At 32.9% G+C, this 144,179-nt stretch overlaps 4 protein-coding genes across 6 annotated transcripts; 2 read left to right on the forward strand and 2 right to left on the reverse strand.

Annotated features, from left to right (window-relative positions):
* Positions 1 to 3,271: 3,271 nt before the first annotated feature.
* LOC127729605 (tripartite motif-containing protein 2-like) lies at positions 3,272 to 26,863 on the reverse strand. The gene is made up of 3 exons (XM_052237436.1): positions 26,674 to 26,863; positions 6,501 to 6,708; positions 3,272 to 4,097 (listed from the first exon to the last, which is right to left on the reverse strand). Exons 2-3 carry the CDS (start codon positions 6,649 to 6,651, stop codon positions 3,298 to 3,300), a joined length of 951 nt encoding a protein of 316 aa, XP_052093396.1. The 5' UTR covers positions 6,652 to 6,708; positions 26,674 to 26,863; the 3' UTR covers positions 3,272 to 3,297.
* A 1,280-nt stretch (positions 26,864 to 28,143) lies between these two features.
* Positions 28,144 to 74,487, forward strand: LOC127729600 (DNA replication licensing factor MCM6-like). Of its 2 annotated transcripts, XM_052237426.1 has the most exons (16): positions 35,140 to 35,280; positions 39,852 to 39,995; positions 40,942 to 41,052; positions 48,415 to 48,577; positions 49,381 to 49,520; positions 51,624 to 51,736; positions 53,375 to 53,520; positions 54,115 to 54,265; positions 55,877 to 56,268; positions 56,935 to 57,090; positions 58,439 to 58,567; positions 58,960 to 59,121; positions 65,373 to 65,496; positions 66,093 to 66,239; positions 72,552 to 72,691; positions 73,632 to 74,487. In XM_052237426.1, exons 1-16 carry the CDS (start codon positions 35,189 to 35,191, stop codon positions 73,740 to 73,742), a joined length of 2,421 nt encoding a protein of 806 aa, XP_052093386.1. In that variant the 5' UTR covers positions 35,140 to 35,188; the 3' UTR covers positions 73,743 to 74,487. The 2 variants fall into 2 exon arrangements, with proteins under 2 accessions (XP_052093387.1, XP_052093386.1); XM_052237427.1 differs by lacking the exons at positions 35,140 to 35,280; positions 39,852 to 39,995; positions 40,942 to 41,052 and adding an exon at positions 28,144 to 28,147.
* Positions 74,488 to 97,610: 23,123 nt separating this feature from the next.
* On the forward strand, positions 97,611 to 104,226 carry LOC127729603 (uncharacterized). 2 transcript variants are annotated; one of them, XM_052237433.1, is made up of 2 exons: positions 97,611 to 97,657; positions 101,349 to 104,226. In XM_052237433.1, the coding sequence occupies exon 2, from the start codon at positions 101,484 to 101,486 to the stop codon at positions 102,720 to 102,722; it is 1,239 nt and encodes a 412-aa protein (XP_052093393.1). In that variant the 5' UTR covers positions 97,611 to 97,657; positions 101,349 to 101,483; the 3' UTR covers positions 102,723 to 104,226. The 2 variants fall into 2 exon arrangements, with proteins under 2 accessions (XP_052093393.1, XP_052093394.1); XM_052237434.1 differs by lacking the exon at positions 97,611 to 97,657 and adding an exon at positions 98,663 to 98,726.
* A 22,032-nt stretch (positions 104,227 to 126,258) lies between these two features.
* LOC127728929 (thyrotropin-releasing hormone receptor-like) lies at positions 126,259 to 127,562 on the reverse strand. Its single transcript, XM_052236508.1, has one exon. It carries the CDS (start codon positions 127,560 to 127,562, stop codon positions 126,363 to 126,365), a length of 1,200 nt encoding a protein of 399 aa, XP_052092468.1. The 3' UTR covers positions 126,259 to 126,362.
* Between the last annotated feature and the right edge of the window lie 16,617 nt (positions 127,563 to 144,179).

Below are 144,179 nucleotides of genomic sequence, written 5' to 3' on the forward strand. Positions count from 1 at the left end.
TGTTAATACCCTCTGTTTTGGAGATGAAGAAAAAGTTCTTTAGTTTTCGTTGTATGTACTAGTTATTACATTTTGTATATTCTTGAAAATAGTGTTGAGTACCGTGATGCATATTATAATTGACAGATAAGAGTTACAAAAATAACCAGCAGATAAAAGCAATAGTGCTTGAGGACATGACACTGTCTTAAGCCCCGAATAGGTTAGCCCTTCCTTTCGTATTAACATACTTATCTATTTTTCCAATATTTGTGTTATCAGCGAATATATGGTATATTGGTAAATATGACAGTAATAGAAAAAAAAAACTATTAATAGTTAAATAGATAGTTATGGAAATGAGGTCCGTAATCACTTGTGGAATGGAGCTCTAATAATACAAACTCAAAAATAAACAACTGTCTCTAGTTATCATAGATTAAAAATGAATCCACATTTTTAGTCTTTAGGAAGCATTTATTCTTTTTTAGAGGAAAGCTCAGAGAACCGTGGTTTCATTATGGTTCTAAAGTACAGGTATTGTATAGGACAAGGTAACAAATTACTAAGGATACATTTTATTTTGACAGGCATCCCCGAATGCTGTCAATCCTCGTTATCTTACCAATGTCTTTAATTACAACTTTAACCAGGTTTTCAGCACAAGTATTTCTTGTCAAAGACATGAGTTCTTTTAATGCTTTTTACTATGTTGTTTTCCTAGCAATAGGTCCAAATCAGAAGGTATTTTAATGCAAATACTACTTTGTAAATGGTTTGGGGAAAGGGACACCTGCTATTAATACAGCATATTCAATAAACTTGATAAAAGTTTAAACATGAACATGTAATGGTAGCTTCGCTTATATTTATACGTCATTATTTCAATGATCAAGTCAGTAAATCCTGTATAATACAATCATTGCGCGAGCTGAATGACTGTAATAACTTACTCGGGATATTCAAGATCAAAATCATTATGGAAATGGAAAATAAAATTCTGATGAAGTTGAAAACTTGATTTTAGACATGGTAAATATTCATTAAACTGACAATTTCTAAATAAGACCAATCCTTCTAATTATTGTTATAGAAGCGGCGTTTCCTATTCAGTCGTGTAATAACCGGAGACAATCATAGAAGCCATATCTGTTTTTACTGCATGTGACCGACTGATTTCCCTACATATTTTTAAAGAAACTTCATTATTTACATACCAATTATTCTCCGCTAAATTATGTCCATAGTTTCATGATTCTTTCAGTGTTTTTGATTAATTATTTATTCAAATGTACATTATGGATGATTTGGCTTTGCATAGTGAATACCTCAGTCCAGGCTCGTGGACTTGTGGTTTTCAGGCCTTGCAACGATGCAAATAAGTAGTGCATTCTTAAAAAGTAAAAAGGCTTTACTTTTATTTCTTCAATCACAGTCGCTATTTTTTTTTCTCTCAACCATATCAAATTGTTTGACTTCTGTACACTCTACATTTATATATATTCTTAACGTAAACAATACACTTCTCGTTTAACAGTTTTCTCCTCTATATCATGGTAAACGAAAATATCTATTGTTCGTATTTGGTAAAGAAAAATACCGCATTGGTGAAAATCACATTAATTCAATTAACAAAGTGCCGAAAAGGAAATCAGAATGTTGGACTTTTTGGTCGGCAACACATTTGGTGAGTCGGCTGTATGAATATTCCAAAGGACAATCAGTATTCCAATGAATAATTAGATTGCGTCGCTGCTGCTGTTCATGGCTCATATCAAGAGGAATTTATAAAACCTTGATTTAGGACAACATGTAGTAAATGTATTAAATTGAATTGTTAAACCTATATTCATGATGTCCCTTCAATTCAAAATGAGTTCTCAAATAGTCCATTAAGGATACTACAGGAGAAATACAGTTCGCAAATATATCCAGATCTTTTCAATGAAATTGACTGATGGAAAACCACAAACAGGATCTATATATTATGATAAGCGCTAGTAAAACAGTTCCTTTGGTCATTTTAAATACTAATTCTTCAATAGAAACATAACCGCACAATTTTTTTTACCGGTTTCGATATATATATATATAGATAGTAAGGTTGTGAGGAAGCGAAGATGACGTTACAAGCTTTATGGTCGCAATAACTTATTAATTGATTGTTATTGTGTCTCAGTATCTGAACTTACAGGAGATATTTTAACTGTCATAGATCCGACAGGTCCACTTAGTGTTTATTTTACATTATTAACGGTTTGATTACATTCGTTGCCTGAACGAAATTGGTGATAGGTATCACTTCGGATTCATGTGTTGGTTGGTGCATTAATAACACATCACGTTTACCAAGACGACATATCTGGTCTTCCTCCTTTCGTGTTGATACGATTCTGCATGTATGTTTTCACTCCTACGATTGTCGGTTTACAACAACACTTAAGATAAGTTGCAATGACTTATAAGCTAATCAGGAAAAATAGAAAAGAATTGTTTTCTATTACCCGCAATATATATACGTTGGGATAGGAGCTCCTTATCCTTTCAGAACAAAATAATTGTACCTCTTTAGTTATCGTAAAAGGGCTTACAATTTCAGAGCACGCGAGTTTTCTAATTGTATCAAGAAAGCCTCATAATATTCGGTCAATTGTGGTGTTTTGTTGACTTTTTTGTATTTTTTTTCTGTTGGTCATGGTGTTATCTACTCTCTTAGATTAAAAGTATCTGATTACCTTAGGTATCTTGCAACTCTATACATTTCAATAGTGTAATTTACATATACCGTGATTTAAGTATTACAGTGCATCGGGTATAACTGACCTCATATTAGACAGACGGATGCCGTATATGGAGTAAGATCTGCTTACCCTTCCAGAGCATTTGTCTTTTCCGGTCGGGTTCTTGTTGCTCAGTCCTTATTTTTTTAAATAATGTTTTGTAGATTGTTCACCGTTGTTCTTTTTATCGTTTTTTACAATGATTTTGTCGATCTCTCTTCGACTTATAATTTTTGATTCTCCGTTTGGTGCCTTCCGCCTCCTTATTTTTAACTGAGTCTCACGTGCATTTACATTCCTAATATTTAAATATATTAAATGTTTGGTCTCCAGTATATCTGAAGACTTAAACACGATGTACGTGCAGAATTTGTGCGATCCACGCGCTAATATGCCCAAAAAATTAGGCTATCCTCATGATCCTGCAATTCGTATCGAAACCTGATATCATAGTGCATCAAAACCATTCAAAATCCTGCAACATAAAATATGCAATTTTAATCAAAGAGATTTTTTATAAATGATTTATTGCAAATAGCTATATATTGATTGCATAGAATTGAGCAGAATTCAATGACCGGAAATGTTCCGGATTATAACGGAAGATACAAAATTCGTTTATGTTCTCTCCATTATTTTGAGTTACAATGATTTTACCACATAAGCTGACCGTAATGCATTTCGGGCATGTTATTCCTTCATCCGCTGTTAAAACTTCCCACAAACGTCCATTTTTAAGTAGAATATAAATTCCAGAATTGCAAGTCACAAGAACATTTCCCTCGCCGTCTATGCATATCCCGTTTAAAGTAAAAAAGACCTCACTATTTAGTTTAAAGTCTGTTTGTGAGTAACACCTTAGAAGTTTTCCCTCAAAAGTGAAAAGTTTAATGCTGCTATTTCCAGAATCGGATACATAAATCTGTTTGTCTGTATCAACAGCAACAAAATATGGATGATCAAATTCGCGTGGTTCGCTGCCGTATTGTCCGAACGTCCTGCACATATTCCCCTCTTTATCAAAAATTACAAGTGAATGTTTGCATATATCCGTCACAATGAAATGATCGTCATGCGTTTGGCATATACCGTATGGAATTTCTAGCACGTCACTTGAACCTAATAACTGAACAAGCTGACCATCCAATGAAAATATCTTCACGCATGCGTTTACACTATCTGTTATTGCTACGTGGTCGTCTTTTGTCATGACAACACTGACCGGGTAATGAATTTGATCGGGTTTGCATCCTTTACACCCAAACTTTGATTTAAAGACGCCTTCTGTAGTAAAAATTTGTATTCTGTGATTTTCCGTATCCGCAATTATGATGTCACCTGTAAAAATGAAAACAATACGAGAATGATTGATTCTAAACCAAATTAACAAATAATCTTACAGTAACTTTTGAAAGTGCAACATTTGATTAAAGATCACATAACGAAATTCTCTTGGCCAACATAATCTCTGTGTCTATCGATCGGTCTCGAGGGATAGGAATAATACGGTTTCTATAATTTACCCTGCGTAGTTGGATGACAGACGTAAATGGGTAATGCACGTCTAACAGTAAAAATATCCTTACGAGTTCACTTTATTTCAAGGGTGACTGAGGTAAGGGTATAGATATATGGTCACATTCGTCTTCTTTTGACCGACAATTAAACATGCAAAAGTGTGTGGTCTGTTTGGCTATGCGGAATGTAGAAATTCTGAGTCACGTGCAGTCAGTATTGGGACGCTTAAACCGATGCCTCGTTTAGATGACAGTACTACGCTCTCTGTGCGCTAAAGAACAATTTCAATAACTATTTCAAGGGTCCGTAGGTTGCCTGTTGTATACAACATACCATTGTTTAATTTTCAGTGACAGTGCCCTATAGAAACCAGGGGCGTAGCTAGGCCAAAATGATGTGTACTCAATGCCGGGGAAGGAAGTCATACGGCGAGGGGTCTGGGGCCGCTCAAGGCCCCCAGAAGCTCTGGAGTAAATGATGCAAAATCCTGCATTCTCGCGATTTCCTGGGACTTAAAATGACCTCACAGAAATCTTATTTGAATGAGTAACAAGTCAACTTTTTAAAATGATTAAATTTGAAAAAAAAAATAATTAGAGAAAGTAAACTTGGTAGAACTTGTTTATATATTAGGTACAATTAAAATATATAGTCCCACCACCATATATTTTAATTGTTACCTAATCAGTCTCAACCCATGGCCACTATACATTAGAAAATTCAAATTTCTAAGCCAACACCGTGCAACTTAAATGGATTTTTTTATTGAGAAAATACATAAATAAATGGAATCACATTTCTCTATGTTTTATTTTATAAGAGAACAAACAGTCTTTCTTTTAGCTTTTAATTCTTAAAGTTAATTCTGAAAGTCAATGACCATTTCCTTTCCTTTCTTCTACTGAAGATGTCCATAACCGTGTCTGTTAAAATTTGTTTTTCACGGTATATGTTCAATAGACCAAGCCCAGATAAACAATTGGTTTTCATTGTATTTCTCTAGTCTTCTCATGGTACCGAAAGATCGTTCTGTCGTTGCCGTCGAGACCGGCATACATGCATAAATACGTTAAGTATATTAAAGTTTCCCGAGTATAAATCCTTGTTTATAATATCATAATTTGGAATTCTTTAACTATATATAAATACGTTTGAAGTCCCGAAATCTACAAGGAAAAGCATCAAATTGTTTCCGATTTCTATTTATCAACTTCCAAAACGAGAGTATTTTATTTTTACCAAGCAAGGAGAACAAGCACTTTAAATGAACATGGAGAATAAGCACTTTTAATCTCGAGGCACGTATAGTTAAATCGGGGGAACACGTTGAACGAGGCACCCGTCTTGCACGACCGAACGCAGAATAAAAAAGTAAAAACCCGTTGGTCGTCAAATAAAAAAAAAAACGGCGAAGACGTTGCAAGAAAATTACCATTAACAATCTTAAGTTTAAATTAAGTTTGACTGGACTGTTTGAAAAAATCTGTTCATGATGACGACCTATGTTAGACTATACATATCTCACAGAATAATCATAAGAATGACTTGTTGCCCAAGAACGTCATATTTTATTTCATCAGTTATTTTGAAATCTTCAGAAAAGATGTCAGGGTAAGGAGGCATTGCAGCCGTAACAATTGTGTTCTGACACCCGAGGACTCAGCTATTTTAATTGTCTGCATCAGCAACACAATCACGATTGAAAAGAGTAGACTAGTTTCCGGAACGAAATATAGTTACAAAGTGACTATTAGCATATTTTTATAATACTTTTTAATTTATTCTATTACTTTAGTTTTATTCTTACTAGATTTGCCATATTTTTATTTTTGTCAAATTTTCGATGTGTACGCAACTGCGTTTTTGCGTACGGGTTGCTACGCGCCTGGAAACTACCTGTTTTATTAATGGTTAATTTGTTCTCGTCTTGAATATGCATGAAATAATTGCCACTGGACGTTAAGTATGCAGCAATCAATCATTTTGTTTTGATTGTTTTCACTTCCATATTTTCTGTACTAGTGTGTTTTGCTCATTGTTGGAGGCCGTACGGAGACCTATAGTCGCTAACTTCTACGTCATTCGGTCTCTCATATTGGCAATCAATCATACCACATCTTCATTTTTTTTATAATGATTGTGTACCGACTTTTGGAATGTCGTTTTTTTTGTTTTTTTTGTTTTTTTTTTTATTTGAAGCACTATATACAGCTGTATAATTACCTGCTTTGGAGATTGCTACACCACAAGGATTCATAAACTGTCCTTTACATTTCCCACGTTTGCCCACCCTTCGAATCAGTTTCTGTCGTTCCATTGCGACCTTCCGAGTAGACGATTCACCTAAAAGCTTACTTCGAAGTAAATGCATCATCGGAATCAGATCCTATCTATTCGGAAGTTTCATCAGACAGTATTTTTCTTACAATATCTACAATAAAGAATATCTAATGTAAATCACTTCTGGAAAATACTTTCTTAATCTGGAATATATTGAATCGTTATATCCTTTTACAATATGTATATAGCTTTTGTTTTTTTTTTATTGACCAAATATCAAATGAAAATGAAAGAAAATGTATCGATGTACATTTCTGAATGTGTCTTCATCATCAAAAAAGCATGCACGGATCCAATAGTTTGTCTTCGAAAATCAACATATTCATAGTTGATAATCAATATTTGGACTAAAATGGAGGGATGAAATTGGGTAAACATTACCTCAGCGAGTTAATTTGTTAAGGGAATAATGCGAAAGGGTTAACATCATAAAATAAGCTGTTTTTTATTTATCAAAACATACATTAGGAGGGTTGAGATCTCAAAAAACATGTTTAACCCCGCCGCATTTTTGCGCCTGTCCCAAGTCAGGAGCCTCTGGCCTTTGTTAGTCTTGTATCATTTTTAATTTTAGTTTCTTGTGTATAATTTGGAGTTTAGTATGACGTCCATTATCACTGAACTAGTATACATATTTGTTTAGGGGCCAGCTGAAGGACGCCTCCGGGTGCGGGAGTTTCTCGCTGCATTGAAGACCCATTGGTGGCCTTCGGCTGTTGTCTGCTCTATGGTCGGGTTGTTGTCTATTTGACACATTCCCCATTTCCATTCTCAATTTTATTATACAGCATGACTAATTCTAAAACTTTGGAACAAACCTGTGAGTATATCAGTATGAAATAAGTATGACACGGGATTTGATAGCCACCAATCAATCAGTCAATCAATTTGTCTTAATTAAATAGTAATCGAACCGGAATGATTCAAAGGAAACACAACTGTGTTCTACCTTAATAGGATAGGACCATACATCTTTGATTGTGGTCATTTACGCCGCATACATCTTATTCAATGCACAAGACTTTTTTCTTGGCAAAGGTGAAGGATGCACGATGAACTTTAGTTGCTTACATACACATCATTTGAACTCTTGTGGACAGTTGTCTCATTGGCAATCATACCACATTTCTTTATTTTTATATAAACGGTTACCTTTATAAAAATAAGGAGATGTAGTATGATTGCCAATGAAACACAACTATCCACCAGAGTTTAAAATGGCGTGGATATAAGCAATAATAGTTCACCGTACGACTTTCAACAATGAAGAAAACCCATTCTGTAAAGTAAGCTAAAAAAGGCTTGACATGAAAAATTTGTAAAACAATTAAAAAAAAAGAGAACTTTCTTGATTATTTTCTACCACTCTAATTGGTATTAAAAAATTGTAAATTTTTGAAAGAAATAAGAAATTGGTATAAAATCTAATACATCATGCTTATGTGAATGTGATTCGCACGACTCTTTTCTGACAAAAATGAACAATGAAATATGTTTATGTTTTTTTTTATTTGATTTATTACTGATTTATTTTCATTTATATATATAGTAACATTACCTCATGCTATCACTTTTATTTAGGAAATTATACTGTATTTGTTTGCTTCAGTCATGTTGATATTTATGAGAATTTTTATTAAAACACAAATTTACAATCGCTTTTACATTCCTATGTGAAAGTAACATAAATCATTTAATGAAATGTGAAATTATAATCCGAAAAAGTAGCAAGGTAATTGATTTTCAAAAGCAGTTTCACACATTTTGATGTTTGTGTGATAGCGCTGAAAGTATTTTTTGATTTGTTGGGTGAATTCGACTCTACCTCGATAATTGTTATATAATTTTTGACTTCGATACCACTTTTCTGGATACTATTTCCCTTATCGATCACTGAACACTCTTATGAAGTGAGAAGAAATTAAGGTATAGGTTTATAACATGCAACAATAATGTTGCGTTATATGCTTACGTTTACAGACTTTACATCACTAAATATTGACGAAGAAACGGATGTAAGGCATTATATAGAGAAATAAATACACTTTTCTACAATTATCTCGAATCGTGTATGCTATATATGAGGAGGATAAATACGGGAAACGACTGATTTTTATCTCTTTTCATATGCTTTCATGTTTCCCATCTTTTGGTTTATGGTATTTATCGTAGAATTATAGACTCCTATTTTATGGAAAAGATGAAAAATCAGCAAATATAATGCTTAAAGTTTTTGTGTTGATTTTTTTCCATCCGGAAATCGATCCCAATACATTAATATTACGCTCTGCGATACGCGGGTTAAACAAAATCACCGAAGTGTGGTTTTTCTTATAGGTAATCGGGTACACTGCAATATGTATTATACGATTTATTTTTTTTTGGGGGGGGGGATTTTTTTTTTTTTTTTTTTTTGGAGGGGAAGGGATCGAGGGTAGTTTTGTTTATAATATTTTATACATTTGACCATTACATCTCATATAATAAAGGCTTCAGTTTACAAATATGTATATGTTGCAAGTATTTCCTAAAATCGTTTTAACTTTCAATCTGATTAAAATTCAGATCTATCGCAACTCGTCAAACTCATATATGAGCTTAACGAAATCAGAGATCTATATCTTAATTAGATTGTTGAATTTTAAAAAGATGGTACATGTCTCTGAGTAGCTATGAGATATGATAAAAAGGAATAAAATATGTTTCGGTTTTTTGAAAAATTGTAAATCTATATGAAAGGTAAGGCACGTCCGTTCTAAATTTTAGACGTTTTCGACAAGTTACCACTCAAAATAATATTCCCATTGAAGAGGTCCTTATGAAATAAGAATACTTTTCTGATTGATCTATCGAAACTCGTGTACTCGTATGAGCATAACGATTGATGGATTGATTGATGTGTTAACGCCACTTTCAGCACTATTGTGCTTTTTCGTGGCGGTCAGTTATTATTGGTGGAGGAAGCCGGAGAACCACAGAAACTTCGGTAGGAAAACTGACAATCGTAGTCAATTAAGATTGGAGTCGACTCAGTCGAACGTACCTGCCATATGCCGGATTCGTACTCACAACAGTGCGACTATTTACACCACTCGCCACATGAGCATAACGATATCGGAGATCTATATTTTTTTTTAAATTAGATTGATTATGAATATTTGTTTGATTTTAAATATTTTGGTTTTATCTATTTATCATGTTTATGATTGCTTTGGTACAAATTCGACTCTAACGTGTAGACATTTACTGCATTTTCATAGCAAGCTATGAATCAATAAACATCTGATCTTTTCTTTCAACTTTCAAATGTAAATTTCTTGGTATTAAATAAAATCAATATTTCAAAATCTCGGTTTTTTTCTCACACGCAAACCAAATATTAAACTTGTCAATAAATGAAAATACAACACGTCAAACTTTAATTAACGCTCACTCCTAGATTTATAGTTGGATGAACACTGATTACATTTGTGGTCTCCTTTTCTGAGAGCACCACTTGGAAATATCAAAATATGAAACTGCAACAGAAAAGGTTTAACTTAACGTTGTCTCTAAAACCACTGATTTCCACTGATTGCAAACCAGTTTATATTCCCCTGGACATTGACAAAGAGATCATGAGAAAAAGCAGTTAGAACAATCATCTGTCAAAGCAATTACTAGCCGTCATTCTCAGGTTTCTAATTTTTTTAATGAAAACTGTTGTATTGAACTATCTGCAGCAATCGACATTGCTACAAATGACCGCGGCATTGACAAATCGAATTTGTGTCATGTGCGACAAGAATATGTCCACGCCCCTGCGTTGTTGATCACTTTCAACTCCTAAAGTGCACTGTAAATATAACTTAAAGCACCTATTTTCCTATGAATTCATTTCACACATGGAGGCTTTCAATGTTTTTGCTAAATGAAAGATAGGATCAATTATTTGGTGCTTGAAATTGCAAAAATAGTATATGTTCTTCAACACTTCACGAGACTGTGTTGATTTCATTGATAAATGAATACAGGTTGATTCATCTGAACACTTTATTTGGCTAAGAAATGTCACTATAATGTCATACCAATGTCGAAATTGCCTTTTTAACCAAAACAAAAAAAGCAATGTTTGGACAAATTAGTCATGAACCAAGGCCTTTCCTAAGGCAAATCTTCCTCATTTAGTCATTGACATCTTTGATTAGACAAAGGCTAAACAAAATTCCAAAACCAACCGAACTGGGAATAGGTTTGTTCAGAAATACCCAGTAATGTTTAATCTCTTGTCAATTTTTATTTTGAGAAGAAAGTGTCGAATGGGTTATCATTAAAAAGAAAAAACTAAGAACCAGTAATAAAAAACAATTGTACAAGTTTGCGAACCTGTATAACGTATGCACTCTACCAAAAAAAAATGCTTTAAAAGGCATTGGTTCTACTAATATAAAGTTTTATAATGGTTAGCAACCCCAATAGGTTTAATTAGTTGCTCTGCAAATTGGCTGTTATAATTATCAATGTTGACACGCATTTTGTCATTTTGATTTCAGTGAATTGAAAGAATTAGTATTTATCAATATGTGAAGAAAATAATAAAATTTTGTATAATCAGATTTTAGGAGCTTTATGGAATGAAGACGTGTAAATTGATCAAAAGACAGGCTATTACATTAATCAGTAGCAAAAGATAAAACTGGAACTATAATCAATATATCTGTTTTTGTTAAAAGAATCTTTTCTTTTGAAATGTATTAAGAATCTTTCCGGAGCGATAAACCGAAAAACTAGACAGAAAACAGACAAATTTATTATCTGTACAAATAATGTATATAACGGCTTAATAAATCGAATAACGTTTACATAGAAAGAGAACACCAAACATAATGAAAACTACATAACTTAAAGACATCTATAGATACCAATAATATTCTGTCATCAACAAAAGACAACAGTATACAATATTTAAAGCTTCATATCGCCGTGAGTAAAGAAAAACTCTTCATTTGCGAATCAAGATAAATCTTGACATTCTACGCAGGAATATTACTTCACAAAAAAGGAAATCACTATTGGGAAATTAAACGTTTGGAATATTCAACTGTCCTCTGTAAACAATCGATAGGTATAAGTCTAAATTTGTATCTGATTGTGTTGCGTTCGTCAGATCCTTATTTTTCTCAATGTCACCTAGGCATTTGCATGAGGGTCTGGATTTTGGGGGGCTTTTTTGTCTATTCTTTATTTGTGGTTCATTTTTCTGTAATATTTGTCTACTCTGTAAACCTCATCCAGACCTTCATCGTGTACCCAATTTTCATAAAGATTTCGCAAATAATTACTCGAATGTATAATTCGTCTAATATATGAACCTCCTTCAATCACTATTTCTCATTTCAATAAAAATCATCCGGATGATAACTTCTATGTATTGCATAATTTTGGCATATTAGAAATTCAATATCTTTCTAACTTTTTGAAGAAATATGAAATGCTTTGAAGACTTGGCGGACAGGGACAGTTTTCATGTTGAAAAGTGATTGACTCGTCACTAAACATTCTAGATTATTTTGTTATCTTGTAATCAATAACAATGTCTCAATTGAGCAGAATGGTCATATACTAATCTAAATAAACCGAATCGAAATTAAGTATATACATCAATTTTGTAGAATTAAACGTGCTTTTCGTACTGGTATATTGAATGAGATTATTTTTTCTGCATGAATCATTGCTTTCATGGGTTAATTCTATTGTTGACATTCACATCATATATACAAACTATAGATGCTACAGACATGATAATTGTCATTCATGTTTTGTAAAAGATTAAAACACAATGGGATCTAGAGCTCGAGTGGATCAAGATGCCGGACTTTCCTTTGTAATTTTGGGTTCGTCACTCATCCACACAACATGTTCCATTTAAAATCCTTGATCGACCACAGAAAATACAACGGACATTATTTGGTCCTAAAAGGATGTACAAACTGCGAAATTAGTTTAAGTTTTCACTTTAATTTAAACGTCTATTTAAAAACTGAGATACTACAAAACTATATGCATGGATTTTGGGATCAATGACGATACAATAAAAGTACCTTCGACTTAAAACAATAAAATGCTCCGCTTGGCGCAGCTTGATACGACCGCAGAGGTCGAACCCTATACAGTTGGGGCAAGTATGGAAAATTTTAAAGAAAAGAAAAATACCTCCCCTAAATTTTTTGAACCCACTTATGATTCGTCACCCCCAAACTCAATCCCAGCCTTCCCTTTGTGGTATGGTACCTTGCAGTACAATTTCAGAGAGATCCATACACTTGAACACAAGTTATTGTCTGGAAACTAGAAAAATGCTTGTTTTTAGGCCCCTTTTTGGTCCCAAATTCCTAAACGTTTTGGGCAATTACCCCCAAACTCAAACCCAGCTTTCCTTTTGAGATATGGAACCTTGTAGTACAATTTCATAAAGATCCATACACTTACACACAAGTAATTGTCCTGAAACTAGAAAAATGCTTGTTTTTTGCCCCTTTTTGGCCCCTTATTCCTAAACTTTTGAGGCAATTACCCCCAAAATCAATCCCAGCCTTCCCTTTGTGGTATGGTACCTTGCAGTACAATTTCAGAGAGATCCAACACTTGAACACAAGTTATTGTCTGGAAACTAGAAAAATGCTTGTTTTTAGGCCCCTTTTTGGCCCCAAATTCCTAAACGTTTTAGGCAATTACCCCCAAACTCAAACCCAGCTTTCCTTTTGAGATATGGAACCTTGTAGTACAATTTCATAAAGATCCATACACTTACACACAAGTTATTGTCCTGAAACTAGAAAAATGCTTGTTTTTTGCCCCTTTTTGGCCCCTTATTCCTAAACTTTTGAGGCAATTACCCCCAAAATCATTCCCAGCCTTCCCTTTGTGGTATGGTACCTTGCAGTACAATTTCAGAGAGATCCATACACTTGAACACAAGTTATTGTCTGGAAACTAGAAAAATGCTTGTTTTTAGGCCCCTTTTTGGTCCCAAATTCCTAAACGTTTTGGGCAATTACCCCCAAACTCAAACCCAGCTTTCCTTTTGAGATATGGAACCTTGTAGTACAATTTCATAAAGATCCATACACTTACACACAAGTTATTGTCCTGAAACGTCCTGAAACTAGAAAAATGCTTGTTTTTTGCCCCTTTTTGGCCCCTTATTCCTAAACTTTTGAGGCAATTACCCCCAAAATCAATCCCAGCCTTTCCTTTGTGGTATGGTACCTTGCAGTAAAATTTCAGAGAGATCCATACACTTGAACACAAGTTATTGTCTGGAAACTAGAAAAATGCTTGTTTTTAGGCCCCTTTTTGGCCCCAAATTCCTTAACGTTTAAGGCAATTACCCCCAAACTCAAACCCAGCTTTCCTTTTGAGATATAGAACCTTGTAGTACAATTTCATAAAGATCCATACACTTACACACAAGTTATTGTCCTGAAACTAGAAAAATGCTTGTTTTTTGCCCTTTTTTGGCCCCTACTCCTAAAATTTTGAGGCAATTACCCCAAAAATCAATCCCAGCCTTCCCTTTGTGGTATGGTACCTTGCAGTACAATTTCAGAGAGATCCATACACTTGAACACAAGTTATTGTCTGGAAACTAGAAAAATGCTATTTTTGGCCCCTTTTTGGCCCCTAATTCCTTAACGTTTTGGGCAATTACCCACAAACTCAATTCCTGCTTTCCCTTTGTAATATGAAACCTTGTAGTTCAATTTCAGAAAGATCCATACACTTACACACAAGTTATTATCATGAAACTAGAAAAATGCTTGTTTTTTGCCCCTTTTTTGGCCCCTAATTCCTAAAATTTTGAGGCAATTACCCCCAAAATCAATCCCAGCATTCCCTTTGTGATATGGAACCTTGTGGTACAATGTCAGAGAGATCCATACACTAACACACAAGTTATGTCTGCAAGTTACAAAAATGCTTATTTTTGGCCCCTTTTTGGCCCCTTATTCCTTAACTGTTGGTACCATAACCCCCAAAATCAATCCCAACCTTCCTTTTGTGGTATTGAACCTTATGGTAAAATTTCATGGAGATCCATTCACTTAAACTAAAGTTAGAGTGCGAAAACCAATGTGTCTTCGGACGACGACGACGACGACGACGCCAACGTCATACCAATATACGACCAAAAATTTTTTAATTTTTGCGGTCGTATAAAAAGCCCACTTCAGTATTTGTATAAATGAGCATAACCTCTCTTGTATGTTTTTGTTTCTTGCATGTTTTCGGTATATACAATTAATGTAATCGAAATATAGGTAATTTCATGTTTTCCTTTTGTACTGTAAATATGGGTCTGTATGCATTGTATTTAAAAGGCCTCATCTGACTAATAATATCAATTATCAAAACAGACTTTGTGCACAATACTTCAGAGTCAATTCAGAAGCCTCGTAGGGCCTTAAGCACACTTTCACACTTTAAATAGATTATACACATTGTTTTATTTTTTCAAGGGAAACTGATGTTCGATTTGTAACGGTTCGGTGTTCTTGTATTTTGCAGAAATTGCAGGTTTATTTTAGCTAATAAGTTGCAACTGCATTCGGATTAATGCTTTTTTGTTTCCTATCTTAGTTTTTCAATTATATATTGGAAAATATTAGAAATTTCTGAATCTTAGTTGTCTCAATGCTAACCTATCAACCTAACCTCCGATTTGGGGACCAAACGAGGCCCTTAATGTCCCTCGTCTTTTATTATCATCTCATGTTCATATAAAATATGGTACTCAAAAGACTAAAAATTAATTGTAATATATACAAACAGTATCACATCATATAAAGCATTCTATTGATTGAATAGAAACAGAAAATCCCAGGACTGAATATTTATAAGGTAAAGTCTAAGAACCGACATCAAGGGATTACAAGTAAACATAGAATATACTTTTTACTGACATTTTGTCGGTAATTATATAAATTGAAAATGTGCCAAACAAAGCGTAAAAATAGAAAACGACAATGCACAATCGATAAGTGGAAAAGAAAAAATAGAAAATATCAAGGAAAAAGAAACAGTTGATGGTAGGACAAGCAAGGAAATTATCAAACGAAAATAGCACAAAAAAAATACATACCAAAACATGAGAAACTTGTACACCATTCAAAAAGAAACTGCTGAATTTTTGAAAGGTAAGCAAACGCAAAACAAGAGCTATACGCACGCCATGCAAACTGAGACTAACATATATAAATATTGTGTTGTATGTTTCTTATGTACATGCATATTGTTTGCATTTTGACCAGTCGGTGTTCTAATTTTTGCAATAAAGTATATAAAAATAAACTATAACACATATTTTATAGAAGTTTCAGATGCAGACACGAAGGCATAAGTCCCCCATTAATAAACATGTACTATAAGTACTTGAGTTATTTAATTGATAATCTAGTACCAGCTTTTGTTTCATTGACACTCATATTATATTATATAAGTTCTAAGTACAATGGCATAAGTGCATTACCATCAAATGTGATAATGTGTATTTCTCCTATTTTATAATACATTTATAGAATATGCTTTATTACACTTTTTAAACAAAAGAGAACTGTATCAGTCAAATAACTTTAAAATATAATTTTATTCAAATATCAAATATTCATATGTAATAAAGCATATTCTATAAATGTATTATAAAATATGAGAAATACACATTATCACATGTAGCCTTTATGAAATCAACCATTTGGTTTGTAATTTAATTGCATTTTTGTTATAAAGTAGCATGCATATCTGTAACTATGGTTTTTATTTTTCAAAGGCTTACATGGAGAAACAATACTGTTTCAGTGGTACTATTTGTTTTTCCCGTGAGTCTCTCAAAATGTAATGGTAGAGTTAAAAACAAACTATCAAAGGTACCAGGCTTATAATTTTATACACCACACGCACGTTTCCTCTGCAGACGACTCATCATTGACGCTCAAATTAAAGAAGTTTAAAGGCCAAATAAAGTTCGAATTTGCAGACCATCAAGGTCCCACAATTCCGAAAGGTTTAGCCGTATACAGCTACGATAATATATTCCTTGGAGTAGAAAATCCATAGTGATATTTCGAACAATTCAAAGTTTTGTAAACAGTTAATTTATGAATATGACCATAACAATAATGTTACATGTCAACACAGAGGTGCTGACTTCTGGTGTGGTGATATACTCGGGGAGGAACCCTCTATCAGTAGTGGCATCGACCAAGTGGTTGTAAAAAAACTCGCCAAATATATGATTATGTATCTGCCTTATGATGTATCTTATTGAAGCTATCAAACATATTTTGAAACAACTTTCAGAATCTGAAGGACTCTGGGTAATTTCATTATTCGTACACCAATATGAAAATAACACGTGACATCATTGGTTGAATTGAATTTCCATTGTTAAGGACGATTTCATCAGTCATGCCTTTTATTCTGTAACGGCGAATTTTAAGACTTTAAGTGTTTAAGTTGCTAACATCTACGTCATTTGGTCTCTGGAGGATAATTGTATTCGTTCAACACCTTTTTATTTTTATACTGGGTATAAAAATTACATTGACTTTGAAATTCGAAACATTGATTCAACATCAGAAATAATTCATAACATTAATGTAATATTGGATTTATATTAGATTATCATTGTCTCCTGACTTATAAGTGCATGACAATGACACGATTGATATGAGGGTCTGGATGGGGAGTCCTTCCATGGGGAGTCCTTCCATTCTGTATTCTTTATTTTTTTTACGCCATTTTTCTCTATTTCTCATATTTTAGCACCAAAGTATTATCTTTTCTTTTCTTTTTTTTCCCCTATTTTCTCTATTCTTTATTTTTTTCCATTATTCTCTATTCAGTAAATCGCATCCTTTTCTTTTCTTTTTTTCCCTATTTTCTCTATTCTTTATTTTTTGGTCCATTATTCTCTATTCAGACCCTTCATATGGAATCGAGGAGAATACAGACGGGTTTATCCTTTATGCCAAAATGTTTGATTATTTTACAAAGACTACAGCATTACAATTATTATTTCATTTTAACAATTGTTTTGCGTTTTGTAATTTTAGAGATTGAATTCAATATTATGAAAGTTATTATTTTATTTTCGAGGTTTACATTTTGCCGTTTGAAAAGGAATTTATTTAGATATTCTTGAAGCCATCATCTAATGTCAAAAGTGCCTAGTATACAGAATTTAATAGAGACTCACGTAAATAAAAACATAAGAAACAAAGGGGTTCATAGAAAATCACAAGCAAGAGATAAAATACTATGTCCTGGCACATTAAAACTAGAGGCCCACAAGAGCATGTGTCGCTCACCTGATTCTACTTTGGTTTTGGAAATCATGTAAAAATAGATTAAAATCATAACAGATACCCTAATAATGATTGAGGCCAAATTTGGTTTATATATATGTTAAATTAAGTCCCTCTCTGGCGGCAATCTTGGATGATGGATCGGCTTCAAAGTAACAACACTTGGTCAGCACCTCATAAGGAACATTCATGCCATGTTTGGTTTCATTCCATTCAGTGGTTCTCTAAAAGAAGACATTTGTATGTATTGTCCATAGGGTCCTATGTTAAACGAAGTCCCCTGCTGGCGGCCGTCTTGGATGATGGATTGCCTACAAAGTTACAATACTGATCAGCACCTCATAAGGAACATTCATGCCATGTTTTATTTCATTCTATTCAGTGGTTCTCTAAAAGAAGACATTTGTATGAATTTTCCATAGGGTCCTATGTCAAAATAAGTCCCCCTCTGGTGGCCATCTTGGATGATGGATCGGCTTCAAAGTAACAACACTTGGTCATCACCGCATAAGAAACATTCATGCATGTTTGGTTTCATTCCATTTAGTGGTTCTCTAAAAGAAGAGATTTGTATGTATTGTCCATAGGGTCCTATGTTAAACGAAGTCCCCCGCTGGCGGCCATCTTGGATGATGGATCAACTACAAAGTAACAACACTTGGTCAGCACCTCATAAGGAACATTCATGTCATGTTTGGTTTCATTCCATTCTGTGGTTCTCTAGAAGAAGTTCAAAATGTAAAAAGTTAACGACGACAACAACGACGGACGACGGACGATGGACGCCAAGTGATGAGAAAAGCTCTTTTGGGTCAGATGAGCTAAAAAGAAGTAAAGACAAACGATTCACCGAAACGCTATAAAAAAGGAGCAACACAATCCCAACAGAAAACGGTATGCAGTAAACGAAAGACGAGCAAATCAACCCAAACCAAAAACGGTGGTATATATATATATATATATGCAGTAAACGAAAGATAAGCAACGGAATCCCAACCAAAAACGGTATACAGTAAACGAAAGACGAGCAACGCAATCCCAATCAAAAACGGTATGCAGTAAACGAAGGACGAGCAACGCAATCCCAATCAAAAACGGTATGCAGTAAACGAAAGACAAGCAACGAAATCCCAATCAAAAACGGTATGAAGTAAGCGAAAGATCAGCAACGCGACCCCAACTTTCGTCACAAGCTAGACAAAAATCCCAACCAAAAACGGTATGCAGTAAACGGAAGATGAGCAACGCGATCAAAACCAAAAACGGTATGCAATAAGCGAAATACGAGCAACGCAATCCTAACCAAAAATGATATGCAGTAAACGAAAGATAAGCAACGCAATCCCAACCAAGAACGGTATGCAGTAAACGGAAGATGAGCAACGCGATCAAAACCAAAACTGTATGCAATAAGCGAAAGATCAGCAACGCGACCCCAACCAAAAACGGTATGCAGTAAGCGAAAGATCAGCAACACGACCCCAACTTTCGTCACAAGCTAGACAAAAATCAGGTGTTTCTATATTTTATCGATAGATAGAACACTTTCTGATAGAATTCTTAACGGGTTATTTTGAAAAAAATACATTTACTTTGGCTAAGCTCTCCCGACTTGAAAGTGAATGTTGGCAGTTGTTTGCCTAACGCCAGTTGCATATATTTCTAGCATATCCAGGACGATAAAGGTGCGTTGGGCAGTTGAAATGCTGTCAATTTTTTTTCAGAACAAAAATATAGAAAATGAAACTGGATTCAGTCCTTTATAGATATACAGATATATTGTAAAAAATATAAAGAAGATATGGTATGATTGGCAACATAAGACAACTTTTCACTAGAGACCAAATGATGTACAACTTAGCAATTATAGTCACCGCACGGCCTTCAACCATAAGCAAAACCGATACCGCAAAGCAAGCAATAAAAGGCATGACAAATGTGAAACAATTCAAACAAGAAAACTAACGGCCTGATTTATGTACAAAACAATAAACGAAAATCAAATATGATATACAGCAACAAACGACAACCATTGAGTTACAGGCTCCTCACTTGGGATAGCCCCTCCCCCTATTTTTTTTACATGGGACATTGTTGTAACAGCAAAACATAAGAACAAACTTTTGGAATCAGTGGGGAAATGTTTGGCTCGTCAGATCGACATAAAGCACACAACTTGAAAACAACCTGCAAAAAGACTCAAAGATACAAGATCTGACCGAAGTTACTGAACTGAAAGCCGGTTCAAAGCCTATAACAACTAATAAAAAAGTCATGTATCCGAGACGAAAATATCAATCAGTACACTACAATACAAACAGTTTATTCACGTCCCACTACTAGTATTTATATTACAAAACTTAACATATTACATGAATACATGAAATAATATAAAATATTAATTGCCATTCTAAAAACAATTATGAGAGACTGGGTTAATCAGTACACATGCCTTTCATATTTATTATGATCTTGCTCAGTCAATATAAGTTTAAAAAGATGATAAATTTCATGAGGGACTACATTCATGATTATAGAACCTTTACTATTACAATTAAAGGTTTCCGATGATTCCCAAGTGTATTCAATATCAACAAATATTAAATAATAATAGGTCGTTTTATCTAACTCTTTATGGTTTCGTGTCTCCCATCGTTTGAATTTAATCTATGGCCATTATAATCGCGTGTTTAAGACACTCTGTCTGCTTTCTCAATCGACCAATGCCTCAAATGAGACTTCAACTTCTGTAATACTTCGCCTTCGCTTCTTTTGTTTAGTAATAACTGTGGACACGAACTATATGTCTTCTATCAGTGGCAATTTCTCACTTTAGGTATGTAATGGGCAACACTGACGAGACCATTACTCATTTGAAAAACTTCAGGAAGAAAAAGGATTGTTGTGATGCATGAGCATACGTTCCGGGAAAAAGCATCTTAATTTCTGGTCTTAGTTAGTTTAGGGGATGTTGAATGAATGTCCTATACACAACAACTTTGGCAAGACATACTTGGGTATAGATGGGATTTACAGAATAGAGAATAATGGGCAAAAAACAGAGAATAATGGCCCCCACCAAAAAAACAGAGAAAAATGTGCGACATAATTACGGAAACAATAAGAGGGGTTCAAATGGAAATCTATTGTCTTAATGCTCTAAGTCGGACAGTGAAATTTCGAGTCAAAAAATCATAGAATTAGATGTAATATTTGGAATTATTACACTGATCATTAACAACTATTAATAAACGATTTCCTCTTTGACTATATAATACCGACGAAACAGGGAGAAACCGTATGAGTAAAAGGTGATGCGAACTTCGCGGCTTAAGAAAATGTATACGCAAAAAAACAACAACTTTACACAAAAAAGAAACAAAGCTATTAACAAGACCATTTATTTAGATTGATGTCCATTCAATTTGAAAGACTCAAGAAGATGAGGGGCCTGATGGGTTATTTTCGTTCTTCGTGATCGGCGCATTTTCGCTATCGTGATCCGTTTTTCTACAGATTTATACTCTTTTTATATTTTCGTGATCCGTGATCATGGAAATTTATTTTCTGTGAATCGTGATTGACAAAAAAATCAACTCGTGAATCGTGATGAGAACCCCCCATCAGGCCCCTCGAAGATGTGAATGTATTTAGTAAAGACAATTAAAAAAAATCTGTTATCACTGACGTGTCATCTATTTTTTTCTATTACCTTTTAATCTTTAAATAAGTAGAATCAAGTCGTGCATTTTATGAATTAATTAGTCGTGACTTGGAAGGCTTGTGAGATTTTCAGTTTTACTCAGTAATTAAGAATAGTTAAGTACCGATTTCACAGATCTGGGATGGGTTTACAACTTTGAAGGAAAGGCTTCATGTTTACATAATATCTTTTGCGTGATTCGTTTTCTAGGAAAACGGAAAGTAAAGGTCATACAGTACATTTTACAACACAATACTAATTGTAATTGTATAATGTGAGCATTAATCGATGTTATTTCAAAATGTATGTGGCAATAATCAATCTTTCCTGGCAAAGTGAATATCAATTATTATAGTATAGTACTTATATATCACATAGGTTTATGAAGTATTATAATTGTTTTATTTTAAATTTATGTCGAGCAATTTACGTCAATGAAGTTTATTTAATCTCGAAAATATCGAACAAGAGGCTCACCAGAGCCTAAATCGCTCTCATGGTAAAAAAATATACCATTTTGATATTTACTCTTTTCCTTTATTGCAATCAGTTATGTTTGCTTATTTGTAGATCTTATTTAGTAGCATTTTTGAAGATCTTGCATTGACGTTCATTTTAACTTAACTATTTAAAGTTTATGCCTATCGATTAAAGTTTTTGTGATAAAAACGTAATTTAATGGCATTCAATCCTATAACTAGTGTGACAATTTGGCCATGTTGACTTGCTTGTAGCTCTTATTTTGCTTATTTATTTGTTTAAGCTTCTCTCTTTTAAAACATGCTTAACTCCTATAGTTTTTGACAAAAATGCAAAAATGGATACAAATCATCATTCAGGTAAAATAACTTACATAAGGAGTAGTTGACGATGGAGAGTTGTCTCTTTGGCACTCATACCACATCTTCTTATATCTATATGATGACTGATTTATAGATCTTAGTGTTTTACTGTTTGTCTCTATCAGATTCTATAAACTACAAGATGGGCAAATAAAATCACAATTCAAGGGCAATAACTCCTCGCAGTAGTAAAATGACGATTTTAATTATTGACTTATTTGTAGATCTTATTTTGCTGACCATTTTTGAAAAAATATTGTTGCTTTCATTCTTTATTTCTGCAAAAAAAATCATAAAATGGGTAAAAATGGTCAATCAGAAAAAAGGAGTTAGTTGACAATTCCGGCCATGTTCAATGATGTTGACTTGTTGTAGTTCTTATTTTGTTGAACACTATTGCTTTAATAAGTTCTCTTTATCTTTTAAAGTTACTGCAAAAAAACGCAAAAAAAAACATTAGCAAAATTTGTCTTTCAAGGGCAATTACTCATTTAAGGAACCAATTTACCATTCGTCCATGTTAACTTATTCTATTGAACATTTTAACCATCGAAAGATTCTCTCTATCAACTAAATACCAAAAAGAGTAAATATCATTATTTAAAGGCAATTACTCCTATAAAGGGTCACTTAACGATTTTGGCCAAGTAAACTTATTTGAAGATCTTACTGTTCTGGTCAATTTTACTGCACAACTTTTTTTTGTAATAGTTTTCAAGACAATAACCAAAAACTTAAGAGTTGTTCCCCCTTTGAAACAAAATTTAAAATTGAAAACAAGTAGGTAATTTAAATTAGACTTTCACATGGCGCTCCTTAGTAATATTCCAATTAGTTTAAAAGGCCATTTTTGAAAATCTTACAAAACCCTTGTTATTTTTCATAGGTTTTGAAATAAAAAAAAAAGTGCCAATAATAAATGTATGAAAAGTCCAGAGAGAATTATTTCCCGCCAAATTTTCAATGGCTTGCATGTATGTATCTCAAAAACAAGGACATGGACCTTCCATTTTTTCTGCTTGTTTAGTTCTGATACATATATACTATCAATTTATTACAGTCTTTTAGAACATATTACTTTGAAAATGAGTAGCAGACATCCTTAAGGGTTTTCTGGTTATAACATTTTTGCATCGATCGTTGTGTATATAATATCTCCGAACTACCACTAGATATGCATATGATTTTAAATGGTTTAGCGATCTAATAACGTTTTTTTCGTCTGGTAAGTATGCTGTACGTATACCCTTCCCCCATCCAAAAAATATATATATATACATATACATTTATAAATATATTAAAAAATTATGAAAAAAAACTTAAACACCAACTACACTTTCCAGATGAAACATTTTAATCTAATATATTTTAGGATTATCCGATTAGTCTTTGGAAGAAGATCTAGTTGGAGGAAATATTTTATTCGTTGGATATTGTTCAATTTACTGCTTGAGCTTGTTCCATTTAACTTGATGGCAATGTATGCTTGGTGTAACCCACTCAGGAGACTACAATCAATGTTGGAATAAACGAGCGTTCCTTGATATAAGAAAATAATACAATTTCAATACCACTGAATAATATCTCCCCAATATCTTTGGAACTGCATGCATTCCAAAGTACTACCCTTACATTACAATTATATAATTATTTACGTTTTAGTGTACTTCTGTTGTACATATATTTCTCTCCAAACATCAATTATTCAGAATAAATCAACCATTATTAAACAAAAATTTCTTTTTGTATCAAATAACTGAATAACTGAAGACAAGTCCACGAAAAGAGAAGCATATTCTAATGGCTGCCATGTAGTCGATTGTGTAGGTATTTTATACGCAATGGGAAAAAAGACATTTGTGTTCGTATACATTAACAGTCCCTCTAATGACGGTGTTTCGTCCCCAGATAAAAGGTATACATCTCTTCTACCAGTATTTCGGTTCAATTATATCATGACTTTATCACTAGAAAATTCAATTTTAGATACAGAATTCTTAAATAAATATTCGTTCAGTTTATTAAAGATACAACTTTCTTTAAAGATGTTGGTCTGATGTGTACCTGCTCTGAGTGAATATTTATAGAATAACTAATCGAAGAATTCAAATAGAGAAAAATATTCAACGAGTGACCGAACAACACATTAATTCACGAATGCGCGTAGCGCATGAGTTAATTATCAGTGTTGTTCGGTCACGAGTTGAATATTTTTCGATATTTGAATTCTTTGATTAGTTATTCTTTTTATTACATTGGCAAATGGCTTTTTTTAATGAAATTAATGTAGAAAATGTAAGGAACTATATCTTTTTTCTACGCATTCACAATTTGTTTTGATCCGACGTTATCGACGTCTTGACAACGCCTTTTGTTGTATGACGTCAGAGAGTGAAATAACCACGTTTATTTCACATGTGAAATTATCGGTTTTTATTTGACTTGGAAATCAATGTAATTCATTGCTACCAATGTAATAAATGTTTTTATTTATCCAAACCATTTACGTTAAGTGTAAACCGATGAAGCTGACTACGAAATTTGGGGGCATGTCATGTGAACTATAGTACTTAGTCATGTTGCTTGGCCCTTATTTCGAGTAAGGATTTAAATAGGCTCGGGAGTCATGGTTCAGCATGGTCCACGAACCAAGATGCGGCTTGAGGTTGGATGGTTAGGGACACGATTGTCGAGGCAAAAGGGTTTTATCAGTTAAAGATTAAAAAAGTAGATTTTTTATCAGGTTTTATTATTTAATTGTTTACCATCATGTGACAAACAACTCAGGCATATCAGGACTAGCAAAAAATTATAATATTTAATGTGCAGAGAGCGTTGCACTCTTTTTACAAAAGGCAAATGGGATTTACGGGTTCCCATTCTGACTGGACGTGGCTGTGAACTTAAACATCTGACACAATTTGATGGGTCCAAGAAGGAATATATTTCTACACACGACCCTCAAGATCGAGAATAAATCAACAATAAATGCAGTAAGGAAGTTCCGAAAAATTGGTCAACCTGAATGAAAAGGGGGGAATTTGCTCTACCACTGTGAAAAGGGTCTGTTAGATAGAAATATTGCACAAATTATATCACTCTGTCTTTTAATATGTTGATACTAAGGTATAAGTGTGTATAGGGAAGAGAAGCCAAATGTTTGTAACCATCTTCATATAATGAATATTTCTAAGCAATTGAGTGAAAGTTGCTCTAGAAATAAATTTTCAGACCACTGTTAAACGGAACAGGGAATTAAGACGAACAATAGAGATGCGGGTCATACATCAATGATACAAAATCCAACATTAAATAATCAAAAGATATTTAAAGCACAACATGCAGTCTTCAACAATACACATGTGTCTATTAAATAGGCCAAGCTTTAAATTGGACCAAGCATAAAAAAGTTGTGAAGAAATAAAATAGAAACAATCAAAGACCTGCCTCAACATCAAATATAAGTATAGAACAAACGTTGTAAAGTTTCTCTTGTTATCCTTCTCTATTTTTTGTTGGTATAAATTTGGTGAGGTAGTTGCCTCACTGCCTCAATGGAAGCTAAGCAACTGAGTTCTTACTAGTAATTTAATATTTGTTTATTTATTAAATATAGGACACGAATTTGAATTTGTATTTCGAATACATGTTGCATGCCCTTTTCGGTCATTTTAAACCGTATAATTTGATTTTACAAAATTCATATTTCTTTAGCCAAAATTTTTTTTTCTGTTTTGGTTTTCCTTTTCATATTCTTAGAAAATATTTGATACGCATTTCAAACTACATTGATCCACTGAGTAATTAATCCAATATTTGTATATTTATTAAATATAGGACACGAATTTTAATTTTAATTTCGAATACATGTTGCCCTTTTCGTCTCTTTTCATTTAAACCGTAAATGGATTTTACAAAATTCATATTTCTTTAGTCAAAAATAATTTGTTCTTGTTTTGGTTCTTAGAAAATATATGAAACGCATTTCATAATATTACATGTTTCACTGAAAGAAAATTGACATAATACACACAGATTAAGAGATATATCCGATATGATAGACCTGGAATCAAATAATAACGGTTCACTTATTTTGCGTCAAGAAAAATCGAAATCGAGACATCTAAATTAACCTGACATTGATTACGTAAATTAACTAATCTACTTACAAAGAATTTGTCTTGTCCACTTTTGGGGATGTCCAAGCCTTGACCCATCGTTTACCAAATATGTTCAATACACATCGGATAATTCACGTGACGTCATGAAAGTCGTCTGCCGTGTGTCGTCTGCCTGGCAGATGCACAAATTCCATCAGTTGCAGAAGATACCTATTGATTTTTCTTCAAATACATTGAAAATGAATCATGCAAGAAATTTTTCTTGACTGAGGCACAAACGGGTTTTAGGACTGGTATGAAATATTAATGGTCAGTGGTTAGAATTACTCATTTGAAACAAATGAATGACATCATTCAGAATAATTGTCATACTTTGATAGGTAACATGTGATAAATATCGGCAATCATTTGTGGGTTTTGTCTTATTGATTAAAAATGGATTAATAGAAAAAACGATTTATGTTTCAGATAATATGTCGACAGAAGCCAATGTTTTCCGTTTATATCGGTAAATCTTATTTATTGCTTTTTAGAATCTGAGGGAAAAAATATGTGAAAAAAACAATAATAAAATTGAGAATGGAAATGGGGAATGTGTCAAAGAGACAACAACCCGACCAAAGAGCAGAAAACAGCCGAGGCCATCAATGGGTCTTCAACACAGCGAGAAAATCCCGCACCCGGAGGCGGGCTTCAGCTGGCCCCTAAACAAAAATGTGTACTAGTTCAGTGAAAATGGACGTCATACTAAACTCCAAAACATATAAATGAACTATAAAATTAGAAAACATACAAGACTAACAAAGGCCAGAGGCTCCTGACTTGGGACAGGCGCAAAAATGCGGCGGAGTTAAACATGATTTGTGAGATCTCAACCCTCCCCCTGTTTTGCTTCATACAAGTGGTTGCATTACGTAGAGTGTCAAATTGTTATAGTACTTAAATTGTGGGTATAATTCCTTACAACAATCATAAAATATAAACTCATTCATTACAAATATAAAAATAAAGATATGTGGATGATTTCCATTGAGACACTTATACACCCGAGTTAAAACATGACGTGGATATAAACAGTTCTAGGTCACGGCGTACGGCCTTCAACAATGAGAAAATCCCATCCCGTATAGTTCGCCATAAAAGGCATCGCCATGAACAAAAACGAAAAGACTAACGAACTAATTTATAACTATACAATTAACGAAAAACAAATATGACAGACATGAACCAACGTCAACCACTAAATTACAGGCTTCTGACTTGAGACAGGCACATAAAGAATATGGCATGTTAGACATGTTTGTGAGCTTTCAATTCTGTCCCTAACCTGGAACAATAATAACAAACTGTAAAAATTTGTTGTAAATGGCTTAGCTCAATTGATTGGTACAAAGCACCAAAAAAATAACTGATATAAAGACAACAGACATAAAGCACCGATATAAGAAAACTCGCAGTTACTGAAAGCTAGTTAAAAAAGTCAATTACAACTTATAAATAAATCATGTTCTTCCAGACTAAAGTATCAACCAATACACACCCAACGGATTTAGTGTAGACGTCATGAATAATCTGCGAAACGCACGACCTTGTGCAATGCCAAAATATAAGTAAACAGAATGGACAAGATGAATGATCACGAGTACTCATAACTGTGCGTATAAAGCAATATATATTTAGTTATTGTAAAATTTTTCAAAAACGAAATTAATGTTGCAATCGATTAAAGCAATATTTTAAATTTTACTTCGGTGTCAAATTGATGACCGTTAAGAATTCATTTATTCAAATGGTCGATGTGATTACGTGGATTGTATTAAAATTTAAAAGTTTTATAAACACCATCGCTGTCAAAATTAGAATGTGATATCACGTTTTTAAAAAGAATTCTACAGCCAAACTTCCTAATCTTTGTATCTATGAAAGCATTGGAATATAAACGTGAATATAGACACGGACAAAGCGAACAAGCTGTGTAAAAAAAAAACACACCGTAGGAAATGGGTCAAGGGAACATCATCGTCCAAAAAAGGAAAATTAACAATATGGAATAAAAAATTATATCTTTTGTCGTAAATTCTTGAATATAGTTTCCCGTGTGAAACTGAAATATACAAATCTAGAAAAGGACAATTATTGCTGTCTGTATTAGATGTATTTAAAGTAAGTTCCCTTGTGTAAATTTCTGCAGTAAAATTATAAAATTCTTGAAATGGGCGTATTACTTACCCTTCTATTAATTTCTTAATTATTTTCGAAATGTGATATGTCACAATATCCGCAATACTCAGACATTTGTTCAAATGAGAATCGAGTGACTTTTTTGTCAGATTTCTCCCGCTTACACCAATGTTTACAATATGATGAAAGAGCATCTTTAATGACCTAGCGACCGTCACACTTTTTTCCAATTTACTTTCAACGGTGGACGATATTTTGGTCCTTTTTTCAGAAAGTTTATAACCTATCGGTCTTGAACGATGTTTAGGTCACCTGTAATTACATGGCCATTTGGATCATATCTAAACTTCTATGTTTCAGAGTCTCATATTGAAGGTCTGACTGGAGCATTGTTTTCTATTACTGACGTATAAATACAGTTTTAACTTTTACTGGGTTTTTTTTGTGCGAATAAGAAATTATAGATGACTCTATGTTATCAAAATATGGAGGTATAAAGTTTTGAACGGTATAGAGGCATTAAAATTGCTAGAAGAATTGATAAAATAAATCCCTTTGTTATGTATTTTATTTTTGGAAAAATGCCTGTTAGTATCTTCATGTTTTTAATACGAGGTGACAAAAAGCTGTTATGGTACGTGTACACTCGTATCTTGGACTGAAAAACGAAATTGTATCACATTTGTTATAAATATCATGTAATTTACTAATTGGTATTTGACCAGTTTGCATAATAATTGATGTTTACCAATAAGAGATCATCAAGTGTAAAATAAGAACGATGTTTAATTCGTTGATTGTGGTTAAAGCGTTTGCCATGAGACCTCGGAGTATGTTGTATTTGATCAGCAATAGTCATGATATCATTAGAGGAAGTTTAATTATGTATTTTCTTTTGATCCATGATATTGTCATTAGACCTAGGGGATACGCTGTCTGGATAGTCGTTTAATCAACGAAAATTTTACGGGAAACTTAATTAAATTTTGTTTATGTGATTGTCATGGTTGTTTCTGTACGGTTTCAAGGTTTGATTTTAATAAAGGAGTAAGACCCCTTTTTGGCCCCAAAATATAGCAGTTTTACAAAATTGTTAAAATGTAAATTTTTAGCTATTTATTGGAAAGAAGAATACTTCTGTTACATAAATATTGGCTGTTTTTGACAATACAATGCACAGGTATCGGGTACTAGCATCATTAAGTCATGCTAAATTACTGAAATCTTCGAAATTTTAGCATTTTGGTTAATTTTTAGACGGTTTCCGTCTGAAATGGAAGTGGCCGCATTTGTGTTCATTCTTAATATTTAAATGTAAGTTGTATTTGTTGATAATTCATAACATATATAAAGGTTGAGAATGAACACGGATGCGGCCACTTTCATTTTTGACAAAAACCGTCTGAATAGTGACATATTATGGCATATTTGATAGATTTTTCATATCTAAGCTTGAATTTGATCGTCTTTAATGACTAAATCAGTTCAAATCTTTCACATAAACTAATTGAATCGACTGAAGTAGACACTTAAGTGTTTAAAAAGTGTCCAAAATCTTTTATCAAATGAACCTGAATTTTTAGGCCAAAATCGGCCCTTACCGGACCTACTCCTTTATATTAATTTTTCTAAATGTTGGTATATCAAACTTTTGAATTTCTTGGGTCCGCGGAAACGGTATACCGGTAGATGTTCTTGTATTAGTTTGAAAGATTCAAGTCCAGTTTGTCGTACATATTGATAACCGCATTATGGTATCCGTTTAGTTTGTTATACGATATATGAAGCTTTGTTTTTTATCAAGTAAATTTATATGAAAAGGAGAGAGAAAAGCTCTTCCACTCACTGATGACCGAACAGTTTTATTTGAAGATAATTTGGCGCAGGTTTGTCATTTACTGGCACTGCACGGGAATATTTATTGTTGATATGTACGGGAATATTTGTGGGTATGCACGGAATAGTTGTAGATATTCACGTGATTTTTGTTACATAATCTAGCTATAGAGGCATATTGCCTGCTTTGAAATAATTGTATTTTTTTAAAGTTGAATTTTGATTAGCGGCAGTTGAATTCATGAAAGGAATACGGTCTTTTAAGCACGTGGATATTCGAAGAGTGGAGAGTTTTTTTTTTTATTTTTGCGTTTCTTAGTATCATTATCAAATCATTTAAAAAATGGATAATTAAAAGAGGTCGAAAATCAAAGCATTGATTTAGGATCACAATTACGGAATGTGTAGACAATAGGTAGTGTAGTCGAAGAACTCTTAAAAAAACAGATAGATCCCTCTCTCACAAGTCAAACAAAACACTGTAAAATATTATGGCATGTGATAATACAATCTAATAAAAATATAGTTCTCTGATTTCATTTCGTAAGAAATCAGAGAACTATATTTTAATTAGATTGGTGATAATAAGAATGTTTTATTGCCTAGTCCTGAATTATAGCTTTCATATCTTTTTTAATGTTCATTGAATAAATGAAAAATCCGACACGGTGACAAACTATAATTTAGCAGGTGGATATCAAAAGAGCTTTAGTTGATTGGTGTTTAACGTCACTTTCAACACTATTGTGATAGTTCATGGCGGTCAGTTTTTAATGGTGGAGGAAGCCGAAGTGCCCGGAGAGAACCACCAACCTTCGGTAAGAAAACTGACAATCCTAGTCAATTAAGATTTTTGGAGTCGAGCGCACGTGCGGGGATCGAACTCACAACCTTAATTGACAGGCTACCGTTAGACCATTCGGCCTCCGAGGCCCCAAAAGCGATCTATGCTATTTATACACATATTTATTGTAAACATTAGAAAAAAATATTGATTAAATTGAAATAAAAAAAGTAAAATGAAACATGTTCCTTATTTGGGACCTAATATTTCTATATTAATAAGAATGATATTCCAGTATATATATATAATTTTATAAACAAGTCTAAATTGAAAACAACGTTCAAACCTATGATTGCGTTGGATAAAAACCGCAATTTTTATACGTGTGCATGCAAAACAAATTTCTTGTTAGAGGGGTCTAAATTTAATACAGCACAAACAACATTTTCCAAAAGACCAAAAGAGTGAAAAAGTATATTTTAACAAAACGCATTTGACTAACAGGTCGAACAACAAATGTTCTTAAACCCTGCTGACTGCCATTGGCGATTGCCAAATAAACGGATCACCGATGTAATAAATGGATCTTAAATATAAATTTAATACTAAACAGAAAACAATAAACTTGCGGAAAAGATGTTATACCGCAAACAAAAGGTGCAAAGGTTTTTGTACACCATATCCGGATTTCGACAATTAATGTCTCTTCAGTGATGTTAGGAATCGAAACGGTATTTGGAAAGCCATACAATTTACCTCAATTTAGGATAGACTCTTGAATTTTGAGGAATCAAAATAGGATGAACGGATCATATAAACCCGAAGGCAAATATAATACAAGCCCAAACGAAAAAATATAAACAAGTCTAAATTGAAAACAACGTTCAAACCTATGATTGCGTTGGATAAAAACCGCAATTTTATATAATTTTATATATATATATATTTATCGGAGGTCCTAGCACAGACATAATCCTATTTCGCCGCCCAGCCCTGTCCCAACCCTCATATACACTGTATGACAATATAATAGTTAATCGATGGCGTATAGGAGCCGCTTCTCACTTAAAAAATGTTGAATTCCAGAAATTTTGTATATGATTGATCCCGTGCTGGTATCGAAACACCGGATATTGTGTTTATCATGTTTATGTCAAAATTGTCAGAAAATTTTTATTACTATCTATATATAATTTCGTCAATCATAAATCCACAGGACGTTTAACGGCCATCCGCATCATCTTCGTAAAAATTTTTCGGAAGCCCTATGTCGTCAATGATTTTGACAATTTAGCAATAGACCAATGCTAGACAGATATAAAGTTATTTTATAACAGTCTTTAGAACTGAGGGCGACGGACCCTTGTCGGACAGGTTTATAATAGTTATGTAGTAACTGTAGAAAATTTATTATTAAATGGCACGGATGTCGTTTCTAACGATTTGAAACGGCCTTTTTGAGAAAACTTTCGGTTATTATCACGGTTTAATTTCCGTTGATCAATCATCAGAACGCAGATGATTCAAGATCGAGTAAGAATGAGTAACCTGTCTGAATTATTATTCCTAGCTACTTTATACTTTCTAGATAAAATTAATTGAAATAACATAGATTAAGTACTCGGACAAGAAATCCGAAATTTCATAATGCATCGTACATGTAACTGCGAAAAGACAAGTTCAAATATGTATTCCTATATATATCATTTTTACAGTAAGTTTCTTGATTTAATCGAAGAATTGAAATCATTTGATAAAAGTGTTATGAACTGGCTGTTTCTGTATTGGCCCTGTTATAGAGTCTCGATCCGCTGTATTCGTAAGCCAAAATTTGTTCCTGTGAAAAAAGTTCCAGTGGAACTTATATCACAGGAAATATGTTCTGGGAGAACTTTTTCACAGGTAATTTCTATATAATTTGTTCCATCTCTATTAAATAAGTTCCACACTTAACCTGGTGAAATAAGTACCGGGTTGATGAAATTTGTTCCTTACCTAGTGAAATAAGTTCCGGGTTTATGAGATTTGTTCCTTACCTGGTGAAATAAGTTCTGAGTTTGTGAGATTTGTTCCTCACCTGGTGAAATAAGTTCCTTGTCTGTGAAATATGTTCCACTGGTTAAACAAGTTATCTTATATACTGAGCATTTGTCATCTGTGAGTTTAAAGTTATCATTCAAGTGCATTATAAAAATAAGTATTATATTAATAATATAATAGATAAAAAGTGTAAATCATGCAGTTTGGATCCTATGGAGTATAGCAAATGTTTAATTATATACTCTGTAAAAAATATCTAAATGGCACTTTTGAACCAGAAAAGATTAGAATAAGAAAAATCTTTCAGAAAAAAAGTATAGTTTAAGATGAACATATGTACTAATTTGAAAAGGACAAAGTGACTTGATCATTTATAAATATCAAAAGACATGAAGAAAAAAAACACACTCTTTTGAAACTGTGCCATGTCCTAAGTACATGTATGACTAAAACACGGGGCCAAGCCCATGACAGTTAACAGGAACCAAGGAGGAATACCGCACAAAACATAAATACAAATTATGATACATTACCATCGCTTTTATTTCTTATCTTCATCCTATAGTTATATACAGTCATGCCTTCAATTGCAAATGTATACCATGCAAGTACACTCAGTACAGCATTTAGCTTGCATTATAATTTAAGTATTACAAGAAAATGTTTCGGTGTGCAATAATGATTAAGCGGAACTTATTCATTAGTTTCTATGAAATATTTACATGTTCGTTTAAAACTAATGTCACAGGAACTCATTTAAAACTTTTTAATATTAATTGAAACAACATTCATGGAGCTATGATTTTTGTTCCGGAACTTATTTCACATTTGGCCAAAAAAATTAGTTCCGGAACAAATTTTACAGTGCTGGAATATATTTTCTGTGATATAAGTTCCGGTGGAACATATTTCCTATGAAATTTGTTCCGGCGGATAAATGTCACGCCGGAACAAATTTTTTGTTACATATTGGCCCTCGACTATACGAGTCTCGGGCCAATACTGCTAACCAGTCTAATCTATAACCAATACAGAAACAGCCAGTTCATAACACTATAATATTACATTGTGTATCGAAATTAATTGTTATTCGTTGTATTCTTGTATGTATGTATTTTATTTGTCATTGCTTGGCCCTTATTCTGTAAAATTTTCATACTGAGAATTAATTTACTGTTAAAATCTGTAATTATATGATTTCTTTATTATGAACATCATTCATTTCTGCAATCGGTATTATATAACCTTATTCTTTTATTTTCCACAGTTATCTTTTTATAATATTTCATTATTCGCTATTCTTTTTTTCCGGCTTATTTGTCTCTTTTCATTATTTTTTTTTGACACGGCGCTTTATTCTGTAAACCCCATCCAGACCCTCGATTATGCCAATGATTTGAATAGTAATCCTTGTTTATACTAGTGAGATAATACATTGACAGTTAACAAATTACTTAAATACGAAATCCATGTTATGCCAAAGCAATTTTTATATTCAATATATTATATAGTATTCACGAGACGGCACGTTTTTTGAAAAGCTACTAGTTTGTCTACTGTCTTTACCTTTACAACAACACCAAGAACCCTAAGGTTATCCGAATTCCCAAAGGGTAGACTATTCAATTTAATTGTCGAATCATGTGATATGAACCACGTGTACCTTTGGCGGGAAAATCTTCATTGTTGTAAACATTCATTGCAAGAAACGTTCAGGAAGTCATGGATGTTGCAGAGCAGGCAGTCGTTACAAATCAAGTCAAAGATCAGATTGGAGAAAGATGCCAAAAACTCTTTCAAGACTTTTTAGAGGAGTATGATTTCTTAACTTTGAAAAATTGATAAGGAAAACTTACTTCTATATCATATTTTACGATGGTATACAGGAAATTAACAAATATTAAAAGTATGGCCTTGTTTTCAACACAAAATCTTAGACAAACTGGTGCATGTAGGAATGTTTAAAGGCATGCTAGATATAACGTCACGGTACCCAAATTGCACGAGTACCCAAATTGCACCTATTTATCAAAAATAGCAGCGGAAATCTTGCAAGTTTTCCTAGAGACTAAACCATTTGTATTTTTATGATTTGACACTATGCACGTCTTTCAACAATGGTAAATATATTTAGATATACACAAAACGTTCACAGTATATATCAACACATGAAGTGTTCACCTGAAAAAGTTAAATGTATGGAAACGTCGCTATGGGACATCCACAAAAAGTCATCTTTTAAAAATTGGCAAATAAAACGGTACCTTGAATGACCGAATAACAGGGAAGCACTAATGACAGGACGATTGCCCGGATAGTGACAGGACGATTGACCGGATGAGATATAAATAGTCATAACTTTTTTGTTATTCGGTAGATTTTTTTAATATTTGTAGACCTTAGAGATATTAAACTATATTTTATAAAAATAAAACAAAATAAGTGAAAAAAAATATTTTTGAGCAATTAAAGTTGACCAGACGGATTTCACACTCGCCGATACACGCTATACATATATTCATTTGGTCGAAAACAAGTGTTAATATCTTTTTTGTTTTACAATATTTGTCGATGAAATTAAGGAATCTGTGAGAATAATAAATATATAATACGAAAATATAAACTTTATAGTAAACAAAAATGTTTTTCTGCAAAAAAAGTTGACCGGACGGAATTAACATTCGCCGATATATGCTTTAAATATATTGAACTGATCGACACTAGTGTTAATATCTCTTCTTTTTTCTATATCTGTCCATGAAATAAATGAATATTTGAGATTAATAAATATATTATACGAAAATAAAAACTTTATAGTAAAAACTTTGAGCCCAAAATGTTGATTTGAGTGGGTTCACCACGGCACACTATAAGTACTTATATTTAATTAGATTAATCTAATTTTGACACTTGTCGTAATCACTAATCAAGCCAAATAACATGTCATTAAAGTTTTCACACCTGAGACATCAAATACATTTAATTGAATTACCTTATATAATCAGTTGGCAATTAGAATCCAATTAAGAATAAAAATATCAAAATGGACAGTGGGTCAATTGTCTATATGTATACAGATGTATTACATCAAACAGAAATAGTAGATATTTTAATAAATCCTAAAACATCTCGTACATCGAATGTTCCCCCTTATAAGCCAAAGTTTACTTGTTTCAAACTGGGGCAGAAGATTGGAAATGTGACCAATATCTGTGGATAAATAATGATACAAAATCAGTCACCATTGGTAATGATGTTCTTAAAAAACATTTTTACAAAATCCGATTACCAGGAACAACAGACAATACAAACGGTAGAAAAAGACCAGTTGGTTCTTTACAGTTTAAGAAAACTGCATATAGTTTCAAAAGTAACAAAAGCTTAATACTTGTGCATTGTGAGGGAGATGAAACGGTGTATGTACCCGTTGGCCATGGGAACAGCAAAAAGTCACATCCCCCTGAGTATACACGCACTGCTCCTTCTGTATTAAGAAAAATAGAACATGACATAAAGTCAGGTGACAAAACTGCCATGGATGTTTACAGGGAAAACATATCAAATGGTTCAGTTTCTGGTGAACACCAAGGAGTGTTAAATGCTAGAAATGTAAAACAAGTTGAGAACCTAGTAAGGAAAGTCAATGAGGAAGAAAGACTGAGCAAAGACGATTTATATAACCTTTTGCTCTTGGCATATCACATGGATCCGTCCGGCTAACTTTTTTTGAAGAAAACATTTTTTTTTACTATAAAGTTTATATTTTCATATCATATATTTATTGATCTCCAAGATTCCTTAATTTCATGAAAAAATATTATAAAACAATAAAAATATTACACTTTTTGTCGATCAATTCAATATATTTAAAGCATATATCGGCGAATGTTAATTCCGTCCGGTCAAATTATTTTGAAGAAAAACAATTTATTTTACTATAAAATTTATATTTTCATATCATATATAAATTGATCTCACATATTTCTTAGTTTCATGTAAAAATATTGTAAAACAAAAAAAATATAAACACTTTTTGTCGATCAGTTCAATATAATCAACGCGTACATCGGCGAATGTCAATACCGTCCGGTCAACTTTTTTTGCAGAAAAACATTTTTGTTTACTATAAAGTTTATATTTTCGTATTATATATTTATTATTCTCACAGATTCCTCAATTTCATTGACAAATATTGTAAAACAAAAGAGATATTAACACCTGTTGTCGACCAGTTGAATATATGTATAGCGTATATCGGCGAGTGTGAAATCCGTCCGGTAAACTTTATTTGCTCAAAAATATTTTTTTTCATATATTTTATTTTATTTTCATAAAATATAGTTTAATATCTCTAAGGTCTACAAATATTAAAAAAATCTACCGAATAACAAAAAAGTTATGACTATTTATATCTCATCCGGTCAATCGTCCTGTCACTATCCGGGCAATCGTCCTGTCATTAGTGCAACCCCGAATAACACCGTTATTATCAGAATAACACTTGAAATTTTAATAATAGCACATATTGGTGACTTTTAAACATTGATTAATAAATAATAGTATATTATTTATGTATTTTATAACTTAAAAATGATTTACAGAAAGCAGGTAAGTTCATAAAGATTATTTTAAATATAGTGTGTACATCCAACATGGCGACCAAGGAAATCACAATGGTCGCCATGTTGGATGTACACACTCAATTTAAAACGATCTTTATGAACTTACCTGCTTTCTGTTAATCATTTTTAAGTTATAAAATACACATATAATATAATATTATTTAAAATAATCAAGGTTTAAAAGTCACCAATATGTGCTAATATTAAAATTTCAAGTGTTATTCGGTCATTCGTGTTACCCCAAATAAAATATGTTACAAGCATTCATTTCTTAAAAAATGAACAATAAGCATGGACTAATGTCAAATTGTTCAAAATATTTGAAGAAATAAAACAAACGATCTGTTATTTGACTTTTAAGGATGTGAATTTAAGCATGAATGCAATTTGGGTACTCCTCATTACAGAACCATGGATCGTTTGGAGGTCTGTTCAAACCCATTTTTCTATGATTCAATATGGATTCAAAATTAAATTGGTGGAACCATATAGTAAATAATGATACATCTACAAAATAAAAACGTAATGGAAACTTTTGTCTAGATCATAAAAAAACATAGGTGAAAAAACTGTCAAAATAGGTGCAATTTGGGTACCCTCATGTTATAATAAAAGTTCTGTGCATTTTATGTTTTAAAAGTTCTTGCCTGGATCTTATGACTGCATTTTTTCCAGTCTGCAGAAGATGGCAAAATAAAAACACTTGGTTACACAGTTTATACCACCTATTGTTGTGCATATATTTATTGTGTGTGTATTGTCCATGTATAGAATGGAGCTTTTTAAAAATCTTTCACAACTATGTTTATTTTGGTACCTTCTGGAGCCAGTGGAGGACAGCAAAATCCAGTAAAGTTTTTAATTTCCTGAAACATAAAATGCATTTGAATTTAATATATCTACATGATCTATGACATTTGAGAATTGATGATGGATGACTTTGCAATGTCCAGCAGCAAATTAAATACACATTCAAAACAAGAACATGTTAATGTAATACATGTAATATGAATATTAACCCTGATTTGTAATTTTCCGTCATCTTTTTGTGGGTTGAAAAATAAGGATTCCATTGGGGAAAAAACAATTCTATATAATAAGTATTTACATGTAGAAATGCCCTTTGCTAAATTTGCCTGTCAGTCTTCTACAGTTGAATTAAGCATTAACCTTTTTATGAGTCCACCACGGCGGTACGTATGTACTTCCCAAAATAAGTTTCCGTTCCCGTACTTTAGTTTGCCTCAACCAAATGTAATGAAACTTGTACACAATGCTTATTACCATAAAACATGGATCAAGACGAATTTGGTGGGGTCACTTTTACAGTTCTCTAGTTGTGACCTCTATAACGTTATATACAAGAGAGGGCATCATCTGTGTTCCATGGACACATTCTTCATTTATTTTACAATAGTTAATTCCATTAATTCCATTATTTTCATATATATATACATTATTACAAGAGTTAATGATAAGGTCTTTCATATTGTTGCGGAACTGGTAAGAAGCGCTTTATTATATAAATATTAGGTGTACTTGTTGAACCTTTTTACTGGGCAATTGGTAGATAAAGTAATGTTAAAATTCTTATTTTTATTGATTATTTGGTGCTATAAGGAACCAAGGATTTGTATAGTAAGAACAAATCTTACTGAACTGTGCAAAACCAAATTTAACCAGACTTTTGAAAATGTCTGATAAAACTTTGCAATGATTGTTAATTATTCAGGATTCTAAAAGATAAGTGTTGTTAATTTCAGATTTCAAGTTGACGACCAACAAAAGTATTTATCAGAAGTTCAGGAGTTAATCAGACCTGAAAGGAACACATTGACTGTTAGTTATGAAGACGTGGAGAAGTTCAACCAACAATTGGCTGTAACGATACTGGAGGAATATTACAGGTCAGTAACTAATATAAGGTATTGTATTTATCAGTTCCCTGAATGGGAAATGCTATCAGAAGCCAATCACAAACAGAGGTGATATAACTGTAGAAAGGATAGATATATTTGTACCTGGATTTCAAAATTATCCGTTAATTAGAGTTTTACCACAATCAGTGTATATTGCTTAACATCCAGTGGCAAACCACAATCAGGTAAACAATTTTACCAGATACACTGAAAGATATATGAAAAGTTTTTATGCTCCCGCTGAAGCTTTACCCTTGTCCATCTGTACGTACGTCCCAAAATTGGTTTCTGTTCTCTTACTTAAATTTGCCTCAACCAAAAGTTATCAAACTTGTACACCATGCTTATTACCACAAAACACAGATCAAGTTTGAATTTTGGTGGCGTCACTTTAACCGTTCTAGAGTTATGCCCCTTTATAAATGGAAAAATTGTAAAATTTTTCATTTCCATTCTCTAACAAGTTTGCCTCAACCAAATGTTATGAAACTTATACACAATGCTTTTTACAACAATACACAGATCAAGTTTGAATTTTGGTGGCGTCACTTTTACTGTTTTTTTTTTAAGCTGAAGGGGGGAAGGGTTAAGGCACCAAGTGCCAGCCATCCTTTCATTTTGGACAGACAGACAGGAACACTGTAATTGTAAGTCACTTTGTGTACTGGCTGTCCACTAGATAACAGAGCAGTTTACATTGCGTCGCTGATTAGTCTTTTGTAGACGAAACATAAATATTTCGTACAAAATTAAGTCTGGTAACTTTTATGAGTTTGTAATTTAAATAGAAATTCTGTTTATTCCACCATGGCAATTACAAAGTACAACTAAAAATGACTATGGCCTGTTATCATTACAGCTGCCTTTGTCTGTTTGCAGTTTGGGTAGTTTGATTATGTTTACAAAATAATTATTTGTTTCTTTATTTGTCTAGAGTTTACCCCTATCTGTGTAGAGCAGTCAGAAATTATGCCAAGGATTGGGGACAAATTCCACCTGCAAAAGAGTTTTATGTTAGTTTTACAGATGTGCCTACCAGACTAAAGTGAGTTCTCATATTTATTTGGAGTTTCTTTGTCAGGTTAAATAATTTTCATAGATTATTTTTGTGTAATTTCTTATAATCAGTTTTTAAAGGCAGTGCTTTAATGCCTTTCTAGTTGCCGGGTTAATCCTTCCTTCCGCGATATCCAACTTATCTACGTGGGGGGTCATTAGACTCCAAGTAGATCCGGAAATGTTGAATTCTCTCCTCTTCTTATTGCGATATAAAATGTTTTTTGTTTCATTTCATTTACATTGGGAAATAGAGAAACGATCATTGTGTTTTGTTAGTTTTAAAAACTTTTGATATATTAGTATTTTGCATTATAAGCAGTCAACCGATTGACAAACTAGAATTATTTGAATTCCGTGTGGAAAGAGCTCGGGTTAATTTCGAGTGTTATCTGCAATCTAGATGTTTATAAATCATTTCAGTCGTTGATATAATAATTAAAGGTCGACTGAACATGAATTATATTATACAATTTAAAGCGCATTTCTGTTTATGCACGTGAACCCGTCTAACGTTATTTTCGCAGTTATATAAAGTAGCAAATTATCGTTCCTGAATAGGTGGCGCCGTGGTAGCGGATCCTGTTCCTCTTCTTCCGGTTTCTGCACTGTGCAACTATTTCAGTTATATTTTTAATTAACGATGCCAAGTACTTGTTGTTGTGTACCTGGATGTCATTTAAGAGGAGGACATGCATTTCCAAATGACTTAAAAAGAAGGAAAAGTTGGATCAACGCCATGGCCCATACGCAGATTGGACGAGAACACGATGATATCGTGGAGTCCATCTCAATCAGCTGTTGTTTGCAAGGCACGTTTTACTGAAAAAGACTACGTGCAGGAAACTATTCATGGTAAAACTCTATTTTCTTTGTGAAATATATAGTTATATATGTAATCTCCATGCGAATAAACCAAAGTCTGTTTACAACCGCAATTATCGTTTTAGAATAAAAGGGGGTGGGTAATTCAAGACGTCATAATTTTTTGGATTACGATTCAATGTGATCTGTTTGAGATTTTTTGGTGATTGCTACAAATTGTAACAATTATAATGATTTCTTACAAGAGGTATATCATACTGAGAATTATTTAAGCAGTAATTATGCTAATGTAGTAATGACAGGAATGCATAAGCTATGCCTCATAGACTTTCTTGAAAAATATCAATGACATTGTTAACAGGAACAAAACAATGACATGCTCTCATCTATATTATTGTTATTTAGGTACAAACAATGTACGTTTGTTGCATAAGTCTCTCATTGTTTGTCCTTTGGATTTGTAATGAATAAATCTAGTTAATATTTCGCCAGGTAGTACAAAGTATACATTGCTAATGGAAGTTCATTTAATTATAAAAAAACTAATGTTTTATAACCTTTTTCAGGGCGCAAACCCACCATACAGAGACTTAAGTCTACTGCAATTCCCAGCCTATTTTCCCGGACCAAGCAAGAGACTGAATCGTCTGCAAAAAGAAAAATCAGGGCAGTTTCCTGTGAAAATAAAAGAACTAAACTCGATGAATATTGTAGTAGAATTCTAGAGGAAAGTTTTGATTGTAAAGTTGGTTTTCCTGAAGAAGTCATTCATACTGCAGAAAGGATTTATGACTGTCCACCACCAACTGCCGAGCTAATGTTGAGCTTCACAGATGGAATTACGCAAACACCATCAATGCCTATGTTTTCCGCAGAGAATTTTGAAATGAAGACACTTGACACAGCCATGCATTTTTATACCGGTTTAGAGTTGTATACAGACTACACGAAATTCGTCGGACCGTCGGACAAATCCGGTGAATAATGGATTGGTCTGGTAAAATTTTGTTGAATTCCGGTCCGAATGTCCGGTGTTGTTTTTTTCATGGATTTTTCTAAAAACCCTACATTTTTCCCAATTTTGGGAGCAAAATACCCAAACGATCTCGAAATTCATTTTCATCTTTATTATTCATGACAACGATGTTTATTTTGTTCAACCGCTAGCTTTATGCCGAAAATCGCCAACAAGTAATGTGTAAATCCGAGTAAAAACATATCTGACTGACAAAAACAACAATGGCTGCCATCAACCGGAAATGTAGACAGTACCGGATCAGATTCCGGGAACGGATAAGGCCTATTCCGGGTTTTGCCGATCAAATACAATAAATAAAAAAATAAAAAATCCAAGCAGGTTCACAAAATACAGCTATGAAATATAAACACTAGAATTGAAAACCAAAAGATATAAGAAAAAGAAAGAAGATTCAGGAAATATTTTATACAGAAACTCTAAATTATTTTTAGTTCACAAATAATTTTCATGTCAAAATCCAATAAAATGTTACATTACTTTTCTTTATCACTGAAATGCATTCAAGCAATTGTGCACAACTTTCATCGAAATATACACTCTTGTCACATGACTTTGTTTTTGTGCATTTTGGAGAGGAGTAGGGCACAACAAGTCATAAGTTTGTTGTATTTTGTCGGATAATATACAATTATATGTAAAAAAATTGGTCTGGTAAAATTTCATTCGGTCTGGTAAAGCTAGGTTGTTTACCAGACCGAATGTCCTGTAAAAATAAAATTCATTCGTGTAGTCTGGTATACTAAATTTTTATTTGTTTTGACCACACTTGGTCCAGCAGCACATTGTTTGAGATACGTATATTTTCAAATTGATAGGGTGTCAGTTGAAAATCAGTTTTTTTATGACTTTGATGAAATTGAGGCATCATACAACCAACTTTGAACTGTCTAGATTCTAGATTGAATCTAGTGTTAAGAATATTGTGTATACATGGATTGTTTTTATGTCTAAACAGTGGTGTGAGGCTAACACTTGGCCATCTAGTGGTTTAGTCAGGTATTTTTCACCATCCAACTTCAAATTAAAGTTTCCTACGACTTGGATTATTATTGACAGCACAGAATATCCCGTGATAAAACCTAAAGCTCCTAGAGCTCAGGCAACCTTTTCATCAAATAAAAACAGAAACACTGAAAATTCTTGAATGTTCGACACCTGGTGGTTTAGTCAACTGTCTCTATGTCACATAGAGCGAATAATTGGACTTGGCAAAACATACAAAATTCTAATAAATCCTATGAATGGAACTGAAACAAAACTTTCATCTGAAATAACATTTAGTTGTTTTATGTTGTGTAATTTTAGAACTTGTATTGTGCCAAAGGATGCATAAATAAAAGTGACGCAATGAATTTTGTTCTGATATATATATATTTACAATTACATGCACATGTAAATTGTAATGCATATAAAAATAAGGGGATGTGGTATGATATTCAGTGAGTTTATCAAACTAAAGTGCATAAGAAATGGGTTTAAGCAGTTACAGGTGTTACTGTCACCGTACAATCTCCAACAATGAGAATAACTCGTACCCTGTAAAAAATTTCAGAGATCTTACAACTAAGTTTTGTTGTCTCACCTTGACTTTGGTGAATTTTTTATATCTGTTGATGTAAATATAAAAAAGAAGATGTGGTATGATTGCCAATGAGACAACTCTCCACACATGCACAAGAGATAAATGACACAGAAATTAACAGCTAAAGGTCACAGCCTTCAACAATGAGCAAAGCCCATACTGCACAGTCAGCTATAAAAGGCCCAGAAATGACAATGTAAAACAATTCAAACAAGAAATCTAACGGCCTATTTTATGTAAAAAAATGAACAAATATAACAAATATGCAACACATAAACAAACGACAACCACTGAATTACACTTTTATAGGCTCCTGACTTGGGACAGGCACATACATGTACATACAGAATGTGGCGGGCTTAAACATGTTAGCGGCATCCCAACCCTCCCCCTTACCTGGGACAGTGGTGTAACAATACAATATAAGAAAGAACTATAAAAATCAGTTGAAAGAGGCTAAACTCATCAGATGGATAAATACAAATACAAGTGGACGTGGTCGGGTAGTTGTACATCCAAACAACAAAAAGACACTAAGTACAAATCTGAGAGTACTCGCAGTTACTGACAGCTAGTTCAAAGCCACTAACAACTGATAAAAAAATCTTGCATCTAAGACTAAATTATCAATCCGTAAGCTCCCTTTAGAATTTTATAAATTTTAGATTTTACATTTCTGAGTTATGGGGTTTTATTCATTAAAAAAGGGGGGATTTTCCAGTTTTTGGACAACAACTGAAAATTGCTTTAAGCAGTTCACATGAAACTTTGGTGAATTATTTATAGCTATTGATGTAATCTCCCTATTGATTTTCATAAATTTCAAATATGACATTGAGAAGAAATTGAACTTTATTTGTTTATAGTCTGGCAACAGATTTATTAAGTATTGCACAACAGAACAGTGTATTGCACAACAGCAAGAAATCTTTAATCGAATATAAATTCAATTCATATAACCGATTTCAAGTTCATTGACTACATTTATTCAGAAACTATAATATGTCAAATATTTAATTACAATCCAAATTCAGACCTGTATCAAGCTTGAATATTGTGTCCATTTTTGCCCCAGCTGTTCAGGGTAGTACCTCTGCGGGTGTATCCAGCTGCGCTCAGCGAATCAGTTTATTTCTTAATTAAGAACTCCTTTTTATACGACCGCAAAAAAATTTTTGTGGTCGTATATTGGTATGACGTTGGCGTCGTCGTCCCAAGACACATTAGTTTTCGCACTCTAACTTTAGTTTAAGTGAATGGATCTCAATGAAATTTTAAAATAAGGTTCAATACCACAAAAGGAAAGTGGGGATTGATTTTGGGGGTTATGGTACCAAGAGTTAAGGAATTAGGGGCCAAAAATAAGCATTTTTGTAACTTCCAGACATAACTTGTGTGTAAGTGTATGGATCTCTCTGACATTGTACCACAAGGTTCCATATCACAAAGGGAATGCTGGGATTGATTTTTGGGGGTAATTGCCTCCAAATTTTAGGAATTAGGGGCCAAAAAGGGGCAAAAAACAAGCATTTTTCTAGTTTCATGACAATAACTTGTGTGCAAGTCTATGGATCTCTCTGACATTGTATCACAAGGTTCCATATCACAAAGGGAATGCTGGGATTGAATTTGGGGGTAATTGCCTCCAAATTTTAGGAATTAGGGGCCAAAAAGGGGCAAAAAACAAGCATTTTTCTAGTTTCATGGCAATAACTTGTGTGTAAGTGTATGGATCTTTATGAAATTGTACTACAAGGTTCCATATCACAAAGGGAAAGCTGGAATTGAGTTTGGGGGTAATTGCCCAAAAAGTTTAGGAATAAGAGGCCAAAAATAAGCATTTTTCTAGTTTCCAGACAATAACTTGTGTTCAAGTGTATGGATCTCTCTGAAATTGTACTGCAAGGTACCATACCACAAAGGGAATGCTGGGATTGATTTTGGGGGTAATTGTCCCAAATTTTAGGAATTAGGGGCCAAAAAGGGGCAAAAAACAAGCATTTTTCTAGTTTCATGACAATAACTTGTGTGTAAGTCTATGGATCTCTCTAACATTGTATCACATGGTTCCATATCACAAAGGGAATGCTGGGATTGATTTTGGGGGTAATTGCCTCCAAATTTTAGGAATAAGGGGCCAAAAAGGGGCAAAAAACGCATTTTTCTAGTTTCATGGCAATTACTTGTGTGTAAGTGTATGGATCTTTATGAAATTGTACTACAAGGTTCCATATCACAAAGGGAAAGCTGGGTTTGAGTTTGGGGGTAATTGCCCTAAACGTTTAGGAATTTGGGACCAAAAAGGGGCCAAAAAACAAGCATTTTTCTAGTTTCCAGACAATAACATGTGTTCAAGAGTATGGATCTCTCTGAAATTATACTGCAAGGTACCATACCACAAAGGGAAGGCTGGGATTGAGTTTTGGGGTGATGAATCATAAGGGGGTTCAAAAAATTTGGGGGGGGGATTCTTTTTCCTTTTTTTTCTTTAAAATTTTCCATTTTAAATTGGTTATTTCTGATTTATATATAAAAGCAAATAATAATGATATGGTTTGAATAGGTAAATTAAATTTTTTTAAGTATCTTAGAACACTTTCATTCTGTGTCAGAAACCTATGCTGTGTCAAATATTTAATTACAATCCAAATTCAGTGCTGAATCAAGCTTGAATGTTGTGTTCATACTTGCCCCAACTGTTCAGGGTTCGACCTCTGTGGTCGTATCAAGCTGCGCCCCAGCGGAGCATTTATTTCATTCATAAATTACTTTATGCTTGGAAATATAATTTTGCTTGGAGTTGAAAGAGTTGACATGTTGCAATGTACATTTACTCTACATAGTTCTATGGTACCAAATCAAAAGTTTATATAAAGAAAGAAGTCAAAGGTTTCCCATCATAGTTTAGTTACATACATTTTTTTTGTACCTGAGGTCGTTGAATATAGATCATTATATAAATAAGGAGATGTGTTATGATTGCCAATGAAAAAACTAAGGATTTTCTTATCCAAGGAATAGATTTCCTTAGCCGTATTTGGCACAACTTTTTGGAATTTTGGGTCCTCAATGCTCTTCAACTTTGTACTTGTTTGGCTTTGTTACTATTTTGATCTGAACGTCACTGATGAGTCTTATGTAGACGAAACACACGTCTGGCGTATTAAATTATAATCCTGGTACCTTTGATAACTAATTTGACTATAAACATAGATAAAAAAGGTACAAACTGGACATAATGCACTAGTTCATAAACAAGTGAGAACAATCGCCTTCATATAGTGCTCAGAATATGACATTCATAAAACTTATTCAATATCATTAGAGAACTCTAAATCTTAAATACTGAAAGCCACCTCTGATAAGTACACTGTACTATGCAAGATAATGATATAACTGGACTTAAAATACACACAACCTGTAATTAACTGCCTTTACAGCGCTTTCGTGCTTTGATTAGAGAAAGTTATGACATGAAAAACGGAAACTAAAAATGCTTTTTTTTTAACCCATTATAAAGGGCTATTTGTTAAAAACCTGTCTGCAGAATATGTATAAAATTTACATGTTATTGCTTAGAATATTGAAATTTTGATATTGATTATTTATATGGGGATGCCAGCTTTGTTTTTGCTGTCTAAATACATTAGGGATGTATTAAAAACTAATTTTACAACATGGCACTCTCAAAGCATTTTATATATTTTGTCTTGGAGGCTTTTTAACCCAATTAAAGTGTCAAATGAGATTTTCTCATTAGTTAGGGTCCTCTGTTGTTGTCGTCTGTTAACTTTTAACAAAAAAAAAACATCTCCTGAAACTGATGGACCATAAGGACCTAACTTAATGTACTTATTGATAGATGTTTACACTTGACAATTTCAATATATCATTATGTGCTTTAGAGTGAGAGAACTGACAACAGCAAAGATAGGAACCTTGTTAAAAATTACTGGTCAAGTTGTACGAACCCACCCTGTCCATCCAGAACTGGTCAGTGGAACTTTCATGTGCCTAGATTGCAGAACTATTATAAAAGATGTGGAACAACAATTTAAATATACACAGGTATATATGACAAAATGATTGGATGTACACTTCTGAAAAATTATCTAGGCTGCAGGAATTTCTGTAAAAAGGTTTGCTGTTGATAAGGAGATTTTATATTTAATTTACAACCTGGGCAAATAATATCCATTGATAATGCAGAGAGATATATCCAATTGAATTTATCACTGTCAGCAGCATTCATGCCAAAAAAAAACCCTTCAACATGTCCCAATTACTATTTAATGGAAAAGAGGTGAAAATCCCTTCATGCACTTGACAAAACCTAAAAGCTGAACCTTACTGCAAGGTCAAGACAATCTTAGTATCTGAATTTAGTGGAATTGTTTACTAGATTCTGAAAAGGCTTCACCAAACATATTTCTGCAACTACAATAACCCTTACAGCTCTTTTCATAATGCTAGCAAGACAAAGGTTTGTTTGGCTTGCTTTGTTTGTATCAATGTTTGCTCAAGCATTGTAATTAAAGATTGACATCTGAAAACAACATAAAAAGGCGGATTTAAACTTGTATACATTATATTTAAATTTGATTGGACATTATCAAATAATCAAATTTACCTACACACAGGTTTAACTCCGCCTACTTGTATTGTTTGCAGATGTCAATCTTAATTACAATGCTTGAGCAAACATTTATACAAACAAAGCAAGCAAGTCAAACAAACCTTTTTCTTGGCCTTATTTTATTCTGCAGTTTTATGTCATACAATTTATCATAGTTCAGACTTGATTTAATTGCTTTCCATTTGATGAAATTGAAAGAAAACATCTTTTCATGCTTGATATATTTTATTTTCAGCCCTCAATTTGTCGGAATCCAGTTTGTAATAACAGGTCACGGTTCATGCTTGATGTAAACAAGTCAAAGTTTGTGGATTTCCAGAAAGTCAGAATACAGGAAACACAGGCTGAGCTGCCAAGAGGGAGTATTCCTAGGAGGTAAGTTAAGAGAAAATAGAGTACTATCGATTCTGACGTTTATTTTCATGGATTGAGGGAAACTTGGATTTTCATGGATATTTAATTTTGTGGATTTGTCAAGATCTGCATTTGCATGCAAGCCTAAGAAAATATGTAATTCTTTTTAAATTCTTGGTTCATCTATACCAACGAAGTCCATGAAAATTGGTATGCCTCAAATAACAAACCACATTTAACTCCAGGATTATTAGAGATTTTGCAATAAGGTTCAATTTTGTGTATACTGTGGATTAATTATTATTATTCATTGGATATTAAGTTTTCTGCATCTCATGGTATTAGGGCTGTTCCATTAAAACATACATTGTACCATAGCTTCCAAAACGGTCATATATTCCGGACTTGACCGAAATTTATATAAAAAGTCTGGCTGCTCTCAGCCTCAAACGGTCAAATATCATAGGTTTGCCACTTTTTGTTATTCAAGGCATTTTCATAAAACGGTCATTTCACTTTTTTACCAACTATCGATCGCTAAAAATGTCCGTTTGGGCATTATAGTTTATAATTGTGGCAATCTATTTCACAAAGATATTTCTGTCATATTTGGGCTTAATTAAACTGATGCAGCATATTTCATACTTTGAAGTGTCTCAGTTAGTCTAATCCTCTGGGCACACACATGCACGGCTTGGTACATCAATAAAAAGTAGAAAAAACATTTGTTCTTTTATTTAAAAAACAAGCTGTCAAACAATTATCCCTTCAATAAGTAATATTGAAGCCATAAATCATTCACTGATTACAGGTCATTACCTTTGATGAGAGACCTTAGCTTGTCTTAATCAATAGAATTGATGATGCATAACAATGAACATAAAGGTGATCAGGTAAACGAGGTCAAACATGTAAGCGTGTATGGAACAACATCCTATTAAATTACGCTTTGTTGATATTATTGTAAATGAGCATTCAGTTTTAAAAAAGTATCTTTAGATTTTAAAATAATTCTTCAAATAAGAATATTTATAAATGAATTCGAATTTGTATGATATTCATTATTATATTTAAAAACACTGTACATCGTGTTAAAAACGGGGGTACGCTAAAGGGTATTCAAAGTTATTTTCTTACATTTCAGCGGGTTGCATCTAATTAATTTAGTCTAAAAGATTGAAATTATAAGAAATACGTTAATAAATATGATTTGATGAAAAATTTGAAAAGGTTTTAAACGAATAATCGTCATAACCACGTTGTTTGAACTAGTACACGTGTGCGCATGTGTCTATTGTCCGCTGGTGGGAAATTTAATTATGCATCCTAATTCTTCAATAATGCTTAAATTATCCTTGATACCTTTATCTAACGTTCATTTCGAGTATTTTCTTGAAGAAATAACTTGAAAAGGCTACTTAACTCAATCGTAAACTTACACGGATATTACGTATCCGTCTCTGATCCGTGATTCTCCATTGTCAGGTCAACATCCGGCATAAGAAAATGTGATTTTAAAAACGAAAGTAAAGCTTTTGACAGCGTTATTTTGCACAAATAAAGAGTCTAAAGCGGAATTAGGCAGAATTAGTACGCTGATGTTGCACACTTCGAATGCTGCACTTTCAATTTAACACTTTACGTCAGAACATTGAATTTATATCAAAGTAAAGTTTAATATCGTTTGAATGTCAATCATTGGTTATATCATATATGATGGCCAACTGATTATCATAGTTGCCTAATTTACTAAGTCTAAAGGGATTTAAAATCGGTATAAGATATGAAATGTCCGGCTGGCTCAAAAAAAGTTTGGAAGCCCTGCATTGTACCCAGGGAAGGCACTTTAGAAATGGGGTAACCACCTATAGACGCAAATTAAAATTTCACTTACATTTCCACTATGCGAAAACATATATGACACCTACCCATCGCTGAGATTTGGAAGTGCCTTCCCTGGGTCCCATGTATGTTTTTATGGAACAGCCCTTAGTAATTTGTGAACCATGTCCAACCAATGTGGTATGTGAAGAACTTGTGTAGTAGTAATAGTCAATTGCATTTATTTATATATTGATACACTGTATATCTAATTCAAAGTTTTATCTAATAATTTGCTTTCAGTGTTGAAATTGTCCTACGAGCTGAGGCAGTGGAAACAGCACAGGCAGGAGACAAGTCAGATTTTACAGGAACTCTTATTGTGATACCAGATGTAGCTACAATGGCTGCCCCAGGTAAAACCAATAGCTTGATATCACACATCTGTAATGTTAATGTCCTCTAAATATATGTGAAGGGCAAGCATTTTGAGAAAAAAAATATTAGTTTCCACCTTGCACATGTTTAAAGACTTATGTTTTGTATGCAAAATATTTAATTAAGGCCCCTCTGTCTACTAATGTCAGACAATATAGTTGGTGTCTTCATTGATAGGTAATAATGAGACTTTGCATTGTTGTTCATTTTAACATCGACTAGAACACACCCGACTAGAACACACCCGCGAAATCGCAGGCATTTAGAGCATTGTTGGTGGTATGTAAACTTGTAGGATGAATTTTTGTAAAAGATTTTATGACTGGAGTATTTCAGGAAAGTTATCAAAAGTCAAAGGTACTTGGGGACAGTACAAATTTTTTAGCCCTCCCCCTTTTTCCAAAGTCCGTTATTTTTTTGTTATTTTTTTGTTGTTTTCTGTTAATTTCAATTATATTCGCTTTTTTTTTCTGTACACTATGAACATATATAATAACATATACTATATAAATACAGTTTATTTGGTATTTATTATCAATCCATGGAATTAGACTTGGAATTGATAGCAAATAGAAAATACACTGTATTTATATAGTATACATGTATGTTTGTTCATAGTATACAGAAAAACGCGAAAAATTGTCCTGTCCCCTTGTACCTATGAAAATAATGCGTAAGTTTAAGTCCTAAACGGAAGTCTTATCTATGACTTAAAAGTCAGTCCGAGGACGGAAACAATATCCGGATGTCTTTATTTTGATTTTTCTCCTTAAAAAAAACCAAACTAAATATTAATATGCGAGGATGACAAATGCGACTATGCATGGTACCTATAGGACATAAAAGCATGATGGTTGATTTAATGTGGAAGGAAGAGAAGCGACACACAAAATGAGGTCTTCTCATTTAATAGTATAGATATGCCTAGCTATCATTCCCGTATTGAGAAAACAGGAAGTAAATATTTCATCCCAATTCCTTGTATGTCTCATACAACCTGGTTTCTAACTATTCATATGGGGCATAGCTTGTACAAGTTTCAGCAATATTCAGATAGGTGATGAACAATTTCTGTGAATTCAAACAGGTTAACATCCAAGTTAATTTTAGAATTAAACACATTTTGTATAATGTAAAAGAAGTAACTAACATGACTAAGCAAAGAATTTATATATATATCAAAATTTTAAATTAGTGACCGAACAACACATTAATTCAAAAATGCTTGTGGTGTATTAGTTAATTATCAGTGTTGTGTAATAAGATGAATACTTTTTGATTTTGAAATCTTGCTTAAGAATATTACATTTTACATTTTAGTACGCACATTGACAATGAACTTTTTAATGAAAATAAATTAAAGAAATGCAAGGAACTATTTCTTTTCTATGCTGTCTCATTTGTGTTGATGAAACATCAAGAACAATCATTATGACAACACTTATTGTAGTATTACACCAGAGGAGAGAATTCTTGTTTTTTAGTTTTCAGGGAAATCGTAAAACCAATATTATTAACTCTTAAATACTCTCCTTGTGGTGATGTCTTTAATACACCCACAAATTCTTGATTCAGACATTTCCTCTTTAATATATTTGAGTTGTACCTATTGACAGGTGCCAGAGCCGAGACCTCATCTCGAGTGAAGGGTGCATCAGGATATGACACAGAAGGAGTTAGAGGATTAAAAGCATTAGGAGTCCGAGATTTGACATACAAAATGGCTTTCTTAGCATGTAATGTGTCATCCAGTAACCCAAGGGTATGTACATATAGGAATGAACTCAAATAGTGTTCAAGGAATATAATACAGGGGTGAAATAAGATCGGTCCAAATGGTTGGTTTTACGTGCACACAAACCTATCTTAGATCATATGTTGGCAAACTAAAACACATAATAGTCAATGGTATTTGGTATGCAGTTGTATTAGCATTGGCACATTTCATTTCCATGGAGATTGTTTAGCTATGTACCTTCAGTCATGTTTCATTTACTTTGAATATTTGCATAACTTGCATGTTAAAGTATTGCTATTTTAATTTCAACATTTGCATTATCAAAATTGCAAAAAGGCGAGACATATCTCTGTGATAACAGTTATTTGTAGGTGCTCAGTATCTTCATCTTGACCTTAAATGAGACTTTGATAAAAACTGCAATTGACAGATATGAGATTACAATTGTTAAGAGTTTTGAAATTTTAGCCTATATATGAATAATGCTTGGAATTACTTAAATTATTGAGTAAATACAAATTTAAAGCAATGCAAGAAGGAATGTCTTGCAGTGTGTTTAAAATCTTCTGAACTGGATGTTTTTATTTTTATTCATGTTGATAGATTTTCTTTTTTTAGTTTGGCGGACGAGACATGAGAGATGAAGAAATGACTGCAGAAACTATTAAGAAACAAATGACAGATGAAGAATGGCAGAAAGTTTATGAAATGAGTTTAGACAAAAGTTTATATACTAACCTATGTACGAGTTTGTTTCCTACTATACATGGTATGTATCAAGGATCTTGGGAATTTAAAAGATTATTTAGTTTATAAGTTATAAAAGATTTATTATACCACTACTCTTAGTTGAGGCTATATTGCCATCCTCTTATTTGTCCATTTAGTTTATCTGTCTGTTTGTAAACTAATTATTTTCCTCATGCTTATCTCTGAAACTACGAAAAAGAGTGACTTCATGGTTGGTCAGCATCTTGAAAGGAGTGTGTTGTAAGGTGTGAGTGCTTTACGAATCTGTCTGACACCCTCTTCCTGCTTTGTGATAAAGATAATTTTGAGTGAGAATATGATAAGCACAATAATGCTTTCAACTTTTTGTTTGGTACCAGGTTTCATATTGTTAACTTAAACATCAAGCTTTCTACATTCTGTTGTCTGGGTTTACATTGTTTGGTGAATATATGTTTTTACTTTCACTCTATAGCAAGAGCACAGTATGAGTTAACAGTAGCTCACGCCACATCTTACAAGTCTTAAATAAACAAATTTATATCCCACTTCTTTGTGGTTTGATTTATTGCAACCGCCTTGTCTGCTTTTAAATGGCCATTGTAGACCCTATGTATTATGGTATACCATAGTCCATCTGTCTGTCAACACTACATACAAATGATTCAAATTCAATTATACCAATTCTCATTTTAACACAAGGATTGAAGGGAGAAAGATCCCTTTTGATTTTGTTCTTCCAGAGTAATTGGACTTTTAACCATCATATTTAAAGCAATTTTAAACATATTTGGAAGTATTCCTAAAACGTATGTAACAATGGTATATAGTTAGACATGTTTTTCTTATCGGTACACAGAGTTGAACTTGATATGAAGTGAACGTAATAATTTGAATACTGTGGATTCATTTATTTTCGTGGATTGAGAAAAACTTACATTTTTGTGGATGTTTGAATTCGTGGTTTTGCCAATCTCTGCACACAAAGCCTATAGAAAATTTGTAGTTTGTTGAACATTCGAATTCACCTGTACCCACGAAACCCATGAAAAATGGTATCCAACGAATAATAATGATTCCACAATAGATGCTTTGAATAGAAACAAATGCAAATTAAACCTTTTTTGATTGGTGGATAATCTAACTAGATTATTACTGGGATATACATAGAGAAAAAGCAGAATGTCACATTGAATATAAAAGTTAAAAATTTGAAATACTGTTAATTCAGAAATTTTAGCAATGTTGATATTTATTATGCAATAGGATATATTTCGCAAAAATAAAAAATCCCATTTTAAAGATTGAGAAAGTTATTTGTATGTAGGATTTTCAAACCGCCATTATTTATCTTCCATTTGTGTCCATTAATAATAAACCACAAAATAATAAATGCACTCAAAAATTTCTGAATTTACAGTAACTAGATTTTCACGTCTGACATTCAAAAATCATTCAAGACAAATTGACAGATTTAAAAAATTAATGTTAAATCTAAATGTGAACACTTGAGTGTTAGCTTCTTATTTTCAGAATAATATTACAGGACCTACCTATTGTATTTATTGTTTACTTGTTCTCGTCCTGAACATGCATGAAATGTTTGCCACTGAACCTTAAGCAACCAATAATCCATCAATCTTATTTGCAGGAAGTGATGAAATCAAAAGAGGAATTTTACTGATGTTGTTTGGAGGTGTTCCTAAGGTTACAATGGAAGGAACAAATCTCCGTGGTGATGTAAACATTTGTATTGTGGGGGATCCAAGTACTGCTAAGAGCCAGTTCCTAAAGCAGGTGGAGGAGTTTAGTCCAAGGGCTGTATACACCAGTGGAAAGGCTAGCAGTGCTGCTGGTTTGACTGCAGCTGTTGTTAAAGATGAGGAATCTTATGAGTTTGTGATTGAAGCTGGTGCCCTTATGTTGGCAGATAATGGTGTCTGTTGTATTGATGAATTTGATAAGATGGACCCTAAAGATCAGGTGGCTATACATGAAGCCATGGAACAACAGACCATCTCAATAACAAAAGCTGGAGTCAAGGTATGACATACAAACTAGCCCTAACGATCACCACAAATAAAAAGGCATCTTGTTTATCAAATAACTTGGAGGTCCACCAAAGTATTAGTTGGTATAGATTTACACAGAATAAGTGATCACCTTTAACATTTTTTAATGAATCATCATGTTATTTTTTTAACTGGATCCTTTTATCTGCATTTTATGTAAGGGATGTTCCACAATTGATTGTGGTGGAGGGATGGGAGGCCTGATTTTAAATTTGTTACTAACTCATTTCCTTAGGAAACATGAACATCATGAATGTTTTGACATGTTTGATATTTACTTTCTTCAGCCAAAATTAAGTCGAATAACTTTTGTGATGTATTTGTAATTATCATTTAAACATACTTAATTTATTATGAGGCAACTATCGAACAGAGTCCTAATAATGGGATTTAAACAACTACAAGTCATAGTACGGCTTTCAAAAGATGAAAAAAACATTCAAAAGATGAAAAAAACAATGGCCTGCTTTCTAACAATGCAATATATGAAAAACAAATATAACAGATAACAACCAACGACAACCACTGAATTACAGTATATTATTTCTAACATACAAACAACACCAGTCATACTGGATAAAATCTCTCAAATATGCCTAAGTGAAAATAATGTAATAGATTAATTTGTGTATTCCAGGCTACACTGAATGCAAGAACCTCTGTGTTGGCAGCAGCTAATCCTATTGGTAGTAGATATGACAGGTCAAAGTCACTGAAGCAGAACATTTCCTTAACAGCACCAATCATGTCTCGATTTGATCTATTCTTTATTCTTGTAGATGAATGTAATGAGGTGAGGAATCTTTATATCTATAATTTCTTATACTCTCTGAAGAATGAATTTTTAGCTCACCTGGCTCGAAGGGCCAAGTGAGCTTTTCTCATCACTTGGCATCCGTTGTCGTCGTTAGCTTTTTACAAAAATCTTCTCCTCTGAAACCACTGGTCCAAATTTAACCAATCTTGGCCACAATCATCATTAGGGTATCTAGTTTAAAAAAAAGTGTCCGATGACCCCGCCAACCAACCAAGATGGCCACCATGGCTAAAAATAGAACATAGGGGTAAAATGTAGATTTTGGCTTATATCTCTGAAACCAAAGCATTTAGAGTAAATCTGACAAAGGGTAAAACTGATTATCAGGTCAAGATCTATCTGCCCTGAATTTTTCAATCAAATCTGACAACCTGTTGTTAGGTTACTGCCCCTGAATTGGTAATTTTAAGGAAATTTTGCAGTTTTTTGGTTATTATCTTGAATAATATTATAGATAGAGATAAACTGTAAACAGCAATAATGTTCAGCAAAGTAAGATCTACAAATAAGTCGCATGACCAAAATTGTCAGTAGACCCCTTTAGGAGTTATTGCCCTTTATAGTCAATTTTTCGTAAATTTTTGTAATCTTTTACAAAAATCATCTTCTCTGAAACTACTGAGACAAAGTTAACCATACTTGGCCATAATCATTATTAGGGTATCTTAGTTTAAAAAATTTGTCCGATGACCCCGCCTTCCAACCATCATGGTCGACTTGGTTAAAAATAGAACATAGGGGTAAAATGCAGTTTTTGGTTTATATCTCTGAAACTAAAGCATTTAGAGCAAATCTGACAGGTGGCAAAAATGTTCATCAGAATTAGATTTATCTGCCCTGAAATTTTCAGACGATTCTTACAACCAGTTGTTGGGTTGCTGCCCCTGAGTTAGTAATTTTACAGAAATTTTGCAGTTTTTTGTTATTATCTTAGATACCATTATAATATCTAATATCTAATACTATTAATTATCATTTTAACCTTATTTTACATGATTTCCAAAGCATCAGTAAACACAGGTGAGCTACACAGGCTCTTGAGAGCCTCTAGTTTTCATAGGAGTCACAATGTATTCACTAAAATGTAAAATACATGGAAGATAATCTTATTACATGAAGTTCAAAATTAGTGCCCCTTGGAAATTTTCTTGTGAGTTATGTCCCTTTTTTCAATATTCCTTTTTTTTTTTTCATGAAGAGGATTAATGTCATATCTAATGAAGCAGGTTCCTTAAAAAAAAACAAAACTTTTTGGTGTCTTTAAGTAAATAACCCTTACAATGACTTTAATGATTACTGAGGTAAAAAAAATATTTCGTTGCAGGTTGTAGATTATGCTATTGCCAGAAGAATTGTAGATCTACACAGTCGAGTCGATGAATCTGTTGAAAGAGTTTATTCTGTGGAAGATATTACAAGATACATCATGTTTGCCAGACAGTTTAAACCAAAGGTTTGCTTTATTCACTTTAAACATGTGATTGTAGTGTGTTTATGCAGATCATATGTCAGTTTGATATTGAAAGATTATCACTTTTCTAGAGAAGAGATTGTGTAGGTCTTTTAATAGAGAGTCCTATAGTTTTCACTTTGTATGTATGACAGTTCACAAAAAAAGTGTTGGTAGAATGCAGATGAAGTTTTGTACAGTTGTTGTTTGACGATATGAAGTTGCATATTATTTTATTTGTGAAAATGTGGTAAAAAAAATTTGAAAAAATTTGTTTACTCAGAAAAATAAAATGTACATTTGTTGTGCTTTATATGTAGATGTGCATATCCAGAGGGAGGGTTAATATTTTGAGAAAATCATATTATGCTTACCTATTTTCATTCTTTTGCTAGATAAGTAAAGATGCTCAAGAATATATGATAGAAGAATATAAACGTTTACGGCAGCGTGATGGCACAGGAGCAGCAAAGTCAGCTTGGAGGATAACCGTGAGACAATTAGAAAGTATGATCCGTTTATCAGAGGGCATGGCACGACTGCATTGTCAGGATGAGGTAACCATTTTGATACAATATTATTCTTGTTATATGTTTTTTTTAATTCAAGAATGCCATTTTGTGGGTTCAATTCCAGCCAGGTCGAACCAGCAATTTAAAAATTATATCTCCCACATTGAATTTTTTTTTAGGCATTTTGTCCTTTTCATCTGTCAACCTGTCCGTTATAAGTGTTTAATCAGAATTCTTAAAATGAGAGGAAACTGGTGTTATATAGATTTCACCACTGCAACAAGTGTGTTACGATATTTCTTCACTTGAGACAGTTAAATTTTAATATTTAAAGCGTGAGCCAAGCTTTTTAAATAATTAAAATTTAACTGTTGAGAGAGGAGAAATATTGTAATCAACAAGTTATAGTGGTGGAATCTGTTTCTCTAATGAATTTTATCCTTCCTTTTCTAAGATTTTCAGAAAGTTGTGTTCTTTATATATGACGTCATCAGGCATAGTCGCCTTTTTTGATGTCACAATAGGAAAATTCAGAAGAAACCAAGAAAATTTGACGTCATAATTTAATTTAGACCAATCATTTGCCGAAAAACAGATATTTCACTAGTGAGGAGAAATATTTTTCTCACACCGATCAAGAAATGTGAAAATAGCACAAAAATTAGAGAAATTATGTTATCATTATGAAGAATACAATAGAAAAGCTATCTGTATGATGAAACTAATATGAAGTTACATATTCTATCCTTAAATATGAGTGGTGTTTTATTGCAATCACTGTCCTTAGATCCATATGTCCAACAAATATTTTCATCACGCTTTACATTCTCTGAAATAACTATAAACTTTATCAATGATGACCAATCACTGCGCAAATATGAGGGATAGTGTGATTGAGAACTGTAAGAGTTCTCTCCCTTTCTCCATTGAATAGTAGTGATATCTGAGACAATTTTACTGTGAATGTGAAAATAATGGCAGTAAGGATGGAACTAAAAAGATTTACTGTAGTTGCCTGTTTTTATACGACCCCAAAAAAATTTTGAGGTCGTATATTGGTATGACGTTGGCGTCGTCGTCGTCCGGCGTCGTCGTCCGAATACACAATGGTTTTCGCACTCTAACTTTAGTTTAAGTGAATGGATCTCTATGAAATTTTACCATAAGGTTCAATACCACAATAGGAAGGTGGGGATTGATTTTAGGGGTTATGGTACCAACAGTTAAGGAATTAGGGGCCAAAAAGGGGCCGGAAATAAGCATTTTTGTAACTTCCAGACATAACTTGTGTGTTAGCATATGGATCTCTTTGACATTGTACCACAAGATTCCATATCACAAAGGGAATGCTGGGATTGATTTTAGGGGTAATTGCCTCCAAATTTTAGGAATTAGGGGCCAAAAAGGGGCAAAAAACGCATTTTTCTAGTTTCATGACAATAACTTGTGTGTAAGTGTATGGATCTTTCTGAAATTTTACTACAAGGTTCCATTTCACAAAGGGAAAGCTGGAATTGAGTGTTGTGGTAATTGCCCAAAACGTTTAGTAATAAGGGGCCTAAAAAGGGGTTTAAAATAAGCATTTTTTAGTTTCTAGACAATAACTTGTGTTCAAGTGTATGGATCTCTCTAAAATTGTATTACAAGGTACCATACCACAAAGGCAAGGCTGTTATTGAGCTTGGTTTGGGGGGAAAGGGGGGTGGGGTTGATGAATCATAAGGGGGGCGGGGGTCAAAAAAGGGGTAATTTTTTTTTTTCCTTTTTTTTTTGTTTAAAATTTACATTTTAAGTTAGTTATTTTTTATCACGAAGAGAAAGTAGGAATTGAGTTTTGGGGTTAATTGCTCAAACATTTATGAATAAGGGGCCAAATATTGGTCGAAAATAAGGATTTTTTTAGTTTGCAACAAAAACTTGTGTTCAAGTGTATGGATCTCTGTGAAATTGTATTGCAATGTACCATACCACAAATTGAAGGTTGTGATTGAGGTGGGGGATGATGAATCAAAAGGGGGTTGAAAAAATGTGTGGGGGGTAGGATTTTTTTTTTTCCTTTTTTTTTCTTTAAAATTTTCCATTTAAAGATGGTTGTTTCAGATTTATATATGAAAGAAAATAATAATGATACGGTTATATATCATGAGGAACTGAAATTTAAAATTATGTATATTGGAAATTTAGGTTACATTGGAAAGTAATAATTGGCTTTGGGGGGGGGGGGGGGTGGTTATGGCTCTAATGTTTAAGGAATAAGGGGAAAAAAGGTTAAAAAACAAGGGTTTCCATTTTAATAGACAAATAATTGAGTAAAGAACATTATTTAAAAGCAGTGTAAGGTTGGTAATTCAAACTCATTTAAATATCTCATCTACACTGCTTTTCAATTATGTAAATTGGAAATTTGCCAATAACTTTATTGTTAATAAATGCATTGGAAATTTGCAAACAATTTTAGTGTAATAAACTTCATTGGAAATTTGCCAATATAAAATTTTGCTGATGAAGGTTTTTTGTTTACCTTTAGCCTTGACTATGAAGTCATTTTCTATTTTTATAGCCTTATGATGTAGTTGAATTATTTAATACTTTTATGATGTGTTTAAATGGGGTTTTATCATGTTTATGGTTGCAAATTTATTGTTTTAGTATAATAAACTCCATTTAAAATTTGCCAATAAAAAAAATTTTTGTTTATTTTTAGCTATGATTATGATGTCATTTTCTATTTTACTTTTATGGTTGCAAAGAAATTTTTATTTTTAGATATTACTGTTAAATGATGCTGATTAAGGTTTTTGCTATGTTTAGCCATGACTATGATGTCATTTTCTATTTTGATATCTGTTATGATGTATTTAAATGGGCTTTTATGGTTACAAAGGAATTTTATTTTTAGATATTACTATAAAATGTTGCTGATGCTGATTAAGGATTTTGTTTATTTTTAGCCATGACTATGATGTCATTTTCTATTTTAATACCTTTATGATGTAATTTCCATTTTTGTCGAGCCTTCGACTTTAGTCGAAAAAGCGAGACATAGCGATCCTACATTCCGTCGGCGTCGTCGTCGTCGGCGGCGTCCACAAATATTCACTCTGTGGTTAAAGTTTTTGAAATTTTAATAACTTTCTTAAACTATCCTTGATTTCTACCAAACTTGGACAGAAGCTTGTTTATGATCATAAGATAGTATCCAGAAGTAAATTTTGTAAAAATAAAATTCCATTTTTTCCGTATTTTACTTATAAATGGACTTAGTTTTTCTGCCGGGAAATATTACATTCACTCTGTGGTTAAAGTTTTTAAAATTTTAATAACTTTCTTAAACTATCCTGGGTTTGTACCAAACTTGGACAGAAGCTTGTTTATGATCATAAGATAGTATTCAGAAGTAAATTTTGTAAAAAAAAAAATCCATTTTTTCCTTATTTTACTTTTAAATGGACTTAGATTTTCTGCCAGGAAACAACACATTCACTCTGTGGTTAAAGTTTTTAAAATTTTAATAACGTTCTTATACTATTTTGGATTTGTACCAAACTTGGACAGAAGCTTGTTTATGATCAAAAGCTAGTATCTAGAAGTAAATTTTGTAAAAAAAATAAATCCATTTTTTCCATTTTTTACTTTTAAATGGACTTAGATTTTCTGCCAGGAAACAACACATTCACTCTGTGGTTAAAGTTTTTAAAATTTTAATAACTTTCTTATACTATTTTGGATTTGTACCAAACTTGGACAGAAGCTTGTTTATGATCAAATGCTAGTATCTAGAAGGAAATTTTGTTTTCTTCCAGTTAACATTACATTCAGTCTGCAGTTAAAGTTTTTAAACATTTATTAGATTCATAAACTATCCTGGATTTTTACCAAACTTGGACAGAAGCTTCTTACAATCAAAAGATAGTATCAAGAGGAATATTTTTATTGATTTACTTCCTCATTTTTGTTGAGCCTGCGATTAACAGAAATAATAGGCGAGACACTGGGTTCCGCGGAACCCTTACGAATTTTTAGATATTACTGTTAAATGATGCTGATTAACGGTTTTTTGCTATGTTTAGCCATGACTATGATGTCATTTTCTATTTTAATATCTTTATGATGTATTTAAATGGGCTTTTATGGTTACAAAGGAATTTTATTTTTAGATATTACTTTAAATGTTGCTGATTAAGGATTTTTGTTTATTTTTAGCCATGACTATGATGTCACTTTCTATTTTAATACCTTTATGATGTATTTAAATGGGCTCCCATGTATTTAGATTTTTGATTATTTATACATGTTACCAAATTGGTCCACATTGAACAAAAACGGTCCAAATTTCAACTTTATTACATTACATCAAACATTGAATTCTACATATTCTTTGATATATTGAAATTAACAAACAATTTAGTTTATGGATATTCCACCATAATAGGTAAATTAAATTTTTTCCAGTTCTTACACCACATTCTTCCTGTGTCAGAAACCTATGCTGTGTCAAATATTTAATGACAATCCAAAGTCATAGCTGTATCAAGCTTGAATTTTGTGTCCATACTTGCCCCAACTGTTCAGGGTTCGACCTCTGCGGTCGTATCAAGCTGCGCCCCAGCGAAGCATTTTATTCTTTTGAGAAATTGCACTTGTCTTTCTCTCTGAGTGGGACTATACTGCAATGACAATTGTCTGTCTTTTTCTTTATTCTGTTTGTCCATCAAACATTTTCCTCACAATTATATTAGGGATTCAACAACAGAATAAATTCATATTTATTCAGAGGCTTAACTTGATAAGTTGTGATGTGCCAGCACTTTTCCTATCTGTCAACACCTGTTTCCAATACTTAAAAATTACGAGTATGCTTAACACTTGTTTGTCATTAGCTACTTATTTTGAACAAATATTAGAGTGATGGGATTAAGGAGGGGAATTGTTTTTCGGTCTGTGCGTCCGTCTGTCCTGCTTCAGGTTAAAATTTTTGGTCAAGATAGTTTTTGATGAAGTTGAAGTCTAATCAAACTGAAACTTAGTACACATGTTCCCTATGATATGATCTTTCTAATTTTAATGAGTTTTAACCCCAATTTCACGGTCCACTGAACATAGAAAATTATAGTGCGAGTGGGCAGGTTAAAGTTTCTGGTCAAGGAAGTTTTTGATGAAGTTGAAGTCCAATCAACTTGAAACTTAGTACACTTGTCCCCTTTGATATGATCTTTCTAATTTTAATGCCAAATTAGAGTTTTGACCCCAATTTCACGGTCCACTGAACGTAGAAAATGATAGTGCGAGTGGGGTATCTGTGAACTATGGACACATTCTTGTTTTCTTATATTTCTTCATACAGTAGTGGTAAAACTTATGGCTACTAAAAGACAAGATGTCCCATTCCTATTCTACAATGTTTTATAATGGACTTAGAGAGGGTTTGGGTTGGTAAAAAAATAAATTATATTTCTACCTATTGGTGCACTAAGTATTCCCTGAATTTCATGGGGGCAGAGTGGTTTAAGTAGTTCAAGTACTGTATCACTATCCTGTCAACACTGAAGTTGTGAGTTCAAACCCTGCTAGTGGCATGTGTGTTCGACTCCCAATCTTAATTGACTAGGATGGTCTGTTTTACATGCGAACGTTTGGTGGTTCTCTCCAGGCACTCCAGCTTCCTCCACTAATAAAAACTGACTACCACAAAATAGCCAGTAGTGCTGAAAGTGGTGTTAAACACCAATCAATCAATCTGAATGTCTTATAAAATTGTCAATGATGACCAATCACTGCGCAAATATGATGGAGAGTGTGATTGAGAATTGTCAGAGTTCTCTCCCTTTCTCCAGTGAATAGTAGTGATATCTGAGACATTTTTACTAAGAATATGAAAATGGTGGCAAAATTAAAGGATGAAACTAAAAAGATTTACTGCAGTTGCCTGTTGGGCTCCTGAGAAATTGCACTGGCTTTGTGTCCAACTTTATACATAAGAAGTTAAATTTGGAAAGTACACATTAAGAATAGACAAGTGTTTTTGGTTTCCTGACCCACTCATTTTGAGCTTTTCACAAACACATCAGATTTTATAACTGCAAATAAAAGTATCTAAGTAGCCAAAGCAAAATTGTCATGGCTTATGGCCAATAGGCTACTGCTAACAGAATAAAAACTGTTTTAGTTTGGCTTCTGATAAAAAATTCTTGGTAGCCAAAGCCTAATTTTAATTGCCTATGGCCACTGGGCCCTGCTTATTTCCAGAAGGCTCTTTCAACAAAAAATTTATAATGAATTCATACATTTTTACTCAGGTTCAACCAAAGCATGTTAAAGAAGCTTTCCGTCTTCTGAACAAGTCCATCATTCGTGTGGAACAACCAGACATACATTTGGAAGAGGAGGAAGAGGAAACTGAAGAGGATGTAGAAATGGAAGGTAAGGTATATTTAGTTAACTGTGAATTAACCATTATTTGTGGGATACTGATTTTTGTGGATTTCGTTGAGTCTAACCATGAAATTTAGTGTTCAACAAAGTGTAAATTTTCTACAGGTTTTCATGCAAAATTTATTAAAACCTCGAAAATACTTTTTTTACAGAAAAAATGAATTCACAGTACTTGTTGTTTGGCCTTATTCATTGGACCTACAGGAACATAATTCACACAAAAAACTAAAATTACCCATTAAAGTGTTAACAGGCAACATACTGTTTAATATAATTACAGGTTTCAAAATGAAATTACTTGGTAAAAATGTTTTGGTGAAATTGGAAGATTTAATTGTAAATATGAAGTTTTTTAGGTAAAACTAAAAGAATAAAAATTAATTTTTTAAATGATATTAGGAAGACCCTGGGAAAACAGTATGTTGAAGTGACTTATTGTGTATAAAATTACAGTTTTAGTTTTAATAAAATTTAAACAATATTTGTCGCAGAATATTTTTAAAGCCTTGGTTAATCTTGTACCTATAAGCTTTATAGTCATTCACATCTCCATTATTCATGTAGATTCTATGATATTTTTACAGAAGCCACACCGACTCCAGCAGAGCAGACACCAGCAGCTCAACCAGATAATCAGCCAAAGAAAGGACTAAAACTGTCTTACGAGGACTACAAACATCTAGCCAATTTACTGGTGCTTTATCTGCGTAGACAGGAAGAAGAGACAATGAGTGAGTAAAAGATATGGTTGATATGATTTCCAGTGACACTTGAACCTTTTGTTGCTAAAATTTTAGAATAATTATTCACATTTCTCTTTTTTTAAGGAGATGATTCAAAATGTGTGGTAACACCTTTGGAAAAAAAGTTCTGCATATGCATGAAATATTTGCTACTGGAAAATAAGCAAATAACAGCATTTTATAAAAAGTGAATTTTAATCTTTGTACTCATTAAGTTTGTGTTGATCTTGAATATAGCATTAGTTGATTCCTAATTTGATAGTAATTTTTGAAATATCGCATGGTAGCTTGAAGATAAAAATGAGCTGTAAACCATTTCAGGGGCATTTTTCTACATTACTTTGTAGGCACCTGCTATAAAAATAAGAAAATGTATGAATGCAAATGAGAACTATGCACCAGAGTTCACATGAAGAATTTTAAACGCAATTATAAGTCACTGTACTACTTATGCATATTCTACCCTTCTCTAGGAGTGGGGTTTTATTGCAATCACTTTTTTCTGTCCCTTTGTCTTGTTCGTCCAAAAATATTTTCATCTCACTTCCCATTCTCTGAAATAACTATAACTTTATCAATGATGACCAATCACTGCGCAAATATGAGGGAGAGTGTGATTGAGAATTGTCAGAGTTCTCTCCCTTTCTCCAGTGAATAGTAGTGATATCTGAGAATTTTTCAGAAAATGTGAATATACTGTTGGTAAGCTTAAAAGTGAAAAGATTTACCCTAAACTTGACTATTTTTATACAAAGAAGTAGGAACCAGTGAGCTGGAGTCTGTTTCACAAAAATACTTACGACTAAGATTGATTGTAAGTCATGAACAATTCAGTATACTTACGATTAATCTTAGTCCTATGTTTTTTTGTGAAACGACTCCAGTTTCACAAAAAATCTTGCAATAAAACTTGATCATAAGTCATGAACAATTCGGTATACTTATGATCAACTTTAGTCGTAAGATTTTTTGTGAAACTGATCACTGACTAGTCATGCTAGTAAGAATGTTATGTGAGGAAGTATACATCCCAATTTTGATAAAAGAAATACTACATGTATGGCTGCTGTTGTAAATGTTAAATTACGCGGTAATACCTTTGTGTGAATGTAACATCGTTCCCGGCAAATTTGACTGTTGCCGATTTTGCATTACGAAATTCCGCCAACGTGTGGCATTCGTATAACATCTTTGTTTTCTAGCTTGTTAATAATCCTACATTTCTTTAGTTAACTTCTGTTTACATGCTTTATATTGCTAAATCGTTGTCAAGACGTATGAAATCGTGCTTGCTTTCTTTATAATCCAATATTTATGTATGTATTGACAGTGATTTACATGATAAACCATCTATTTTCTTGCATGCAACGTTATTATGTGATTTGGCGTATAAAAAGGGGATTTCCCATTGTAAACATGATTATGATTTGAATTTGAACTCAGCTTTACGGATAACTATAGGTAAATACTTGACACACAAAATTTACAGAAAACTCTTCAAAACATATTTATTGTACTGTTATTGTACTTATTTAATAATGGTATAATTTCGAATTCCTAAAGATAATTTAGTTGTTATTTTGTTAGAAAACCTGGCAAAGGTATTTGCATAGATTAAATATAAATATCTAGAGACTAATTGTAAGAAAGATTGAGAATAATATGTACAGCTGCCATTATTATGACAAATTTGTTAGAACTTCTTACATGTCAAGTTTTCATTACCCTGCATTTTTTGTGACTCCCTTTTCCTTGTTTATCAGAGAAAATAATGTCCTGTCCTTAAGAAAAAAACATTATTTTAGTAGAGTCAGCTAGAGTTATATCCCTTTGATCTGTAAACTGTTGATTGGACATGTTTTAAAATGCCTATATTTAAGTTACCTTCTAGGACTTTTAGATTTTGCCTTAAGAATGTTCTCTTTTCAAATTAAAACTTTTCTAGAATATTTTGTAATCCCCTTTGACTCTATGCATGCTTTTTTTTTTATCTTGCATCTGAAATACACTTTTAGTAATATTTTGAAATTCTTGTTTTTTCTTAAAATTCTTATGTCACTTTCCCAGTTTTAAATTCATTTTAATCCAAACATTTCATATGAAAAATCCATACACAAATCTTCCCACATTTTTCAAAGGCTTTAATATCAACAACCATCACACAGACCTATCTTAACTTTTCCATAATTTATTGTAATATTTTAAATTATAAATGGAAAAAGATGTCATTGTTTTGATATTTAGCAGGGAACAAACTTTTAATTTTTATCCTTACCTTTTATAAAGCTGTAGGACGCACTAATAGCAATGAAGACAGAAGTCATAGAGAATAACTTAAAAAAGAGGGGTATAGTTCCTGAAGGCTGTTCCATAAAAAATATATGGAACCAAAGGAATGCATATAGAAATATCATCTATGGGTGGGTGTTTTTCAACATTGAAACTCTAAAAATGCCTCAGAGATGGTTACCCCCACATTAGAAATGCCTTACCTGGGTTCCATTTATGTTTTAATTGAACAGTCCTGAGGTCGCTGGAAGAAATATGTGATTAGTGAGTCAGTTTGTGGAGTCTGAGTAAGGTCTAGTAAAAATCTAAAGCATCGGAAATCAGATGGTGTAAATTTCACCAGTTACTGACTAATTATTCCCTAGAGGTCAGCTGTAATCAACCATACCTGTCCAGATTAGTTACTGAATTCAGTCTTTTATTATTATAGTCCACGGTTTTATTCTCCAAAATTGAACCTGCTAGACGGGGGTGTGGATTATAGAGTACAATAAGCAAGAAATAAGAGAAAAAAATTGTTTGGTTTGTTTACGTTCCGCCATGTTTGTTATTGAAATTGTAGAGGGTGCTCTTATCGTTTACAAAACTAATAATTTACCTTATCCATATTAAAATGCAATTTTTATACGCCCGTTTACGGGACGTATTATGGTATACCTCTGTTCGTCCGTCTGTCCGTCGTCAACATGTCGGACATTAACTCAGAAATGCTTTAACCAATTTGTTTAAAACTTTTGTGAATTGTTTATATCTATTGACGTGAGCTCCCTTTCGTTTTTTATAAAATATAGATTTTACGTTTCCAAGTTATGGGGTTTTATTCATTAAAAAAAGGGGGATTTTCCAGTTTTTCGGACAATAAGTCAAGAATGCTTCCACCAACTTGCAAGAAATTGTGGTGAATTGTTTATATCTATTGCCATGAGCTCCCTTTAGATTTTTACAAAAACTCAAATATGCTTTCAGCAATTCTTATGAAACTTTGGTGAATTGTTTGTATGTATTGATGTAAGCTCCCTTTAGAATTTTATAAATTTTACATTTTACATTTCTGAGTTATGGGGTTTTATTCATTAAAAAAAGGGGCGATTTTTCCAGTTTTCGGACAATAACTCAAAAATGCTGTCACCAATTCTCTTGGTGAATTGTTTATATCTATTGATGTAAGCTCCCTTTTTATTTTCATAAATTTCTAATATGACATTGAGAATTAATTGAACTTTATTTGTTTATAGTCTGACAACAGATTTACTAAGAATTGCACAACAGTAAGAAATCTTTAATTGAACATAAATTCAATTCATATAACCAATTTCAAGTTCTTTGAATACATTTATTCAGAAACCTATAATATGTCAAATATTTAATTACAATCCAAATTCAGACCTGAATCAAGCTTGAATATTGTGTCCATTTTTGCCCCAAGTGTTCAGGGTTGGACCTCTGGGGGTGTATCTAGCTGGAGAAGCAGTTTATTAGTAAATATCAAATATAAACTGATAAAATTTCAAATTTAAATGCTTCATTACAATTTTCTCATTTCTTTTCACCACATTGCACAAAATTAAAATAAAGTGGAATCTGCTTGAATTTAACTGAACGGAAAAAAGTTTATTATAAGTCAGCCAGGAACAAGCTTATGCATAACAATGTATATAACAGTTACAAAAAGATTTTTGTCCCCTACCGACGAAGTCTAAGGGGACTTTAAGTTTGCACTCTGTCTGTCTGTCTGTCCATCAGTCTGGCAAATCAGTTTTCCACACTTTTTAGCTCACCGGGGCCCCATGTGAGCTTATGCCATCACTTGGCGTCCGTCATCTGTCGCCGTAAACTATTTCAAAAATCTTCTCCTCTGAAACAACTGGGCCAAATACCTTCAAACTTAAACTAAATGTTCCTTAGGGTATCTAGTTTATAAATTGTATCCGAAGTTTTGATCCATCGACAAACATGGCCGCCATGGCTAAAAATAGAACATAGGGGTCAAATGCAGTTTTTGGCTTATATCTCAAAAACTAAATCTTTTAGAGCAAATCTGACATGGGGTAAAATTGGTCAATTGGTCAAGATCTATCAGCTCTGAAATTTTCAGACGAATCGAACAACCAATTGTTGGGTTGCTGCCACCGAATTGGTAGTTTTAACAAAATTTTGCAGTTTTTGTCTCGCCTTGACGGAGTCAAAAAGCGAGACATAGGTATGCTGTTTCCCGCGTCGGCGACAACAATGTATTAGTTTGTGATTAGGTCAAGTTCATGGTGAACCACTAGTGGTAGGTCAATGATATTTGGTATGCAGTAGTATTAGCATTGGCACATCTCATTACCATGGAGATTATTTGGCCCGCCCCCTCAGTCAAGGTCTATTGACTTTGAAACTTTTCATAGTTTACATGTATTAGTTTGTGATTAGGTCAATTTATGGGAAACCACTAGTGGTTGGTCAATGATATTTGGTATGCAGTTGTATAAGCATTGGCATATCTCATTTCCATGGAGATTATTTGGCTCCGCCCCCTTAGTCATGGTCTATAGACTTTGAAAATTTTGCTAAGTTAACATGTATTAGTTGGTGATTAGGTCAGTTCAAGGGGAACCATTAGTGGTAGGCCAATGTTAATTGGTGTTCAGTTGTATAAGCATTAGAACATCTCATTTCCATGGAGAATATTTGGCCCCGCCCCCTCAGTCATGGTCTATTTACTTTGAAACTTTTGCTTAGTTTACATGTATTAGTTTGTGATTAGATCAGTTTAAGATGAACTGCTAATGTTAAGTTAATGATATTTGGTATGCAAATTTATTGACATTTGCAAGTATTGTTTCCATGGAGATTATATATAGCTCCACCCCTGATCATGGTTCATTGACTTTGAAACTTTACATAGTTTACAAGTTAATGTTTGTGTTTAGGTTTGTTTAAAGGGAACGACTTATAATAAGTCAATGGTATTTTGTATGCAGTTGTATTTGCATTGGCACATCTCATTCCATGGAGATTGTTTAGCCATGTACCTTCAGTCATGGTTCATCGACTTTAAATATTTGCATAACTTACATGTTAAAGTATTGCTATTTTAATTTCAACATTTGCATTATCAAAATTACAAAAAGGCGAGACATATCTCTGTGATAACAGTTTATTTGTTATTATTTTGAATATTATTATAGATATATATAAACTGTAAGCAGCAATAATGTTCAACAAAGTAAGATCTACAAAAAAGTTGATATGACCATAAATGTCAATTGACCCCTTAAGGAGTTATTGGCCTTTAAAGACAATTTTACACAATTTGTTCATCAAGTTTGCTAACATTTAAAAATCTTCTCCTCTGAAACTACTGGGCCAGTTACCTTCAAACTTTAACTAAATGTTCCTTAGGGTATCTTGTTTATAAATTGTATCCGAAGTTTGTATCCATCGACAAACATGGCCGCCATGGCTAAAAATAGAACATAAGGGTCAAATGCAATTTTTGGCTTATATCTCAAAAACTAAATCTTTTAGAGCAAATTTGACATGGGGTAAAATTGTTTAATTGGTCAAGATCTATCGGCCCTGAAATTTTCAGACGAATCGAACAACCCATTGTTGGGTTGCTGCCACCGAATTGGTAGTTTTAACAAAATTTTGCAGTTTTTTGTTATTATTTTGAATATTATTATAGATATATATAAACTGTAAGCAGCAATAATGTTCAGCAAAGTAAGATCTACAAAAAAGTTTATATGACCAAAATTGTCAATTGACCCCTTAAGGAGTTATTGCCCTTTAAAGAAAATTTTACACAATTTGTTCATCAAGTTTGCTAACATTTAAAAATCTTCTCCTCTGCATGTTGGTCTTCTACAAGGCAGAGTTAATATTCCTATCGCTTGAACATGTTCTCTTCCTGGATATGCATCTAATTTGCTGCTGGACTTTAAACTGCCAATCATCATCATCATCATCAGTTGATATCATTAAATAGGCCTTCAGAGAGAATTAATGTTGTTCCTGTTTCAGATGAAGACTCGCAAGGTATCAGAAGAAGTGGGGTAGTTGAATGGTACCTGAGGGAAATGGAAGCTGACATAGATTCAGAAGCCGAATTAATTGAAAGAAAAACAATTGTGGAAAAAGTTATAGACAGACTTGTCCAGCATGTAAGTTGTTTTTTGGAAGTTCTGGTATTATAATGCTAACTTAAAGTGATACTTTGCTTCTGTCTCCCCTCAACCAAGTTGTGGAGGTGAAGCTAAGGCATGGTTGCCGTATGGACATCAACCATTTGTAAAAAAATTATTAGAGCAGTATAGGAGTGGGAGGCACTATAATTACTGAGTTAAATGTGGGTGGTTGCATTTTCCTTATAATTTTGTAAGAATTTATAAAAAAAAAGAAAATTTTTAATTTTATGGGTGGTCAGGGTCTTAAAAAAGTGCCTTCCATCCCCCATGTGTTTATTTCTGAAACAGTCCTAATGGCAAGTCAGTGATATTTGGTACTGCAAATTCAGAAATTATTGCATTCATTTATTTATTATCGTGATTTTTGAAGAATAGACACAAATGCGAGATTAATTATTGCAATTTTAGGTAAATCTGCAACGTGAGTTCTTATTATCATGATACTCACCTAGTCCCTTTATTCTTATAAATAGAAATGATTTCTGAATTTACAGTATGGAGTTGTAATGCATTGGTATATCTCATTTCCAAGGAGATTATTTGGCTGCATCCCCTCAGTCGTGATCTATTGACTAATACTTTTGCATAGTTTACAAGTTAAAGTTTGTGATAAGGTCAGTTTAAAGGAGTCACTTTGATAACACACTGATATTTGGTATTCAGTTGTTTTGATATTGGCATATCTCATTTTAATGGGAATTGTTTGACCGTGAACCCTCAGTCAGTTCAGTTGTAATAATCTCTTAATGAAAAAGTAAAAGAAAAATGGTTACGATAGAAAAGATCTAGTAAAGGTTTCAAATTAAACAAAAAGTTTTGACAGCAACATAATTACTTGCTTGTCTTGTGATTCATTATGAAAATATTAATTTTGATTATTGACAACATACTGAATAAAAATTTCCTTTTTTTTCAGGACCATGTGTTAATAGAGTTGAAACAGACCGGATTAAAAACAAGTGAAGGATTAGTTAGAGAAGATGATCCATTCTTGGTTGTCCATCCGAATTATGTTATTGATTCGTGAGATTGTTCCAGTAAATTGATTTATTAGACGAGTATAATGAAATTTGAGGTCATAAAATAATGGATTTCATTTTTTTTTTAAAGTGCTTTGTATAAGAAGGTAAAATTGATTTAAACCTGTTAATCAAAAAAATGGATTTCAAAAGAAGGTTATTAGAATTGATTTGAATAGAAACATTAATTAAAAAAGTTAATAATAAACCTGCATCATCAGACTAGAGTTTATACATACAGTGAAAATATATAAGGGAAGGAGTGACCAAAATTATATACCTGTCCTGTTTATAACTTGGAATATTTTTTGAGGAGATCTTTTTTTGAAAGATTTTTCATTTTAGGCATTGATTATTTATACTGTAGTAATAATTTTTTAATTGAGCAAACGTTTGTTGATATTTGCAAAAAAAAAAAAATATATGTAAAATTAGCTATTCTTGTTAAGAGATGAAATATTTCTAATAATTTGTCTTAATGGAGAAAAAAATGTGATGTTCAGGTCACCTGACTGACTATCATTTTTTACCCCCACCAAACAAAAAAGAATTAAGAAAATGAACTTAAATTATAAATCTAGGTCCAGAAGTCTCATAACTTAAATACCACACAATTCTGCGACTTTTCACAAAATATTTTATGATTAAAATTGATCGCAAGTTATACTGAAATGTTCATGACTTACAAGTATAAGATTTTTTGCGATAAGAGCCCCTGTCTTGGCCATAATTAAGCAGGGCTTTCACATTCTTATTCTGAGATTTTTAAATGTTTAAATGATAATTAAATTGATGTATATTGGGTTTATATATTTTTTGTATAGAATTTTTTTTTATTATTAAAAAAAACCCTTAAAATTTCATTTGTATATATTCATCATCCTATATATATTCAGGTTAGTGATAAATCTACTGTATATGTCATTTTTGTCGAGCCTGCGACTTTTGTCGCAGAAAGCTCAACATAGGGATAGTGATCCGGCGGCGGCGGCGGCGTTAGCTAACTTCTTAAAAGCTTTATATTTTAGAAGATGGAAGACCTGGATGCTTCATACTTTGTATATGGATGCCTCATGTTACGAAGTTTCCGTCAGTCACATGTCCAATGTCCTTGACCTCATTTTCATGGTTCAGTGACTACTTGAAAAAAAAGTTCAGATTTTTTGTAATGTTAAATTCTCTCTTATTATAAGTAATAGGATAACTATATTTGGTATGTGCATACCTTGCAAGGTCCTCATGCCCGTCAGACAGTTTTCACTTGACCTCGACCTCATTTCATGGATCAGTGAACAAGGTTAAGTTTTCGTGGTCAAGTCCATATCTCAGATACTATAAGCAATAGGTCTAGTATATTCGGTGTATGGAAGGACTGTAAGGTGTACATGTCCAACTGGCAGGTGTCATCTGACCTTGACCTCATTTTCATGGTTCAGTGGTTATAGTTAAGTTTTTGTGTTTTGGTCTGTTTTTCTTATACTGTATGCAATAGGTCTACTATATTTGGTGTATGGAATGATTGTAAGGTGTACATGTCTAGCTGGCAGGTGTCATCTGACCTTGACCTCATTTTCATGGTTCAGTGGTCAAAGTTAAGTTTTTGAGTTTTGGTCTTTCTTTCTAATACTGCATGCAATAGGTCAGCTATATTTGGTGTATGGAATGATTGTAAGGTGTACATGTCTAGCTGGCAGGTGTCATCTTACCTTGACCTCATTTTCATGGTTCAGTGGTCAAAGTTAAGTTTTTGAGTTTTGGTCTTTTTTTCTAATACTATATGCAATAGTTCAACTATATTTGGTGTATGGAAATATTTTATGATCTATATGTCAGTTACGCAGGTTTTATTTGACCTTGACATCATTTTCAAGGTTCATTGCTCAGTGTTAAGTTTTTGTGTTTTCGTCTGTTTTTCTTAAACTATAAGCAACAGGTCAACTATATTTGTTGTATGGAAGAATTGTTAGCTGTACATGCCTGCCTAGCATGGTTCATCTGACCTTGACCTCATTTTCATGGTTCATTGGTCAATGTTTAGTTTACTTGGTTAATGTTAAGTTTATGTGACAGTTGTAATAAAGCTTTATATTTAGGACTATCAACATAATATCAATGATTAGTAAAGAAGGCGAGACATTTCAGCGTGTGCACTCTTGTTATATGAACAAATGTTTTGAAAAAAGTCAAAATATATATATATTATATTTGATATGTCATTTAATACATGAAATTAATTGGAAGATTCAATATTTTCACAGTTATGTATGTTTTGATGGGACACTATAAATTAAAAAAGTTATTTTAGATCTGATCTGTTTATTCTTTAAAAAACATCAATCATGATATAAATTCATTAATTGTAAATTTAACCTTGTATCATACTAATTTTGTATTTGACTTGTAAAGTTTCATTCATAGGTGCTACTTTGAATTATTATACATGAAAATCGTTTTCATTATAACTGTAATAAGATACATAATAAGCTGAACTGATCTTACAAACTTTATACAATCTACATAAGAATATATTGCATATTCACAAGTTTTATTGGTATTTTTTCTGGTGTTATTTGATAGAAAGGGCATTTAGTGCTATTGAAACAAATATTTTGCCAAAAGTGTTCAATATTTTATATTGTTATTTTGCCAAAATGTGTTCATGTAAATCTGGTGCAAAGAAATTTTTTTTTGCTTAGTTGTTTAACTGTTTTCTTTAACATCCTACAGCTACGCATACTATTGAAAGGAAATAGATTTAAACATAATCAAATGTATTTATCAACCAAATGTGTTCACTCCATATACATGTACAGATATTCAATAATTGTGTTCAGACATTAATATTTAGCATTCAGGAACAATATTTTGCCACATAATGTGTTCAACTCTGTACAGATTGGAATTATAAGCCATGGAATAAACTATATACCATCTTTACTATTTGTTGTATACTTTAAACAGTACCTACCACTCAACTCTTACTTGTGTAATATTTTACATATAAAAAACACTCAAAATAGTTGGGAGAGGCATTGGGGATTGATTTCTGCCAAGCCACCTCCAGTGCAGGTTGAATGTGAGATTTGAATTTATGATCCCAATCATTTATTTTTTGTGCGCTCCCCAATTTATCCAACTTTCATGACCATACTGATATTATCCTGTCCCTTCCAATTTTCATCATGGAGCACATGCTGTTCCCTGGACCTATGAAGCTGTTTAATAACGACAAAGTAATTCAAATTTTATCATGATTATTAATACCTTATAGAGGAATGTCAATATATGCATGCATACACTTGTATTCCCTCTCTTTTATTAAAATATGTCTTAAATTTTTGCAACTAAGTAACATCTTAATTTTGTTTTTGTTTTGAGAATGAACTGTGTTGTAAAGATCTCTTGGTTCATATGCAAGAAGTTTGTCAAGGTTGGCATGTTTATCTTTACCGTCATAGTTGCAAATTTGCATAGGGCCAAAGGGATTTCAAATAGGATGCCTTACTCTGGAAAAAGGGAATGTGCTTCCAGACTTTGTCTACCAGCTGCCATATGGTTCATTTGTGAGGCATTTCAGAGTATCAATACAAATCCAGCACGTTTGGTTAGGCTGATGCTTGAAGCATGTCCAAATCGTCATTAAAATTGCTGGTGAAATTAACAAGTAATAACCATTACACCATACAATGATCTGTAGTTGTTTTCATCCTCATTCTTAAGTGTCGGGTAGATATTTTCCTGTAAGCAATTATACCACAACTTATACCTGCCATATTATGGTATTCCTCTGTCGTTTTTCGTCCCCACATCTTACAAAAACTTGAGAATCCTTTTATCAAATTATGTGAAACTTGTATGAGATGTTTGAATTGGAAGAAGAAAACTCAATTTTGAAAATGTCTTTTGTTATGAAGCTTCTGTACGTAATATTTCCTTGACCTCATTTTTGTTGAGCCTGCGACTTTTGTCGCAAAAGCGAGACATAGCGATCCTACATTCCGTCGTCGACGGCGGCAGCGTCCACAAATATTCACTCTGTGGTTAAAGTTTTTGAAATTTTAATAACTTTCTTAAACTATCCTGGATTTCTACCAAACTTGGACAGAAGCTTGTTTATGATCATAAGATAGTATCCAGAAGTAAATTTTGTAAAAAAAAAATACTGTTTATCTGTATTTTACTTATAAATGGACTTAGTTTTTCTGCCAGTTAACATTAATATTACATTCACTCTGTGGTTAAAGTTTTAAAAATGTTAATAACTTTCTTAAACTATCCTGGATTTGTACCAAACTTGGACAGAAGCTTCTTACAATCAAAAGATCGTACCTAGAGGAAAATTTTTAATAATTTTTTCCCTATTTTTGTTGAGCCTGCGACTAACAGCAAAAGTAGGCGAGACACTGGGTTCCGTGGAACCCTTACAAAATTTCCTAATAAGCTACCGGTATATTTTCTTTTGCCACATAAATTTCTCATTAGTAACAGGATAACTATTTGGTAAATGGAATGCTTGCAAGTTCTATATGTCTGCCAGACAGGGTTTACCTGATCTTGATCTCATTTTTGTCTCACCTGAAAGTCACAGTATGCCAGACATAGATATGCTCAGTTAGGTGGTCAAGTCCTGTATTTGGTGTATGGAATGATTGTAAGGTGTACATGTCCTACTGACAGGTTTAATATGACCTTGAACTCAAATTTCATGGTTCAATGGACAATGATTAGTTTTTATTGTGGTTTGGTCTATTTCTCCGATATAGGTCGATTATATTTAGTGTATTGAAACAATTGTGAGGTGTACTTGTCTGTCAGGGTTCATATGACCTTAACCTCATTTTCATCAGATACTATAGGTTGCTATATGTAAATACAGCTGTTTCACAAACCTATGCTTCTGATAAATAAGTATTGTTGTAAGAAAAAGTGTTTTTCAAGATTTTTATGCCCCCGCCGTAGCTGTGGAGGCATTAAGTTTTACCCTTATCCGACTGTACGTAAATACGTCCCAAAATTGGTTTCCGTTCTCTAACTTGAGTTTGCCTCAACCAAATGTTATGAAACTTATACACAATGCTTATTACCACAAAACACAGATCAAGTTTGAATTTTGGTGGCATCACTTTAATTGTTCTAGAGTTATGCCCCTTTATAAATGGAAAAATTGCAAAATTTTTAGTTTCCGTTCTCTAACTTAAGTTTGCCTCAACCAAATGTTACGAAAATTATACACAATGCTTATTACCAGAAAACACAGATCAAGTTTGAATTTTGGTGGCGTCACTTTAACCGTTCTAGAGTTATGCTCCTTTATAAATGGAAAAATTGCAAAATTTTTGTTTAATTTAAATAAATGTTAGTATAGGTTGCACTTTGTAAATACCAAAGTTTAATGACTATTTTGAGGCCCTGTCCCCTAGTTCATGGTCCAGTGACTTTGAATTAATTAGCAATATTGCTGTCCATCTGATTGTCTTTTTCTGAATTTCATGCAGACAGACGAGACATATCTCTGGGTCAACAATTTATTTATGAAAATTTATAGTAAAAGTGGCACAGTTTATATAAAATAAGAAGATGTGGTATGATTGCCAATGAGACAACTCTCCATAAGAGACCAAATGATGTAAAAATTTAACAACTATAGGTCACTGTATGGCCTTCAACAATGAGCAAAACCCATACCGCATAGTCAGCTATAAAATGCCCTGAAATGACATATGTAAAACAATTCAAATGAGAAAACTAACAGCCTGAATTTCGTACAAAATAATGAATGAAAAACAAATATGATATACAGCAACAATGATAACTACTGAATTACAGGGTCCTGACTTGTGACAGATACAGAATGTGGCCTGTTTAAACTAGTTTGAAGGTGCCCATTAGAGGAGTTCCTATTGGAAATTGCATTGTCTATATTTACAAAAGTGCAACCTATAAGCAATAGGTCAACTATATTTGGTGTGGAATGATTGTAAAGGTGTACATGTTTGTCTGGCAGGGTTTATATGACCTTGACCTCATTTTCATGGTTCATTGGTCAATGTTAAGATTTTTGTGGTTTGATCTGTTTCTCTGGAACTATTAGCAATAGAACCACTATATTAGGTGTATGGAATGATTGTAAGGTATACATGTCTGTCTGGCATGGTTCATCTGACCATGTCCTCATTTTCATAGAACAGTGATAATGTTAAGTTTATGTGATATTTGTAGTAAAACCTTCATATTACTGACTTGCAATATGAATTCAATGATAGGTAAAACAGGATAGACATTTCAGCATGTGCACTCTTGTTAGTCTATCTATATAAACAATATAGGTCAACTCTATTTGGTGTATGGGCATGGTCATCTGACCTTGACCTAATTTTACTGGTCCATTGATTTATGTTAAGTTTTCATGGTAAAGTACGGTTCTCAGATATCATGATCAATAAGTCATCTATATCTAATATATTGAATGATAGTAAGGTGAACATGTCAGTCTGGCAGGGTACCTCTGATCTTGACCTTATTCTAATGGTTTCTTTGGTCAATACTTTTCCTGTTTTAGTCTGTTTCTTGGATACTTTATGCAATATGTCAACCATATTTGGTGTATGTAATGACTGCAAGGTGTACATGTCTGCTTAGCAGAATATTCTAAACTTGACCTTATTTTTATGGTTCATTGGTCAACATTGATTGGTGGTTAAGCCTGTTTCTCATACTGTAGGTAATAGTGCCACCCTCTCTGCACGTGATGAAAAAGATAATCTTCTAGATGTCTATTGAATTTTCTGTGTATATATGTCAAATATAAGAAAAAAATTGTATAACAATATTATAATAACAAATGATTGCCAAATGACATCAAACCAGAGTTTAAATTACATTTATTAGTGTTAATTGTTAAAGCAATTTAGGGCCATAACTCCTGAGCAACAAAAGTGAAATTTGGCATTATCAAATTTGACCTAAATTTTGTCATCAGTAACAATATATAAAAATTTGAAAAGCTTTGGTCAAACTGTTCTCAAGTTATTGCACAATATAAGTGCAATTTTCAAAATTCAGATGTATTTCATGGAAACAACATGAAATACCAAGTCATGAAGAGCAAAATTGAAAATAGTCAATATAGAACTTGACCTCCATTTTGTCATAAGTAGCAACATATTCAAATTTGAAAACAACTGTGGTTGTTTATGTTGTTTGAAGTGTTAATAAGTCAACACACAAAAAACTGGAACTGCCGGAATACCTGCCCAACTACTTCAAATCAATAAGTGGACTTCTTAAAACGTTTAAACCCGCTGCAATTGTTTGCACATGTCCTAAGTCAGGAATCTGATGTTCAGTAGTTGTCGTTTGTTGATGTGGTTCATAAGTGTTTCTCGTTTCTCGTTGTTAATATAGATTAGACTGTTGGTTTTCCCGTTTGAATGGTTTTACACTAGTAATTTTTGGGGCCCTTTGTAGCTTGCTGTTCGCTGTGAGCCAAGGCTATGTGTTGAAGACCGTACTTTGACCTATAATGGTTTACTTTTATAAATTTTGACTTGGATGGAGAGTTGTCTCATTGGCACTCATACCACATCTTCTTATATCTATTCTAGATGTTTATTGGTTTTTTGGGCTTCTGTTTTATTGACATATACTCTTTTCTCCTTTTATTTAAAAAAAACAGTCCAATAAAAATTAAGATAAAGCAAGATGAACCCCATCAAAACTGTTGATACATTCAGGGGTGGGGTGGTAAGCAGCTCCATATACTGGAAAAACATATGATTCAAATCAAAGTGTGCATGAACCATGTGCCTCAGTTTTGGTACAATATGCTTAATATGAAGACCTTCAAGCATCATAACAATTACAAATCACTAAATTACTGATATGTAAAATAATAAATTTTATTCAAACAATATCACATAAAAATGTTCTGTAATATGTAATTCTTCACACACATATCCATGCATTTACACTGAAACCATTCTTAATTAATAGGTTCTAATTTCCATTTTTTTCATGGTTTAATAATGGAAACCAAAAGATCTTCAAAGATGGTCCTTAAATTTAAAATAACAGTTTCCTTTCATCATGTTTATTAGTCTTTTTCAATAGACAAAATATATAACATCAACTTAATGGATATATAAATACTGTTCTGTGCACTTATTTCTCAGATACATGAGAATTTCAGGCGGGAAAGTATGTCTATGAATTTTTATTGTGAAATATATCTGAAGAAATGAATGTTCAACTGTATGAAAAATGTACAAATTGAAACATATGCCTAAAATATAAAATAATGAGATGTGGTATGATTGCCAATGGGACAACGATATACTGAGTTCAAATGAGGAAGATAAAAGTGTGTTTTCAGTGTAATATAACATTCAAAACAATGAAAATCAATTCTACTCATTATAAACATGATTAACTACAGTCATGAAAGTGACAAGATAAAATTATGAAAATACACTACTAACATACTCAAATTCACAGTGAACACAGAAAAAAGTTCACTGTTAATATATTTCCATCATATATATAAAGAATTATAATTTGACATTATTTTTTGGTGCATAAATCACTTTTGCCTTAGACTGAGTTGAAATCTGTTCATACATAATCAATAGAACAATGAACATTCATATCTTATAAGGGTCATGGATTTTACAAGCAATTTTTTTCTACTTAGCTAATAAAAAAAACTAAGCTACATGTATTTTAATAACATACAAGAAAAAGATAATTTTTAAAAAACTTTCCCCCAAATTATGATTGGAAAGAGCTATTATTTTTAGCTATTATTTTTATTATTCCTTCTGAAAGAAATTTTTTTTCCAAGAAATTTAGAATCAAACAATATATTTTTAAAAAATCAAGAATTTCCAAAATGTTTAAATGAAGTATGATCAATGTAATAATATAAGGGACAAACATTTCATATTCTAAGGAGGGTAACAAATGTACAGATGGGGGGGGGGGGGGGGGGGGGGGGGGATATAAGAATTCTGAAAAAATAGTATAGCCTCACATTGAAAGAAAAAAAATAAAGACAGTTATGAAATAAATAATAGCAAATGAAATTAACAGTCATGACAATCATGCAGTTTTGACCTAAAAACATGATAAATAGTACTCTTCCAGCACCGCTGGGACACAATTATGTCCCAAGTACTAGTAATTATAAGTCTTAAGAAAAATTGCAGGGCTTTGTCCTACAACATGTACAAGCTTACTAAGATTTTAACACACACTTTGGCTATATTGTATATTCTTGGCAATGTTTTTGATTTCCTTAAGCTTTCTGACCAGTGGCGGATCCAGAAATTTTCATAAGGGGGTGGGGCACTGGCTGCCTTGAGAGGGGCCCCACTCCAGTCATGCTTCAGTGGTCCCTAAATAATCAACCAAATTTTTCCCACAAAAGGGGGTCCTGGTCTTCATCAGGTAGGATCATTTAACAGGCTATTATTTGAACTTAATTATTTTTAATTATGGAATTTGCATAATTTCATGTGTTTGAAATTTTTGATAAATGCCATGTTTATTAAGTACTATTATGTTTTGAGCGGTGCATAACACTTTCCACACAATGTATTTTGTATAGATAGTGTTGTGCGCGGCACAGTACATTCTATTGAAAAATGTGCTATCTTCTTTGTAATAGAAAGTGTTGTGCGCAGCACGGAACATTATAATACAGAATAAACATGGAATTCATTGAAAATTTCAAGCACAAGAAATAATGCAAATTCCATAATTAAAAATAATTCCAAGTTCAAATAATAGCCTGTTATTTGCTAATTGTGAAAACGAGATAATTACATGTATAAATTTATGGATCAATCTGTATTCATGATAAACATAATTTTTATGCTTTCTCACTGGCTACTCCGTTAAAGTTAAGCAATTTCATTTTTTTTTTAAAACCGTTTAAGGTTGAAAAGCTGAATCAAAAGACAGCACCTTCCAGTCATTATAAAAAATAAGAATATTTTGGTTACAAAATTCAAATACCAGCAGCTAACACTAAGAATAAACTCTGGTATTGACAAAAATTTCCTTAATCCAGTGCAGCCTTTTGCAGAATGCACAAAATTGTGTTTTCTGATGCTTGAAAAGTGCATAATATAGCTACCCAAAAATTTCTAATGATTCATATTTTGGAATTTGGTCCATTAGTTGGAATATCATGGGCATTGGTAGATTTAATCAGCATTCAATATGCCATTATTAATCAATAAACATAATGGTTAAACTAATTATCACAATATAAATCATACATGTACAATAGTAAGAAATGATTGAAATAACAGATTTCCTAGAATAAATGCATATTTAAACTTCTTTATTGTTGATTTTACAACAAATTTATTGATGATTCTATAATAAAGATTCTGCTCATAGCTCATAGGAATGGATGACAACACAGATTATAATTCCATGGAATATTCTGGTTTATAAATATAACTGTCTACGTACAGTCTGAGAAATTGTGTGACTTTCAGTGTATTCATTCACGTTCATACTTTCGACAATGACATATATTCCTTTTTCAGCATCCATGCACCATGTACGATTATCCTCCTTAAGTATTCTTGACAGTTTCATCTGGAATCTCATCAAATCCTTCATCCAAAAACTTTTCCTGTCTCACCGCAAACAAGGTATAAAAATCTGAACAGAGTTAAGGTAAATACAAGCATTTATTTATACAGATGTATTCCTGTAAATTCAGAATTTTTGGAAAATTTTAATTATTGCGAAAATTGCAAATAGATTGATTTTGCAACAATAAAAACTTGCATTTTAAATTTTGATAGCATTCTTTGTACAAACATGACAAATGCTATATGTAGCTTTTCATGAAATCACAATAGTAATTAAATACCTCGTACGTTTGTCTATGTTACAATAATCGCGACAAGAAATGCAGGTAAAAACTTCTCATGTTTTAATAAATATATATATCTTGTATATCAGGTAATTTCTGTATAAACATGATAAAATTAAATAGCATATGATCTTTTTAAAGTATAACCCTCTGTCATTCTGTGCGAGTGAAAATAGTTCTGACAATCACCGTATATACATGTATGCATGCAGAGGTATAGGGGGCACGGGACCAGCCCCCCCCCCCTTTTGGAACTACATTTATCATTAATGTAGACTTTAAACCCTGTTCCACTCCAAAAATTGCCTAGTTTTGGGCCCACGATCCCCACTTTTCAAAATCCTGGATCCACATTTGACATGTAGGAATCATAAGTAAAATTTTATGTATATGTTGTGTCCAAACAAATTTCAATTGAGCATGTTGAGTAAAACTTTTATTGTAAGCTGACGTTAAAATTTATTATTATGTTGAATAATGTTAATCCAGAAATGTTTGCATGCAAATATTGCATTTTTTAAGAATGGACAAAAACATTGAAAAATCAAAGATTAGTTATTGCGACTTCAGGAAAATCTGCATACAGTTTTATGTATCAAGATACTTAAATGGGAGTTCTTATTAATACAATACTCACCCAGTAGCATTATTCACTTTTATAAAACCATCCCAATAATTTCGGAATTTACAGTAATAAATATAAGTTTATTCCCCCAGAAATTTTAAACAACATTTGATCCTGGTAACAGACATTTTTCAAATAGGATCAAGTTGCTAAAAATATAGCATCAGGGTTAAATGAAAACAATTACAATAAACTTCTTGTATCAAACAAATGACACAAGTTGTTATGTAATTGTATACATTTCTACCGCAAACAATATACCTAATAACAGTTACATTCTATGCAGTATGGGTTTTGATCATTGTTAAAGGCCATACAGTGACCTATAGATTTTAACTTCTGTGTTATTTGGTCTCTGGTGAATAAAATGTAGTTGTTTCATTGGCAATCATACCACATCTTCTTATTTTTATACATACACAAATTTAAATTATCAGTTGTAGCTACATGTACTTAAGTCGAACACACTAGAAAAATAAACATATGAAGTAACCTACATGTACTATGTAGAATATAAGGTGTTATTGAAAATCTGGTAACTGGACAATGTTAAATCGGTACTCGGCGCTTTTTCATAGGACATTTGCGCTTCAATTCATAGGACATTTGCGCTTTTTAAATATGGACATTTGCGCTTTTTAAATATGGACATTTGTGCTTTTTGTATAGGACATTTGCGCTTTTACAATATTTTCTTTATGGTTAAAAGTTAAATAGTAATTCCATAGCACATTCGTGCATAAAAGTCATTTCATAGCACATTGATATAGTTATATATACCTAAAATTACTTCTTAAGGTTCTTGACTTCTTGACTGGGATGCCAGTTCATCAAAATAACGAATGTTAATGTAATTAACCTACTGTTGTTCAATGATAAAAATCCATCGTGACATATACATTTTTTCCCTTTACTTTTCTCTATAACTTTAAACTGAATGTTTAAGACTGTGTCAATGTGAACAAACTAAAGACATATATAAGTTGAATTTATTTACGTAACTCATTAAAATTACTGGTAGACGACTATAGGTAAAAAGCACAAATGTCCGGTCAATTTACTACAGGTGTATCAAAATTTAAAGCGCAAACGTCCATAGTGTTTGGAGCGCAAATGTCCTATCGTGCTACAGGTAAAAAAAGCGCAAACGTCCTGTGCCTGTTAAAAGACCCAACATGACCATAGGTAATGATGGTGTCAACTTTCTGAATATTGGTCATGCATGTTATGTCTGTGGAAGCCTCCAAAATTTTGTTCTTAAATGTGAAAATCTTGTTCTGAAGACATGTTTCTTTAAGGGGAATAAAATCTACTACCGGTACTCTGGATAAAAAACCTCCCACTTTTCCCCTCTTCACCATTTCTTTGTGAAGTTGTTTGTATGACATGTATGGTTTGACAAATAATTTTGATTGTTTACACAATATTTTTTTTTTTCAAATGATGATTGCATCAGTTGTGGTTGAGAATTATATAAAAGTGAACTTTTTTTAACACTCATGTAGTGTTCTGAAGACAATTTCCTGTGTGTTACTGTGGATTCATTTATTTTCGTGGGTACCAATTTTCTTGAATTGAGGAAAACTTACGCTTTCGTGGATATTTTATTTTGTTGGTTTTGCTAAAGTCTGCATACAAGTCTATGGACAATTTGTAATTCGTTTAACATTAAATTCATGGTTCACCTGTACCCACGAAATCCACGAAAATTAGTATCCTACAAAAAATAATAAATCCACAGTATGCTATGCTTGATTGACATGCTTAAGGATTATGATAACACTAAGGAACTAGAGGCTCTAAAGAGCCTGTGTCGCTCACCTTGGTCTATGTGCATATTAAACAAAGGACACAGATGGATTCATGACAAAATTGTGTTTTGGTGATGGTGATGTGTTTGTAGATCTTACTTTACTGAACATTCTTGCTCCTTACTACTATCTCTATCTATAATGAACTTGGCCCGGTAATTACAGTGGAAAATACTTTGTAAAAATTTACAAAAAATTACAAAATTTATGAAAATTGTAAAAAATTGACTATAAAGGGCAATAACTCCTTAAGGGGTCAATTGACAATTTTGGTCATGTTGCCTTATTTGTAGATCTAACTTTGCTGTACATTATTGCTGTTTACAGTTTATCTCTATCTATAATAATATTCAAGATAATAACCAAAAGCTGCAAAATTTTCTTAAAATTACCAATTCAGGGGCAGCAACCCAACAACGTGTTGCCTGATTGGTCTGAAAATTTCAGGGCAGATAGATCTTGACCTAATGAACAATTTTATTCTCATCAGATTTGCCCTTAATGCTTTGGTTTCAGAGATATGAGCCAAAAAATGCATTTTACCCTATGTACTATTTTTTAGCCATGTCAGCCATCTTGGTTCGCAAGCAGGGTCATCGGACACATTTTTTAAACTAGATACCCTAATGATGATTGTGGACAAGTTTGGTTAAATTTGTCTTAGTAGTTTCAGAGGAGAAGATTTTTGTAAAAAATTACAAAAATTTACGAAAAATGGTTAAAAATTGACTATAAAGGGCAATAACTCCTTAAGGGGTCAACTGACCATTTTGGTCATGTTGACTTATTTGTAGATCTTACTTTGCTGAACATTATTGCTGTTTACAGTTTATCTCTATCTATAATAATATTCAAGATAATAACCAAAAACGGCAAAATTTCCTTAAAATTACCAATTCAGGGGCAGCAACCCAACAACAGGTTGCCTGACTGGTCTGAAAATTTCAGGGCAGATAGATCTTGACCTAATGATCAATTTTATCCTCATCAGATTTGATCTAAATGCTTTGGTTTCAGAGATATGAGCCAAAAACTGCATTTTACCCTATGTACTATTTTTTAGCCATGTCGGCCATCTTGGTTTGCGGGCGGGGTCATCGGACACATTTTTTAAACTAGATACTCTAATGATGATTGTGGACAAGTTTGGTTAAATTTGTCTTAGTAGTTTCAGAGGAGAAGATTTTTGTAAAAGATTACAAAAATTTACGAAAAATGGTTAAAAATTGACTATAAAGGGCAATAACTCCTTAAGGGGTCAACTGACCATTTTGGTCATTTTGACTTATTTGTAGATCTTACTTTGCTGAACATTATTGCTGTTTACAGTTTATCTCTATCTATAATAATATTCAAGATAATAACCAAAAAGGCAAAATTTCCTTAAAATTACCAATTCAGGGGCAGCAACCCAACAACGGGTTGTCCGATTCATCTGAAAATTTCAGGGCAGATAGATCTTGACCTGATAAACAATTTTACTCCTGTCAGATTTGCTCTAAATGCTTTGGTTTCAGAGATATATGCCAAAATCTACATTTTACCCCTATGTTCTATTTTTAGCCATGGCGGCCATCTTGGTTGGTTGGCCGGGTCACCGGACACATTTTTTAAACTAGATACCCCAATGATGATTGTGGCCAAGTTTGGTCAAATTTGGCCCAGTAGTTTCAGAGGAGAAGATTTTTGTAAAAGTTTACGGACGACGGACGCAGGACGACGGACGCAAAGTGATGAGAAAAGCTCACTTGACCTTTCAGGTCAGGTGAGCTAAAAATGGCTGTTTATAGAATAAGTGTTGTTGCGTTCACAGTATTTTTCTATTTCAGTTGTGTAAAGAATTGCAGGAAATGTTGTCAAACTTAACTTTCTGACATCATACATGTACATGTGTATCTGTCATTATGAAATTATTCTTTTAAATTTAAGAAATCTTACAATATACATGTAGTACGTTCATGATGTTATAATGTATGTTTTTTGTCACAAACATGTTTAATTTGTATAGTTGACAATAAAGATTATTGGTATAATATAATTTTATTTGGAAAATTTTCTTTGTCATATCCTAATTGTTTGACAACAAGGAACATAGATGTCACTAGCACTGGTAAATGGTTAATTGACTTGGATTAACAGTTTTTTACCCCTTCTATAGAAAAAAACCTAATGACCATCTAAATCCATTAGTTTTCTGAAACACACAAACACATTTAACTTTTATTTACATAGATATTGGCAGGCTTTAAACTTTTCAAACTGCACAGGTATGTCTGTACTAAAGTAAAAGAGGGTGGTAAAGGGTTATTTTCGTGCAACGTGTTTTGCCTTTTTTATTTCACGTGCAGCTGTGAAAAAGGTTCTTTATTCACCGTGTTTCGTGAAATCGGTAAAAAGATCAACATGCAAGAAATTTTTAATTGTTCGTTCATCGTGAAATGGCAATTTTATTTCAAGTTCTTCTGTGCAGATACCCCTCTTTTACGCCCCTTGTAAAAAGTATGGTATCCTTTCTATAAACATGACAATTTTAGCCAAACCTTGAGCATGTTGAGATGAATATCGTTGTGTCATATGTTTTCGTATCATCCATATTTCATAGGTTTCGATTGCACACGTGTATATTGTGACGTGTTTTTCGTTTTCTATATTTGGAACATGTACAACAACAACACTACAACTTGACAAATTTAAAACATATTCAAAGTCGGTTTAAAAGACGTTACAACAAATTTAATAAAAACTGACTTGTTTAGCCATTTTTATTTAATGTCAAAAATATGCATCACTAGAATAGTTGTTGAGAAAAATTCTGAAGAGTTACATGAAGTACAGCTATGTTGTTTGCCTTTCAGACAACTGATCTTCAAGATATGTGACTGTCAGGTGTTTTTTTGGTCGTTTTTAATACAAACCAGCGAGTAATAATTAGCAGGGTTCTTATATTAAATGGTTGTCCAAACTCCATTCATTCAATATTCTATTGACAATTCTTTTTATACATCCTCAATACATAAAAATGAAAAAAGTCTTAGCTTTTTACGTTAGATCACAAATTTTGAAAACTGCATTTTAAATGCAAAAAAATAATGTCTTTTGTAGAAACCCAATGCCAATCTGAAAAAAAATCTCAATGTTACAATTTCAGCACAAGAAACATCAACTAAAAACTATTTACTAGTTTGTTTTCAATACTGAAAAGAATTAAATAACTTTTTTATGATTCAAGTAATTACCAGAACCACGACTTTAGAAAATACTCATTTCTGGATTTTATTGTCATTTCCTGTCCGTGTACTGATCCAGTTTTTACTTCATACGAAAACATATCACGTCGTTTTTTGACATACGAAAATTGCTAAATTATTGGAAACAGTAAAAAGTCGTAGTAAGTCTTGACAGGAACATATATATTGACGTTAGATATACTGTTCCCAGGTCTTGACAAAAAAATCTAGATACCTAAAAACATTCGACAGAACATGCTTTTAAAATTTGAGTACACACGTGAATAAAAACTCAACAGTGGAAACCATAAGCAGTGAAAATTGTTATTAGTACGAAAACAGATCACACGATGTCGATGATACTGCACAGAAATAAAATGAAAAAAAATGATTTTTCAAAATAGTAATTATTTAAAATAACTTGCAATATAACTGGATAAAGGATACAAATACCGAGTGAAAATATTGCCAGCACCGTTGCAAACTTGTTATGTGATTTTCTGTGTGCTGTGTGAACTTCCCATCTCTCTTTATTTAAACGGTTAAATTTCTTATAATAATATTTGTCTGATGGTTTCAATGACTCAAGATTTTTTTCCATGTCAATAACTGGTAAACGTTTATCATCAGTCTTAGCTACAGTAGTGGCCCAAATCCTTTTTACAAGACTGTTTGCCATGATTTTAGTGTTTTGTAATTGACCTTTCCTTGGGAGGTCCTTGTAACGGGGAAAGTAACGTATGATACTTATTTAGTATTTTTTGTGTTTACGGGTAACTACCTCCGTATCAATGGAACACTCTAACCTTAACAAATCAAACCAAATCAAAATCGATGTATACATGTATATATATACAGTATATATATATTGTCATAGACTGGAAGGTTTGAAAGAAGGATTATTGTTTGATGCATTTATATGTTGTAAACAATTACATATTTCTAATGTTAATACATGGTTCTCTAGTATAGATTATATTCAGAAAGAGATTAAATTACCAAATTTTGAACAATCAATTGGTTCTTTATGAAAGTATGTTCAAAATAAACTATGTGAAAGTTATTTAACATTTTGGAATAGATTGAAGTATCAAACAATTAACTTAGAAAAAGGGAAGCTTGGTACTTATTTTTCTATAAAAGATTGTTTTAAATAAGAAAAATATTTAGAACTAAAGGATTTTAAAAAAAGATAGTCAATTTGAAAATTAAGAATAAGTTGCTCACTCTTTAAAAATTGAGACAGACAGATATTAAAAAAACATATAGATAGATCCCAGCGTCTTTTTCTAAATTGCTCACTTAGTAAATATGAGGACGAGCTTCATTTTTTATTAGAATGTCCACTATATGATATCAAAAGAGAAGATTTTTTCAATACACTTCTAACATTTGTTATAATTTTAAAAACTTAAATAAATCTTCCAAATTTTTATGGCTCTTGACACAAGAAAATGTATCTCTTATGGAAAAAATGGGCTGTTTTATTGGAGAGTGTTTTGAATTAGGTGATCAGGTCTGAATATTGATACTAAGTCTAGTAAATAATTTGAGAACGAATGCATATAATGTAATTTTATTATTTAATTGTGCATTCATAATATATATTGTTGTTGGCTCTGTTTCTGACCAATGCTAATATAATAAATATAGATATAAGAAGATGTGGTATGAGTGCCAATGAGACAACTCTCCATCCAAGTCAAAATTTTATATAAGTAAACCATTATAGATCAAAGTACGATCTTCAACACGGAGCATTGGCTCACAAATTACTAGTTTTAAACCATTCAAACGGGAAAACCAACGGTCTAATCTATATTAAAAAAACGAGAAACAAGAAACACTTATGAACCACATCAACAAACGACAACTACTGAACATCAGATTCCTGACTTAGGACAGGTGCAAACAATTGCAGCGGGTTTAAACGTTTTAATGGTACCAAACCTTCACCCTTATCTGAAACAATAGTGTAACATCACAACATAGAAAGACACACTATTAAATATCAATTGGAATGGCTTAACTCAATCAAAAGACATATTAACACCAGTGAACATACACCGAACAAATAAATTTGATCTATGATACAATGTTAATACAAAAATAAATAAACCAAGGAAAAATAATTAAAGTAACATGTTATACCGCTGTGAAATGTTAAACAATTTAAGAAAAACAATATGCTTGAACAAAAATATCAGCCATTTGCAATTACTTTAAACACAGGTAAATGAAAATAATTTTGTTGTAATATACATTTTTAATGAAGTTTGTGAAAATAATGGTACTAATTATTTTTGGAGTGTTAAAAATTCTTTAGAGATTTTAGATAAAATACGTGCTTTTGATGGTCCTTTTACTTCTGTTGACAGTTATGGTTTTTCTACTCTCTACACTACACTTCCACACAATCTTATCAAGAAAAAGTTTTCATATTTAATTAAATGGTCTTTTGAAAAATATCATTGCAAATTTATTTGCTGTAACTCGTTTAAAGCCTTTTTCTGTAACGAAAAAGGAAAGTATGCTCGATACATTTACTGGAAATGTGAAGATATGATTGAAGCTTTACATTTTCTCCTGGACAACATATATGTGCGTTTCGGCGAACAAGTGTATCGACAGGTAGTATGTATTCCTATGGGCACTAATTGCGCCCATTTAGTAGCAGATTTATTCCTATATTGCTATGAATCACAGTTTATGGCCAAAATCAGTTAAGACACGTCATTGTTACATTTAGTTGACACATTCAACCGTGACTTATACTTACCGTTATCTTGATGATATTTTTTATTTAAATAATCCAGAATTCTCTAAATATACTACCAAAATTTACCCAAAGGAACTTACCTTAAATAAATCTAACATAAACAGCAGTAGTTGTCTTTTTCTAGATTTATACATTGCAATTTCCCAAGGGAAACTCCATACACAAATTTACGACAAAAGAGACGAGTTTTCATTCCCTATTGATAACTTTCCTTTTTTAGACGGAGATGTTCCTTTGGCTTCATCATACGGTGTTTATATATCCCAACTCGTTCGTTATGCCCGTGTGTGTAGTGATGTCATAGATTGTAACGAACGTAATCAATGTACCACTGATAAATTATTAGGTCAGGGATTTCGTTACCATAAATTACTTAAACATTTACTAAATTCTTTCATAGATACAAAGATTTGATTGTAAATTTGGCTGTACCTGTAGAAAACGTATTTAAATGGTATTTCACATCCTAAATTTTACGGAAATATTGTACTAAAAGCGCGGAAATCATTATGTGATCTTTGACTGTCCATGGCGTTAAAACACTAAATCCCTGCCTGGGATTTGTTTTAATTGATTTCAGTCTCTGATGCATGGTCTTTAATTATTAATTGTTTTTGGCTTTTAACTAGCTTTCAGTAACTGCTAGTACTCTCAAATCGTACTTTCGTGTTAATTTGACCTATTGACACAATTTGTAATGCATTTCTGTTATTCAATGTTTACTTATTAATTTTGTGTTATATCTCGTCTTACTATTTTTAATATGTACCACCTTTGATAAGTATTTAGTATGACGAACAAAAATTTCACTTCTGTACACGTACTATGAATAACAAACTTATTTTGTAAAAAATGTTTCTGTACTCCTAACAACAAACTTATTATATTGAAATTTACCTGTGTACTTTACTTTATTTAACGCCATTTTGTCCTAGGTTAAAGTTGTCTTTTTGACATTGAAACATCTTTTTAATTTATATTGTGTCATTGATCAAACTTATTCGTTCAGTGTTAATTTACTTGTTTTTGTGTATTGTCTTTTTGATAGAGTTAAGCCATTTCAATTGATATTTTATTGTGTGTCTTTTTATGTTGTAATGTTATACCACTGTTTTAGGTTAGGGTGAAGGTTGGCGACTGTTAAAACGTTTAAATCCGCTGCATTTTTATGCACCTGTCCTAAGTCAGGAGCCTGTTGTTCAGTGGTTGTCGTTTGTTGGTGTGGTTCACAAGTGTTTCTCATTTCTCGTTTTTTTTATATAGATTAGACCGTTGGTTTTCCTGTTTGAATTGTTTTACACAAGTCTTTTTGTGGCCCTTTATAGATTGCTGTTCGGTGTGAGCCAAGGCTCCGTGTTGAAGGCTTTTACCTATAATTGTTTACTTTTTACACATTTTGACTTGGATGGATATTTGTCTCATTGGCACTCAAACCACATCTTCTTATTTATATTTACATGTACACTGTGATGTTTATTGTTGTGATTATCAATTATGTCAATCAATTGTAACTGAATTTATGCCCTTTATGGGCCCTGTAATTTGGGAAATAAAAATATTCTATTCTATTCTATTCTATACTTATAAAACAGTACAACATAATCTCAGCAGAGCTTTTAAAACCGACATAAACACTACAGTAAACACAATTACATACATAAGACATATCATGCACAACAAAGATAAAAATTATTATATAGTTTACATCATTTGAAACATACAACTTTCTATACTGAGATACATGTCAGCTGAGATCACAAGTCATTTCGTTCATATTCAAGAGACTATGATACAATTTAGCACATATATTTAATTTATTTACATAAAGCTAAAGCACTAATTGCACATCGTGAATTCTTCAAATACAAGATAATTTATAAAAGACCTATCTCTGACAGAATGAGTCTTGTTAGGTTGAGTAACGAAAACGGGATTATATTTCTTTTGTCAACATTTGTTGTAGAGACGAGGTGAGGTGGTGTTACTAGCTTCAGTTACTGTACGGCTGGGACATAATATGTTAGTATAATAGTCCCAGCTGTACGGGACTGTATTATGTATTAAATATGAACTATGACATGTATGACGAATTTGTTCATTTAATGACTTCATGAATAATTCAAATTGATCATGTCGAATCGACAGGTGCTGCTACTTTTAAACTCGTAACTTATGTAACCAAAGTGTTGGTATGATAAAGAGCCAGAGAACTTTGTACCAAGTAAATATAGATTAAATTGGTACAGTACCCGGCACTGTGGCGCTCTTAAGTTACAATATAGCCTGAATTTTAATTCCAGGGTATTGATAATTAACCTTTTGTTCATACAGCATGTATTACTATATATACATATATATATGTGTGTCTCTGATACAATATAAAAATGAAAGGATATGGTATGATTAACAATGAGACAACTCTCCACCAGAGACCATATGGCATAGAATTTAACAAATATAGGTCACTGTAAGGCCTTCAACAATGAGCAAACCCAAACTGCATAGTAAGAAGCTATGATTAAAGGCCCCGAACTGACACATGTATTTTAACAATTGAAACGAAAAAACTAACGGCCTAATCTATGTACAAAACAAATATAATATAGAACAACAAACGGACAACACTGAACTACAGGCTCCTGACTTGGGGTAGGAACATACATGGCGGTGTATAACATGCGAGCGATCCTCACCTAACCTAGGACAGTGCTGAAACTCACACCACAAGAACAAACTATGCAAAACAATAAACGAAAAACAAATATGAGAAAACATAAAAAAACGACAACAACTTAATTACAAGCTTCTAACTTGGGACAAGCACAAGTAATGGAGAATGTGACAAGGTTAAACATGCTTGCTGGCGCCAAACACTTCCCTAACCTGGGAAAGTGATGAAACAGTACGACATAAGAACAAACTTTTAAAAATCAGTTGAAATGGGATCAGATCGTTACAAGACAAATAAAACCTTTTCATAAACACAAAAGACACAAAGTACACATCCGAGAGTACTCGCAGTTAACTGAAAGCTAGTTCAAAGCCAATAACAACTAATAAAAATCATGTGTCTAAGACTGATATATCAATCAATACACATCCAACATTTTATGGATTTAGTTTAAAGACGTAATTAACAGTCAGAGAAATATATGACCTTGTGCAATGCCAAAATATAGGTATCGACAGATTGTAGAACCGTGATTGTACATGTGTATAACAATGGTATTTAGGTTGGTTTTAATCTACTGATAACAAAATCAATATTCATACCGATAAAAACAATATTCAAAGATCTAATTACAGTGTTGAATTGGTAACCTTCTATACTTTATTTAAACGATAAGTTTACCCGGATCCTATCTTAATTTACGGGCTCGGTAAACAACATTACCGTAAAAATTTGAATGTGCTATACGTACCGTTTCTAATAAGTCTTCTACAGGTAAAGCCAAAACTAGATTACGTTCACTGAAATCAAAAACGTCACTACAGACACGGGCATAGCGAACGAGTCTAGTGATATTTAAACACCGTAGGATGGTGCAAAACGAACATCACTGTCCAAAAAAGGAAAATTTACAATAGAAAACGAAAAATCGTTCATTTGTCGTAAATTTTTGTGTAGAGTTCGCGTGTAAAACTGAAATAATTAAATCTAGGAAAGGACAGTTATTGCTATTTATATTTGGTTTATCTAAAGTAAGTTCCTTTGGTTAAATTCCGGCAGTATATTTAGAAAATTCTTGCATGATTATTCATAGGCGGATCCAGGGGGCTCTGGGGGGCCCGTCCCTCCCCCCTTTTGTGGGAAAAATTTGGTTGATTATATAGGGAATCACTGAAGCATGACTGGAGCGGGCCCCCCTTAGGTCAGTCGGTGCCACCCACCCCCACCCCCCACACCTTACAAAAAGTTCTGGATCCGCCACTGTTATTTAACGACAAAATATCATCAATATAACGGTAAGTGTTTTTGAATTTATTTATTAAATGCAATTAAGATAGGTCTTTACTGAGTTTGGCCATAAACTGTGATGCATTAAAGTACAAGAACGAGTCTGATATTAAAGGGCCGCAATTAATACCCGTTAATATTAATAATTGTCATAATTTCGTAAAATCAAACTGGAGATCACGGTTTGTTTTTAAAGTGTAACGAGTACTGTATAGTAAAGGGTATTGCATTTTTCTTGCCTAAACGTTTTACACAACATCAATTTTCAAATTTGTTAGATACAATATGTCTCTGATACAAGTAACGAAATTATACACGCATGATTTATTTTTTCAAAATATTTCGGCAGTTTCCTTATTGTTTTTAAATAGAATATAAAAGATATTTCGACTTTTTTGGGATGGCCTATTTTAAAATATTATTTGAACTCAAACATACATATAGAATAGGGTGTTGATTTTTCCATTATCAAATATTGATACCAATTAAGGATTAAATTTGTAGAAAAGAGTGGCGAGTAGGCAGTAGGACGTGTTTGTCTTTTCCTTCATTAGTCACACATTGAATCGTTCCTATCCCCGTACTTTAATATCCCCTTTGACGAAGATCGAAAAAAGAAAACATTATACATTGTAGGTATTTTATTGAACAAAGTGTATGCACAATTAATATTTGATAGACTTACTTAAGCAGTTACATTATTATTGATTAGGGTTTAGTTTTGAGAGCGATTTGAATTAGCGATATATAATGTTCAGTAAGTTTTATGGCAAAATCCTATCACCTTTCGCTTTTGCGGTTTGAAGATCATACATGTACCTCTCTCCACAAAAAACACTCATCAGATGGCGGCATTACATTTAGAATACCATAGTACATTGGACTTCATATGGTGTTAAGGGGACAACCTTTTTATGGGGTGGGGAGAAATCCATGACAGTCCGTTTGCCACGACTTACGTTCACCACGGTCTACGTTCACCCTGTGCCTGTTTGCCCTAAAACACCTTCGCTAAGGTTCTTAGTTTATTCACTGTCTTGTAGTATAATGGTATGATATATCATTTGAATAAAGGAATATAAGATAGTACTTAAGATGGATCCTGTAATTTGATCTCAACAAGATATATGGTCATAAATCACAGGCACTTGTCTCTGAAAAAAAATTTCACAAGGTACTAACTCGCATTTTTGAAAAATGACAATTGGTCGTGAACTTTTGTTATATTTCGATTCCTCGGTTGTCTACCCCACTAAAACTTATTATGCCATAATTAGGCATTAATGTACATTGATTTATCTACACAATGGTATATGACACGCCTGCCTTTGTTGTTTGAATCATTCGTAGCAGGCCTCACAAGTATGTCAACTGTAATTATTTTGTCTTCTCACAGCCCTTTGGAAATATAAAGAAAAAATTTTCAGAGACAAGTGCCTGTGTCATAAATGCATTATCAAAATTTCAGAAGATTGTAAATTTTATGCATAAACAGTCGCCAATTTATAATGGACCCTGTATATTTGCATTTACAGTAACCTGTAAATGCATTTAAGTCAGATTTTTATTAGCAATTCTCATGTACCCAATGAAAATGCATTATCATTGCAGGGTTCTCACTAAGGATTTTTAAAGTTGAGTCCAGGGACATTGTCTTTTTGGCCATGGCGAGTCCAGCAGTGAGAAGATAAAATTTAATTGGTATAAAATTTATTATTCCAGTCTTCATGACAAAAAAGAGCAAGAAAATGCTGTCAAATTTAGATTATTTTTAAACTTTTGTTATAAAATGATGATTTAAGTGTTCAATTGATACAACATGTACAACAATTTACAATTTTGGTGCCTCTTTGGACTCACCAGTTTTGAAAATGATGAGTCCTAACAGATTTTCGTGAGTCCAGGACTCATGGACTCGCCTTAGTGAGAACCCTGATCATTGAAATGACTATTATATTGTCCAATTAGATCCATTGGAACAAACAAAAATAAACTTTAACCCGCAATTTTAAAAATAAAAAGATTCAGTTTATTTATTTGATGCCGATTATGAATAAAATTAAAAACTTGTAATGGCTGTTTCGGTTGTTACATGTATAAACAATCATCAATGAGACACACACACCAAAAAAACTACAAAGACATATATAGACTTATGACCCACAATGGAATGTCAAAACTGCATGAGACTACTATATAGAAGTCTTAGGTTAGAAGTAGTTCAGAAGAAATATTACAGCATTCAACAATGAACAAAATCCATATAGCATCTCTACCATACAAATCATGCAAATGTACATGTAGTTATAGTGTGTTGAAAATTTTGAAAAAGGGGATGCTGAAATATGTTATTATATGTTTGGCACACTGATTTTTGTCAAAAATGTCAAAAATGTTATAAATATGTTCATGATGTTGTCTGGCTCCTACCAGTTTATTAGTTTCGTATGATTTGTACTGAAGTATTCAGGAATACAAATTTAAAGTATGTAACCCTTACCGTGTGGGGGCCGTAATATTACAGCCTCCACCCAAAATACCGTTTTTTTTGCTCCAATAGCTCTCCATACTTTTAGAGGTCAATCATATGGTATTTATTTAAAAATTGATGCATGTTCCCTCAACCTTAAGATATTTATTGTCATGTTTCTCAGGTTTAAGGTGCAGTTTGAGTCCACTGTTTATTTCTGGAGGGATGGGCTTCTACGGTGTCTGGGACACACAGTACAGAGGCATGAAACTTCGGAAAATAGTTTCAACCCGCTGGCATATAACTACTGTTTGTGTTTATTATTAAAATATGCTTATAGAATGACTACTTGCGGTAGCAGGTTCAGGAAAATCAGGAAAATTGTCAAATTCCGGAATTTTGGTGGAAATGCCCAAGGGCATATAACCACTGTTCCAGTTTATTATTGAAATATATATGCTTATAGAATGACTCTCTGGTTGGAAAAATTGTCAAATTTTGGATTTTTGGTGGAAATGACCTTTTTAAGACTACCATACTTACAAATGTAGATCAGGTTCACTCCGAACTCAGCACTTTTGGGGTCAATGTGTCCACTGGGGTCCACTCTACATGCAGACTTCAGTGAGACACATCTATCAGCATTCCTTCTGTCTTCCAGGTCAAGAAATAGGATGAAAAATCGTCAAAATTGATGCTTTTTGCACCTAATGAGCTACTTTGGGCAATGACCATGATGACTGAAGACCTATTTGTACATACATTGTTTTTTCTCATTCAAGCTGACTTGTCTACTTTAAAAAATCTTTTTTTGTCATTATTAAACCACCAAAAATGAAAACATAATAAATACAACAATTAGTGCATCAAAGATATCGTAATTATACATGTATACCTAATCAGCATTCTAAATTATAATAAACACTAAAACAGAAACAAATGTAACAGTGAGTCCAATTTTTGCTTGAAAACAATAATTTTTAATATATTTCCATGTTTTTTCTCGAATTTGAGATATATGTTTAATTTTGAGAGTAAAATATCATAACACCTAAATCAAAAAAATAGGATGAACAGACCCAATACCTGGGGGGGTGGGGGATTTTGAAAATTAATATATTCTAGCCTGGTAGGAGCTGAAAATTAATAATTTAGTCCAAGACAGGATGAAAACGCTTATTCTGCAACACAAAATGCAGGATATAAACATGATAAACATGATAAATGTATACAAAAGTGAAAAATAAATATGAGTAGCAACAGATGAAAATGATTTAAATCTGCACAAAAAATCCACCTTCCAAAAACAGCTTTAGAATTTTGAAGAAATGAGAATATGATTGGATCATTTGACAAACATGTATATACCATGTAATGTAACGGTCCCCTTCTCCATTCTCTGCTTGCCACAAAATAGCAAAATAAGATTTTAATTTTTCAAGGATGAGGGATTGACTGAAAGGATGGTGGTCCCGAAGGAGCTTTTATGGAGTAATAGGGAATCTCAAATTATATAGGACAGGGCAAAACATGTAGGGTTTTTTAAATATCTTCGCAAATAGATTATGAAATCTCCAAATTTCTTATCTGGTACATGTAGCTTAATTTACAAATAGCTAGGTTACTGACAGATTAATCAACCCTGGAGCTTAGCTGTAAATTAATATACCAACCATACAGTTTGTACCTGTCGAGATTAGATATACATGTACCATGTGTACCGGGGTATATCACTCATTGGAAAATGCTAGGAAATTGTTGATTTGTACTTTTGTGACTTTTACTTACATATTAGTCCAGAGTTTCAGAATATCATTTGAAAGACCTTTAGAGAGAATTGTTTTTTGTTTCAGATGAAGACTCTCAAGGTATCAGAAGAAATGGGGTAGTGGAATGGTTTTATAAATGTGCAAAGAGTGACCAGAATGAACATTGTTATTGTGAATAGGAAATGAAAGCAGTAAACAGAAGCCAGTTTTATACTGATAATGGGGAATGCTAGCAGTAACCAGAAAGAAGATCTCTGTGCAAATCGACACAGTTATTATACTAAGTTATTATCTGCACCACCATTATGGTCAACTCAAACATCATACAGTAAATGGGCTAAGCAGTACAAAAATGTGGAAGGGTTTACTGATTTTGCTGATTTTACAACATGTCGTGAAGCAAGAAAACGTCATGGCATATTAGTCAAACCAGACACATACGATGGGAGGCAGCTCGTATCCCAGTTGAAATCAAAATCAGAATTAACTTTGATTGAAAAACAAAAATGGAAGCTTTCTTCATTTAAACTTCCCAGAATTCCCTTGACTGGATTAGAAGATCCTTACTGGCTTCATAGCCGACACAACAGGAACAGACGCGAATGCAGTGTTATTGGTTACCATGACACCATGGCAGTTCTTCAAATTAACACAAATAGATATCACTTGTCACCAAGGTTTTACATTTTAGACTTGGAATGTAAACAAGTTTTAGGACATTTTGTTGTGTTTTACCATTGTAAGAGATGGTACGAGTGCTATATCTCTCCTAATAAACAACAGTTGTTGATACGCCCTGATAACTTAACTAGAATTGTTTCGCTGCCAGATAATTACATGATAGAGAATATATCATTGATGCAGCATGCATCAAAACTCAGGATTAATGCGGTACCTCCAACACTCAGAGCCCATGTGCTAGCATTCAACTCTCAAGCAGGGGACAATTTTGTTTTGACTGCTTTTTACAAGGAAATAGAACTGAGATCTATTGGTGACTGGAATGTTGTCAGGAAGAGTGGTACCTTTCGTCTCCCAGCATCAATTCAGCAGATAAAATCAAGTCCCTTAGGTGACTATATAGTTGTTAGATGTGTTCATCCTCTTTATAATAAAGAGTATCGGACAAATATTGTTGCAGTTATAAGTTATGTCAACTTTGAACTGTTGCTCCGAATTGATGTCCGAGGGTGCTACTGGCCTGCAAGTGAGGTCATCAATTTACAAGTCTTCCCATACTTTTCACCAAGTGAAGCTACGATAGCTGTAATGAAAAACCATGCGTACAATCGTAAAGTGATAACACAGAAACTGCCCATTGTAAGACTAAACCTGCAATATTTGTGCCGTAGAGCTATTCTTCATCTAGTGAGTTACCGTGATGTGGGTAAATTGCCACTTCCTGCACAGTTAGTTGATTACATTCAAGGCAAGCCACACAAAATCTGCAATGTGTAAACCAAATGAAGTAGAACATTTATGCAATGATTGGCAGGTCCAAGCCAATAAGAATTTGTTAAGGCCAGTTACTTATTCAATATTTTTCACTTGAAATTTAAGAGAAATTATGTACCAGAGACATATGCCATGTATGCTGTAAAGCAACTCATTTTTGTGCATACTCTATTTCGCATCAAGTTCTTTTTAGAGTACTTTGCAGCTTTTTGTTTTTGGCGATCTTCTCATTTCGTGATATATTTATATATAAGGGAAGATCCAAGTTACACATATTTGCGGCAATATAAAATTTAATTTGCGTACTTTTCTACTCGAGAAACAAAAATCGCACATGTTTACAGTAATACGTTAATATGCATTATATGTCTCTGTATGTACAAATGAACATGTTTTTTTAAAGTGTTATTACTGTTAATATCAAATCTTTCAATATTGTAATATTGACAAGTGTTAGAAGACTGTATTTTTCTTGATATTCAAAATGTGATGTTAAATGTTAAACTGCTAAAATGGCTTGAATTCAAATATTCTCACTTTGCATCCAAATGTCCCTAGAATGCACAATTTTCCATCCTTGCTTAAGATGTGGAGGGCAACTTTGCAGAGTCCAGACAGGGCCAGACCCCTTCTGCCACTTTGAATTGAAAATCAGAAAAGGGTTGGAGTGTAAGTTGTAAGAGAAAATCAGTTGGAATAATAAAAAGAAAACTCACATTTTATAAAAAAAAAAAAAAATATATAAAATAAGGGTGCTGTATTCACATGATTCAGGAACTTTGAGAGTAAAATGATATTAAATTTTTTACAGTCATGACAGTTTTTATAATTTTTTTGCTCAACAAGGGATTTATAAACATAACTACAACAAAACTCACTTGTACAATGTTGTATTATTATTATATTTTTTTATTTAAGTAGACCATGTAATCCACTTCATAATTGAATAAAAACATTCTAAAAAAAGAAATGCAATTGTAGTGAGTCATGACAGCAATTTAAAGATGAAAATTTTCACTAAATTATAAGTCAAACAGGTACATGTAAAATGCTTATTTATTCCTAGTCAATATTCTTGCTTTTTTATATACACAAGATATACATGTATGTATTTGCACTTTTTATAGATTATAACTCAGCCAATATATACATGATATATATATATATACACACACCATTTGTACATATATGTACTTTTGTTAATTTGTTTATTGTTCAAAGAAAATGTTAATTGTTTTCTAATTGAATGATTTCCAGTACATGTAAATATTTCATTGGTGTATTTTTAGCACAAATATCGTCATTAGACGGGACTTAAGCAGTTTTGGATTGCATGTACAAAGTATTTTTAGTTAATCAACCCTGGCTTTCAACTGATGAATTTTACATGAATTTGTCCTCATGGTTTTAGAAACAAGAGATTTGGGAGAAAAGGAAATACAGATAGATTAATACGCACAAGATTATTTGAATATTTTTGTTAAAAAAAAAACAACATACCAGACCTTATCCATTGTTATCCGGCTCATGCTAAATTTAGTAAATCAATATACAGTACACTATATATATATATATCAATAATTCGTATTTATATGCTGATATTTAAGCTTTATTGATGACACTTGAACTAAATTGAAAAAAACGGAAAGGGTACTTTTTGAAAATGCAAAAGGCCACTAGATCATTTTATTGATATCATAGATTGCACTTTCATCATAAAAAAACAATTATAAATGGTGTTTTTCTTTTACCAAAAAATGATTTATAGGCCTAATCTTTAGGCCTCTTCTAGTCCAGGACTGCTCTGGCATCTGAAAGCCTTTTATGGACTTCAGGATTTGGGATGTGGGACTTGATCAAGACCCCAACAAGTCTTAAAAAGGCTGTCAGATGTCAGAGCAATCTAGTCCTCTTCATCTTCTTGAACATAGACCTGATATTAGTCATCGGTAAACTTTTAAAGTGCATTTATTATATGCTGTTTTTTCATTTCTTGTACATGTTGTAAACTCCTGTGTTTGTAAATTTAAACTGCAATAGGTTGATTATTCCTGTAAGTGTGTCATGTGTATGTATATTACACACTGTTATGGTGGCGATCTTTCTGTATCTTACTCAGGTTATATTGACAGCGTCATGCAGGGGCGGATCCAGGAGTTTTGAAAGGGGGCGTAATTCCATATAAGGAATAACCTTTTTTTGGATGACTTATTCTAAAATATCATATAAATCGTGAAAAAACATGACATAATTATTTTGGGGGTCTATCAAAGGGGGGTGTGCACCCTCTATTCACCCTGGATTTGCCACTCACATGAATAAGTGTTATAACCTCTGATCAACAGCAATTACTGATTCACCTTATGTACCAGAATATGAACATGATTAAGTGAGCTCATTGGCATTTTGTTTAAATTAAAATTTTAAATCTAATTGCATGTGTTCCAAGACATTAAGCTACTTGACATTTTTTTTTAATTCAAAATTATTTTTTTATGTAACTTCACAGGCAAATTTTATTCTCTTGATATAAAGGTGAATTTCACATGAAAAAAATAACATGGAAAAGGAGTAAGTTTGGTAAGGGTCTTATATGGCCCCTGAATAGACATGTAAGAAAGTAAGATAGTTTTATTTTGAAGCATTGATTTTTACATCCCATATAGGCCAACAATAGAGATTTTTTGTAAATTTGACAAAATAATCCTGATCTCAACCAAATTTAGGCCTAGGAAATGTAGAGTGTGGGCTTTGAGAAACTAAATATTCAAGTCAGATATATGTAAAATGTTATAACAAAAATTATGTTAAAATATTTTTTGTAGATGCATGTGCTCTATATTTCCTATCCAAGAAATTAATGTAAATTTACCCGTTTTTATTGAATATTGGTGGAACATCAAAAAGAGTGCTATTTGTGATACCATGAAAAGAATGCCAGGATTTGAAAAAGGCGGGGGCCTCCCAGGAAGCCAACATTTGGAGTGATACTTGTGGTATATATCATATATGAAGCTCCATAAGGAAGAGCTGGGCCCTTTAAACTTTAAATTTGTTCTATATTAGCATAAAAATGGTCACCCTTAGCTAACATATGTATTTCGAAATATATATGAAGCATAGATATATACTTTAAATGTGTGTAATCAATCATTTAGAAAGATGATGTGGTGCATCCTTTTTGGCCTAAACAATGAAGTATTACAAAATCAGATTATTTTATCTGTTAAAAGAGAATTGTAAAATATGTGCAAAGTTTTAGTACTAAAATCTTAGAAATATCATGAATATTTACAGAGATTTTATGGTCGAAATTTTTCTACCAAAAAATGGTCAAATTGACATTTTTTCACACAGATTTGTGATTGGGAAATAACGAGTGCATGCAAGTATATGTACATGTACCACAAACATTGTAACATGAAATGTGCTGTTCATAGAGACAAACACAGTGGTAAATTATTTTGTTTGTACTTGCATGTACTCAATATTTGCAGGTCCAAAAACTATCTGACAAATGACCAAAAGTTATGTAATTTTCACGAAAAAGCATGGAAAGGCCTTTTTATTGCCGTCTCAAGGGCATATATTGTGAAGTCATGGATTACAAACTAATTACTTTTAATTATGCATTACTACAACTTTAAAACGGACATCTTAAATTAAAGATTTAAAATTATGAAGTAAAAAAAAATATGCCAAAAAAGCTCTTATAATACTCTGTCCTTTATCTTATAATGTTTATAAAAATTTGAGGCATACAATTTGAAATATATCCAGTCATGTTTTAGTTGACTCTTGGACAAGTTACGGTGCTATCTTATAGAAGGCGGTAATGGAATGTGCATTGAAGAACATTAATATTTTATGTATGCTTTATGGAGTACATGTAGTACTTTAATATTTTGCCACCAAATGTTTATGCTTTAACTATTGTACTTTAGATTATGGGCACTTTTATTTAAGAATAAAATTTGTTAATATTTTTTGATGGATTGTGTTGAAAGTGAGACATAGGTAATGTCTTTAAAAAAGTGACAACTAACAAATTAAGAAGTTTTCCAAAGTTTTTTTTTATAACAGAATGTATAATTTTTATTTCCAGTAGACATCTAATGCTTTTAGGTTTCTGACTGGCAGTGGCAGATTTAATGTGGACAGTATATCCCCCCTTTATTGAGCTGCATATATGGTTAATATAAAAAAGAAGATGTGGTATGATTGCCAATGAGACAACTCTCCACAAGAGACCAAATGACACAGAAATTAACAACTATAGGTCACCGTACGGCCTTCAACAATGAGCAAAGCCCATACCGCACAGACAGCTATAAAAGGCCCCTAAATGACAATGTAAAACTCCAGGCTTCATTGTTTTGAAGTGCTAGTATCAACATATTCGGCTTCCTTCAGTTTATAAGGAAAGGCAAAAGAAGTAAAATTAATGCATAGATTTTGACATGTCCCATTCAAAACGTTGCCAGTTTTGGAGCCCCAGGCTCCCCTTTTTCAAAATCCTGGATCCGCATCTGACTTGCATATACACAAAAACTCTTTAAAATAATCTGAAGCTTTCAACCGTTCATGACTGTCTTCTTCTGCTGTCCTTATTTGTTGGTACAGTAACAACTTTTATCATGCAAGACATAGGGATTACAATCCGTAGGCAACTAGGGCGGAAAACGTTGTGTATAAAGCTTTATATTCCGGAAGGTAGAAGACCTGGATGCTTCTTACCTTGTATGCAGATACCACATGTTTCGAAGTTTCCGTCTGCCATTATGTTCATTGTCCTTGACCTCATTTTCATGGTTTACTGACTGCTTGAAAAAATGTAAAGATTCTTAGCTCTAGATGCTCTCTTATTATGGGTAATTGGATACCTAGATTTAGTATATAGGATCCTTGCAATGTCTACTTGGTCATCAAACAGGGTTCACCTAACCTCGACCTTATTTCATGGAATAGCGATCAAGGTTAAGTTTTTGTGGTCAAGTTAGTATCTCAGACACTATAAGCAATAGGTAAACTTAATTTGGTGTCATGTCCGACGGCAGGTTTCGTATTGCTAGACTTTATTTTCATGGTTCTTTGATTGATGTGAAGCTGTTTGTTGTTTGGTCAGAAACAGGTACTATTAGTAATAGGGCCATTATTTTTAGATCAAGTTTGAATTTTGGTGGCGTCACTTAAACCGTTCTAGAGTTATGCCCCTTTATAAATGTAAAAATTGCAAAATTTTTATTTTCTTCTAAATATCAAGTAATTTTTATACGACCGCAAAAAAATTTTGTGGTCGTATATTGGTATGACGTTGGCGTCGTCATCGTAGTCTGTCATCGTCGACGTCGTCCTAAGACACATTGGTTTTCGCACTCTAACTTTCGTTTAAGTGAATAGATCTCTATGAAATTTTACCATAAGGTTCAATACCACTAAAGGAAGGTTGGGATTGATTTTGGGGGTTATGGTACCAACAGTTAAGGAATTGGGGGCCAAAAAGAGGCCAAAAAATAAGCATTTTTGTAACTTCCAGACATAACTTGTGTGTTAGTGTATGGATCTCTCTGACATTGTACCACAAGGTTCCATATCACAAAGGGAATGCTGGGATTGATTATGGGGGTAATTACCTCAAAATTTTAGGAATAAGGGGCCAAAAAAGGGGCAAAAAACAAGCATTTTTCTAGTTTCATGACAATAACTTGTGTGTAAGTGTATGGATCTTTCTGAAATTGTACTACAAGGTTCCATATCACAAAGGGAAAGCTGGAATTGAGTTTGGGGGTAATTCCTCAAAACGTTTAGGAGTTAGGGGCCAAAAATAAGCATTTTTCTAGTTTCCAGACAATAACTTGTGTTCAAGTGTATGGATCTCTCTGAAATTGTACTGCAAGGTACCATATCACAAGGGAAAGGCTGGGATTGATTTTGGGGGTAATTGCCCAAAACGTTTAGGAATAAGGGGCCTAAAAACAAGCATTTTTCTAGTTTCATGACAATAACTTGTGTTCAAGTGTATGGATCTCTCTGAAATTGTACTGCAAAGTACCATACCACAAAGGGAAGGCTGGGATTGAGTTTGGGGTGATGAATCATAAGGGGGTTCAAAAAATTTGGGGGAGGGATTTTTTTTTCCTTTTTTTCCTTTTTTTTTCTTTAAAATTTTCCAGTTTAAATTGGTTATTTCTGATTTATATATAAAAGCAAATAATAATGATATGGTTTGAATAGGTAAATTAAAAATTTTTAAGTTCTTAGACCACATTCATTCTGTGTCAGAAACCTATGCTGTGTCAAATATTTAATCACAATCCAAATTCAGTGCTGTATCAAGCTTGAATGTTGTGTCCATACTTACCCCAACTGTTCAGGGTTCGACCTCTGCGGTCGTATCAAGCTGCGTCCAGTGGAGCATTTTATTAAAATTAGAGTTATCTTCCTTTGTCCATGATTATAGTTGAATCTACTACAATCAATGCTTTATACAATGCAATGTTTAATTTTGTCTTCCACTGATAAAACACAGATAAAGTTGAATTTTGGTAGTGTCACTTTAACCATTATTGAGTTATGCCCCTTTATAAATCGATAGATTGCAAAATTTTTAGTTTCCATTCTGTAACTTAAATTTGCCCCAACCAAACATTATGAAACATATACAAATTTTTTGTTTCCGTTTTCTAACTTTAGTTTGCCTCAACCAAATGTAATGAAACTTATACACAATATTTATTACTACATAATACAGATTAAGTACGAAATTAGGTGGCGACACTTTTACCATTCTTGAGTTATGTCCCTTTATAAACATAAAAATTGCTGAATTTTTTAGTTTGTCTCAACCAAATGTTATAAAACTTATACACAACCGTTCTAGAGTAATGCGTGTTTACAAATAGAAAAAATGCTGACTTTTTAGTTTCTGTTCTCTACTTAAGTTAGCCTCAACCAAATGTTATAAGACTTACACACAATGCTTATTACCACAAAACTCAGATCAAGTTCAAATTTGGGTAGCGTCACTTTTACCGTTCTTCAGTTATGTCCCTTTATAACTATATGATATGCAAGCGGGGGCATCATATGTGTGCACATGTGGACACTATCCACATTTATTGGTGTATGTGATGATTGTAAGGGAGCTACCATTTGATTTTTAGGGGGGGGGGCGTCTATGATGAAATTTGAAAAAAAGGCAGGACAGGAGTTTTGAGTTAAAAAAAAAAAGGCAGGATGAGCAACTTGGCAAAAAAAAAAAAAAGGCAGGACGACAAGTTATGTCAAAAAAGTCAGGATATACTAATAAAAAAAAAAGGCAGGACCGAATAGAGTGAAAAATAAAAGGCAGGCCTAAAAAAAAAATGCAGGACAAAATTTTTCATCCTAGCCCCCCTCCATAAAAATCAAATAGTAGCTCCCTAAGGTGTACATGTCCATCTGACAGGATTTTTCTGACCTTGACCTTTTTCATGGTTCATTGGACAATGTTACGCTTTTCAGGTTTGGTCTATTCCTCATATACTTCAGATACTATAAGCAATATGGCCATTTTATTTAATTTTGTATATGGAATGATTGTACTGTAAATTTCTGTCTACCATGGTTCATCTGAAAATTTGTCTTTTTTTTTCAGATAATATAAGCAATAGTTCCGCTATATTCGGTGAATGTGGCACCGTTCATTTGACCATGACCTCATTTTTAGCTCACCTGGCCCTAAGGGTTTGTTTGATCTTTCCCCATCACTAGGCCACAGTCATCATTGGGGTATCTAGTTTAGATGATCCCGCCTGTCAACCAACAAGGCCGACATAGTTAACAATAGAACATGAGGGGTAAAATGCAAATTTTGACTATTATCTTGAAAAAAAGTAAAATAACAAAAATACCGAACTCCAAGGAAAATTCAAAACGGAAAGTCCCTTATCAAATGGCAAAATAAAAAGTAAAACACATCAAACGAACGGAAAACAACTGTCATATTCCTGACTTGGTACAAGCATTTCCTTATGTAGAAAATGGTGGATTAAACCTGGTTTTATAGCTAGCTAAACCTCTCACTTGTATGACAGTCGCAGAAAACCACTATGGATAGAGAAAACTTGACAGAAGAAATCATGTCCACAATGTTGAGATCAACTTTATACCATTTACATCAAAACTGTCGGACAACTTCTGATTGGAGTTATTGCTCTTAAATGAAAAAAAATGATTTTTGCCTAACATCTTGAAAACTGTAATAGACAGAAACTTTGTATATCAAAAATGATCAGCAGGACAAGACCAACAAGTAACTCAACATAGTTGATATTATCAGTCGGGTCCCTAATGACGTTATTCCCCTTTAATGATGATTTTGTATCGCCTGCGACGAAACTCGCAGAATGCGAGCCAAAGGGATTTGTAAAAAGCTTTATATCTCAGAAGCTAGAAGGTCTGGATGCTTCATACTTTGTATGCAGATACCTAATGTAACGATGTTTTGGCCTGTCATGTGTCCTTTGTCATTGACTTCATTTTCATGGTTCAGTGACTGCTTGAAAAAACTTTTCTTTTTGTCCCCCGCGTAACGCGTTGCGGGGGACATGGAAATACCGGGCGTCCGTCCGTCCGTCCGTCCGGTCTTGTTAGCGCTCTCATTTGTACAATTATTGCCAGATTGATTTTTATGAAACTTATATCATAGGTTTATATTAGCAATGTCTTGGACGAGTTAGAAAATCAGTGCCGATAAATAATTTCTAAAGGAGTTATGCCCCTTGGAAACATTAATTTTATGGAAAATTGCATCGTAAGCGCTCTCATGTGTTCAATTTTTGCCAGATTTTTATGAAATTTTTTATCATACTAGGTTTATATCAGCAATGTCTTGGACGAGTTCAAAAATCAGTTCCAATCAATTATTTTTAAAAGAGTTATGCCCCTTGGAAACATTAATTTTATGGAAAATTGCCTTATGAGCGCTCTAATGTGTACAATTCTTGCCAGATTTTTATGAAATTTATATTATAGGTTTATATCATCAATGTTCTTGAAGAGTTCAAACATCTGTCTTGATCAATTATTTTAAAAGATTTATGCCCCTTGAAAATATTGATTATATGGAAAATTGCAATGTTATCGCTCTCATGTGTTTAATTATTGCCAGAATTTTATGAAACTAATATCATAGGTTTATATTAGTAATGTCTTTGACACTTTCGAAAATATAAGTTCTGATCAAATATTTTCAAAGAGTTATGCCCCTTGGAAATAGAAATAATAATGGAAATCATTTTCTCTGAAATCTTCATTTCTCTAAGTCATTAATTAAAAGTCTTATAGAACAAACAAAAAAGTGCTTTATTTAGTTATTGCCCTTGTACCTTGGATAGATAAAATATTTGCAACGAGGGGGACATTGGAACTCTATTCTTTTATCTAAAGTGAAGTACTCTCTTATTATGAGTAATAAGATAACTATATTTGGTGTATAAAATAAAATTGAGAATGGAAATGGGGAATATGTCAAAGAGACGACAACCCGACCAAAGAGCAGACAACAGCCGAAGGCCACCAATGGGTCTTCAACGCAGCGAGAAAATCCAGCACCCGGAGGTGGTCCTCAGTGGTCCCTAAATAAAATTGTGTACTAGTTCAGTGAAAATGGACGTCACACTAAACTCCAAAACATATAAATGAACTAAAATTAAAAAACATACAGTATCTTGGCATTGCACAAGGCCATGTTTTTCTCTGACTGTTTATGACGTCTTTACACTAAATCCATTATATTTTGGATGTGTACGGATTGATAATTTAGTCTTAGATGCATGATTTTTTTTTATTAGTTGTTAGTGGCTTTGAACTAGCTGTCAGTAACTGCGAGTACTCTCAGATCTGTACTTAGTGTCTTTTTGTTGTTTGGATGTTCAAGTACCCGGCCACGTCCACTTGTATTTGTAGTATTTGTATTTTTATCCATCTGATGAGTTAAGCCTCTTTCAACTGATTTTTATAGTTCGTTCTTATGTTGTACTGTTACACCACTGTCCCAGGTTAGGGGGAGGGTTGGGATCCCGCTAACTTGTTTAACCCCGCCACATTCTGTATGTATGTGCCTGTCCCAAGTCAGGAGCCTGTAATTCAGTGGTTGTCGTTTGTTTATGTGTTACATATTTGTTTTTCGTTCATTTTTTGTACATACATTAGGCCGTTAGTTTTCTCGTTTGAATTGTTTTACATTGTCATTTCGGGGCCTTTTATAGCTGACTGTGCGGTATAGGCTTTGCTCATTGTTGAAGGCCGTAAGGTGACCTACAGATGTTAATTTCTGTGTCATTTGGTCTCTTGTGGAGAGTTGTCTCATTGGTAATCATACCACATCTTCTTTTTTATAAGACTAACAAAGGCCAGAGGCTCCTGACTTGGGACAGGCGCAAAAATGCGGCGGGGTTAAACATGTTTTGTGAGATCTCAACCCTCCCCCTATATCTCTAGCCAGTGTAGAATAAAGAAACACACAGCAATACGCACAGTAAAACTCAGTTCAAAAGAAGTCCGAGTCCGATGTCAGAATAGGTAACAAAAGAAACTAGGCAAAAAGAGGATAAGGTATAGTTCTGACATGAAATTACCATCACTTTATTCAAACTTGATACAAAATAGCTACAAATGCTTGAAGTTTAACATAGAAACTAAGGGGGCTATGAATTAGTGGTGTTATTCCATAAGCAAGAGGTCAAATATATTTGGTGTATGGAATAATTGAAAGGTGTACATGTCTTTATGGCAGGCTTTATATGACCTTGACCTCATTTTCATGGTTCATTAGTCAATGATAAGTTTTAATGGTTATGTCAGTTTATCAGTAACTATAAACAGGAGGTCAACGATATTTGGTGTATGGAATGATTGTAAGGTGTACATGTTTGTCTGGCGGGGTTCATATTACCTTTACCTTTACCTCACTTCATGGATCAGTAAACGTGATTATGTTTCTCAGATACTGTAAACAGTAGGTCAACTGTAGTTTGTTTATGGAATGACTGAAGGGTGATCATGTCAGTCTGGAAGGGTTCATATGACTTTTAACTCATTTTCACGGTTCATTGGCCAATATTAAGTTTTTGTGTTTTGGTCTGTTTTTCTAATACTATAAGCAATCGGTCAACTATATTTGGTGTATGGAATTCTTTAATGGTGTACATGTCAGTCGGTCAGGATTTATTGGACCTTGGCCCCATTTTCACGATTCATTGGCCAGTGTTAAGTTTTTTTTGTGTTATTGTCTGTTTTTCTTAAGCTATAAGCAATAGGTCCACTATGGTGTATGGAATGATTGTAAGGTGTATATGTCTGCCTTGGAGGTATCGTCTGTCCTTGACCTCATTTTCATGGTTTATTGGTTAATTTGAAGTTTCAGTAATATGGTCCTCTTTTAAGATTGTCCACTATATTTGGTGGATGGAATGGTTGTAAGGTGACCGTGTATATGTCTGTCTGGCGGGGCTATCTGACTTTGACATCGTTTTCATTGTTCGTTGGTCAATGTTTAGTTTACCTGGTTAAGTCTGTTTCTAAGATACTATAAGCAAAAGGTCAACTTAATTTGATGCATGCATTGATTGTAGGTGTAAAATTGAGAATGGAAATGGGGAATGTGTCAAAGAGACAACAACCCGACCATAGAGCAGACAACAGCCGAAGGCCACCAATGGGTCTTCAATGCAGCGAGAAACTCCCGCACCCGGAGGCGTCCTTCAGCTGGCCCCTAAACAAATATGTATACTAGTTTAGTGATATTGGACGTCATACTAAACTCCAAAACGATACATGCCTGTCTGACATTATTTATCTGACCTTGACCCCATTTTCATGGTTCATTGGCCAATATTACGTTTTCATGGTATGGTTTGGTCTGTTTCTTGTATACTATAAATGATATGTCGACTATATTTGGTGTATGTATTGATTCTAAGATGTACATGTCTGTCTGGCTTGGTTTATCTAACCTTGACCTCATTTTCATGGATCATTGATAATGTTAATATAAAAATAAGGAAAGGTGTTATGCCAATGAGACAACTGTACACCAAAATTATGGCCATGTTGATGAATATATGTAATTGTGGTTTACTTAATTCTGTTTCTCAGATACTATAAGCAATAGGCTAGTATACAATGTATGGTATTATTGTAAGGTGTACATGACTGTCTGGCAGGGCTGTTCTGACCTCGTTAACTCATTTACATGGATCATTATTTAGTACCTCCATATAACAAACCTTCAACAATCATTCAATCATGATAAGTAAAGCAGGGAATACATTTCAGCGTGTGCACTCTTGTTTAGATTTAGTCAATTTTTCAGAAGGTGATATGTATACCTTGACCTACAATATTTCATCTTAAGATATTTTACTCGGATTCCATGATATGTTGATCCACACCTTAACCCAAAATTTAGATCCAGTCAACCTAGCTAGTCTATGCCACCATTCAAGATTTTTTAATCAAACCGTGGAAGATGTATAAATGATTTGCAGAGAGTATAAAACACATGACATGATTAAATCATCTACCACCATTATTTTGCCGTTAAACAAACTATGTAGTTTTGCAATGCTCCACGTTCTGTTTGCTGAAAACTTAGACGCGACGAATTAATAATAAACAGCTTTCATGACATCTTGGTAGTCTTTAGGATCGTTTCAATATGTAATATAGGCGGCGACGAATTATTAATAAACAGCTTTCATGACATCTTGGTAGTCTTTAGGATCGTTACAATATGTATAATACTAGGCCTATCTGAAAGGGATCACCTATTTTAAGTTTATTTTTTGCTTTGGTTTTATAATCGATGTTTTAAAGGTACTCCGTATAGTCTAGTTTAGATAAGTATATCAGTTACCTTCAGAAGAAGGCAATCTTTATTTGGTAAAATTCGGTCAGACAGGGAAATCTAAACGACTTCGTTTTCATGTTTCATAGATAAATGATAAAACAGAAAAAAGGATGACTGAATGACAAACATATTGGACAGTAAAACACTAACGAGCAAAAAACAAACTCTAACAAACAACAAATGGTCAAGATAGCCTGCCTTGTACAGAAGGTAATGTGGTGGGAATAAACAAGTTCTTCAGGCATATAAACCATTCTCTTTGCATATCTAGACCATAAATTGAAAACAATTAAATAAAAACGGGCAAAGATCATCTACAAACAGGTTGACCACTATACCTTGAACAAGATATAAAAGACAACATACAATAGTCCATTTTTGGTAATATCCTTTTGGTGTGGCTCAGTACTTATACATCCCGTCATAATGATTGTCTTATTGTGCTTTGGTCATTTTTTATATTTTTTTTGTATTCTATCTTTCATTTTTTCTTATGTGCTTTGTTAATATGCCATTTTGTTTTTCTTTGTTGACATATTTGTTTGTTTTTATAGTGATTGAGATTATAACACAATATTGACTGCTGTATCCCTATTTTTGACATTTTTACCTATTATGTCTGTTTGTTTTGTTCACACATTGTTGTTAATATAATGAAATTTTATGCGACTGTCATACAAGTGAGAGGTTTAGCTAGCTATAAAACCAGGTATGATAACTCAAATTCGCTTAAACCAATTCTTATATACCGTATATCGGGTTTTTTTTCGCGTCGGTTTTTTTTCGCGATTTGATGACAAAATGGGCAGGTTAAATTTTCGCGGTGTATAATTTTCGCTGAATGGGAAAATACACGCGAAAAAAAACCCACAGTTTTGTATGGTTAAAGATGTAAAGTAAAACATATTAAATGTAAATGAATGACAGATAATCGATCATTACAAATAATACGTGTACTACAAACTTCGAAATATACTAGACTTAACTGACAGATTGAAGCGAAAGGTTGACTAACCAGAATTAGAAATCTATTGAACAAACAGAATATTACCAGGACTGACTAAACTCTTCATCTTATCTGAGTTTTCGCTGGGACCAATATCTAAAACAAATTACCAAGTTTTCGACACTTCAGTATTTAACTGTTTATGCAAGACAGTATCTTATGATCATAAAATACCTGTATTCACAATATGAAGTAGCCATTTTACTTTCTGAAATACTTAATAGCTTTAATAGTAGTTGTTATTTTTTTCATTCTGGGCCTTTTTTCTAATGTTAACCCTATGGGGGAAAAGTAACCTCCTGAGAGATAACCTCCCGATGTGAGGCTAATTCTATGACTCATGTTCCATAATAAATGTATTAAGACATGTGTATTGTTTTAATATTCTTATTTTAACAATGTGTATTTTTATAAAGTATATATGACCTATATAATTATGTTTCGTATTAATGTTTTAAGTTTTCATTTTATTACCTATGTACATGTCTTTTGTAATACTACATAGTCTATGAATTCTGGTTACAATGCAAGTGCTGATTTATCTGTGAGTTGTAATGACCTGTTTGTCAGCGACTGTGTAGGGTTTTACATAACAAGAAAGGCATTTTTTTTTATATATATATATATTTATATACTATTTGATATCCCCTTCAATTTAGACAGACATGGGTCTGAAAGCACATATGTTGTCTTTCAATAATGACCCCATGCCTTATTGTGTAAACATCTAGAAAAAAGAATATGAGAGTCATCTATCACCCATCAGTATCTTTAACCCAAAGAAAGGGCCAACAGCGGCGGATCCAGAGGGGGGCGTAGAGGGCGTACGCCCCCCCTTTGCTTGAACTTTTTTTTTTTTTTTTTTTGTAAAATGATGAATCAGACTTGATCTCGTGAACTTTGCCATTTCCCGGTCGTGTATTTAATTTTTAAGCGACAATTCTTTACTTATAAAGATATTTTTCGCTCGTATTTACCGTAACATATTATTGATTATATCAGTCATGTGTTTCGCTACGGTGGAGTTGATCAGTACGTTTGAAACGTCACTCAGTCATTTTGAAATTCAAATAACAGTAACACATTGCTTAGGCGGAGGATGACAAGCATGACGCCTTCAAAGCGACAAAGGATTGAGCAAGAACGTATTGACTTCTATTTCATATTTCCACTCAACAGAAAGTAATACTCTATTACACTCTCATGAAAATAAAAAGTTCCACGGCAATATTATTTACCTACGAAAATATGTTTAACCCCACACGCCCCAGCCAATTTATAACATTTCTGAATAATGATCCCCAGTCAGTAAGCTCTAGATATGTTTAAAGTCTAAGGTACGGACCATTTGATTTGATAGGGCAGTCTGAGATATTTTAGAGAAAAAATTCTGACCCTGATTTTTGCCTAAAACAAAAATTCTGGCCGTATCTGTAATGAAAACAATTATCGTGTCCCCTTTTTGCTATAAGAAAAAAAAAAACCAACAGAATTATTCAGCATTAAATGAACATGGTGAATAAAAAACGGGCGTAATTTTTTTTTGAGTTTTGCATGTAAATCCCATACCTGACCGGAATGTCTGTTTCGCCGAACTGATATACTGAATACTTTTTTCAAGGCCCAACTGCAACCTGCCTGCTGGGTGTGGCCTTTATGTCTCCATTTGTCGACCGTCATTCACAACTTCGTTGTTATTTGATTTTCAGACTCATTCGTAGCCGTTGGTTGATTTGGAACCCCTCACTTCCCTTGTTGAGTGAAACATTTCAACCAAACATTTGGATAAAAATTGCTTGTTTGTCTTTGTTCGTGTCGGACGTATTATAAACTTCATTGAATAGCCGTATATCATGTTTACAACAAGTAATCTGTGAGGTTATGCTAACTAACCATACAACAAACGAGAATTTTCCATGTCCATTTTTTACTGACAAATCCCACATCAAATATATTAGTACAGAGCTTTAGATCCATTCAATCATTTTATAAAAGACAACTAATGGGGAGAATGCGGCATCAAAAATGTCCAACCCAAGCTTACACTTTAACTATAAAATATACATACCCCACGTTAGGAACCGTCACTAAAAATGTGCATTTTACACTTATTTTATGTTTTGTAGCCCAAAAAAGGTCCAAGCCAAAAAAGGTCCAAAAATTTTTTTACATACTACGCCCCCCTTTCCAAAATCCTGGATCCGCCCCTGAACAGTATGCTATATTTCGTGCAGGGGTGTGAACTGTGGGACTTGAAGTTAGCTTTTCCAGAATAATTCATTTTCTCAAATATCAGATAAATCGCGAGTTTTTATCAAAGAATTTTTTGGCTACTATAACCATTTTACATAATTTTGCTTGTTAGGTCTTCGTCTGGTCAGAATGGGGGCGTTAAATCCGATGCCTCGTGTAAAGAGAGTGCCACCCTTGCAACAACTCTTTAAGGGGTCCGTAGGTGGCCTGTTACAAGGCTAAATTTACGTCCGTATCCAACATATCCTCATTTTCCCGGGGCAGTACAAATTTTTCCGGCTTTCATCCCGGACTGCCTCTATTACAGGACCTACCAATTGTATTTATTGTTAATTTGTTCTCGACCTGAACATGCATGATATATTTGCAACTGGACGTTAAGCAACCAACAATCAATCCTGTTAGGTCCGTTGCCTCTTGTTTTCAGTATATTTTCAACTCTCCGCATATTGTTTTTCCGAACATCCACTTTCTGTATCTCAGATAGAAGGTCCGTGATATTTCTTCCTCTTGAACATCAATAAGTCTATAAACCGGAAGCCCACTTTGTTATATTCTCTGAGATATTTTAAATACCTCTCCGCTTCACCTTTCGTCGTATTCCCTGTTAAACTGGTTTTTAATGTATGTTATCCGAACTTTCTTACCGATTTTGAAACCGAAAGGTTTTCGTACATTCTTTGTCTAAGCTTGAACTCTTTTTGACCAATACATTTTCTATCACAGTTTTGTCTCTTTAGACTGAGTGACTTTATCCGGCGTCATGTCAATCGTTCTATGGAAGGTCTTGATGTAACTGTTAAAATTATGTAAGTTATCTTGAACACTCTTTCAACACTATTAGCTTTGATTTCTGTATTTTTTGCAAATAGTTATAAATGCTGAATATTTCTTTTAAATGTTTTTTGCAACTGTATTGCTCCTGTCGTTGTAGCCATTTTCGTATCCTGTATTTACTGAGGACAATTTTTCCGTCTTTTTCAATAAATCATCAGGCCCAGAAAAGCTTGCAGGATAAGCTGCATTGTAATAAATATTTTTAAGTACCTTTCGCAAGTGGCAATTTGCACTGGATCAATATCAAAAATAAAAGGAGAGACCAAATGGGAATTTTTAATTTATAGTTCTCCTCCTCCTCCTCCTCCTTCATCTGCTCCTCCTAAATGATTTCACCAAGATAGTTTCCAACAAGGGTTTATATTTCTTTATGGCTACTTAAATGGCTTTCTCGTAGTCCATATCATCGTCAACTAGTTTTGTGATAATTTTCATGGCTTTCCCATCCAATTAACCAGTTTGTTATTGAAGTAAATACTGAACCAAACTGCTCTATCTGGACAGAAGTTGATCCATATATTATCGTCGACTTTTAGTTTCAAATTGGCCTTATGTCTTGCAAGGTCTTCACTCATCCATATATTTATTAACTTTTGCTTCCCATTTAGCTTCGTTTGCCTCTCTAACTAGTAGTTTCAGCTAATTTTGTGACAGCCATGATATCTTCTCCATCTTCTATATCAATTTCGTCTACATGTGATTTCTTTGAGGGAATGTCTTCTTCCTCGTTTCCCCTTTCCTTTTTAAATCGTTATTTTCCGGGCACCACTCGTTCATGTGTCTAGCTAAATCTGGAACGCTTTCGAAAACCAATCCACAATCATCACAAGAAGGCAAATTCTTGGTATTTATGTTCAACTCGGAAGAATACGTCTGTTCACCTAGATGTCTATCTTCAAACTGATCAACATCTGATAATTTCTAACTTATATGATTGCCATCGCCTACCAACTTTGGAATATCTGTTGTTTTTTTTTTCAATTTCCTTTCCTCGGAAGTATTTTGTTTAAGGTCTATGAACAGATAGTGTACCATATGGTCGCTTTGTTCCCTCTGTGAACTTGTCAATGGATGTCTTTTGATTATTCGAATATACCTGGAAAATATGGCCGGTCCAACCTCGTCACGTGGGTTTTTGAAAAAGACTACTAAGTATAATATACAAAATGTTGATGCTCATGGTTCTACAGCCTTTTCCCTTCGAAAAAGCATTCTGTACGATGCATTCATTGACACAAGATATCCAAGTCTCATCATCAAAGACGATTTGATCAGTGATGCTACCAATAGTCAAGTGGTATGCGAATTTTTCGTACGAGACAGGAGTCGTATGAATCTGAGTGTTACATGCATCGTACGTTTTTGTTATTTTTAAGTTCCTTGATGGAAATGTAATTCATTTAACTCCAAAAACGTTTTTGGTTCTGTTTTTGATGGAATTTTCAGTTTGTTTTATTTAAATACAGTGCAAACTGTTTAGCCTCATTTATTCATCGCTTTTTATAATCTATACTTGCTAATTTTGATAATTATCTGTTATCTTTATTGTATATGAGCTATATTAACTTTAGCTTTGTGTAATTATCTCCTCTTGGTACCACATTCCTTGTTAAACCATGGTTCTATTTCATGACGTTGTTTATTAAACATACATATTTTCACCGAAGGTGTCTATTGCAGATCTTGAGGACTTTTCTCCAATAAAATTACAACTGTGTTCATATTTTCAGTAAACTCGCAAGAGCCATTCACGTGATCAAATTGAATGTCTAATAACTGGTTCAGTTCACGATAACCTTGATTGTATCTATTTCAGTAACCATAGACTCGACAAACCGGTTATGTCCCGCAGCATTGCTTCTAAACTATCTTACTTGCAAGATTTTTATCAATGAATAAAAGAGACAGTCCAGTGTCATTTTCATTAAAGTGATGAAAAACTAATCTTGAGTAAAATATTTCAATTTTATAGAAAATGAACAGAATAATTGCAGCCACTTAACATTGTTTATGAACAATGTCTTAGTGTCAACAGCAAGGCAGTCAAATGAACTATGAAGTTTGTTTTAAAATCTCGATAAACCACAGTGAGCCAGTGTTAACGTTTTTTCAATCAAGCCACGTGTTCCTCCGATATACAGGAAGCTGTGTCTGCAATGTCATGTGATGAGTCATGTCTTGGTTTTCGATGGAGTTAAAAGAAAAATGTAAATATCTGGAAATTGAATTAATTGCAAATGCACGTTAAGTCTCTACAAACATGTTAAAGGATGTGTCTTTTGGCTATTTACGTTATGTTTTTTTGTTGTTGTTGTTAAAAGTGCAATCAAAACAGATATTATTAAGGAGAACTGTATTTATCAAACTAGGAGCAGCATGCTTTATCTGTAATTTTCAATCTTTGAGCTATATCCTAGTACATAACGACATGTTTTGACGTAATTGTCCGGGTATTGGGCGGAAAGAACCATAGGGGGGTGTACTTTCAAAAATCAACTCATGCGTTCTACCAATTTGAAATCTACGTTAAAAATATCCGGTAACAGTAAATAGAAAATTTGGAATTATATAAGAATTGTGATACGTAAGATGGAATGTAAGACTTATCGTAAACAAAAAGAGAGATATTAAAACATTAAAACACGAAAATCTAGAAAACTAACTGTACATTTGTTTTATGTCTTTGTTTCATAAAATGATGCAGACGTTATTTTAAAAACATGCAGCCGATCATGTGTACAAATCGGTGTCGAGATCGGGCATGGAAATTGCAAAGCACAGAAAGGGATACGGTAACACTTCTGGAAACGGTTCAGTGATTTTAGAAACAGCCAGCAGTACGGGATTTCAGAAGACGTGGCAAAATGTCTTCTTTTCCCTAAAACAACATAAAATATAACTTAAAAACTCCACTAGCACGTAAACATGGTCATTAAAGATGGCATTTTTTTGGAATTGATATTGATTCACTCATAGGGTCTTTGCATCGGAAATAAACACATTTATTCTAAAACCAGTTGTTGTCATGATACGGGTTATGTTATTTTCGTATATTTTATGATGGTATGATACTGAACCCCTAACGGGAGGGATTGTGCTTGATTTTCATATGATGAAGACATAATCTTTCAATCAGTTTAATTGAGGCCTGGAGCTGGCATGTCAGTAACTGCTAGTAGTCTTTTGTTAATTTATGTTGATCATTGTCATTTTGAATCTAGCAAATGTAGAATAAACAAACACACAGCAATACGCACATTAAAACTCAGTTTAAAAGAAGTCCGAGTCCGATATCAGAATAGGTAACAAAAGAATCTAAGCAAAATAACAATGATATGTTCAACCCCGCCGCATTTTTTGCGCCTGTCCCAAGTCAGGAACCTATGGCCTTTGTGAGACTTGTATTTTTTTTTTATTTTGGTTCAATTATGTGTTTCGGAGTTTACTGTGACGTCCATTTCGATCAACTAGTATACATTTTGTTTAAGGGCCAATTGGAGCCCGGCTCCGGGTGCGGGATTTTCTCGCTGTGTTTAAGACCCATTGTCGGCCTTGGCCGTTTTTATAGTGATTATAAAATTTGATTACCAGACCAAATGTTTCATGATTATTTGATAATCTAGGACTGTATTTTTGATTATTTGATTATCATGTTTAAAAAAGTAGTTAATGATTATGTGATTATATTGGCAAAAAAATTGTTATTATGTGATTACTTGGACACCCCCATGAGGGGCCTCACCCCCTTTTTAAATCTTGTTTTTTTAAGAAAAAGATGCATCGGGTGTACATCAAATTAAGTTCAAGATGTTTTAGTAAATTATTTACATTTAAAGATCCGTTTCACAAATTTGCTTACAATTGTTCTTCTTGAATTATAAATGATAAACAAAACCATTATTTGGTGTTTATCACCTGAAGAAACCCGATCGGATCAGGGATGTGTTTTATTCTTCAGCTAAATGTAACGGAGTCTAAACAGTGTCCTGCTCACAGGTCCAGACTTGACCAATGATCTCTTGGGAGTACTGTTGCATGATGTTATTCGCTACTGTCATTCATATTTGTTTTTTCATTTACTAGTTTTATTTTTACACAAAAATATAGATACCACTTTATAAATGCTTTGTGTCTGACGTAAAATGATGCAGACGCTATATTATCAAACTTGCAACCGATAATGTGTACAGGGGGCACGGTAGTATTACATTGCCAATAAGGGATAATGATAGCCTTTTTAGAATTTTCACCACTTTCTAACACTGCCAAAAATTCTACATAAACAGTTAACTGAAGTACTTTCCTTATACTATTCAGAAATGAATTTGAATATGTATCATGACCGTTTACTTTTTTTGATATCTTTAAAAACCTAAGGCCACTAGTGCTTTTAGGTCTTTTATCATGCAGTGAATACAAAATTTAAAAAAATTCTCAAAAATTCATTTTCACCTGTATGTAAAATTATTTCATATTTTTCTACACCGGATTCATCCCTCAGTTTGGGAAAGTATGTCACAGTCAATTGATACTGTATTTTTTGTCCAATCGCAACTGTTCAGATACATTGACTTAAGTAGGGTACACAAAAGAGCAACTTAAGTTCTGGAATGCAAATACTACTGTGCTACCTTACAAATCGGTGTCGAGATGGGGCATGGAAGTTGCAAAGCACAGAAAGGTATACGGTAACACTTCTGGAAACGGTTCAGTGATTTTAGAAACAGCCAGCAGTATTGGATTTCAGAAGACTTGAGAAAATGTCTTCTTTCCCCCAAAACAAACATTTCAAAGTTTTTAAAGTAGATTTCAAATTGGTAGAGCAGTAGATCATAGGCAGACATATCTAATTACAAATTCATAGTGATTGTATGCTTCTAAAAATAGAATATCATCCTGTAATTATACTGAAGAGATGAGTAGATGATAATTCCTGTACACTTAAAAATATTTCGTGTTTTGTGTTTAGACGTCCTTGTTTAATACCTACGAGAAGGTAACACCTCCCGAAACGAAAGCTGATTTTTATCAGCTATAGTTAGAAGAGGGGATAATGCGTCTGAGTAATGCTAGGCGTAAAAGTGAGTAGTGAAAAGTACAGGTTCCAGCCCCAACCGGGGAGGAAGTAAAGAATCAAATCTACTCATTGTTAGGTTGATTTTCTAGGCACTTTATACCACCCAATAACTTAATAAAATTCGCAAATTTACTGTATACGAGGTCAATATAATACATCAAAATACTAGTGCAAATGAAACAATATTTAATACATGTTTTACCGTTTTAAAGTAATACTATGTTAGTTGATACAAATGTATATGAAAAGCAAGTTAAAGTGCGCAAGATGCTGATATAACATTATGATGGGCGGCATATACACTATCATTAGTTAGCAGCTGCGCTTTGGATATTGTACTACTATTTTTTTTCTCTGCTATAATTCCATCAACTTGTTTTGGATTGAATTCTTCGAACAATATATATGACTGTAATGTAGAAGGATCACGGTAAGCTAACGCTTCCAGAACTTCTGGCATAACTCGCCTTTTTTGATTCACTGTTAGTTTTTTTTGTCCATGTTTTAAATAGATTCATTTTTGTTGCTTGTGCAACATATTTGGTTTATTTTCGGGATATTTGGTCGCTTGTGTCCCTGTGAGTTTTCGATTTTTGATCATGTCTGTCGTTTGATTGTTTGTTTTGGGTTGGGTTTTAAGGGGTTCGTAGGGTGGCTTTTGCAATCTTATAGGTTTATATACATATAAAATGCAAACCTTTAGATAAACATATTTTAATGTTAAAACACAGATTTAATTACATTCAACAAACTTAAGGGATATGAAACGTGTTATTCATTGATGTTTGATGCTAAGAACTTAATGGATCATATACCTGTGTTTACGCATATGTTTATTTAAGAATTGAATGCTTCTTTTTGTAATTTGATTGGGGTGTAAAAGCGTTGACCGAATCTTCTGCGCTTCATACAAAATGTACTTCGGTCAACGCTTTTATATTAAAAAAAAATTACAAAAAGAGGCATTCAATTCTTATAATAACATTTATATGCTACAACTATAAATTCAAGATTTTCGTTTGTTTTCCTCTGCATTATCGTGACGTTGTCATGGAAGCATGTGCAGCCATGGATGCCGATGTTTTTTTTTGAAAAATACAATTGATATGGAATGCCTTTCGATTGTTTTCAGTCAATCAATAGTATGGATTCTTATGAAACATACATGTAATGCAATTATTATACTTTCACTGTCTTGTAGATATTGTAGCAGTAGCGTCCTTTTTCTTCGTATTCATTGCCATATTGTATCATTTGTGTAAGGTTGTTCATAAAACATCCAATTCTGAGCTTTGGTACAATTGCTTTTTGTCGGGGGCTTATGTCGTAAATGGGGGAAAAAGAGTTGGGGGGGGGAATTATTCTGTAGACTATTGTTCTGCTCCCAACAAAAGGGTAAATACAAACTAAGGAAAGCAGAATTGAAGACCCCTTATCCAGACCCTCATAAGTAATGAAATGACCCAATAGAAAGGGAAAAAACTAAAATTGAACGTACGTACATACCAATGCACCCTAAATTAGTATTTGTCAAGTTACTAAGACACAAATCAAGTTCTAATTGTACATTAAGAAGTCTTAAGCAATTGTATTTACAGTAGATTGACTTCCATTAGCTGTTCCATTTGCAGAGTTTTTCAGAATGCTCTGTTGAGAGGATAATGTACTGTTGTATGTCGAACCATTGCGCATTGACACCGAACTCATCTGAGTCATTGTTGTCGAATATGGCCGACGGAGTGGTTTCTTTCTGCAGCAACAAATCATGTTTATAAACATCGTCCTGAATTTACGACCACTGAGAAAATACATATAGAAATTAATAGCATGGTTAAGATCTGACAGGAAAAATACGATATTATACACCAAAAAGTATTGTGCATACGTATGGACATCTTGTTTGTAATCCCAATAGTCTTGCATGATGAAAAAAGCACAGTTAGGCAGGGTCAATATAATAAAAACAACAGAGATACTCACTAACATTATAGTTATTTGTTGTTGATGTTTAATCTTATCGGTATTTTGTGTTTTGTCAATTTTATTGGTCAACATCCTTTGTTTGCTAGACGCCATTTTTATTCCAAGAATTATCATCGTATTAAATATCAAAAGTAGTATAAAAGGTACTATGCTGTAAGCAGCGCCATCTATCCAGTACCATATCTTTTTGATGAAATGCACGTATTCATCCACGAAAGAACACTGCCACACGTAAACCTTATGGGGTATCTCAATGGTTGTCCAGTAGAATTGAAAGTTAAGTGCCATAAGTAAAATTGCCAAAACTATCATATTGATTAAGGCTCGTCTCTTAGTGCATAGCTTTGTGACTTGCAACGGAAACCAAATCGCAATAAATCTTTCAACCGTCATTGATACTAACAGCCAATTAGAATAGTGCATTAAAAATGTTCCGAGAAAGAACATTGTTCTACAACCATTATCGAATAGTCGGACATCATACAGTGTAAGAAGCAAGTATAACAATTTGAAAACGAGATTCATGGCGTCAACAAAGGATAGCATCGCCATGTAAACAGATGATGATGTGAGAGGTTTCATGCGACATATTGTAATGAGCGCGCATGCGCTACCAGGAATTCCTAACGCACATAAAACATAAAGATAATAATTATTGATAACAACGGCAGCTCTAAATTCCGCATATTCATTTAGTTGATCCAAAAGAGATAGTGCTTTTTCCGACGATGCTGTTGTACCGTTGTCCGAAGTTATATTAGCTGTCACATTCTCAGTTATTGATGCGTATGTCATCGATATTGTTGTCGATTGCATTTTTTACGTCTTTGTCTGAAAAAAATATTGTTTATTTGGTAAGTGCAATATAGAAAAAAAGTCATGGTAAAGCATAACGTTAGCATTAAGAGTTTGCTTAGTAGTTCACCGTAATAAAACGTTATAGGAGGTCATACTCACAAAAAAATAAAATGAAAGAACGAACTACGCCACTACGTCGAATAACGGCATATCCGATCACGGTATTTAATTCCCTTGGCACATTATCAAGACTTCCGGTAAGAATTAAACTAAGGTCATCCATGTATAATAGGTCCGAGGACACAGTTATGGTCCTTAGATTTTCGTTGTCTACAAATATAGCAAATATAGTCCCTAGTGTGGACAGTGTATAACTTGCAAATTTTTTTCATACACATTCCAAATTTATTTCTTTATATTTTATGCGTGAAATATTAAGTAAGGGGATGAAATTACAAGTTAAAAAAATTTGGTTGCTGAATCTTTATGTTAAGTAGTGATTTGGTCCGGTTAAAAAGGTCAAAAACTAGTATGTCTGAAGCTGTCAACCTGAATATTTGACCCCCTTAACATAGAATTGTCAATATTTTGATTTAGAGCTGGTAGACTTTTCTATAATTTTGATATTATTCGTCCCAATTGAAGTACACTACACTGTAAAAATCTGTTTGAGATAGAGCCGGTACGATTTTTTTAATTTGACTTTATTGTCTAAAAGAAATGCACTACGAAATAACTGTTTTGAACCTATATTTGACACTCTTGCCGAAAGCAATGCCTCGAGGTACACTCCCTTTTTATATCAATGCAGAACACGTCTAAGTCGTCTGTCTTTCTTTACTGATGTTAAAGAAAATACAGAGGTTATATTCCTTTGTCCTGGATATTTAAAACACAATAACCCTAGGTCATCTTCCTTTGTCCAGGATAATTATATGTATTAACCCCCTTTGTAAATGAAATAATACAATGACCAACAATCCTCCTCCTTTTCTTATTTGTTTTAGAAATTTTGTTTACTAGAGGCATGACCTTGGGACTTTTGTAAAACTCATTCCATACGACCTCAGATTTTAAACATATACGTTTCCTAGACAAAGGGGATGACATCATGCCATTGTCTTCTATATTAAGATACAAATGAATGACAGGGATTATGGTGCTCATCACTATTATACAAAAGTGACTGGCCTTTGTTTCTTGTGTTAACTACACACATACCAAAAGTCCATTATCGATTTCTTATTTACTACTGAATTCCAACTATTCATTCTAAACCCCCTCTTTTTTCCAACTAAATCTGATTCAAATTGGATAGGTCATGTTATTTTCATGTTCCTGTTATTAAGAGGAACCCCCACTTCTTCTAACTAAATCTGATTCAAATTGGATAGGTCATGTTATTTCCATGTTCATGATATTATGATGGTCGTTTTCATAGTCATCAAACAGTTTATTTTCTTCAAACGGATCATAACATTCTATGGCATTCGATCGAATTTGCCGAGGTTTGCCGATTGCATTCAATGGCTGGCGATTTGAACATTCGGCGGTAATAAAACGAAAGAAGAATTGTCATGCAAATTTATTCGGTGAAATATACATCTATGACGAAGACATTTTCGGTAATAATGACCTTGGGTCATGGATGATCAGAGATCGATTCTTACCGGACGTTTTTAGAATTTGAGTTCCCTTTCACAAGGAGTAGAACATTGATAATTCCTGTCTTTGGCAACTTTATATCATTGGGTTTCCGTCTCATATGCGTATACCACTCATGTCAATTATAAATTGACAGAGATGACATAAATGTTATTTATACACTTTTGACCGAAAATGGTCGTTTAACCATGAAATAAACAGCGCCGGAAAATAGTACGTACATGTCAAAGATGAGTACATAAGAATGTGATTTGAAAAATAACACGTCCTTCAGAATGGACTTAAAATGGCTAGCGTTAGCAAAGTGTCATGCTCCTAACACGGAAAGTCCCCTCCAGCATAGTTCATTGATAGTAGGAACATTAAGGGTCAATGCAGAGACTGAATATTCCTACCTAACCTAACTTGCCACATATTGCCTAATGTATATAGTCAAATAAATGTTTTCGATATGTGTCCCATTCGATCTCTCATTTCATCAATTTCATCAATTTCATTTTATAACATTTATTTATGTTATTGCCTTGATAATGACCAGGTATACTGAACATGGATAACACATGTGAAAAAATAGAATTTTTTTTTAGAAGGGCAATAACTCTGATAAAGTGTTTACTAATGATTTCGGCAACATGTGAGGTAGATCTTGTCTTGCTGATCGTCTCTGCTATTTAAGGTGACTATATATCTTTCGTAGTTTCCCCATTTGATTTAATAGTAGATCTTGTCTTGTTGATAATTTTTGCTTATTTAAGTGTCTATCTATCTATTATAGTTGTTAAGATATCAGGCAAAAACGCAAAAAATTGGTAAAATCGTCATTAATGGACAAAAACTCCAAAAATCTGACGATTTCAGCAGTCCGACTCAATTGTAGATCTTGTCTTGCTGGTCATTTTTGCTATGTTAAGTTTCTCCCTATCTAATATAGTTTTTTAAGATATTAGGCAAACATGGTAAAATCACCATTCAAGGGCAATAACTCCTTTAAGAAGTTGTCTGACAGTTTTGATGTAAACAGACAATATGCAAATATTAACATTCTGAACATTTTTGTCCCTATCGGATTTTCTCTATCTATAGCAGTTTTCAAGATAACAGACAAAACTTGCATCTTATCCCTATGTTCTGTTTTATCCATGGCGGCTATGTTGGTTTGGCAAGCAGGGTCATCGGACACAATTTTTAAAACTAAAAAGCTCTTAAACGCCCGGGTTCCAAAAAGGTTGTTTGTAATTTTAATCGGGATTTGCCGTCCAATTGGTTAATGTCTCCAAAATGAAAAACAAACTAAATGAAACAACAACAAAAAATAAAAAATAGCATAAATCACTTTTGGCAAAATAATTCTTGGTGCTGCAAATACGAACGTAATTTTTCCACCGACAGATACCATGCACTAGTTATCAATAGATACCAACCAGGAACTGCTAAACCTTTCGGAGCGAGTTTATTTGCCTTTGTGCCATTTAGTCTAGTGTTTTGTGAATAATCATTTGTTTGTTGTATCTTTCACTTCCGAACTGTCAAATCAGTCGGTTTTTTTCTCTCTTTTTTTAGATTTAGATTTCTTCCTTGGTTTCTTCTCACCAAATTTCCAGAGATTAAGCTGATTCAAGTACGTTGAATATTTAGAAGCATTTATTTTCCAAAAACAAATTGTATACCACGATCAATAAAATTAATATTTGTCAATGAAGCATAATACAAACAAACAATAACCCCCTTTTCTATTGAAAATATCACTATATTTCCTTTTTTAATACTTTATGGTAAATATAAGAGTGTCAAATTTCTCAGAACGAGGAAATTTTTAAAATATATCAAACAACACAGACGCGTTTCTGTTTCTATTGGGAAATCTCGACTTTGTACCATTTCCCTGGTGCTCATATCTTGTTTCATGTAGTGTATTCTGGCCTTACAAATCGTGCTTTGTGCTAACTAAATGAAGGTTTTGCTCTGTTTTATTAAATGGTTGAACATAGTAGTGGAATAAAGATAATACAATTATACTCTTAAATTATTTAAATAATATAACTTGATCAATCATTGTCGTAAAACAATGAATGCATTCTTGTTTGAGTGTTGAATCAAGGCTAACTAAAATCAATCAAAAGTCAGTTAAATATTTTACCCGACAAAGGCTTAGCCTTGATCCAACACTCAAACAAGAATGCATTCATTGTTTTACGACAATGATTGATCAAGTTATATTATTTAAATAATTTAAGAGTATAATTGTATTATCTTTATTCCACTACTATGTTCAACCATTTAATAAAATAGAGCTAAACCTTCATTTAGTTATAGTTCTTCTAAGCAATGAATTCTCTATAAAATGCTGTAAAATAGACAATAAAAACTCAGTGGCTAATTTACTTTTTAATTGTCGTGAGCACTTCATAGAGTGTATCTTGCTTGTACAAGTATTGTCTAACTTATAAACAGGCACTTGGGTACAAGATTCAGTGGCGGATCCAAGGGGACCTTATAATGCATTCGTCCCATCCCCGCCCCCTTTCATCACAAAAAACACTCAATGTTTTTCACGATATATATAATTTTTTGTATAAAATCGCCCAAAACAATTTTTGTCTCGCTTCGCTCGTTATATTGACTTATCGGCAATTACGCCCTCCCTTTCAAAAATCCTGGAACTGAACCTGAGGCATTTTGTTTTTGATTGTTTGCACCAAATATTATTTTTTTTCTTTTTGTATACCACATACTGAACACTACTCAGCTTGCCTTAACTTGTTTTGATTGCATTTATCTACTGTGAAAATATCTTGTATTTTACTAACCATGCTTAAAAACCCCTTGATATATGTGGTATAAAAATAGAAAATTGAGTGTTCAGTGAAAACAGTGCGAAAAATATCCAAATCTTATACTCAAGCGCTTATGTATAGTAATCGTCTAAAAACATTATTTTAAATAAACCCCAAAAATTTCTAGCTTTTAATACACCCACTCTCCAATATGCTTGATAGTTTTTATTTATCTATCGTATTTTGTACCTGACATATCTATCTAAGGGGACTTCTATTTGAAATTTTTAGGGGGGAGGAGGGCTGAAAATAAATAATCTGGCCCAAAATGCCCAAAACAGATGAAAATAAATATTCTGGCACACAATATATATAATTTTGTACAAAAGTAAAAATAAGTTTCGCGCGGCAGAGCGCGTCAAAAAATAGAGAGTGCTAAGCAACAGATGGATATGAATATTCAATCCGCCAAAAAAAATCCTCCTGAAAATAACAAATTGTAGTCCCCTTACAATACCAATAGTATCTGTTCTGTTTGTTAAAAATAAAGAATAAATATATTTATAATTCTTAAAACCAACGAAAACAAACATACATTCTAACTTTTACTTACCTATATATAGATCTAAAACTTTCCAAGTATCTTATAAAACTAAAAATTTCAAGTCTCATAAGTATATATTTATACGTATGAAATAAATTTCCTGTTGAAATTTGCCAACCAATAAACTGTTTGGCTAAACATTGCTTGGACGATGAATGGAGATCATTAATTAAAGTACCGTAAATGGATGATTGTAAATCCCGCCTCTTAACGATTAACAATGAAAATTTAGCTTGATCGCTATATCATATATATATATAACCTTAAGGTTAAAACAATATAATGAAGCATCACTACAAAATATATAACCTCCGCCAAGAGTTGAACTAAACACAAACAAATATCATTACACTGACACAAAAAGGTACCTTTTTTCAATTTGGGTTTAAAAGGTTGATTATGTGGCCGTAATAGGGAATAACTTAATCTTGAATATATTTCAAAAATGCATTTGAAATGAAAACGTGATAAATCTTTTTATAATGGTGTCCGTCAAAGTTGCGTTTCCCATTTGGAAAATTAATATATGATTGAGTTGCATACGAGCAATATTTTATTCTTACCATTTTCACAGTGTTCTTGACTTAACGCGTTACAAAGTGAATCCCCCAAGCTCGCCCACCTTACTATCTGTCATTTGATCGACAGCTAATCACAGATCAATAATGAGGATGTTTGTTACTGTTGTATCGATTTCAGTAACATAGTTCATGTAAAAACAAAAGTAAAGAAAAGGACCTACCTAAGAATAATTGCTTATCCAATATCTAATTGTCCCATCGAGCGAAATAAAAACACTGTATAGCCATTTGAGCCGTCGTCAATTTAACTAAGGCAGCGAAACCTGTTTTCACCCTTCAATAACATTGAAAACTAATTAAAAACAGATTTATGCAAAAAATAAAACGAAAACCATGTTAATCTTATGATTCTTTTATTACGCACGAGGAGTTGGGTGGTCATGAAAAAATTGTTGAATAAAGAGTCTTTCCGATACGAACTTCATGAATTTAATATGAAAATATCGAGAATCTACATACACGAAATATACATTTTTGTAACTATAAATTATTCATTATAAACGTCAGCAGCAATATTATTTAATTTAAGTAGTATATATATTAGTACATACTACTAATAAAACTTGAAAATGTTGCGTTACCTAGTTTTATACCGTTATTTATGAGTTTGTGCTTTTCCTGTACTGCTTTTTTATTGTATTTTTTTTTATAAAGTTACGTCTTGTTAGTGCACGATTCTAGATTAAAATCGAGAGTTCACTGCGAAAAAAACTGTTTCGATTCGCAAGTATCTAATATTGGACCATCAAATAACAGCAAAAAAATTATTTCTGCTCACTTATCTGTTATTTGAATGAATTGTTACTAGAACGTGAACGATTTGTATTGTAAACATTTTTAATGTAATTATTGTTGTAGACAAGACAAGGCAAGACAAAGACAAGACAGATACTTTATCAAAATTGTTACATATAAAATATACAGCATAGTAGAATACAAGTTAACAGCAAGAGCCACTCTATAAAGAGTTATGAAAAACTATAAAACAATGTTTCTTGAAATATAATACAAATACAAGTCAACTATCATAAGTATAAAATTTATTTTCGCTTTAATAAAACTTCATTGCAGATTTTGGCAGCATAAAACACCATATTTTCATTTGTCAAAAGAAATATAAATTTTTCATTATCAGACATATGTAAAAAAAAGTTCTCATCAACAATACTAGCATGATTAAAAATAACATTAGGAATATCTGAATATACAGGAAAGTTTAACAAAACATATTTTTCAATATCAATATTTTTGTAACCACCAGTTTCAATTCTGATTGTATTAAGAGATCCCTATTGAAAATTGGTGTAATCCAAATGAGTTACTTTCTTTAAATAAAGATATTATTATTATTTTAATTATTATGCTATTTTGTTAAACTTATTTGGTCCCGAAGGCATTTATATAAGCATTCCTACTTCAATTACTTGTTACTTAGATTAAAGTTTGCTCCTGAACACAGATGAATGATACCTGGAGATCAATATAACCTCCAATAAAGCAAAAGATTACTGTTAATTCTGATATTATTGCGTGAATTTATTATTGCGATTTTTAAGGGATAGACAAAAGTGCGATATTAATTATTGCGATATCATAAAAATCTGCATACAGATATCAGAATGCGAGTTCTTACTATTGCGATTCATACCCAGTCGCATTATTCGCATTAATAAAAACCTCGCAATCATTTCTGAAATTACAATAATTGTTATTTGTTCTTTAACAGTCGATCGTTGACCTCAGTTAATATCCGTTTTTTTCAAAAGTCAATTAAACCACATATTTACCGAAACAAAAGATAGTAATTGTTTTATTCCATAATCCTAGAAAAAAACAATGTTTTTAATGACAATTATTTATCTAAACCAATTTTAGCACATACTTAAAACTTCTCGTCCAATCAAATTGCTTGAATTTGCCTTCTAATTTTCATAGTATATACTTTTTGCGTGTACTAAGTAACTACGCATGAATGACCACAAGGGTAGGATTTCATTGTATCGTAATCAAGATATTAAAACAAAAATTGCTACTGGCTATTTTGAAATAAATGCTGTTTTCCAAATTAAACTAAATAGTTTGTAATTAGTTTTCAAATTGATTTTTAAACATCCTACTATTTAATCTTTGGATCTAAAAATGTTTTTGACGATTGCAAGTTTCTTTCATTTAAATAAAGAGTAACAAACATGGTTCTTTATACCTTGATTAGAGTACAATGCCATCTAAAAATTGTAATCATTTATCTTCCATGTAATTACTTCGTACACACAAAAATGTGAACCATGAAACCTTGTGAAGGGAAATTAAAGCAATTTGATTTATTTCGTCATGAACTGATTGATTATTGGTTGCTTAATGTCCAGTGACAAATATTTCATGCATGTTCAGTACAATGTGAATTAAAAAAAAACATGATAATGTCTGAAGAGAATGTGCCACCTACATTGTGTATATATATATAAATATATCTGATATCTTTTTTTTAGTTTTTACTAATAATAAATAAACAAATCATAAGCCCTAGTATCTTTGATCTATTGGTAGTTGCTTATTAATAACTATCCACTAGACTATCTATGGGTACATACCAGGGGCAGATCAAGCCATTTCTAAAACGGATTCCAATCCAAGATAAAGGGGGGCAACTGTATGTCCTCATTCAAAAGCATTGATCATCACAAAAAGGGCGTTTTCCACCCCCCCTGAACTCCCCATACCCCTTTTTGGATCCGCCACTGCAAACTATTTATATGTTTAAAATTTATTATGGCTTTAGTTTTTAAGTGAAATTGAAAAATGTTTTCAAGAATGTAAAGCTTCCACTGCAATTTAATGATTGACTGCTTTTGGTCAATTTATTTTGTCATCTTACCATGTAAAGAAGTACATGTACAGTCCCTGTAACGTAAAAGTTAACACTTTTTTCATTCGGGAATCGTACGTACAGCGTTCGGGAATCGTTCGTATAGAGTTCGGTCATCGTTCGTACATCATTCGTATAGCGTCCGTACAACGTTCGGTCAGCGTTCGTTCATCGTTCGTTCATCGTATGGTAAATGTCATCGTTTAGGGTTTTGTATATCGTATGGTTCATGGTATCGTTAAGCGTTTTATTTGTCGTATGGTACATGGTATGGTTTAGCGTTTAGCGTTTCGTTTATCGTATAGTATATGATATCGTTAAGCGTTTCATCTATCGTATGGTATATCGTTTTGTTAAGCGTCTGATATATGTTAGGGTTTTATTTCAGAAAGTTATTTCAATTATTATTTTGAGTTAAAATAAATTAATATAAAAAGATGCGGGATAAAAAAAAAACAATTATTAGTTTGGATTGATTGAAAGTTGGTTGCGTACTAGTATATCCCAAACAACCAAACGGATGCCCCCACTTTGGCAAGTTTTTTTTTTACTGCCAGCCGTGAGAAAACCTTTAGTGACCATATTTATATCCTTTTGTCACCCTTTGGACTATATTAGATTGGAAAGATTGGATTGGAAACATTTCACTTGTTAATTAAAGCAAATAAGTTATCTTATTTATTATATATTTTGTTTCATACTAACTGCGTAGTTCTTGATGTCTTTTTGTGATTTTGAATCATTTCAAATTCGATCTTATAAAATGTTAAAAAAAAAACTAACCTATACAATAACCTTAGTTAATTGAAACGTGAACTATTTATTTACATAAAACATATTTAGTCGTAAAAATAGTATTGGTTGTAAACGTTTTATCTTGATTGAGAAACGTTTAGCAATGCAATAAACTTACTTTAAATGTACTATAACTTAACGTAGATTTCGAACTGTAAACCATATCTTACCGATAGAAAAAAAATCTGCAACTAATATCATTATAGAATACCCTGCTATATAAAACGAAGGGGAAACATTTCCTTACACCACATTTTGACATGAATAACATGAGACCAATTTGAAATACCGCGAAATAAGTCTCTCTCTTTCTCTCTCTCTCCTCCACCAAATATTTCCTTGAAACAATAAATTATATATAATGTTCTATAAATGAGGCTTTATATGAGATACACGTTTTATATTTAAATGTATTTAAAGAAAAGACAAGACATCCATGGTATTTGTTCCCCTCAATGTCACAGTCTGATATAAACCGAAAATTGCCAGGGATATATAAAAATTCGTTGAAGACTTCTATGGAACCAGCGTCGCTTGTGATTCCTGCTGTCGGTGTTAAAACTGTTATTTTGACTGTAAACAGTGCTTAAGTCCATGTATGAGTAAAATACAGAATTAAAAAAATAACTCTACCGTTTTTTATATTTCTTTATTTTAGAGGTAAGCTCCTGGCCAAGTTTCACCAATTTTAACGCAAATCATTTACCTTAAATAACCAATCAATTGTATTCTAAAAGTTGTTGATTTGTTCTGTGTACGAATACATGAAATATTTGTCACTGGACGTTATGCATGCAATCGATGATCAAATACAAATCTACAGTATTTATAAACATACTGCAGTTGTATATATGAAAGAGACTAAATAATATAAATTTTAATTATGTTACGCATATTTGAAGGATCGAAATAACCACTTCCACAAATGGTTGTTATTGAAAGACTTTAAATTTTACAAATATCACATGCCTCTATGAAATTTCATATCGACGCACCAAACTATTTCCTTTTATCGTGCATAGCTCATTTTCCAAATCACTTAAGGTTTTTAACGATCTTCTTACTTGTTCATTACATTCTAAAATTAAAATCCTACACAAATTGCCAAAACTTTTATTCTCAGGCTAGACAGCGTAAAAGATGAATACTGTTTTGTTAGTGTACACACGGTGTTTTGAAGGCCGATATCCAATTTCGCTGAAAAAGAATTAATTTGCGCCGCAAATTAATTAGGCTAATTCTTTTTTCGTATCACTTTATTTTAAAAACTGCAGCATTCATTTGCGCCAATAAAACAAGCATGTAATTGCGCAAATGTTATAGACTTATTTGCAAATTGTTGTTCTTAGTGCACTGAGGAGGCCCTTTGCGGTATTTCTACTTGTTCACTAAGAACAAAATATTGCACTAAGGACCAGTCCTGATGGAATGATAGAATTGACACAAAAAACATGGCATATAGAAGGAATACAATTTCAAATTTTATAATCATATCTTTAGTACCCGGTAATTATAAATTTATTTAATGTTGTATCGACACGCGCCACCCTCTGTTGATTGTCACCTGTGTAATCGAAAGCAATTCATGTTCGTTCAACCTTGAACCGTTTTGAATCCGCTTGTATTTTAAATTAACATGTTTATGATATTTCAATTGTCTCTGATTTTTTTCGTCTGTTTGTTACTGTCGTATTTCTTTTGTTTTTCTGACTGTTATATATTTTAGTTCAATGTAATAATGTATGTTCTACTATATTTTTATTTTTTTTTTTCCTTTTAATTTCTCTTGGTTGTTTGTAAACTTCACTTTTTTATAGTTCTCTAGTATTTTTTTATTACAAAATATTTTAGAATGTATATACTTGTTTACCAGCACATTAGATACACATGACTGTTCAAAGTACAACAGTTTATTACATTTTTGTCGAGCCTGCGACTTTTGTCGCAAAAGCGAGTCGTATATCGATCCTACATTCCGTCGTCGGCGTCGGCTAGCGACATCCACATACTCACTCTGTGGTTAAAGTTTTTGAAATTTTAATTACTTTCTTAAACTATCCAGGATTTCTACCAACAGAAGAATGTTTATGATCATAAGATAGTATCCAGAAGTAAAGTTTGGAAAAAAAATCCTGGTTATCTGTGTTTTACTTACATGTATAAATGGACTTTTTTCTCTCAGTTAACATTACATTCATTCTGTGGTTAAAGTTTTTGAAATTTAAATAACTTTCTTAAAATATCCCGGATTTCTACCAAACTTGGATAGAAGCTTGTTTATGATCACAAAATAGTATCCAGAAGTAAATTTTGTAGAATAAATCGTATTTTATTTATAAATGGAGTTTTTCTGCCAGCTAACATTATTTTCACTCTGTGGTTAAAAGTTTTAAATTTTTTAAAAACTTTCTTAAACTATCCTGGATTTGTACCAGTGGCACGCGCTGATTACAAAGTCATTTAACTTCAAAATAATAAAATCTATTCACACCAAACTTTATATTTATGAGTTATATACTCATATCTTCTTTTATCCATGTTCTTTGTGGTCTTAAAACATCGTTTTAGTGTCCTTAGTGCAAACACGTTGGTCTTAGTGCACTAAGAAGTCCTTTGCGGTATTTCTGCACACCGTTTTGATATTTAATTAATAACTGGATTCCCTCCTCCTAGCTATTTACGGGCTAGTTTCTGAGTGCTTAATGCATGTATGTGATCTTATTCACCATTCAAAATGATTGTGCACGAGTCATCTCTAAACAGCCTTGCAAAGCATGATTTAACAGCGCGCATTATGTTTCCATTTAATTTCTCCTTTTTCTATAATAAGTTCAAATGTTGCTTTATTAAATGCACCTAGGTACGTATTTGTAAACTTAATATGTTATTACTTTATTTCATGTATGTTTTGTGTCTTCTTTTTTGGCTTCAATTACTTTTTTTTTTTTTTTATTGACTTATTCGTAAATCGAAAAACGCAGAAACCTAAATAGAATCATATGGCATTGAATGATTTCTCCAACTCAAAACTAGTTATAGGTGCCTCTTAAATTTTATTTTTCTCGTTGGGTTGCTTGTCCATTAATTGACGTTTACGCAGTATTCTTTTTTTCGGTATTTGTAAAAAGCCGCTCATCGATCAATTTCACAAGAAATCTAATACTCACAATTCATGTACATTGAAGTTTATCTTGCTATCAATTTTTCGTATACGTACACAGATAAAATAAATGAAACACTTTTAAGCTGTTTAAATCATGCAGTTAATTTTGAAAATATGGTTTTGAAAAACCGGTTATTTCTGTTTAATACTTTTCTGTCCCTTTTCTTAATAATTAGGACACGTGCCACTGGTTAATATAGAACTAGTCAACCATGAATAATCCCAAACAACAAATTTTTTGATTGGTTAGTCATACTTGCTTATCAATTTCGTATTGTTTTCGGCTGAGACTACTATAACAGTTTTTTTTTTATATATAGATTAGACATCCCATCAAACGTTAGTTTTCCCGTTTGAATGGTTTTACACTAGTAATTTTTGGGGCCCTTCATATAGCTTACTGTTCGGTGTGAGCCAAGGCTCCGTGTTGAAGACCGTACTTTGACCTATAATGGTTTACTTTTTTAAATTTTGACTTGTATGGAGAGTTGTCTCATTGGCACTCATACCACATCTTCTTATATCTATAGTAGTCTCAGTTTTTGGCAATATTGTAACAATATCCTTTAGAATTTTAAATTGCTTTAGTAGTTTAATATATAATTTATTTTTGTTGTTGTTCACGATTAATATTTTTAGATTGATAATACAATTGCATCATTTTTTAAGCATTATAGAAGTCACAGTAAACATTAAACTTATGCATGGCGGAAAAGAAATATACGAAAACGATAGGTGCAATGTTCATGCAGCCTTGCAAATAATATTTAAAAAAAAAACATTTAATTAAACTTAAGACTTTAATTTAAGTATTTTTGATAGGATGTTGAAGTTTCCAGAACATAGAAAATACACAAGAAAATCTATTAGTACACTAGTCTATCAAATGTGCTTGCTGTCCATTTTACAATATATTATTGAAGAATTTAGTGTTTTCTTATTCATTCTGACATCTGTGTCCCTGGATCTGAAAAAGAAATTGCGAGGACGTTATGCTTATCAGTTTACCTTTAAAATGATATTTCAAACAAAATGGCCCTAAAGGTAAATGTCATCGTCAGATGTATAATGGAAGGTGATAAACACTTAAGAATATATATCACCTGCTGGTTCTTTTTACCTGGACACAGATCTTATTACGTAACAAGTTCGAATGTAAAATTATCGAATTGGTATATTCAGTCGAATGTATACGGTATCTCTGGACTGGGGTTTTTAAGATATTTTGACAATGTATGAAAATTTATTTGTGCTTCAAATCACTATTCTATTGACGTTGCATTGTCACTACATGATGATCTGGTCATTGATGGTAAGCAACAATTCCTGTCTACCTGTATCGATGTCGGAAGGACAGTAAGACGGGTTTCTGAAGTCAAACTGTATGGTTGCAGCACGTTCACGTTTTCTTGTTTGCAGTATTCTTATGGGCTGATTTAGTTTTTTATTCCTCAGTCTTGGCAATATGGAGATGCAACATTTTTTAACTGATTTAAGTGTGGCCAAGGATTAAAAGAACTGTTTCACGAAGCAAAACAAACTGAAAAAATCTTTTATGGGTTTCAAATTTCGCTTTACGAAATTCGTGCGACTTCAAAAATCCGGTATGTTCAATAACCACAGGTAAGTCAGATGTTGATTTTTTCTTAAGAGAAAGAAGTATGGTAAGCATGAACAGTAGTTGTATGAGAATCAAACATGATGTGGGAAAAAAATCAACAAAATGAGTGTTGCGTTTTTAAAGTCAGTCAGTATATTTAATCACTTAATTAGTTATATTTCAAATATACAAGAAAGCGTTTTTGTTTCAAGTTCATATTCGCCTTTTTAGAATACTAATGCAGGAGTTCCACAAGGCTCTGTATTAGGTTCCGTACTATTCCTTATTGATGTATATGAGATAGCTGGTAATTTGATAAGTCTAACTCGATTGTCTGCTGATGAAACATCCCTTTCTAATTTAAGTATTATAGTCCTTACACAATAGAGGATGTCTTTAATAGCGATTTAGAACAAATTTCAGCATGGTCTAAAGATTGGCTTATTGATTTTAATCCTAACAAGACAATTACTATGCTATTCTCCTGTAATTCTTCCCCAGATGATATTAAAATAGAACTTCAAAATCAAGTAGTAGAATTGTCTCCTATCATAAACACTTAGGGATTTCTTTTGATTCCAATGGTAAATTCTATACACATATATAAAACGTTTTAAATTGTGCAAGCACAAGATTAAATTTCTAAAAAGAATTGAAATATGTATTGACTAGAAATCAGTATCTTAATCGTATAAACTTAACACTTATAAGATTAATTATGGAATATGCATGTGAGTTATGGGATGGCTGTACTCAACAAGATTCCGACAATCTAGAACATGACGTTTAGTTGGAAGCAGGAAGATTAGGTACTGGGTTGTCCGTGTTTTCTAGTCCGGAAGTTATATATTTTCAGTGGTACAGGCCCACATTTGCTAGTGGACAGAAGAAAATCCAGAAAGCTCAATATGTTCTATTCTTCACATAAAGAGGGACTGCCTCTACGATTTAATGCCACTTTTTCAGTTATAAATAGATATAACCAGAAAAATTCTTTTTTTTTTCATCTAATTCTATCGAATGAAATAGCCTAAACCCCGACATATGTACGTCCAGAAATATGATTATATTTATCTAACTTGATACAGACACAATTGCACTCCAATCTTTATTATTAAGGACAGTTGATTGGATAAAAGTGATGGATTGCCACGCCTATATTAAAACTGAGGTCCTATGAACTGACTTCAGATAGCTCCCAGTATTCGAATTTGATAAAAAATGGTTGTGGTGGTGTGTGTGTGGGGGGGGGGGGGGGGAGTCAGATCATCGTTTCTATAGTTCTATATCTTTTATTTTTCTACCATTTCAGTTTTCTTTATTCTTCTGCCAATCAATCTGTATAATAATTGTCCTAAGCATACATGTAATTTTTGCCACTGGACGTTAAGCAACAAACAATCACCTCTTTATTCTGTTATCTATATTTATTTAAATCTATTGGTCCCATGAGTCTCTGTTCTTTAAACCCCATCAGCGACATATATTATATATCTCTGACCCCATTCATATCCTCATAAATGATAACCTTTTCCTAGCCTCATACATATACGTACATTGTAACTGAAACAGGAAAAATATACAGTCATATTACTGTATGCTGGAACTAATAGATAAACGTATTAGTTCCAGATTATCTTCTATAAAATGCAATTGCGTTTTAATTAGAAACAATGACAACCAAATTCTTTTTTTGTGGAAAGAGTGGGGGGACAGTTTTTTTTTAAACAAATTATTGGTTTCCTTTGAAAATAGTAGTGAAAAGAAAATACGACATTTAGTTTATAAAAATGATAATGTGAGAATTTTGTTATGAAGACATATCCCATACATCGATACTTATATTCTTGGCACTAAACATTTATTTGTACATATTTATTTAAAACACAGATTTTGGTTAGTAATTTCTTTCCTGGTCAGGGGATGATATTGTATTAAAAACCAATAAAAATATTCGTACTTTTCCAATCAACATGTACATCAAATCAAGGAGGTTATATGAGATCTCATATAACCTCCTTGATCAAATCTTTTTAAATGAGACATTACACACACGTGTCAAAATTTACAGACCCACCGATAACTTGTCATAATCACGCATGTTGAAGCTGGGGTTAATTAACGGCTAGTTAAGAAGTCAAATCTAGCTGTGATTAATTTCCACTCTTGATAAGCAGAATCAGTAGCAATATAATCATGTTAGAAAATGTATTGGTGACCTGGACTGGGGGCCGCACGTGCCCCCTGTGCCCCCGGTAAATCCGCCACACTGCCCATTTTTTTTAAGTTATTCAATATGAAGAAATACAAAAAAAATCAGCTGGTTTTGAAACTTTTTAAGAGTTGCAAATATTTAACAAATTAAAATTATGATACAGAATGATTCTTTTTATTTGTTTTCCTCACGAGTGTTTGCTGAAGCATTTTTTCCCGAATCCCGAAAAGTTTGATCATATATTCCAGAGTTTAATACGTTTAAAAACCGAATTCAAACACATAAAAAAGTCCCAACCCGACGTTCATAAAAGGTCTGTTCTAGAGTTAAGTTTAATTTTCAGAAATTAAA

This window comes from Mytilus californianus, unplaced genomic scaffold, assembly GCF_021869535.1.
Source record: "Mytilus californianus isolate M0D057914Y unplaced genomic scaffold, xbMytCali1.0.p SCAF_2, whole genome shotgun sequence".
Classification (NCBI taxonomy): Eukaryota; Metazoa; Mollusca; class Bivalvia; order Mytilida; family Mytilidae; genus Mytilus; species Mytilus californianus.

Bases quoted from the DNA above. Each gene is read 5' to 3' on its own strand.
- LOC127729603 (XM_052237433.1), top strand. From the start codon at position 101,484: ATGGGGAATGCTAGCAGTAACCAGAAAGAAGATCTCTGTGCAAATCGA.
- LOC127729605 (XM_052237436.1), bottom strand. From the start codon at position 6,651: ATGATGCATTTACTTCGAAGTAAGCTTTTAGGTGAATCGTCTACTCGG. The intron at 4,098-6,500 runs GTAATTATACAG...TCATTTTTACAG, and splicing joins TGTAGCAATCTCCAAAGCAG to GTGACATCATAATTGCGGAT.
- LOC127729600 (XM_052237426.1), top strand. From the start codon at position 35,189: ATGGATGTTGCAGAGCAGGCAGTCGTTACAAATCAAGTCAAAGATCAG. The intron at 48,578-49,380 runs GTATATATGACA...TTTTATTTTCAG, and splicing joins AACAATTTAAATATACACAG to CCCTCAATTTGTCGGAATCC. The intron at 58,568-58,959 runs GTTTGCTTTATT...TTCTTTTGCTAG, and splicing joins CCAGACAGTTTAAACCAAAG to ATAAGTAAAGATGCTCAAGA.
- LOC127728929 (XM_052236508.1), bottom strand. From the start codon at position 127,562: ATGACATACGCATCAATAACTGAGAATGTGACAGCTAATATAACTTCG.